Source organism: Microcaecilia unicolor, chromosome 2, assembly GCF_901765095.1.
Source record: "Microcaecilia unicolor chromosome 2, aMicUni1.1, whole genome shotgun sequence".
Classification (NCBI taxonomy): Eukaryota; Metazoa; Chordata; class Amphibia; order Gymnophiona; family Siphonopidae; genus Microcaecilia; species Microcaecilia unicolor.
In genome coordinates this window covers 476,432,065-476,553,960 of record NC_044032.1, presented here as the reverse complement: position 1 = coordinate 476,553,960, position 121,896 = coordinate 476,432,065, and the positions used below count along the sequence as shown (strand labels likewise).

Here is a 121,896-nt window from a genome sequence, read left to right as displayed (position 1 = left end):
AGCCCTTAGGGGTGAAGGGGGGGCACCTACATGTGGGTACAGTGAGTTTCTGGTGGGTTTTGAAGGACTCACATTTACCACCACAAGTGTAACAGGTAGGGGGGATGGGCCTGGGTCTGCCTGCCTGAAGTGCACTGCACCCACTAAAACTGCTCCAGGGACCTGCATACTGCTGTCATGGAGCTGGGTATAATATTTGAGGCTGGAATAAAGGCTGGCAAAAATATTTAAAAAATTTTTTTTTGAGGGTGGGAGGGGGTTAGTGACCACTGGGGGAGTGAGGGGAGGTCATCCCCGATTCCCTCCGGTGGTCATTTAGGACACATTTTTGTGGCTTGGTCATAAGAAAAAAAGGACCAGGCAAAGGCCAATTTGGGCGACCCTGTGAGAAGGACGCCCATCTTGCAATTTGTGTCGAAAGATGGGTGTCCTCTTTTGAAAATAAGCCTGATAGTGCTACAGAAACACACAATATGTTTTTGTGGAGAATTTGGTGGATACTTTTAATCAAACTTCAGATACAACCGTGTACATTTCAAGTGTAACAAAATTCCCTGTACTTGCTTTCAAACTAGATATTCCCTCACAACACTTGATGGTGGCAAGAAGTGATATATGGATTAGAGACTTTTATTGCTTCTTGTGAAATATACTATTGGGCGTGGTATTGCTGCTGGGTTCCGGCATGACATGTATTGGCTGGTTTTTGAGGGCAGCTTCTCGCATCTTGTAGTACACATACTCGTTTTCTTTGAACATGCGTAGCTCCATCTCAGACTGAATACGCATGGCCTGGTGGGAGAAAACCAAAGGTGGGTCCAAAGGTTAAAGACATAGTCACATATTTATGATTTCAGATTTCTCTATTCTCTAGGTAAAATGGGGAATGAAGGACAAGTCTTGTCAGAGCACAGCACTGTAAGAAAACTGGAGGTCAGCATTTACACAGGCTCTGAGGCAAGTGCAAGTGTCAGTTAACTGTACATTTGGACTGCTTTGCACTAGTGATTGAAGAGGTCATTTTGCTATAGAGTTTAAATACAGCCCAAACTTTAAAAAAAAGAGTTTTTCACTTGGCTTTTTAATTAGCTCTTTCTGGAAGTCCAATTGTGTGAAATGTATTCATTACACGTATAAATACTGTCACGTGTGCAGGTTGTAAGCTGGTGCTCACTAGGGTTACCATATTTGCCCTATGGAAAAAGAGGTCACATGCCCCACCCCTGTTGCACCCCCCACCACACCCCAGTCACACCCTATCCCGCCCATCACACCCACCATGCCCAATGTCACACTCCACCCCACCCCCTGTCAATTTGACCCCCCAAAGAAAGCCAGATTCCCTCTTTCCCCCAAGTATATCCCTTCCCCAATTTTACAGCCTCCCTCCACCCATATGACTCGACTACCCCACCCCTCCCCTCCTGTACCTTATTGTAGTGCCCTGGTGGTCTAGTGGCCTCTTTGGGGCAGGAAAGAGCCCCCTCTTTGCTGCCCGGCATGGCTGTTAACCTCTCTTGCTCCCGTTGCTGATTCAAAATGGCTGCTGAGAATTGAAGCAGTGACCTTGCAAGAGTTGCAAGACTTGCAAGACTTCTGCGGAAGTCTTGCGAGGCTGCTGCCTAAACTCTCAGCAGCCATTTTGAAGCGGTGCCGGGAGCAAGACAGTCTGCAGACGTGCTGGGCAGGAAAAAGGGGGCTCTTTCCTGCCCCGAAGAGGTCACTAGATTACCATGGTACCACACTTAGGTAAAGGAGGGGAGGGGAGAATAGGACTCCCGCCTACCTGTCCACCCGCCAGCCTGCTCATTTGTCCGCAAATCCAGACAAACAGGCAGGCTGGCAAAACCCACCCGGATGCCCGGCCGTGTCCTCAAAAAGAGGACATGTCTGGGTAAAACTGGACGTATGGTAACCCTAGTGCTCACTCCTTCCAAACTATTATGGCTGTTCCCAAAAGACATGTTAATTTCCTAGCATCAAAAAATTCCACGTTCAACGAGCTTTTTGTAAAATATCCTGGAAATTGTGCATGTCCGAAATCCTACCTAGACATCCAATGCAAAATTGAACTTTATAATAAAGACATTAAGGGACCCCCCTTTTTTTTTTTTGCATTAGTGGTAAGGGCTAAAGCTGTGAGGTGAATGCAGGGGGCATGGCCAGCATCTGCCCTGCATTTACCACATAGGGCAGAGATATACTACACAGACAGGGAGTGTGGGGCTAGGAAAAATAATTGCAGAGGAGGCGCAGTCCCCCCCCCCCCCACAGCTTCGTTTTCCCCTCCCACACATTTGATTCCCTCCTCCTAGGGAAGAGACTTTTGGAAATTACCCTCATTATTTGTGTGTGTGTGAGAGATATATGCACACATACAACAGTGTTTAAATATTTAAAAGCATGATGCACAGGGGAGGGGGCAGGGGAGTGGGGATTATTTATTTATTTTATTGCATTTGTATCCCACATTTTTCCACCTATTTGCAGGCTCAATGTGGCTTACAAAAACCTGTTATAGCATTGCCATTCCAGGGTAGCAAATACAAATGGTGTTACAACAAGATCAGGGATGAGAAAAAGATCTATACAGACAGTTATAGGAAGATACCTATCAGAATAGGGTGAAGTGGTGCAGTGTTATGATTAAGTTATGGATTCACATTGTAGGCCTTGTTGAAGAGATTTGTGAAAGTTAGGGACTGAAAGCTAATTGTGGAGGAGGGGAGGTGGCATAAGGCTGAAGGTTTGCCTAAGGCATCCAACATCATTGCACCAGCCCTGCTAAGACTAAGGGTAAAGCTGTTCAAAAAATTATTCACATCTATTTAAAATTCCTCACTGAGCTCCTCTTTTTCTACTTCTCCAGAGTCAGGAGGCTGGAACCAGGGGTGTAACACAGGACAGAGGATGACACAAAGGAAAGTAACCAGAAAACAGGGTTGCCAGCTGGGAAAAATTTTCCCAGCCCGAAACAGCTGTAAACCCGCCCAAAAACTGCCCTGAGCAAATCCCCGTCTTCTGCGTCACCGAACCCCGCCCCCGCGCCACTAACCCCGCCCCCACATCACATAACCCCGCCCCACATCACCTAACCCGCCCCCACGTCACTAACCCTGCCTCCCATGTCACTAGCCCCGCCCCTACGTAATCCCTGACGTCAGCCCCGCCCCTGAAAGGCTTCTATTGGTCCAATTTGGACCAATAGAAGCCCCGGAAAAGCTTCTATTGGACCGAATTGGACCAATAGAAGCCCCGGAAAAAACTGCCGAACTCGCACAGCGGTGACGGGAAAACCGCCCAAAAAACCACATCCCATGGCCGGCGAAATTTTCCCGCCGCCGCTGGTGAAAACCCGCCCAATTGGGCAGTAAAACCGCCCACCTGGCAACCTTGCCAGAAAACCAGGACAGGAAGAAGGGAGGAATACAAGGATTCTGGATCAATGCAAGGAAACAGGATCAGAAACAAGGCAGGAACATAGCAAAACCTCCTGTGACCAGTGCCACCTGCAGTCAGGGGGTAGAAACTCACACATATACAACACTTTTGCTGGTTCTTGTGCCTAATCTAGAAAGACCCACTCCAGAGTTTTGGAAGTAATAAACATCCCCATACTTTAAACCATACAGATTTTGGGCTATAATCACTCACCTCCAAGTCTTTGGTAATAGGATGGGTAGGTCCATGGGTCACCAAAAGTATAGCATAGGCTTTGCATATCATACTATGCCCAACTTCAATGAGACCAGCATGCCAGTGTGTCACTCCTGCCCGCATTACTGCCATCCCTAACTGTGCATTGTTTGGATGATACAGTTTTCTAAAAAAAGAAAGAACAATTGTAAAAACAGTTCTACAAGCATCCTAAAAAAATAAACAGTAAATAACAGAGAAACATACTATAGAATAGTACAGAAGAAAAAGACATAAGGCCCATCTAGTCCTGAAGTTCCCAACCCTTTTTGTTGTGTGGATCCCTTATCTACCTTCAAAAGGCACAGGGACCCCCCCACCCCCACCCCCAATTCACTCCCACCATTTTTCCTGTACCTCTTTCCCTCAGCACCAAGCCTGTTCCCAGTAGCCCTATTTATGCCTCATTCCCTTTCTGTCTCCACCAGTTTCTGTCTCCTTCAACCAGTCCCTCTCTCAGTCTTTCTCTCTCTGTTCCCCTGACTAGTCTCTTTCTCTTCTCCTCCAGTCAGTCCCCACCAGCCTCAATTTATCTCTCTCGCCTTCTCCCAGCCAATAGTCTCTCTCTTAGCCAGTCCTTACCAGTGTCTCTCTCTCTTTTCACCCCAAATCCCAGCATTTTCTCTCTCTCTCTCTCTCTTTCTGTCTCTCCAGCCATTCCTTTCCCTTCAGCTAGTCCTCATCTTTACTCTCCCTCCTTCTTACAAATCTGCTGATGCTGCGCTGATGTTCTGATCTCAGGCCCTGCTTCCAGCCTCCATAGTTGCCTATGATCACACTCCTACTGCTGTCATCACTTGTCCCATCTCCACAACTGATTCTGGGGCCGATGACCAGAAGCAAACGCGGGTGCTAGAGGCCAATAGCGCCGTACTAGCACCCGCGTTTGCTCCCACACGATCAGAGCATGTGAGCACGTGTAATAACACGTTTGCCAGATCTGAATGCTAATGGCATGCAAATGCATGCAAACAAGGGTCTCCTGTATTCCTCCATCATGATCAGTGGGCAGCGCACCAAACAAGGGCACTGCTACCGCTGCAAACCCTACGCCAGCTCGGAGCTGGCGTTAGGGTTTGCCAGCAAGGGAGGAATGAGGGAGACCCACAGAAGAGGTTTGACAGGTCCAGAATTTTCTCCCGGACCTGTCAAACCTAAGCCCGCCCTCCCCAAATACAAGTCCTGGAGGTCTAGTGGACCTCTAGGCCTCCTACCACCAAAACACAAAAACTCTGATGGTCCAGTGGGACCACTAGCTTCTCCCTCCCACCCCTCACATTGAATAAAAATGCCCTGGTGGTCCAGTGGGATCAATATCTATCTATCTAGCCCTCCTTCCCCCCCTCCTCCCCCCCCCCCAGCAGCCTACCTCTCCGTAGTAGTAATAAGTGGAGGAAGGAAGGAATAGCACTCCCTCCCTCCCTCCTCTTTGAGTGCCTTACCAAAATGGTGGCATCTCACCCTGCCCGGTGCATCCTGGGATGTGCTGGGTAGGACTTAACTTCCATACAAGGGAGATATGCACGTAAATACTAATTATTTTATTTATTTATTTATTTATTGCATTTGTATCCCACATTTTCCCACCTTTTTGCGGGTTCAGTGTGGCTTACAATATGAGTTAAATGATGGAAATACAATTTGTTACAGATTGGTTATGGATTACATTGTGCAGAGTTATGCGAGACAATCGAGGTGTCGTTAAGGAATGTAACAATGGAACACAAACATTGAAACGTTGGAAGGAGACAATGGGAGCTTAGGGCGATAATAAGGCATGAAGACATATGGTATATATTTTTCTGTGAGTAAAGGTGTGAGTGATGTGATATTACGGGAATGAGAGTTCAGAAGTTGATGTATGATGCATTAATGAACAGTAAGTATGGACTTTATGTGTTTTGGTTCTTTCCGTAAATTTTTTCAAAAAGATGGGTCTTCAATAATCTGCGGACGGACGTTTGCTCGTGGATCGTTATTGCCAATTAGTGCTCATTATTGTTTGTTAAGCACTGTTATCAATGCTCATTAGCTTGTTAAGCCAATTAAGTTATGTGCGTTGTTATGGAATACGCTTAGATTTTGGCGCAGAAACCTAGAATCCAGCGGTATAGCACTTAGGCTCTGCTTTATAGCATAGTGCCTAGTGCACATTCACACATAACTACCAATTATTGCTGCCTATGATGTACATAAGTGGTACATATGTCTAGGTCAGGGGTTTTCAACCCAGTCCTCAAGGCACACCCTATGCCCCGAGAACTTGGTCTAGGTGCAAATTTATAGAATTGCCTCCATAGTGTACAAAGACAGGTAAGTACCTACTTGTCTTTATAAAATAGGCTTCATATAGATGCCTTAAATGGAGCATTAGCTATGTGCTCCCTTATAAAATTACTTCCAAAATATCTAAGCAGTTAATTTCAACAAAGGTCTTTAATAATCAGTACCTTATTCTTCAATGAACACTTATGAATCAGTCCAGCTGTAATGTCTTGGGTTTTTACCACCCTCATCAGCCTTGGACAGACACTAACACACTGAAGAGGTGCTAATATATTAGATTCGGCAGAAAAAACTGCAACGGTTGAATGAGTACATATTTATTTATTAGGATTTATTTACCGCCTTTTTGAAGGAATTCACTTAAGGCGGTGTACAGTAAGAATAGATCAAACATGAGCAACAGGCAATTACAGCAGTAAAAATATTCAAGTTACAATATAAAGTATGGCATGGTATACTACTTGTTAATTATCACGAGGTCCTTTGGTTTATATTCTACCTATCACTTTTTTTTACCAAAGGGAACAAAATAAAGAGAGCAATCTTGTAGCACGTCCCTTAAATCTATTATATCTTTCAACAACTGTTTATTCTGTTGTACCTTTTTCTTTTTTCTATTTACCAAGCCTCAATGGTGCCCAGCATGGCTATTCCGCGAGGAATACATGCTCATTCTCTTTCTGCCCTTCAGAGCGCCTCCGCTGTTCATTGACCACCCACTATCACTGGTTTGGATTTTACCAATTATACTACTGGCAATGACTACACAATACGTAATAGAACATTATAATTGGTAGTAAAGGGTAAGGCAAAGTTGTAACATAGATGAGTAAGAAAGTAGAAAGAATTAGAAAGTAAGGTGACTGATTTGAAGAAAGTTGCACATGAGGTCAGAGAGATGGTTAAATATCATCTCAGCTAGGGTAGGCGTGGATAAACATGTCCCGCTGCAGTATGTGCAGCCCGAGTCAATCCTTGTGTGTGTGAGTGAGACTAACAAGTTAGTTACTTTTTCCATTAAAGGCTTGGTTGAAGAACCAAGCTTTCACTTGCTTCCTGACGTACAGATAGTCTTATGTTAAGCGGAGCCTTTCAGGCAATACATTCCAGAGTGTGAGGGCTACTCCGGAGAAGGCTCGCTTGCGGGTATCACATTGTGTAATGTCTTTCCAAGAGGGTGTAGTTAGTGAAAGTCCTTGGGAGGACCTTAGTGTCCTTGGCAGTGTGTGGAGGATCATCCTATTCTTCAGATATTCGGGGCCATTTCCTTTCAGGGCCTTGAAGATCAGACATAGAGTTTTAAATTTAGCCCTGTATTGTACTGGTAGCCAATGAAGTGTTTGCAAAAATGGTGTGATGTGGTCACGTCGCTTGCAACCTTCTATGAGTCTTGCTGCTGCATTCTGAATCAACTGGAGCTGGTGCAGGCCCTTTGTAGTCAGACCATTGTATAATGCATTGCAGTAATCCAGTCTTGATGTTACCGTGGCATGCACAACTGGGATAAGATTTACCTTCTCAATGTAAGGAGAGAGGCAGCATAGCTGTCGCAAATAGTAGAAGCAGCTCTTGAAGGTTGCTTGGATTTGGGGAATCAGAGTAAGTGTTGAATCTAACTGTATTCCAAGGTTCCTGACTTGTGATTTGAGGGGGAGTTCATACTTCCCAAAAGGGATTTTGATGTCAGGTATGTATCCACTTGTGTTAGGGACCCAGAGAAGCTCAGTTTTACTTGGGTTCAGGCAAAGTTTGTTGTGTTTAGCCCATTCTTGAATTGATGTTAGACAAGTAATCAGTTTATTCAAGGCTGTAGGTAAGTCAGGTTCAATGGGTATGAGTAGCTGCATATCATCCGCATAGATGAAGAACTGAGTGTCCATTGACCGAATCAGCTCAGCTAGTGGCTTGAAGTAGATATTGAACAGAATAGGTGACAGCATCGATCCTTGTGGTACCCTGCAGGTCAGTGTCCATGGTGGTGATGAGTTGCTGCCAAACATTATGGATTGTTGCCTCTTTGATAGATAGGATCTGAACCAGGCATGTACTGTTCCATTGATACCTGTTTCTGTCAGTCGTGCTAGCAAGATATCATGATCAACAGTGTCAAAAGCTGCTGAGAAATCTAGCAGTACTAACATCGAGGTTTCTGTGAAGATCATCTAGCAGGGATACGAGGACCGTTTCTGTTCCATAACCGGGTCTGAATCCAGATTGACATGGATCTAGCCAGTTTCTCTTTTCTAGTCATTCATTAAGTTCAACACAGACTGTTTGTTCTATGAGTTTCCCTGGAAACGGGATGTTGGATACTGGCCTGTAACTTTCAAGTTTGTCCTGGTCAAGGTTATTTTTCTTCAGCAGAGGGCAAACCACTGCCCTTTTTAATGCTGTTGGTAGTTGCCCATTAGAAAGAGAGGTGTTCACAATTTTTGTGGCGCCTTCTATAAGGCCCATACTTGCCTGCTGCACTGTCTTTGATGGGCAGGGATCGAGGGAGCAGGTAGTTGGTCGAAGGTCTCTTAGGATTTTGTCAAGGCTCTCCTGTCAGTAGGTTAAAAGTGTTCCACTTCAGGCACAGGCAGCTCCTTGTGACTCTGGGCAAGTCACTTAACCCTCCATTGCCCCATGTAAGCCGCATTGAGCCTGCCATGAGTGGGAAAGTGCGGGATACAAATACAACACATTTATTTCCCATCTGTCTCTGTTAGGAGGGGGCGAGTTTGTGCACCCTTGGTTGACTGGTTGGGCACTGGGTGGGATTGCCTGTAAATCCTGGTGGAGACTTTAAATTTTGTTGGCAAAGTATGCAGCAAAATCATTGCAGTTCAGTTTAGACTGGGCAGGCTGGTTTTGTTGTGGGGGTTGCAGTAGGCTGTTTACTATACTGAACAGCTGCTTGGTTGAATTGGCAGCCTGTGCAATGCATTGAGAGAAAGACTGTTTTTTGGTTGCTGTTAAGGCTTGGTGGTAATTTGCCATGTGCTTCCTGCAGTTTAGCCTGTCTTCATCCAGGTGAAATTTGCACCATCTCCTTTCCAGTTTTCGTCCTTTGTGTTTAAGGATCCAAAGTTCTGGAGAAAACCAAGGTGAGCGTTTGTGAGTGTGGATAAGACCTTTTTTAGTGGTGCTGTTTTCTCTAAGGTCTTGGCTAAATGTGTATTCCAGATGTCAACTTGTTTTGATACTGTTGTCTTTTCATCTACATGTGGATAGTCCAAGGCCTCTAGGAAATTCTCAGCAGTCAGATTTTTTTGTCTCTGATCTCCTTCCAAACTCAGGGAGGTGCCATTTGTTTCAGGTGGTCACTTAGGGAGAATTTAATTAGAAAATGGTCTGACCATGATAGGGGTGTTATTTCAATACTGTTATCCCAGAATTCTGGGATATCCACCCTTTTGTAGAATACCAGGTCTAGTATGTGACCCTTTTCATGGGTTGGAGAATTGATCACCTGTGTAAATCCTAATGCTGTCATCGTGTCCAGAAAGGCAACTGTGGTGATATCTGGGGGTTTGATGTGTAGATTGAAGTCTTTCATGATCACCAGCCTAGGGTAATTCAGGGTCACTTGTTGATATAATGATGACAATATTAAAACTCTCAATTGTCATCATATATACACAGACAACAATAACAAAAACATTTACAAACTACAACAAAGGTTTGTCTTTGGTGTGTGCACAAGGGGGGAAAGGGAGGGGAAAGCTGCACTGGCTCCCAATCAAAGAATGGATCATCTCCAAAGTCTGCACTTTCATCCATAAAATTATATACAGCGTAGTCCCAGGATACATGATAGACCTCATAGGTCTACCAATAAGAAACAGAGCCGGCTCATCAAGATCATATCTAAACCTACACTATCCAAATTGCAAAGGACTGAAGTACAAAACAACTCACGCATCCGGCTTCTCCTACATAAGCGCACAACTATGGAATGGCCTCCCAAAAGCGGTGAAAACAATCCATGTCCCAGTGGCGTTCCTGGGGGGGGGGGGGCGGTGGTGTGGTCCGCCCCGGGTGCACGCCGCTGGGGGGGTGCCACGCGCCTGTCTGCTACGTTCTTTCTGTGCTCCCTCTGCCACGGAACAGGTTACTTCCTGTTCCGGGGCAGAGGGAGCATGGAAACGAACGAAGCGGACAGGCGCACGGCACCCCCCCCCCAGCGGCGTGCACCCGGAGGGGGGGTTTCTTCACTGGGGGGGTGTCCTTTTGCCAGGGGGGTCGCGCTGCACCGGGGGGGTGGGGCGCATCGGCAATACGCCCAGGGTGTCAGCCCCCCTAAGAACGCCACTGCCATGACCACCTGAACTTCATGAAATCACTAAAAACCAACCTCTTCAAAAAGGCCTATACCAATGACCCCATGTAAACCTCTTCACCCAGGAACATAACATGACTAATGATCGTTCCGGACATCACGCAATCTTCATCCCTTCCGATCCTCCACATATACCTCATTCGATCTCTATACAACCTGTATTTGTTATCAACCGACTAGACAAACGCCTTTGACAGTATTATATAAGCCACATTGAGCCTGCAAATAGATGGGAAAATGTGGGGTACAAATGCAATAAATAAATAAATAAATAAAATGGGACTTGCTATATCACTTTTCTGTGGTTACATTCAAGGTGGTTTACATATTGTATGCAGTCACTTATTTTTGTATCTGGGGCAATGGAGGGTTAGGTGACTTGCCTAGAATCACAAGGAGTTGCAGTGGGACTTGAACCTAGTTTACCAGGATCAAAGCCTGCTGCACTAACCAGCAGTCTACTCCTCCACTCCACAAAGGGCCACAAAAAGGGATGTATCCCTTTGGTATACCCCTTCATCAAGATCCTAGAGGCATGAAGCCTCTGGAGTTGTGTGTTTCTTTAAACACTTGGATTGTGACATCATCAGATAAGAGACCTGCTTTGCTGGCAAATACGCTTTTCACAGATCCCAAAATCTAATCACCTTACACACACAAATCAGGCTTCTATTCATACACCCCTGAAGCTTTGAAATGCCTGGATGGTGACAACATCAGCTAAATGCCACGGACCTTAGGAGAGCTACAGTGCTTCTGATTTGATGAGGAGGTCTATCTTTCTTCACATGCACAGCACAAACCGTGTAACATCAATTTAAACTTAGATGCCAAAATTCAGAATTATACCAAAGAAAGTAATTTGCAGATACAAACACAGTTGTATTAATGACACTTGCATGATTTACTCTCCCCTGCAAAATTGCTTACTTCCTCCATAGGAAATGTCTGACTTTTATGTCCATGATATAAAATTAGTTTTTCTACATAACACAAATATTTACGATGCACAGCACCTTCTTAATCCTGGTACTAGGCATACACAGTGAACGAAGGCTCTGCATTTTCAGGGATGTATCCACCCCATAATTAAGATGCAAGGCAATGTGTCTTTAGCATCTTTAATTATGTTCTTCCATCAAGATTCAGTTCATCATTGCCACGGGAAACCTGAAAATATTTACAAAATGTCGGATGTTAATCCACTTACAGGAAACCCTCTACCATCTTCCTGGCATACTCTGCTGCTTCTTCAAAGTTCTGCAGGTAAGACAACACCTCAGATGCTAAGCTCATAATCCTCAGCATGTAAATATTAGAATCAGCCAAGACGGGCTCCTGCTTCTTCAGACACTCACGGCAGAGCTTTACCACCTATAGGCCCCAAAGAGGAGAAAAGGTGAGAATATCAGCTGTACAAAAGCCTAGTATCTTATCTTCTACTTAAGTCATGGAGGACCACATTAAAGGAAAACAACCACATGAAGTGGAGGAACACCAGCCCCTACGAACGTTGCAGGAAGGAACAATAGAGTAGGATGGGGGAAATGACATGTCCAATAGAACGAGGGAGTCTTCAAGGTGTATTTAATAAACTCTGTGTCCCGAAGATTTTCAGACTCCCTCGCGTTATCGGACATGGCAGTTCTCCCACCCTTCTCTATTATTCCTGCTGGATCACATTAAAGTGGACACAAACAGAGCAGATCAATCGGTAGTATAGTTCAAAGCTTTATTATAAAATAATCGCCCGACACAGACTGTGTTTCGCCCAAAAGGGCTGCTTCAGGGGCTTGAAAATGAGGCAAGCTAAAGCAAAAACAGCAGGGCAAAAAAACCCAGCAATTTGACTTCCTCCAGGATGAGATCAATAAATGCGCTCCAAGGAGTGACATCATATGGTCATGCTCATCAAATGCTGGAAACATTAAGGGGCATGAATCTGTGTGGAGGGAAATTTTATAAAAGGCAGTTAATGTGTGACAGATATGCACCTAAGTAAGGCTTATTTTCAAAAGGGAACTTAGGCACATATATGCTTTTAAAATTACTCCTCGGGAAGTTGCCACACAAAGCTATGCTTGCTCTGAAGCACTACCTTCTCATTTTATTGTATATGCTTGCATGAATATTTTTAAAAAATATGTGCATAACTGCAATCCACCCAAACCTACCCCTTAAAAATGCCTCTGCTCAGGTCAGAGAAATGTACATGTATACAGAGTGTATATGCATAAGGTTAAGCCCTAGGAATTTTGTAAATAGAGATTTGTAAATTATTCCCTTAGTGGTGAAGACGTTAAAAACTGAGTAACTGCATTTACATTCCCCTTCCATGTGTGAATGTACAGAATATGAGTAAGTGTACACTTGCATGCATAAGTGTTGACTAATGCTTATGCATTATTCTGCAAGGGTATATATAAGTGGCATACCCCCTATTTCTATATATACTAGCCGTTAAGCCCGTTAAAATGGGCGAGATTTCCAGCTACCCTCCTCGCCGCCGCTCCCTCCCCCCTCCGTGCCGGACCCCCTGCACTGACCTGACAGCGCCTCTCACCTCCGTGTGAAAGCACTGCAGGCAGCAGCAGATCACTCTGCTGCTGCCTGCAGCGCTTCCACATGGAGGTGAGAGGCGCTGTCAGGTCAGTGCAGGGGGCCCGATACGGAGGAGGGCGGGAGCGGTGGTGGGGATGGGGGGGAGGGTGGAGGTTGGTGCGTGCGATGTTCGTTTCCAGGCGGCAGCGTCCGACACTGATCTCGACTCCGTTTCCCTCTCTGTTCCGCCCTCTGACGTCATCACGTCTTGACGCAAGGGCAGGTCAGAGAGGGAAGTCTCTACTGCGCATTTGCAGGTGAGTCGGTCACCTGCCGTTTATATGTTTGATGGTGCTCAAAATTGCGTGTGCAAATTTGTGCATGCAATTTATTTGAACAACGACCCAATTACCACCAATAATTGGGTGCTAGCAATCAATTATTGGAGCTAATTGGCACTAATTTGAATTTATGTGCACATTTTTGTAGTCGGTATTCTATAAAGATGTATGCGTAAAATTTACACATGTATCCAAAAAGGGGCTGTGGCCATGGGAGGGGCATTGGCAGGTCAGGGATGCTCCTAGAATTTGCACAGTGTTAAAGAATAAGGCAGATCCATGCCTAATTTAGGGAGTCTTTTACAAAAGCACGCTAGCATCTGTAGTGCGGGCTAAAAATTCACGTGCGCTAAATGCTAAGATGCCCATCTCTCTATAAAATAATTTCTCAGTCTGTGTCCCTGGATGGCTGGCTGGCTGGGTTCGTAACCGTATGCAAATTAGCTATACGTCATCGACTACGTAATCAGCTCGCCTCCAGCCTTACCTTCCCTCTCAGTGTCCCACTCTCGCAGAAAGAGGAAATTACATCACAGGAGGGCGGGACACTGAGAGGGAAGGAAAGGGAATACTGGATGCGAGCCAAGTCACAGAGTCTTTGACGCTACTGACTAAACACCATTTTGCTAAAGTGGATCGCTATGATCACTTCCTGAATTGCATCATTTTGAAAACAGGGATCAACCAGTTTTTACAGCATCTTGCAGTAACACCTGTCAATAATAGTAATAATTTTTTTTAATAATAGTACATTTATTTTTGGGTTATTTGGAGAAATGTTGAGGGTTCTGTTTTTTTTCTGGACACTGCGTACATGGGTGGAGAATGGGTGAGGCTTCCACTTATACATGTACTTACAGAATACTGTAAGCGATACATGTTTCTGCTGCATTTCATTCATTCATTCATTCATTCATTCATTCATTCATTTCCCTTCCTATACATCCTTACTAACTGGCAGACCAGGGCAGTGTACAGAAATAAAAAATTACAAATAAATAGCAGGAAAGGAACTACAATCTTGGATAGGAAAGAAGTTTCATACATTCAAACAAAGTCAAGATAAAAGGAAAAAGGGAGGTAGGTAGGTAGATAGATAGGCAAGTAGGTCATCATACATGGGAAAGGGGAAGTAATAGAAGGGGGAAAAGGGGAAAGGGCAAACCCTGACATATGGACATCACACCTCTATGCAGGACGAAAAGCTAGGTTTTCAAAGCAATCTTAAATTGTTTTAGTGATGCTGCTGCATGAATAGTTAGAGGCATTGAATTCCGAAGGAACGGTGAAGTGAACAAGAAAGCTCTGTGTCTGGTGGATTCAAGAGTAGCCTGTTTTGGGCCTGGGAGAAACAGGTGATGATTATTCAAGGATCAAAGAACATAAGGTGGGGAATAGGGGATTGTTAAAGAAGATAAGTATTCAGGTAGATCTACCTGAAACGCCTTAACAAGTGAGGATTTGTGTCTTATGAGGCTGCAGTTCAGTGGCGTAGGAAGGGGGCGGTGGGGCGGTCCGCCCCGGGTGCACGCCGCTGGGGGGTGTCGGCTCCGCTGGTTCACTGCTCTCTCTGCCCCGGAACAGGCTACTTCCTGTTCCAGGGCAGAGAGAGCAGGGAACCAGCGGAGCCGACGCAGCTCCCAGCGACGTGCACTCGGGGTGGAGCGGCCCTCCTGCCCGCCCCCTTTGGTAAGAATGCGCTCCGGAGGGGGGGGTGCACGCTCTGGGGGTGTGTGTGTGTGTGTGCGTGTGACGAGGGGGGGGGGTGCACCGTGCTGCACCCAGGGGGGGTGCGCAGCGGCGAACCGCCCTGGGTGTCAGCCACCCTCGCTACGGCACTGCTGCAGTTACACAACTCTATGCTTTATTTTCTTTTTCATAGAGGGGGCTTCTTTTCCTTCTGCTTCTCCATTTCCAATGCTATTTTGAACAAGTATATGATATACTGAGCTGTCTGGTCAACATAGCACTAGAAAAGGAAATGTAGCTTTTTCAGAGTAAGATAAAAGTGTGTGCAGCCTATTATATTCCTATGGGCTTCCTAGTACTTAACATATGCTTATTGTGGAGGAGTAGCCTAATGGTTAGTGCAGTGGGCTTTGATCCTGGTGTACTGGGTTTCGTTCCCACTACAGCTCCTTGTGACTCTGGGCTAGTCACTTAATGGATCCTTTAATAAGGTGCGTTAGCGTTTTTAGCTTGCATTAAAAATCAGCTGGCGCTAAACACTGAGACGCCCATAGGAATATAATGGGCATCTCAGAATTTAGCGCCAGCTCATTTTTAGCTCGAGCTAAAAATGCTAGCGCATCTTAGTAAAAGATCCCCTTAACCCTCCTTTGCCCCAGGTACAAAATAAGTCCAGATGTTATATACTTTATGACGAGTCTTTCTTTGGTGTCTCTATGTCCCAGAAACACCAAAGAAAGACTCGTTATAATGTATATATCACATTCATTGTTGATTTAATCATGAATTGATAATGAGAGTGACTGTTGGGTAGACTGGATGGACCGGTCAGGTCTTTATCTGCTGTCACTTACTATGTTACTATGGGCCCCTTTTACTAAGTGGCGGTAAGCCCAACGCGGGCTTACTGCTAGCTAAACTGGAAGTACCATTGGGCTATTGCAGCAGCCCGGTGGTGCTTCCCACCCCTAACGAGCCATCATATCCAGCGGATAACCGTAATCGCCGGTTACCGCCAGGTTAGCGTGGAAGCCCTTACTGCCATCTCAATGGGTGGCAGTAAGGGCTCCCCCCCCCGAAATGGCTGCATGGCAAGTGCTTTACTTGCTGCATGGCCATTTCCTGCAGGAAAGAGAGACTTCTCTTTTACCCCCTGTGGTAAAAGTGGGCCTCGGCGTGCATGAAAAGCACATGTCAACACCAGCGCAGGTCCCCTGTTGCCACAGCTTGGTAAAAGGGGCCCTATGTTACTATGTAAGTACCTGTATATAATATGTAAACCACTTTGACTGTAACCACACAAAGGCTGTATATCAAGTCCCATTCCCTTTCCCCCTCTTGCCATCTGAGAAGTGAATGTTTCTCCTTTATTTATGAAAAGGAGAGCCATTCAAATATTAGAGAAGAAAGACATGGAAACATGGCTGGAGTTGATATTCAGCAGTACTTATCTGGGTAGGGGCAGCTCTTATCCGAATAAGTGCCACTCGCTGGATCCAGCCACTGATTTTCATCAGCATCATCCAAAAATTGCCACAGAAAACCTTTACTGAGTGCCCAGTCCTCAGGCAGAGCCAAGGTAGGGCCAGACGTTATCTAGGTCCTGCTGATATCCAGCACCGATACCCTAATAACTATCTGAACAAAATAGGGCAGCTATCTGGGCACCGCCCGGTGCTGATTATCCAGGTAGAAATGTGAATGCTGACCACTGTGTTTTAAATATATGAGGGTCTGTTTTTGCAGGTTTGGAATTTTTTTTTTGTTCAATATATGTTTATTAATTTGAAATAAAAACAACAAAATCACATAATGTATATTAGCAAGAAGAATTACAACACATTCTAACTTTTGGCATAACAAATATGCTAATCGACTCATAACATACCATGTTTGAAACCCCTTTCCATTCCCTCAACCTAGCCGCCTCCCTCCCCTCCCCAAAGCAACTAAAAAAATACAAAGAGAATTGACCAGTCAGTACCACAGTCTTAAAGGCTCATCCTACTCTACTACCCTCCCCTCACCCCTAAGCATTTGGTCCAAATGGGTCCATTCCTCATCCTTTGGGTCATGGCAATGCTTCCTGCGATCCGTAAGCCTTTCGAACTCCACTACTAATGTTAACTGCAAAGTCCAATCTTCCAGAGTAGACCAGTAGCTTGTTTCCAATGTGCTGTAATCTCACATTTTGCCGAGGAAAGGCTCATCTTTTCCAGCCTGCACTGCCATTTCTAGTCCTGTGTCACTCCTATACCCAATAGACACAATTTGGGGCAGCCCTGAATGGGAAATCTCAAGCCCTTAATAGACATTGGACTACTGCACCTCAAAACTGTTGTATCTTAGTACATGAACACCAGATGTGGAAAAAAGTGCCCTTCTCAATACTGCATCTCCAGCATACATCTGTGGCTGTGGTCAGGTACATAGCTTTTAAAATTGCTGGTGTCAGGTACCCTCGGGATACAGCCTTATAAGCATTTTCTTTTATCAGTACACACATGGATGCCTTCCACTCCCCCATAATCAATTCTCCTCCCAAAGCTCTCTCCCACAGCGTCATAAACTTATATGGTTTAAACCAGTGATTTTCGAGCTTTTTCATCTTGTGGCATACTGATAAGATGCAAAACGTTTTCAAGGTACACCATCAATTTTTTAAAGAAATATATTTTATCGTTTAACAAACGAGTATTAGGATTGTGTTTAAAGTTCAATAATTAAATTTCTAATCATTGTGTTATCTTTATAGTTTATTTATTTATTGGTGCTTATATCCCATATGATCTGAATGTTAATTATAAAACAAATAAGACTAGAAATGCAAAGAACATATTTTTACAAGTATGAAAGCACATAAACAGTCAGATTTTGAAAAGAGCAAACAACTAAAGATATCATAAGATTTGCTGTTTGGTTCATTGTTTAACAATGCAAACATTTTTTTTAAAAAGGAATGTCTTGAGAAATTTGCAAAATATTAGATAGTTAGTAATCCTTTTTATCTCACTAGGGATGGTGTTCCACCTTTTTGAACCTGTATGTGAGAAATCTCTGTTCAATATAGATTTATATCTGATGTTTTTATAGCTAGGAAAAAGTACTATGAGATAGTTTCTTGATCTAGTAAGATGTATTGAAGGTAGGTAAATATATCAGCTTCATCATATAATCTTGGCTGATGCCATAGATAATTTTGTAGATGAATGTACATTTTTAAAGATGATTCTGGCTTTGATTGGTAGCCATTGTAATTTAGATAATAGTTGAACATTTTTATTGAAGACATAAGCTAGAAAAAGGGCAACAATATAATTCAAAGATAATGAAATTAGCGCAAATAATATGTATTCAAAAACATCAATTTTTAAAGCAAATACCACCCCTCCCTCCTAACACAGTGCTGATGGTGATCACATCCTTTCACTGCATCCAATCTGTATGTCTGTAGGCCTACATTCCTTTATAATAGACTTCCAGCTGGCACACATTTATAGAGCTAACCCCATAATGGCAAAATAATGAGATCATACCAAATAGACACAATCTGAATGTCTGGCTAAAATATGTGATGAGAACTAGCAAACTATCACAGGAACACACACATCAAACCCAAGGGCTCACTATAATTGAGCCAGTTAACATTGTATGGCCAAGTTAAAGTAGATGTAGCATGAAGGTTCTATTAACTTTCTTATAGTATTGGGGTACACAAACTGGGGAATTTAACCTGTCTGTTTTTTTCCCTCACCTTTTTTCCTGTAGTGGTCAGCATCAGTGGTTGGCGATGATGGCAATAGGGGCCAGCAATTCAGACAGCCTGCTCGTGCCAACCCGAGCCCTGTCTCTGACGCTTTCCACCTATGCGGAAGTGGGAAGTTATGTCAAAGAGAAGACTTGGGGGTAGGCACTAGCAGGCTGTCTGAATTGCTGCCCGCTACCAACAACTGCTACACAGAAGAAATCTTATAATTCGAAATCGCTGGCTGGGCACTGGACAGGAGTGGCAGAAAACTCCCACAGCATACCAATGTGTCACAGCACACTGGTTAAAAAACACTGTTTTGAACTCTTTGCCCCTCAGGAACTTGTAAATAATTGACAACTGTTGTTTAAATTTCCCCAGAGCTAACCACAAGTTTTCAAAATGCTCAGTTTTATTCGCGTCATCCCTCAAATAGCCTTTGGATATCACATAAAGTTTAACCTTGCAAATAAGGAAAAAGATCTCAAGGTTCCAAATGATATTGTTCCCGCAGCTCCTCTAACATTAACACTTCACCAGCATCCAATAGCTGTCTAAATCGTGTCAAAATCTTATTTGGTCACAATGAGCAAAAGAGCCCCAACTCTGTGGTTCCAAAAAATAGGTTCAACTTGAACAGGTACTAACAAAGATACTTTAGCTTTTTGCCCATGACTGGCCCTCACCAAGCTCCAAACCCTGAAAAGATGCCTCGTAAAAGGACTGGAAAGCAGAGGAGTATCTGGACTCCGGCGGTAGGGGGGGCCAGAGCCAGAGGGAGGGGGCACATTTTAGCCCCCCCGGTGCCACCGACCCCCCCACTGCCACCACCACCACCGACCCCCCGCCGCCATTGAAAGACCCCCCCGCCATTGCCAGACCCCCCACCACCAACGACTCGCTCCACTCCCCCCTCCCGCCGCCAACCTTCCCCCGCTGCCGTCGCTTACCTTTGCTGGCGGGGGACCCCAACCCCCCGCCAGCCGAGGTCCTCGCTTCCGTTGCAGGCTGCAAGTTGCAAAGCTTCCTGCTCTTCTGAGTCTGATGTCCTGCACGTACAATGCGCAGGACGTTAGACTCAGTTTCAAATTTTGAGTCTGACGTCCTGCATGTTGTACGTGCAGGATGTCAGACTCAGAAGAACAGGAAGCTTTGCAACTTGCAGTCTGCAACGGAAGCGAGGACCTCGGCTGGCGGGGGTTGCTGGAAAGTAGTGAGGCTTTGCCAACATTGAAATTAGGTTTGGAGTAAAATATCTGATATCCTTCACTTGTCAACTACTACCTCCTTGAAATTTATTATCTGGAAATCAGTTATCCTACCTGAAATATCTGCTGAATCAGACAAATTTCTATTTGAATTTCTAATATCTGTTGCCTTTAAACTCATTAATCATTGGAAGGATAACTAACCTCTTTCTTTCCAAATGTGGTGGAATTGGGTTATATTGTATAAGAACTATGAAAATAATTTAAGATGTACTTTCCAGAAATCTAGTAAGTTGTTAAAATGGAAACCTTTAGATAATTATTTATCTAGTATATAAATCACAAGGGTCAGCCACTTTGTTATTTGTTATCTGAGAATATTTATACTTTGAATCCTGGATATACATTCACTGTGGTCATGCTTTCTCTATAGTACATAAGCACACAACTATGGAACGCGCTACCAAATGTCATGAAAACAACGAATGACCACCTAAACTTCCAGAAATCACTAAAAATGTACCTGTTCAAAAAGGCATATGCTACCGATCTAACTTAAATGCCTGAACCCTGCAACACAATGAAACCTAAGCTCGTACTGGACATAATCTAACTCTTCCTCCCTATGATTCTTTTCATTCTTCCACAACATCCTTTCATTCTTCCACAACATCACTTTGTATCTGTTCATACTGGAATTGGCGATCGCCTTTACAGTACTATGTAAGCCACATTGAACCTGCAAATAGGTGGGAAAATGTGGGATACAAATGTAACCAATAATAATAATAACAAATGCTTTAGCGGAAAATGTTGTTCCAATACCACTGACATTTTCTCTGGACATGACTCCCAATCTACTAATTGTCTGTACTGGACAGTCTAATGATATCGGTAATATTGGGAACTGCTTTGCCCCCTAACTCTGTAGTTTGATATACCATATCTTTAGATAGGCACGGTAGCTTCCCTCCCCCCCCCCCCAATATAAAATGTAGAAAATCTCGCTGAAGGTTGAGTAAATGCTGTCAAAGAACCAAAATAGGCAAAGCTTGAAAACGGAAAAGAAGACGAGGGAAAATATTCAACCCCACCACGATAACTTGTATTGATACATAAATTCACATCTTTAGTTGTGTGGACACCTAAGTACTGGTTTGGAACTTTTATAAATTGTTTTGAATATTTATTTAATTATTTATTTGTAGCATTTGTATCCCACATTTTCCCACCTATTTGCAGGCTCAACGTGGCTTACATAGTTCCGTAATGGTGATTACCAGTTCCGGAATATAGAAATCAAAACATTTGGTTAAGGCAAAAATACTCCTGGAGCCCTTCATAATAACATTTCTGCGTGAAGTGAGAGGTGCAAACATTTACAATGTTGAGCATATTAAACGGTGTGGACTGATTTATTGACTGTGAGAAGCATGTGGAGAGAGTAGATTCTGTGCTGGCCAGTAGCCCTAGCTCTGTCCTCAACTGGTCCACATAAAAATGATGCCCTTATTCAATCCATGTAATTATGCAAGCAGTAAGAGAAGCATGAGGGATAAGATAAATACAGGTTCCCTAATGCCTGTAGCTAAGTAGAAGTTCAGCTTTCACAGAACGATTTCAGTAAATTTCACAGTACCTTTAATATAGATTGACTTACACTTTTCTGCCCTACTGCTGCAGGGAGTTCTAGTGAAAGAAATGGATAAAAGATGACTTATGACTTACTTCATGATATGCTCCTTCAGAGCGTGCCTTGCTGATCTTCTCCATGGTGTCTTTGGTAAACTGAATAACTTCCTTCACCACTCCCTGTGATGGCTGTGGGAGATATTGAGAAGAAATAGCTCTGAATATGGAGAAAATTCTCTCGGTTCAATCAGACACCTAATTATGAGAATAATAATAATTTGGATTTATGAAGCAACTTTTCTCTGCATAAAGGTGGCAATTCTTGCTACTGAAGCTAGTTTTTCTAATCATGGACCTTCATATTAGTTTTCAAAGAGTAATAACCTGGATAGTTTCTCTTTGAAATCAAGCTTTGGCAAAATCCGTGGTACCAAAGTACTGTGGGTCCTACATATGTTTCATCTACTGGCAAAGGTCACATATGAAATGATATTCAGGGATTTAACAATCTAAACCACATGTGTACTTTCCCCTCTCTGTCCTAGCACTTCCTCTGTTATCACTCCTTTCCCGTGTCTTACCCTGCCTTTGTCACTGACCCTTTTTCCTGTGGAAGAAAGTTCAAGCATACTTTTTGCAAATACTAAGGCATTTGTGTTGGTGACACATGGATAACACACTCACCCCTGCAAAACTGCTTACTTCACATAAGATCTTGGTCTTCACTCCCAGTCCTCAAGGGTTGCCAATAAGTCAGATTTTCAGGATACCCCTAATGACTATGCACAAAAGAGATTTGCACGCCTACTACCTCCACTGTGTGAAAATCTTTCTCATTTATATTCAGTGGGGTACTCTGAAAACTGACGCTATCAAACTTTGAGGACTGAGAATGAAGACCAAGAGCATAAGACATTTTAGAATTTTATTTCAATGGCATAAAAATTGATTTTGTACATTACACAGCACCTTCATAATTTTTCCCTAGTACCAGCCGCCACACACAGTGAAATAAAGGTCTGCACAACACCAAGAGGACAGACAAGTTTCACCCATAGGAATCTACCAAGTAACTCCTCAGTTACCCCATTTGACAACTGCTCTCAACAAGGGCAGAATTCTTGTTGAAGCTGTTTCTAGTGTTATAGGCCCTATCGCAGCACTGCTGCTGAGAAAGAAAGGGATCTTTCTGACTTGATTTCTAGTCACTCTTCTCTGTGAAGATAAATGCTTTGATTGTGAGTCTGACATTTTTTTACATATTCTCGCCACCATCTCTGTTCTATGACTATATTTTGGACTTGACAAACATAGAACTGAAGAAATCTCTCGATCAATCCAATCAAGCAGGCCACCATTTTTGTAATATATTTTTTAATTTATTTGAAAGGGTGTGGTAAGAGAGAGCCTCAATATGCTTCTTTTTCTTTTTCCTTATGTCCTATTATATCTTAATGTTTCTGTGCATTTGCTTTCTGTTTGAAGGCGTTTCCAGCACCACCTCTCCTCCTCTTCCTCTCTCTTTTTTTCCTCCCTTCTTCATTCACAGCTAACCCCCCTGTTCCCCCCATAGAAGACAGAGCAGTGTAAACAAAGCAGTCCCAAAACTGGAATAAAAGGTCCCCTCTCCCTTCAACAACAGCCTGCTAGTTTTCTGTCTCTGCCGGCTGACTGATCAGCTGACACAAATCCATTTGGATGATTGGATCTATTCACTTTTCATACAAGAGCCAAAGCAGTCTGTTTGGATTGTTTTAATTTCCCCCTCTTGGACCTCTTTCTGACTCCAGATCACACGGGGGACTAAAGATACCTATTTTACATAACAGGTTCTGCATGGTTTCTCCAACCTCCATTGTCACCCAATCACAAGGAGGTCTGCTCTGGGTTTGCATTAGGGGCTGTAATAGAATTCTAATTCCCATAACTACTGCTTTCTGTCTTCCTGGATCTAGGTATACTCTGTGCCATTTATGTTCCCAGATAATGCTCATTAAAATTCTGTCTAAGTTTCTCCAGAAACTGAGTGTATGTGATCTGCCTTGTAAACTAAATGTAAGGTAAAGAGAAGATAGAATAAAGACAGAGATAGGTTTAAATAGATAGATACATTTTATTTCTTACCCAAAGACAAGTCTTCAAGTTGGTACAAGTACAGGCATCAGACTTTAATCAGGTACATTCAGCAGATAGATTCTGGGTACAACCGGACAGAGCTTCGCCGTCTGAGATAAGCGTTGGGGCAGATACCAAAGCTATGGCAGATTGTCCCCTCTTTTATACACAACCTCTCCATAGAAGTCAATGGTGGGAAACCTAGCTCTCAATTTCTGAGATGATACGTTCCCACGCGGGCTTATCAGTATGTTTTGGGAACAAGTTCTTTTTTTCACATCTCATTTCTGAGACACCTGTTCCCTGTTGCAATAGTTTTCACATACTTTTCACACCATCTGGAGAACTCTGTGTACCCTCTGTAGCCTTCTAATAGACTCCATTTTATTCATCTGATTTAAAGTGACAGTTGTACCAGTTTGTGTCAGAACTCATGGTTCAGACCTGCTTTTTACAGATATTTGGCCTAGTCAGTACTTTAGTTATTTTAGGCTTCATAGCCTTGGCCCTCACTATTCCAGTGGTAGATCCAAAGCTAGGCCATATATTAACAGGATGTTCAAGATAAAAAGCAGAGTCAAGATTCAAATAGGTTAGAGACAATTCTGACTATCATGAGTACATTTTAGGAAACAAATTCTGAACTGGGACAAGGACCAAATTGCCCAACTCTACCTTTTTCACTTTCCCGTATTTTTACTGTATATTTACATCTCAAAGGAGACAACATGAATACAAATAAAAAATAGAACTCTTCCAAATCAGAAGCTTAATGCTGAGGTAAGACACTGGGAATTGTGTTCTACCAGGTATTTCCAATTTTGGGTTTATGGGAAAAACTGTTTATCATAGTTTTTTTTTTTTTTATGTTCAAAGACCAATAACACATTCTAGACTAGAGAGTTGCACAGGGATAGAAATCCAACCCATCCCCACCCGTCCCCACTGGAATCCAAGCCATCCCCATTCGTCCTCGTAGGGAATCTAACCCATCCCCGCCCGTCCCCATGGGGAATCTAACCCATCCCTGCAAGAATTTAACCTGTCCTCACCCACAAGAATTTAATGGTACATTAAAAAAAATTCCTGTCAGCTCTCTCAGTCTCTGGGTTTGAGCCGCAGCACTGCAGGCAAGGAAGGAACGGAAGTTGGAGCACTCTGGTGCGCACATATAAGACTTCTCTGATTCACTGGCACTGTGTGCTAAGAGATCACCACATGCACGCGCCAGTAGGTCAGGTGACATCTGATGCTCATGTTTATGTCAGAGCTGAGGTCTGCGCATCAGTCCGGAAGTAGAGAGGATTAATAGTAATAGTAAATGACAGCAGATAAAAACCGGATCGGTCCATCCAGTTTGCCCAATAGTCACAATCATTATCAATTCATGATTAAATCAACAATGAATGTGATATTATGTACTTGATTATGGTCTTTCTGTAGAAGCCCGCCTGGCCCTATCCTTATGTTCCAAATGCTGGAGTTGCCCTCAAAGCCCACTCCAGCCTATTCATCTTCTCATTTGCAGGACACAGACCGTAAAAGTCCAGAACTGTCCTCATGTTTCAGCCACTAAAGTTGCTGTCTAAACCCTTTTCAGCCCAGCCAAAACCAGATTGCCATATATGAGACACAGACCGTACAGGTCTCCCGGTATCGGCCCTAGTTCATCACAGCCAGAGTCACCATGTAAGTGTCACGCGACACATTCACACACATACAGCCATTTAAGTTTAGGCTTTTTATAACTTCCATTTTCTAAATAGAGATCCTCTGTGTTCATCCCATGCCTTTTTGAATTTCGTCACCATTTGTATCTCTACCACCTCCTTAATGGAGGCGTTCCACATCTGTGCTGTTAAAGCAAGGAGGAGGAGGAGACAGCACTCAAAGAACTTGGTACTCGGTAGGTGAGAGGCTGGCGCAAGTGAATTTTATTGTTAACTGCTGTGATCTTTTTTTTTTTTTAGAAGTGGCGGTATATTAAAAATTTTAATATACATATTCATTGTGAGTCATGTCCCTCAAGGACTGAATTTGGTGACCCCCCCCCCCCCCCCACCTTAAATATATGACACTTTCCTCCTTTTGTGGAATTGTGAACACACAGATTAAGTGGACGTAGGATGAACAGTTGATTTTGTGAGCTGGGCATAGCACGGTACCTTGTTTTCATCATTCACAGCCAGCATTAGGTCTTCCTTGAGTCCCTTTGTGCAGTGTTCACAGGTGCAATCAAAGTAGTACTGTCCCTTCAGCTGCTGCCTTCGCTCTTCACGTAGATTCAGGAAATCCACATAGGACACACTCAGCTCTTCTCCCTTACAAATTTTACCAAGTGAACGCAGTTCAATTCTGGGTTTCAAGAAACAAAGGATTAAAAATGAAAAATTAGGCTATTTTGAGTGACTCAATTCACTCCACTAATACACTGTACTTATCTTTTCAGCTAATAGTCTATGTTCAAGTAAATAATTTAATTTAGCATTTCCATAATGGATTTATTCAAATGTCTGAGTGTATGTAATACCTAATAGATTGTATCCTGGTGGATAGGTTGGTTTATTGGAAGTTTTGTTAAGCTACATATAACTGACTTTGTTAATTCCCATTTATAGATCAGTTCACTACAATATGTTACAGATTTCTAATCACATGATTTATCAAGAAACAGGACCACAACACACACAAAAAGAGTGGAGATGGCCAGGAGGGAGGAAGGACAACCAGGAGATGCTGGGCTTTTCCTCTTCCTCCCATGGGCTTTTTAACTCTCGTCTGTTCATTGTGGGGTCACACCCTTCTGTTCAGGCAGCCTACCCTACCCACAATGCACTATTCTCTGTCTAGCTTTGCAGTTCAACCCCTGACCAGCAGGTTTACCACCCTCTGCTGTCAGGTGGATAAACTGTAGTTCAAAGCCAGGGAATAACAAGGGACATCTGCTTTATCCCTCACTGCCTCACACTATGATTGCTACATTAAAGAAGAGTTGGATTAATAAGTTTTTGCTTGGGAAAGGTTTAGCTGGCTATTGAAGCTTTGTGACTCACCTAGCCTAGAACAGCACATTGACCATGAGCAGAGCCATCAACAGCTTCATGGACACTGCTTCCAGGCCAAAGCTGGGTCTCCCTGGAGAAGGATATGGCATATAGATATATGACTAGGTATGACATCATCTCCTAAGGACATCTACAAGAAACTCTCAAGAACTAGTTCCCTTGCATAAAGGGAGATCAGCTGGTGCACCAAACCCCACATGAGAACAAACAGAATCAAACTGTGGTAGGACACAACAACCAGGCCCTGCCATACATCCAAACAACTCCTGGAAGGGATACCATGAAACAGGGAACCCTTGACTCAAGAGGGCAAAAAAACACTAAAAAGGTGAAGTACTACTCCTGGCAAGTGCCCTTTGGAATCAGCCCATAACATCCAAGCTCCCAGCAGGCATAGATACAAGAGAATAACAGAAAGTTTTGTCTATAGCAAGTTACCCAGCCCCCTGGCTATTGCTGTTCTTTTATTGGTCAAAAAACTTGCATGTTTTATAGCTTTACCAGGCTGAAAGGAGTTACCCTCATGGAGATGCCGTTTCCAACCCCTCGAGTCCTTATACTTCAAGGTTCCATTAGGTTGGCCCAGAATACCCGGAATCGAGCACATGTGATGCTGCCAACCCAGAACAACTCTGACATACATACCAGGCTCCCTGATAGCACCAGTTCTCTGAAGCTCATTCTCATTAATGAAAAGTGTGGCCTTTCTGATAGCTCCTGAATTGTCTTTTCTCAAGCTAAAGGATTGCTGAAATGTGAGAAAGCTGGCCTACTTTAGGTGCCCTCAAGCAGCTTTCCAGGCTAATCATTGTGATGCAAATCAATCAAGAATGCATATGTCCTGAACTATTCCTTATGAAAGACCCCTATGAAGAGACCCCTTTAGGCTCCTTCCAGTCTCCCTAAACAGCAATTGGCTAATATAGGGCAACCTGAAAAGTATGTGAACTGGGAGTGGAACAAGTGGGTTAGAGCTTGAGTTACCATACACAGGACCATTGTCCTGGAACCTAGACCTTGCAGAAGGATCATTCTCATGGAAGAGATGGAACTAGGAAAACTGCATGCTGGGAGAGATATCTACAGCCCCTGACATCCAAGACCACAAGCCCCAGCTCTTCATAGGAAATGAGAGGGCCCCCATATGTTCCAGACACTAGGATCATTTAATTGTTATCCAGGATAATCACCAATCATGCAAATAGATCTCACCTGCAGAACAGGCCTCAGGTACTCAGATAAATAAATTCTTATTTTTGTTTATATCCTGTTGTCCAGCTGACTTCTTCCACTGGACCACCCTCAACCCTTGCACAGGGTATCACACCTCCATTGAAGATGATGGGAGCCCCCGTGAATAGTGACATACTATTTAGATGACTCCAACTGTCACTATGTCAAAGCACAGCCCAGTATTTGGAAGGGTAAAACTGTATCATAAGTTCCTATGAAGCATGACTGAAGCATTGCGGCCCTGGATGGAATTAGCCCCAATCAGGCAAAATGTAGGATCCAACCACAGGAGAACTTAGCATTACTTACCCCCATTGTGCAAGACTCACTAGCTGTTAAGTTCCATGTAAGGATAGAGGAGACCTCCTTCCTATGCACACTGCTACCTGCAAGAAATTTGACATGGCTCTTTCCATGGGATACTAGAGCCAACATCGGAGTACCCAAGGTATGGAGTTAGTGCATATAGCTGCCTGGAAGGAGAGGAACTAAAGAAAAAGGACAATCTTAAACAGATTCAGTCTTTTCACTTTGGGGGTCCCTCAATGTTGTTCTTCTCTCTGATCTTGGTATTGCTAGACCAGGGCAGCCTCCACATGTGATCCGACACCACATCCATCCTTCTACCAGAAAGGGATACCAACCCTTATATTTGGCCACCCTAAGGACAAACTCAGGCAAAGCTGACTGAGGAGATCCTGTTAAGAAATATATCAGGAAGCAATGGGGGGGGGGGGGGGGGGGGGGGGAGGGCCTATGAAGGTCCAGGACTATAGGACCTCCTTCAAATTATCACTTCCGATGGCCCACTTGCAAGCTACCTGGAGATCAAGCCTTAGCAGTAAGGGTTTCAGCAGCTTCTGACTCTTTCAAAGAGCCACTCCACGGAGGCAACCTCTCTCTCTGTTTACTACAACAGTTCTCTGATTGCATAACTAGGCACTTCTGCCTAGTAAGGTCTTTGGGGATAAAACATACAATGCCTTCCTTCCGCAGATAGTGGATAAGACTCATAGACAGCACACAGTCTGTTACATCAACACACCACAGAGTCCACTGTCCATAGCTCTGAGCAGAGGCAGAGGTCAAAAACTCAAATTATCCCTTACTATTATAAGATCCAATAGACTCTAATTACATCCTATCTTTCATATTTACTACTGATTAATTGTTATTTATATCCTACTTCAATACCCATCATTGTTTAACTGTTATTTTTCTTAGTCTGCTAAATTTGAAAAATTGTACTTCTTGTATTGTAACTTACTACAATATTTTTGTAAGCCACTTTGAGCCTGCTATCAGTGGGAAAAGATGGGATACAAATGTGATTAATAATAATATGGTAATAAATAAAATACACCTATACATAGGCTATCCTGCTTTCAACAATGACACTTCTTCTACTAGCCATATCTCTCCCTCTTTTTAAAAATTTACTTTCCAACCCTGATCTCTGACACACTCAGGGCTTCAAGCCCCTTAGAGTTCCAGCCTCTAAGAGGTAGCTTGCTGTAACTGAAGCTGGTGAACATTGACCCATAACCCTGTTTCTGAGAACAGCAAAGGGAACTGAAGCTTGGCCTTCCAGTTACAGCACTTTGCTCTAGGCTACTTTTCTTTTCTCAAGTTGTCCCCTTCTGGTGCACACACCCTAGGCTGAATAAGACAGCTGAGGAGATGGCACAGAGGCATGCAACCCTTCCAATAGTGAAAGGCAAGGACTAGAGAGACACCACTAACCAATAAGGCTCTGGAGAAGAGAGTGAGGGGAATGAGCAGAGGGAAGAAATCAGAGATGTTGGAAGTTCCCATGTCACCTGGACTCAATCAGAGGCAAACTCAGCATTCTAAAGGCCCCCCTGCCCTGAAGGTCACATGGGAAATGTGGCCAGCATGTGTCACTGTTCCTGCCAAGAGGAGGGCTGAGGTGAATGTGGTCATTGCGGGCCCCGCCTGTTCAGAGCTCTTTCACAGCTTACCAATGCTTCACCCAACTCTACCGGGAGTTCTGCATCAGGTCCTAAGCTCAGGCTGCTAATCACACTATCTGTAGCTCTGAAATTCCCTGCTGTTCCCCTGCTCCTAGAACTGGCTTGCTTCTGACAGATTCCCTTCCCATCAACAATGGATCTTTGATATTCTCCCTGCCTGCCCTGTACTGCTACTATTGTGATCCTGCCCACAGTCTAATCTTTTTTTTTTTAAATTTAAACACTTCCAACTTTACCAAGGGGCAGACAAGCAAGGAATGCAAGCCAAAAAAGGAGGGGGTAGGAGGGATGAAGGAAGGCAGGAAGGAAGATAACAATGGACCCTTAAGGGTCCTTACTTACCAGTCCCCAGCTGAGCACTATGGGATCATATTGTCACAAATGCACAACCCCTCTGACTGGGACCTGCAGGTTGAGGTCATGGGGGGGGGGGGTGGGGGAGCGGGGGCAGGGCAAGTGTTAGACATTTAGGGGCCTAGGGAGAAACTGGGCAGGAAGCCAAAAAGCTGGCCTTCAGCTTATGCCTCCTTTAGCTTGAGGCAGGTTTTGAGCCCCCTATGGTATGGGGACCTAGGGAAATTGCCCTGTTTGCCACTCCCTAACAATGGCCCTGATGGAGGAGAGAAAAGGGGGAGGAAGGAAATATGTGGCATCTAAGAGCTCCCCTTGCAGAGGCCCCATGGTCCCATGCAGCCATAAATGCCCTTGGACCCTCCCTCCCCCCCTTGCTGGGACTCATAAGTCAAATTCCTGGTAGAGAAGGGACTACTTACCCCATTGCAGTGACCCTGATGCCCCTCCTTATCAGACTGAGGCCCCTAGTTAAGAGTCCTCAGAGGTGGGGGAATCACCCAACTGGCAGTGGCCCTCTGGGACTACTCCCAGATAAGTATTATCAAGCCAGGATGCTTGAACCAAGGATCAGGATGAAGGAGACGACCAACTCTCGCTCAATCGGGGCAATCCCTGAGAGCACCACCTGGCCAGAGTCTCAACACAGGGCACAGGCTGAAGCCTGCACCCCTGGAGCTAGGCCAACCTGTGTTATCTGCTGGAGACAGAGAAATACTGTCAATTTCCAGGGCTGCATTACTCGTTATGCCAATGTTGTCTGCTTCCATCTACTGGTTGGGGAGCACTCATATGGACCCACTCATAAGTACTGATCTTTCAGATTGATAAGGAAAGTTCCTTATAGAGAATTAAGCTTATAGGAGTAGCCTAGTGGTTAATGCAGTGGACTCTGATCCTGGGGAACTGGGTTTGATTCCCACTGCAGCTCCTTGTGACTGTGGGCAAGTCACTTAACCCTCCATTGCCCCAGGTACAAAATAAGTACCTATATATAATATGTAAACTACTTTGAATGTAGTTGCAAAAACCACAGAAAGGCGGTATATCAAGTCCCATTTCCCAAGTCCCATTTCCCTTTCCCTTCCCTTATTCACAATTATACTTAATGCATGTTCTTGGAGAGGAAGTAAGTGCACCGGTGCTAACTGCAATGTGTAGACTATGTCCATTCTCCCCTCATAACCTAACCAGTTCCTGCCCTCTAACATGACATACAATTAATGTGTGAATTAGTGCACATTGTCACTCTAGTATGGTAACAGTTGCCACACTTGTGCTCTTACAGCGTGTACTAATTTGCATGTTAACTGCTTAGTGCACTTTAGAAAAGGGCCCTTAAGGCTACCGTATCACAGTCAGAGGCATTAGAAGCTTTTTATATTGCTCTTGGCAATGTAATGTATATGTACTACTCACCCCTGAATTTGGCTCTGACTGCCCTTTCTTTCAGATAATATTAACAGCATAATTCAAAATTCACTGAAATGAATATATGCAGGCCCTATTTTCAAAATAACAGCCCTTGTTCTGATTTTATGGGAAAGAATCCTTAAAAAATAAATTTGACCAATCATCTTATGGAAAGAGCACTTAATTCACTTCGATTGACTCTGAAGTTTGTTGCCACTAGCGTGACAATGTGCACTAATTCACACATTAATTGCATGTCATGTTAGGGGGCAGGAACTGGTTAGGTTGTGGGTGGTGAATGGGCATACATTACACATTGCAGTTAGCACACTGTACTTATTGTGCAAAAAGCACAGGTGCATTTAATGGGCTGGAAAGAACTTCGACAGCAATTTCAGTGGCTGAAACCTGAGGACAGGGCTGGGCAGACTTTTATGGTCTGTGTCCTGCAAATGTCAAGACAGATAGGCTGGAGTGGGCTTTGACAGCAACTTCAGTAATTGGAATGTAAGGACAGGGTCGGGTGGACTTCGATGGTCTGTGTCCCAGAAACACCAAAGAAAGACCATGATCAATTATTTTGCATCACATTCATTGTAATCATGAATTGATAATGAGTGTGACATTTGGGCAGACTGGATGGACCATGCAGGTCTTTATCTGCTGTCACTTACTATGCTACTGTGTTAATTCCAAGGATCACAGTTGTATATAGTACACTTTCAAATGCAAACTCAAATATGCATATGGATTTTCAGTCTTTACTGTGACAACTCACCACTCAGATAGAAAGAAGCAAGCTTTCTAAGAACAGTGAATGACTGTGTTTATGTATTGGATGGAGGCGGGTAATTTTGTGTCTATGTGGCCACATATCTGTGTAAAAGTCCTTTTTTAAAATACTGGCTGGCATAAATGTACATACCTTGTCATGATGGCATGTGCTTTGAAGGCAGGCATAGCCTCTCCCGTCCATTTAAATTGCTTTGAGTATCAGGCCCGTAGATTATAAAATACTTATGAGTGTACTTGTAAGCTTTAGTACAAACATTTACGGGTGTACGTCTTCACCTGCTTTCAAGGGGTGGTTTCTGCCACATACACTAGTATTTAATACAGACACATAGGCATCTCTGCGTCTTTATAAAACGGAACCTAAATAGCCACCTACAGTCAGAGCTGGATTAAGGCCAACTGATGCTTTAAGCACAGCCCAACAATGGTGCCCCTCAGCCCTTCCATTGCTTAACTGACAAGATATTAAGACTCAATAAGTGCTGAGAAGTATCACTATTGTATGAAACAAAACATCATGACAAGGCATGTACATTTATGCCAGCCAGGAATGGAGGAGTGGACTAGTGGTTAGGGTGGTCCTGGGGAACTGAGGAACTGAGTTCGATTCCCACTTCAGGCACAGGCAGCTCCTTATGACTCTGGGCAAGTCACTTAACCCTCCATTGCCCCATGTAAGCCGCATTGAGCCTGCCATGAGTGGGAAAGCGCGGGGTACAAATGTAACAAAAAAATAAAAAATCATATATATTTATAACAATTAGAAAAACACTGAAATTCATGTTGGATAATGGGGGTGGCAGACGGCAGTGACAGAGCTATGGGCATGACAGCTAGGGGAAAAAACTCTGTGGTGCCCCCTTCTCTTGATGCCCTAAGCATATACTTATTTTGTTTAATGGTTAATTCAGGTCTGCCTACAGTACTTGGCCTCTTAATCTAGGTGTCCTGTTATAAGATTACCTTACCAGGGGCAATAATCAAAACTGGCCACACTGATGCAAACTCAGGTACTTTTACCCATGCAAACTTTAGCACACAGAGAATGCATTTGCTTTTTCTGTGTGCAGTTTTTCCATCTGAAAATATATTTTTATATTAAATTTTTTTGAATTGAAAATTGAAAAAATGAGAACAAACAGTCCCCAAATTCCCCCTCCCCAACAGAGTAACATTCAATACAGAGAAACTAAATGAAAAATACACATTGCTTCTGGGGCTATGACTCTTATGCCCCAATGTACACTGTATGTTGTTTGCAAACCATCCTTTCCACTGATCCCTCCCCTCCCCCCCCAAGGGAACCCATCAAACTAGTTATCTCACGGTTCTGCTGCAGGTAAAGACCCCAAACTGATGAGAATTTCTTTTTCCATATGGGAGAGAGGCATGCCCCCCCCAATATGGGCATTTTGGTTGTCCAAAGCTACATAAGCATCTCTAAACTGTACGCTGGCCTCGCAAATATACTGTATATGGCCCAAACAACGCACATACTTTTTCGTGCGAACATCTGGGGTAACATGGAGGGGCATAATCGAATGGGGTCGCCCATCTATAAGGGCGGCCATCTCTAATGATGGCCCCGTTAAGCGGCATACCCGAGATCGCTGGCATTAGAGATGGCCGTCATTGGTTTTCGCCAATAATGGAAACTAATGGCGGCCATCTCAAACCCGGCCAAATCCAAGCCATTTGGTCATGGGAGGAGCCAGCATTTGTAGTGCACTGGTCCCCCTCACATGCCAGGACACCAACCAGGCACCCTCGGGGGCACTGCAGTGGACTTCACAAATTGATCCCAGGTGCATAGCTCCCTTACCTTGGGTGCTGAGCCCCCCAACATCCACTACCCACAACTGTACAATACTACCATAGCCCTTAAAGGGTGATGGGGGGCACCTAGATGTGGGTACAGTGGGTTTTGGGTGGGTTTTGGAGGGCTCACATTTACCACCACAAGTGTAACAGGTAGGGGGGGGATGGGCCTGGGTCCGCCTGCCTGAAGTGCACTGCAGTACCCACTAAAAACTGCTCCAGGAACCTGCATAGTGCTGTGATGGAGCTGGGTATGACATTTGAGGCTGGCATAGAGGCTGGCAAAAATATCTTTTAATTTTTTTTGGGGGGGGGGGGCGGCGGGAGGGGGTTGGCGACCACTGGTGACCACCGGAGGTTATCCCCGATTCCCTCCGGTGGTCATCTGGTCAGTTCGGGCACCTTTTCAAGGCTTGGTCGTGAACAAAAAGGGACCAAGTTAATTTGGCCAAATGCTCGTCAGGGCCGGCTTTCTTTCTTCCATTATCGGCCGAGGACGGTCATCTCTTAACCATGCCCCCGTCCCGCCTTCGGTACACTGCCGACACGCCCCCTTGAACTTTGGCCAGCCCTGCGACGGAAAGCAGTTGAAGCCGGCCAAAATCGTTTTTTCGATTATACCGATTTGGCCAGCCTAAGGAGAAGGCCGGCCATCTCCCGATTTGTGTCAGAAGATGGCTGCCCTTCTCCTTCGAAAATAAGCAAGATAGTATTTTACTTGCAGAAAGGGCTTTGATTGTTGCCCCCATAGGTGGTTTATTCTTGAAATACACATATAAATGAAATACTTCAATAGAGGATAAAGTAAATGTTAAACCAAATTTTCAGCACAGCAGTACTCATTCGAGTACACACACTCAGGGCAATTCCTTAAAAAATACTGGAGGTTAGCCATGTAACGGCGGCATCACTAGAGGATAAAAACAACTAGCGCTGTAATCAAAAGATCAAATTAAACCTATAGCTTATGTTTTCAAGAGATTAACCTCCAACCCGGGTGACACACTGTTCTTTAGTGTGTTAGTAACAGTAGTTTCACAAGTCTCGGTTTACAAGGTTAGCTGGGCTGTGCAATTTTCATGCGGATATTTGGGAAAAGGTGAGAATTTGCATATATGGAAATTGCCTAGCAAGAGGCAAACGAGATGTATGATGAGTGACACGAATATTAATTGGTAGCAACGCAGAGTACAACACTTAACAATGGGGTGTTTTAATGCTTCCAACACACAGGAAGGGATGAAGGTCTTCAAGCTCATGTAGAGGCCTAACACCTTATGAAAGGTCCCTGGCTTTAGTACAACACGAGAAATGTGAGTGGTAAAGATGAAAAAGGCGTATGCTAAACAGACCAACCCACCTCATTTGTGTGTGAAACATTGACTTTACAGCCTCATGACTGAAAGACAAAATAAAAAGCAACAATGCACAAAAGGAAGACAAACTCAAAGCTCTACAGATACAACTACAACTATCACTACACTTTTATGCAAACAGGCAAATGAACCAGGTTGCAGAGGAAATTATAGGGCTTAGCAAGCATGAAACCTGCTGTATAGTCAGGCTTTTCCAATTTGTGCTGGACAGCTGTTGCAATGCAATCAGACACAGAAAGCCCATGGAAATCATAAAGAGGCTGGTATTCTAGCAAAAGGCACATATGTGTCATGACAAAAACTAACCAAGGACATCAGTGTTCAGATGGTATCATTTACTTGCTTGATTTTATTCCCCCAAGACTCCTGCATGTTAACAAGTTGTAAAATTGATAAATATAGTAAGGAAAGATTTAGTTATTGCATACACCCTTCAGCTTAAATATTAAAATAGTTACACTAATTGCTCTGTAAGAAAAAAATCTTTAAAAACCATTTTATATGTTGCCTTAACCCAGGATACAGGAGAATTCACCATGTGACATTATCCTGGGAAGACGAAAATATCAAGCAAACAACATTATGGGCCCTGTTTACTAAGCAGCGCTATAGGCGCTTTAATGTTTTTAATGCGCGTTAACCATGTATGCATGTTAACCATGTACGTGCCTACAATATCCCTATTGGCGCCTACATGGTTAGCATGTGCGCCAAGTGTAGGTGCACTAAAAACACTGACGCACCTTAGTAAACAGGGCCCTATGGATGTTACAAGAGGATCCAGGACATTAAGGAAAAGGAGAAAACAGTGACAGCATCAAAGAAAACACAGAGGAGGCCTGATGCCCAAATGAGAATCTTTTATTAAATACTAGTAAAAAAGGCCCGTTTCTGTTTTAAAGGAAACGGGCGCTAGCAAGGTTTTATTTGAAAGTTTTTTTTGTAACCAAACAGTTGTTTGAAAAGTGTTATAATGAGAAGGAATATTTGTGTAGTTTGTATAATGTAGAAGATGATCCATGAGTGTGTAATTGTTTTTTTTTTTTAATGTGTAAATCATGTGTTGCTGTGTTGTACCACCATGTGCAGTAATCCTCATCCCATGTGCAGTAAGTTTTTTTGTTTGTTTAATTTGTAATTCTCCAAACGGGTTTGTCTGTGTGTTTGTGCATTAACCCATGTGTTGTGTTGCTGTTAATTTATTTTTTGCATCTTCACATTGTGCGTTGCGTTCCTGTGTGTGTAATTTCACAAATGAAATGGGCACCATGGAGATTTTGCTCATACTGTGTATATTTGAGAGAGTGTGTGTGAGAGTGACTATGTGAGAGAGAGAGAGAGAGCGTGTGTGTGCGTGACAGAGTATGTGTGTGTGTGTGTGTGCGTCTCCATATCCTCCTCCTTCTGGCAAGCCCTTGCAGGAAGCACAGGGGTGTGCAGTGAGACAGAGTGTATTTGTGTGTGAGAGTGTGGGTGTGACAGAGAGACAGAGTGTGTGTGCGTGTGTGTGTTTGAGAGAGTGTGTGTGACAGTGACACACAGAGAGTGAAAGACTGTGTGTGTGTGTGTGTGTGTGAGTGTGTCTGTGTGTGACACTGAGCTAACACAGCCTAGCAAACCACCTCAGAATGTAGCTTCATTCCAGGCACAGAATGTTGGAGGTGTCGTGTGATGTCATAATGCGTCCAACGTCATCTGATCTAAACAGCCTAGCAGACCACCTCAGAATGTGGCTTCAAGCCAGGCACAGAACGTTGGAGCTGAGAATTATTATATAGGATAATAGAAGCACTCCAAGGACTTGACATGAACCATGTTTTGGCAATGGTACGTTTATCAGGAATCCAAAGTTCTGACGGAATGCATAAAACAGTAGAACAATTGAAATGTTACCCAGAATTGATTAGAATCACTTGTACTGTACAAAACAAATAATATATCTAAGTAAAGCAACGAGCAGTGTTCTTAGTAAAAGCAGTAAAAGCAGGGTGTATGGATATTTCATCACCTGACACTTCATCATGTGACAATTTGTTACTGAGACACTTCAACACTGAGACACGTGGAGGGGCATTTTCAATAAGATGTCTAAATCTGACTTTGGATGTTTTGCAGAAAACATCCAAAAATTCAGTAGCAAACCTAGCCATTTTTGAACCTGCAAAACATCTTTTTTTTTTTTGGAAAATGGTAATTTGCTAGATGTTGCGTTTAGTGCATCTATCATTTTGGACCATTTTTGAACCAAAAACATCCAAGTGAAAAATGCACAAAATCAAGCCATTGGGATGTAGGAGAAGCCAGCATTCTTAGTAGATTGGCTGCACAAACATCCTAGCAGAGCAGTGGGGCACCCTAGGGGGTACTGCGGTGGACTTCACATAAAAGGTCCCAGGTACTCATCTCACCATTATACCCTTATGGTGAGCCCTCCAAAACCCACCAAGAACCTGATGTACCCGGCTGTATACCACTACAATAGCCCTTATGCCTGCAAGTGTCACCTATAAGTTGGTACAGTAGGTTTATGGTGAGTTTTGGAGGGCTGACACTTTCCACCACAAATGTACAAGTTAGAGTGGGATACGGTCCTGGGTCCCTTCTCTACAGTCCACTGCGTTGACCACTAGGCTACTCCCAGAACCTGCTTGCTGAGCTAATAAGAATGGCTATCATACCTGCAACTGTCATAGAGCCTGGTATGTACTGTTACTTTCACATCTTAAGAGGAGTGAGAGGGGGTCTACCTTTTGGGAAAAAAAAAAACCCCATCCAAATGCCACTTTGTGCCACTTTTTGGATTATTTTCTGGTTTGAAAATGAGCCCCTTTATTACCTAACACTTCATCATTGTATCACATCCTCTCCATGGACATTTTTTCATGTGATACTTCATCACATATTCAAACTAAATGTATTCAAATTATATGCATGGGAAATTTGCAACAAATGGAGGTGTAGCAGCACACATCCACGCCTGTTCTTTTGGTAAAACTTCTTACATACAAAATTTTCACAAGGCTCATATTAAGGCAGAGAAGAACGATGTTTAATCTCTGCCACTTCATCACATGATATCTCACTACCACAGACTTTTCATCACGTGACACTTCATCATGTATTCAAGCTACATACATTCAAATTATAAGCATGGAAAACTTGCAGTAAATGGGGGAGGGGAGGGGAGGGGAGCATATCAGTAATTGCGGCTTCTTTGTGTATATGTCCAAAGGAAACTAGAAGTACCAGCACATATTGGTACCTGTTCTTTTGCACCTAAATATGAGCCCCACTAAACACAACTGAAGCCACATACCTCTGATTCTCATTCCTGTTTTATCTGCACAGGTCTCCAAGATGCTACCGTGCTTCCTCCCCTCACTCTGTTCCCATCCTCCCCTACCCACCTGTGGTATGTGCTATGTGATTGCCTTCCAGTGATGAACTGTCACAGTTTTTACCTTTCACCACCTTTGTGCACAAATTTTCCACACCTATTCATTTTGAATTATGTGATATGTGCTTTTTTAATGTAAGTTTTCCACACATATAATTAGAGTACATTTAGAGAGGCATTTTCGATAAAACATCTAGGTCCAATTTTGGATGTTTTGCTAGAAACATCCAAAAATTGAGTGGGGAACATAGCCTTTTTTTTGAATCTGAAAAAGTCTCTCTTTTTTGGTTCAAAAATCATCTTTTTCCTAGATGTTTTGTGCTCAGTGAGTTTTTCTTTTGGGACCATTTTGGAAAGTAACATGTTTATGAGAAAAATACCCAAACACCAGCCATTGGGATGTTTGGGGGCCATCATTCTTAGTAGACTGGCCACACACATATCCTAGCAGAGCAGGGGACATGCTAGGGGGCACTATAGTGGACTTCACATAAAAGGTCCCAGGTGCACATCTCACCATAACCCCCCTTATATTGTATGGTGAGCCCTCCAGGAGCAGAAAAATGCCTACTGTCCCTCACTGTACACCACTGCAATAGCTCTTAAACTTGCAGTTGTCACCTATATGTAGGTACAGTAGGTATTTACTGTTTTTTGGATAGCTCATACGTTCCATCTCAAGTGCACCAGTAAGATTAGGATATGGGCCTTTGTTCCCTTCTCTATAGTATAGTACACTGCACTGACCACTAGGCTATTCCAGGGACCTCCTTGCTGCTCTAATAGGAATGGCCATCATATCTGAAGCTGTCATAGATCCTGGTGTGTACTGTCATGGTCACATCTTAGGGGCTGGGAGGGGGTCAGTTACCACTGGGGGAGTAAGGGGAGGTTAAGCCTTAATCCCTTTTAGTCACTTAGTCATGATTGAAACAGGTCTAGTCAAGAAGGTCTTAATTTTGGCCCTAGATATTTTCATTTTGTTCCATTATTGCAGAAAGACATCTATCTTTTGGTGCCACCCATGTCCCACCCAAAACACGCTCCAGCATGCCCCCTTGAAATTTGGACAAACTGTGGAGCAAAATGTCTAAAATTGGGGTGTCGAAAATTGCAACTTGGGACGTTTTTGAGAGAAAAACGTCCTTCTGCCACCTTATGACTTTTTTTGGACATTTTGAAAATGAGCCTCTAAGCTTTCTGCACATGATGAAGTGTTGGGTGATGAAACACTATTCTTCGGTACCTAAATTGAGTCTTGTGAAACTTTTATGTGTAAGATGTTTTAGTGAGGTTCATATTTATGTGTGCTGGTATGACCTCAATTCCACAAGTTTTCCGTCCATATTATTTGAATACATTTAGCTTGAATATGTGATGAAGTGTTACGTGATAAAGTCCAAAGTGATGAAGTGTCTTAGTGATGAACTGTGAGATGATGACATGTTAGGTGATGAAGTGCCATCAAACCAAAACCAATGCTCGGTGCTTTACTAGCACAAGTGATTCCAGTCAATTCTGTGTTCTATTTAAATTGTTCTACTGTTTTATTTATTCACCAGAACTTTGGACTCCTGATGCAGGCACCATTGCTGAAACATGGTCTATATCAAGTGCTTGGAACCCTTCTGTTATTTAACAAAAGATTCTCATTCGGCATCCAGTTTCCTTGGTCTTTTCTTGGTCATCCCCACTATTTCTTCCTGTTCTTAATCCCATGGGGAATTGTTTCTTCTGTCTTCTGGTTTAGACATTTAAAGAAAACATGAAATCGACAAACTCAAATAAGCACAGAGACTTCTCTTTTGCATACAGTAAGAATGTATGTATATTAATTATTATGATTACAGTTTTTACAAAAAAAAAAAAAAGAGTGGAGATTGACATAGATTATAATGGTACTTGTGAGGGTCTAGTTCTGGTCCTCAAGAAGCAGTTAATATACTTGGATCTGAGGACTGGCAGGGCCAAATAAGAGGTGTGCATGTACTTGAGTGAATTGGCCAATCTTCCTAGGCATATATGGTGGAAAGGAGGATGCTAATGGAGCATTCAGGGCGGTTTCTCATTCTGTGGGGTCCAATCAACTTTTTCCAGACTGTGACAAGTATTTTCTTGCCAAATACCTGCTTTTATAACAGCTACTATTCAGGATATTCTCCACAATATTTGCCCTCCAGAGATCAAAATGGTTTTGTGTAAATAAGCTCATTGTGAGGGTAATTCTGTAACAGGTACTTTCTAAAGGCAATGGTTATGGTGTCTATTTTAAGCCTATTCTTTAAAGCCTTGGTTTTCACTCCCAATCCTCAAGGGCTATCAGCGGGCCAGGTTTCCAGGATATCCCCAATGAATATCCATGAGAGAGATTTCTATACTTACTATCCTTTTCATCCATGCTCATTAGGGATATCCTGAAATCTTGAGCCCTTGATGGTCCTAAAGGCCTGGGAGTGAAGACCACTGCTATAAAGAAAAATAGACACCTACTTTTGAAATGTATAATTCATGTTAAATATACGGGCATGAGCTAATTAAAAACTCTGCAGTGATGACTGAGGTCAAGAGAGAGTGAGAGAGGGAGGGAGGGAGAGAGGAAACAAATAGAGAAAATGATGGCAGATAAAGACCATATGGCCTATCCACTCTGTTCATCCATGCCATCTACTATCCCTTCCTCTCCCTTAGAGATCCCATGTACTTGTCCCAAGCTTTCTTGAATTCAGATACCACCTCGACTGGGAGGCCGTTCCATGAATTCACCACCCTTTCCGTGAAGAACTATTTCCTTACTCCTGATTCCTTTCACCTCCATCTTGTGCTCCCCTCATTCTAGAGCTTTCTTTTAACTGAAAGAAACTTGTCTCCTGTGCATTTATGATATTTAAACATCTCTACCATATCTCCCCTCTCCAACCTTTCTTCCAGCATATACATATTGAGATCTTTAAGTCTGTCCCTACATGCTTTATGATGAAGACCACTGACCATCTGCATAGCTGCAGGTACAGAGTCTTCATAATCTTAGACTATAACCAGAATCCTGTGCCTTGGCCCACAATGTTCTATAAAAATGGCATGCTAAGTACAGGTTTACTATGATGAACAGTGATTGCAGGGGAAGAACAGGATATATGCTGATTTAACAGAAAATGGATGCACAACAAAAGCTAGGACACCCCTTAAAAATAGACTTTTGGTTCCCCAATTGTCCTTTAAAAATTAATAAAAGTTGACTTCAAAAGAGAACAATATATTGTCAGTTCTTACCATGTAAAGAGGAAAAAAGTGTAATAGTCTATAGCACTGTTTGATAACTTAATTGAGGGATGTTTCACATCAGGAGGCACATCTCTGCAATGCACAAGACAGTGGGTTACTCACTTGCCATTGTTGAATACAACGGTACAGTTCGGCCAGCAATCGTGGTTCACCAGGCAAAGATTGGGAAAAATCCCTACACCCACTGCTTGCAGTCCTCTTTGGTCGCTCAGGGTGAAACCATTACAGTTGATCTGTCCACACAAAGAAAGTTGTATTTTTAAGTTAGGAAATAAAGCCAATCTGTGGGTGTGAAATGATTTTCCTTTGATTTATGTCTATGGGAGTCAGCTTAGATTTCTCTATTGCCCTGATTCAGGCTTCAAGTTTGCATAGGCCAGACTCATGCTAACTTCTGCAAATAAAAATGGAAACTACCAAAAGCTGTTAAATATGGATACCCTTCAGGGACAGAGAGAATAGCAATGACTCTTCTAATAACTGTTATTCTGTACAGAGATGAAAGTTCAAGATTTTTTTTGTGTGTGTGTATGTGTTCTGAAAACACCAGAAGACAAGTGTGCTGGTGAAGACAAAACACCTCCTTGTGGAGAATTCCAGAGGAAAAGTCCAGTAATAGCCCACACTTTCCATCTCACCTCTGATGCACCTCTGATGCATCAGAGACACATGCAGTTAGCCTACAAAAAGTATAATAGAGACAGAGGAGGCATCCTGGGCGAATATCCATTTGAGTCCCCCTTGCCTGCCTCATCATAATTGTCTTCATGAAACCTGCAGGCTATGAGATAAGATTCTGAGCTATTTGTGCAACAATCTGCCTTCAATTTGTCTATAAACTCAGATGCACTACAGCACAGCAAAGAGCAATATTATTTATTCATTTTCTATACCAAATAATTAGAACTGTAGTATACAGTAATACAGATCAGTGTGAAATGACTCTTTTGGCTTTCAGATTGGTATTATTTCTGTAATTGCTCTTTTCCAACAATAATAGTCTTTATAAGAAAACTACAAGCTTATGTAGATAACTTTCTGGTTTCTAAGAATGATTTGAATTTACTTGTAAGCATTATTTTTGCCATTCATACGGCTAATTCCCTTCACATATCTGATAACATGTTGTGGAGGGGCATAATCGAACAGGGTGCCCAAGTTTTCCTGAGGACGTCCTCGCAGGACGTCCCCTTGAAGGGGCGGGGAAACCCGTATTATCGAAACAAGATGGGCGGCCATCTTTTGTTTTGATAATACGGTCAGGGACGCCCAAATCTCAACATTTAGGTCAACCTTAGAGATGGTCGTCCCCGATTTTTGGTGATAATGGAAACCGAGGACACCCAACTCAGAAATGACCAAATGCAAGCCCTTTGGTCATGGAAGGAGCCAGCATTCGTAGTGCACTGGTCTCACATGCCAGGACACCAACCGGGCACCCTAGGGGGCACTACAGTGGACTTCAGAAATTGCTCCCAGGTGCATAGCTCCCTTACCTTGTGTGCTGAGCCCCCCAACCCCCCCAAAACCCACTCCCCACAACTGTACAACACTACCATAGCCCTTAGGGATGAAGGGGGGTACCTAGATATGGGTACAGTGGGTTTGTGGTGGGTTTTGGAGAGCTCACATTTACCACCACAAGTATAACAGGTGGGGGGGGGGAAGGGCCAGGGTCCGCCTGCCTGAAGTGCACTGCAGTACCCACTAAAACTGCTCCAGGTACCTGCATACTGTTGTCATGGAGCTGGGTATGATATTTGAGTCTGGCATACAGGCTGGAAAAATATTTAATATTTTTTTTTAGGGTGGTAGGGGGTTAGTGACCACTGGGGGAGTAAGGGGAGGTCATCTCCGATTCTCTCTGGTGGTCATCTGGTCATTTAGAGCACATTTTTGTGGCTTGGTCTTAAGAAAAAAAAAGGACCAAGTAAAGTCGGCCAAGTGTTCGTCAGGGACGCCCTTCTTTTTTCCATTATCGGCCGAGGACGCCCATGTGTTAAGCATGCCCCAGTCCCGCCTTTGCTATGCTTCCGATACACCCCCGTGAACTTTGGTCGTCCCTGCGACGGAAAGCAGTTGAGGACACCCAAAGTTGGCTTTCGATTATGCCGATTTGGGCGACCCTGGGAGAAGGACGCCCATGTCCTGATTTGTGTCAAAAGATGGGCGCCCTTCTCTTTCGAAAATAGGCCTGAAAGTCTCTTTTTTTGCTTATATGTTTTACAGTATCTTTCCATGGCTAAGGTAAGCTTTTTGATGTACATCTTTCTCCCTTCTCCCTTCCCCCTTTTCCCTTTCCCTCTTTCCCTTCCTTCTTTCACCCCTTTTCCTTTTTTTTCATTTCTCCCTTCCATTCCATTTTCCCTCTTTCCTTTCTTCCTCCCCTCCCCCTTTCCTTTTCCCTATTCTTTCCTTTTTTCCTCTTTTATTCCCTTATGTTCTTTTTAGATTTCAAATGTTTGTAATTCTCTCTTTATCTATTTTTGTTTTTGTTTTTCTTCTTTTAGGTGGTTTCTATTTATTTGATACCTGTGGTCTCATTTTTTATGAAGCTCCTGATGCAATCATTTCGCTGAAACATGTTGAGCAATAACTGAAATGTGTGGTTGATTTATGCAATATGATTTTGTGTCATATGTGTGTTTACATTTGTAATAATATGTGTTTTAATAGTTTCTCCTAGCTGTGATTTTATATATTTTTATGTTATTGTTTTGTATTTACACTATTTTGTTATGATTCTTTTTGCTTATTTGAGTAGTTTGTCTCCTACCATCCATCTGCTGTGTTTTGCTGTGATTGTTCTTTGCAGTAGGATTACCTGGTGGTTAACATAGAGGGCCAAAATGAATTTTAGTGACGTATGGGAAGCAGACTCAGGCTTTGGGATTTTCATTGGAATAAAGGATGTGTACTGCATAAAGAAGATCTGCAATATCAGAGCTACATTGTCCTCTGGACAAATTTGAATCTCCATAACAGCATGAGGTAGAATAACGCTAGTGAACCTCACAAAAGGAGGGATTTTGGAAAACTGAAGTCTCTGGCTAAAATTAAATGTGTGGGAGAGAAAGAGCATTAAAACTGACATTGTCTGCTCTGCTAGCAGCAGCAGCACTGAAAAGTACCAATCAATTTGTAGATTGATACATCAGTGAGGAGCTAGGGTAAAGGTGACAGCAAGGGATAGAGTACGCAGATCGCTAGATTCACTCTAAGGAAAGGAAAACAATTAATTTTCATTGGCACATGAAGGATAATTATTTGCTAAAGTTGGTTGATAAGAATATGTGAAATAAAGTGTGCACTTTAGACACTGGAGACCTAGGAGCCTAGACTTGTGGAGGAGCCCTAGTGTAGAGATACATATAATACGGACTAGGTTATAGAAAATGGATAAGCCAGAGCAATATACAGTATATTGATAAAAACCCTTTAGCGTCCAATGTTCCCATCAATCTGTTCCCATATGGCTTATTACGGGAACATTGGACACTAAAGGGTTAAGAGATGGCATTATTCTGCTCCAAATAAGGTAAAGAATAACGTTGGATTTTTCAACTGCATACAGTTGTTCCTGAAGGTTTGAATGAGGAATTGATTGGATGAATTTAATTTGACAGTTTTTTGTTGCATGTCTTAACGTTGTGATGTCAGTTTTGGACATCATCACGCTGGGTATGTTTGCTTGTTAAAACGCTGCTAAAGACGATGACGCAATATACAGACAGATCGCCACTGGTCACTTTATGAGTTTGACAAACCTTTGGTAAATGTATTTGCTTGCCAGAAGATTTTATTAATTAAGTAATGAAGGAATTGGATTCTCATGTTTGGATTGATTTTAGGTGCCTTGACCCTGATGCAGATGATCAAAACATGAATTCATGTCAGGGAGGTGGCAATATATTTGGAACAGATTGAGTGTATAAGATAAGTGTTAAAATATTAAGATTTGAGGATGCTAAAATACGAAAAATTATACCTTTGAATAATTAAAAATTTAAATGAGAGTATGGTTGGATCAATGAAGAATTTGGCCAATGCTGAGTTAAAGAAACATTTATACTATGGACTGTCTGAGGATCCACTTACCATTTATACTGAAATTTGGTGTGATGGGATTACATTGAAACATTTTGACTGTACCCATTACTGGTAAAGATATTGAGACACAGTTGTGATTAGCTTATAGCATACTTTAGTATATTCTATAAAATCTGCACGTGTTTGCAAGGGAATGTCTGTAGGGGCAAACCTCTTACTTGCATGTGTAACTTCTTTAATAAAGCTTATGCTTATGCATATCTCTGACATGTAGGTGTGAACACGTACATGAGCCCCATAACTTGTATAAGTGCTTAGCATGTATGTAAGTGATTACGCTGGTATTCTATATAGGAAAGTAGGTGTCTATGCCATTACCAATCTGAGCTAACTCCCTTTAAATCTTTTTCATCTAAAGAAATGGTTTTGATCAGCAGTGCTACAGGCATACATGATCTTGGCTGAGCCTCAATTCTTTTATATCAGTCACTAGTAACAAACCTGCTGAGATGCCCATTCACTGGAAAACATTAATAAATTACTGTATTCCTATATGGATATTTTGCACATAATCTTTGCAAATATGAAAGAAAATTGCTTACAACTGTAATTTTAAGAAGAAGCAATGAATTAACCCCCTAAATAATTAATTATTATATACTAAAATATTCAGTGACAATTTTTCTTTCTCCATCCCATCTTCCAGGATTACTGTCTGGGTGTTGCAGGACTTTTGCTGACAGAGGCTAAAAGGAAAATCTTGTCTCAGAATGAGTCCTCCAGTATTGATCTAATACCAACAGGGATATTTCCAAATGTTTTATCCCTAGAACCTAAATGCATGACCTCTGTGACTGGTCCAAACCACCCTCAACAGACAGGCAGATGCTTTTCCTAAATTTCTTTTGCTTTTTATCTTCTATGGTTGCTCTTACTAGCTATCAACAGTCATCCCTTTGTTTACCCAAGAATAAAAGCATATACTTTCTAAGATGACATACCACACCAAATATGTGAGAGATGTACTGCATTCCAAATTGTTGGCTTGAAGGCGGCCAAAAGTCTATAAAGGTCTGAACATCAGCCGTGAGCTCTTTCCTTTCCTCTTCCCCGAAGTTGTCCACATGGTTCTGTAAGTCATCAATGGAGACTAAGCATCCCTCACTGAGGCCAGTTCCTTCTCTTTCTATTCGCCACATGATACGGGCTGCAAGCCTGGGTACAGAACAAGTATCATGACATATAAAAAGAGCAGTCAAGATGCAAACACATCCCATGTGACATTAAGGCAGTGATGATACAGACACCGCAGCCCTAATACATCAGTTCGTCTAGGAAATGTTCATAGATTCCAGCTGTCTCTCTTGCCTCATTAAAAAGAAGAACCTTCAGCACTTGGAAAGTATGATACTTTAGCACTCGTTACATCTTTATGTGATTGTGACTAAAGAATGCAAGTGACATAAACATGAACCATAATGTAACATATAAAGTATGCAGCCAATATCAGCCTTGCATCACATGTGAAAAGTTATATGGATAAGTTATCTGTATAACTTTGTGTATTTTCAGTGATCCTATCCATGGGTGAAGTTATCCATATAATTTTATCTGTGCAGTTTCTGTGGTTGGAGTTAAATCATGTTCTACTTCTAACAGTTTGGAGTCCTTTTACTAAGGTGCACTGAAAAATGGCCTGCGGTAGTGTAGCTTTGTTGTGTTTTAGGCACGCACAGATCCATTTTTCTGTGCGCCAGCAAAAAACTGCCTTTTAAAAATTTTAGCTGAAAATGGACGTGTGGCAAAATCAAAATTGGCGCGTGTCCATTTTGGGTCTGAGACCTTACCACCAGCCATTGACCTAGCGGTAAAGTCTCACGCGGTAACCGGGTGGTAATGACCTACGCACATCAAATGCCAAAAATGAAATTACCGCGAGAACCATGTGGCAGCTAGGTGGTAATTCCATTTTGGCATGCGTTGGGTGCACGTAGAAGCTTACGTGGCTTAGTAACAGGGCCCTTTAAACTTTGACCAATAGTAACTTGTGCTGTCAAAATAAGTGTTCCCCATGCTGGCATGTTTGAAAAGAAAAAGTCCTTATGTAGCCAATATCTGATCTTGGCTGCACACAGGCCTTTTAATCTCTCTCTCTGTATTTTTAAATGTGACAATATACTGTCTGGAATATGTCAGGGTTCCATGTTTGTAAGACTTGGTGTAACTGCCCATGTCTAAATTTCATCACATGGATGGGCGCTTGGTATATTCTATAAACCACGTGGACATTTAGGATTATTCTATAAAGTATACCTAGGCATATTTTGTTTCAGCACCGATTTTTTTTTAGGCATAATATATAGAATCTAGTCCACAATGGGTTCCTGAGGGAATCCCTGAATAAAGACTATTGTAATGAGCAGGAGGTGCAGAGGGGTATGATTGGAAATAAAATTGGGGTAGCTGTGAATGAAGGCTCCTAGCACTGTAAACTCACTGAAAACTGTTTCCAATTATACTGGAACTGAAATAATTAGGAGTAAACTTTAGGCCAAAAAGCTTATTCAGGATGTAAAAATGACTTTGAGTTGTATGAAGCTATGTAAGTTGAAAATGAAAAGGTCAGACAGGTTTGTTCATCATCCATCATCAATTAAGCCAAATGATCTTTAGTTGAGAGTCTGTTCCATTGTAAACTATAATCCTCTCTTGTCTCACATGGCAACAGGTTCTATTTCTATAGGTGTTATAAATAGAAGGCTTGTTAAATGAAGACTACAGACCACTGCACTGATGAACTGGCTAAAGCCAGCTAGAAATACAATGGAACCTGAGCTTAGCTTCCCCTGTCAAAGAGCAAGCAGCAAGTAATGTATCTCAATAATTATTTACCAGCACATGCTTAAAATAAAGGGTCTGCCATCATTCTTTCCCATATGCTGACTAGCTATCTTTGGGGTCCTTTTGCTAAGGTGCACTGAAAAATGGCTTGCGGCAGTGTAGGTGCGGGTTTTGGGCTCGCGCCAATCCAATTTTTAGTGCGCCTGTAAAAAAAGGCCTTTTTTTTGCTGAAAATGGACATGCAGCAAAATCAAAATTGCCGTGCATCCATTTTGGGTCTGAGACCTTACCGCCAGCCAGAGACCTAGTGGTAAAGAATCTGGGCAGTAATGACCTGCGTGCATGTGTTACACCCACCCAAAACTAAAAAAATATTTTTCAGACGCGCGCCAAAAATGAAATTACCACAAGAGCCACATGGTAGTCAGGCGGCAACTCCATTTTGGTGCACGTTGGGTGCGCATAGACCAGGGGCGTAGCCAGACTTTGGTGGGAAGGCGGTTCAGAGCCCGAGGTGAGGGGGCACATTTTAGCCCTCCCCCCGGCGCCGCTGACCCCCCTCCATTTTTGACCCCCCTGGTGCCAACCCTTTCAACCCCCTCTTCCCGCCAGTGCCAACCCTCCCCCGCCGCTGCCGCTGGGTACCTTTGCTGGCGGGGGTCTCCAACCTCCGCCAGACGAAGTCCTCTTCTCCGGTGTGGCCGCTTTGCTGATCTGCAAGGGCAGGCTCCTGTTTCTGTGAGTCTGATGTCTGCAGGACATCAGACTCACAGAAACAGAAGCCTGCCCTTGCAGATCAGCATTGCGGCTGCGCCGGAGAAAAGGACTTCGGCTGGCAGGGGTTGGGGACCCCCGCCAGCAAAGCTACCTGACGGCAGTGGTGGTGGGGGAGGGTTGGCGGCGGGGAGGGGGGGTCAGAGACAAATCTACGGGGGCCCATGCCCCCGTGGCCCCACATAGCTATGCCCCTGGCGTAGACGCTTTAAGTGGCTTAGTAAAAGGGCCCATTTCTTTCTTGACCTTGCATTTGCCAGTCATCCCAGAATGCATGATGTTAGTATTTTTGTTTTGTTTTGTTTTACACGGCAAATAAATGTATAAAATGAAATAACACTCTGTATATTGGGATCCTAGGCAAACTCAACCAATGTTTGCAACTCATTCAGTATGCCACAGCTTGAATACTACTGAGTGTTAGAAAATTCAGAAGGGTCACCCCCATCTTAAAAGCTCCTGATATTGTATAGAGCCAATTTCAAGATCCTGGTGCTGCTTTTAAGGCTCTCAAAGACTGTGCACTGCTCGTCATTGACTCAACTTCAAGTGCTAGTGCTACATGGGACAAAGCAAGGAGGAGGGGGAAAAAAAGACAGAAAAAGAAGGATGTAATAGGTCACATCTCACCTGATATTTTCATTAGGTGTTTTCCCATTCTTCTTGATAGCAGAGCACTCACTTTTGTGATTTGTCCAGGCGTCCTTCTGACAGGTTCGATCGCAGTAGTGGGCAAACTTACATTGTCCACAACGCTGGAGCTTCTCTTGCCTCTTAAAACAGGTGTGACACACATGGGCAGTAAGGCTGCAAACCACCCCGGAAAAGACATCAATCAGCAATCATAAAGGCAAAATTATACAAGTTTAGTAGTATGTTTCCTTCTCACTTGCTCCATCGCAAGTGATGAATTCAGGAAGCGGATGAAAGCCTGGCTCTTCTCACAAGCCTGTAATACATGTGATGACTGACTACACTCTCACTCCCCACCTGGACTTGCTTTCTACACACACTGCAATTTAGACCAGTTCCTTATATCTTGATTAACTGTACAAAGATTTTGCCTTGAGTTATTTATCCTGTGACTCTTTACTACCCATCTTGTCCCCATCTATGGATCTGCACTTGGCCGCTCAGCTAGATAGAAAACGTATTAGCATCATATTTATACTATTTGAATGTTCTATTGCGTTGCTTTTTTAGGGGTCTTGTTTACTAAGCCGTGCTATAGGCACTAGCATTTTTAGCGCATGCTAAAAATTAGCACGCGCTAATGCTAGAGACACTCAGAGGAATATATGGATGTCTCTAGCGTTTAGCACATGTTGATTTTAGCACACGCTAAAAACACTAGCGCACCTTAGTAAACAGGGCCCTAGGTGTTTCATTGGTATTATACTGACATATACATGTTATATGAATATTTTTCCATGCTGTCTATTATGGCATTGCTTGTATTGTACTGATATTTTTTCAAGTTTACCTTATTTATTGTATTTATGTTTATATTTGGTCATTTTACTGTTGTTATGTTTCTAACAAAATTGTAAGTTTTATGTTAAACTGGACCTGCTATACACTGGTTTGCGTGAATCTGTCCCTAAATGTAGTTAATAAATAAAAAATAATAAATAAATAAATTGAACTTTTTTCTCAAGACCTGAAATATATACAATTTAGGGAGTTTCTAGGAACATTATTCATTTAGTTAAACCATTCTCAAATGTCCTTCCTTTTACTTTTTTCACCTCATTCAGAACGTAAGAACACAAGGTAAGCCATACTGAGTGGGGATCATCGAGCCCAATACATGTCTCTGACAGTGACCAGGATGGGTCACAAGTAAGCATGCAACTTATAGACTATTATATGCTATGTGCACTTCAGGGCACACTTAGGCACGAACAGTTACAACTGCCATTGACACTTGGCATAACTATTGGTTCTTAACTTTAGGTGTACCAATGTCGACTCACTCTTGGTGTCCAGATATCATGATAGAATTGGTACAATGCATAAGACATTGGGGTGCCTAACTCTTGGCTCCAATTTATAGAACTACCATTTAAAAAAGCTTTGTCACAATTGGTGTTGATATTTCCTGTAGGTCTGCTGGTGCCGACACCATCTGGATTGGTATCTGCACTTCCTGCTTAGCTTTCTTGACACCTACCAATGTTGCAAAGGGAGGTTTCTATTTTGTTCTGTTTGCTTGCCGCCATCTTCTGAAATTTTGAATACTAGCACCATGCAACACCAGTAATCAATGATGTAGGTTGGCTCTTGTTTGCAAAACGTAGGTCTGAAGCTGCACCTCTATGCGGCCATCTTACCCTAGCTCCATTGGAAGTCCTGCTGTGGCTGTATATTTGGAATTTCTCCCTGAAACAGGCATATGTTGCTGGAACTTGGCCATGTTAAGACTTCAGTTTTATCTTTGAAGTATTTATTTTTAATTTATATTTTGTATTTGATTTTATATATATTACTATGATTGTAATGTTGTTGTTTTTTTTATATGCCATTAATTGTAGCCTCTTTTCTTCTCCTCTTCCAATTTGCAGTTATTAAACATGTAGGGCATAATTGTAGAAGAGGATACCTAGAAAAAACAGGGAGCTTATTTTATGCCAGTTTTTTTAAAGGTAATAAAGTAGTGGGTGCTTATGTGCCTTTATGAGATAGGCTCCTAGAATTACGTATTCCACAAATAATACTTTATGTAATTGCAAGCATATGTTCTGAGAATAGGAATAAAAGGGATGAGGGCAATAACAATGAACAATTAAAAGGTAATGATAGTACTATAGCCATCTCAGTAAAGACTTTTTTTTTTGGTAGGCACAGAATAGGGAGACATTCCTTTGTGATTAAGGTCCATTGTATGCTACAGTCTCTTTGTGTTTAAATGGCAAGTTGATATTTGTGAACAGCAGAAAACTGCTTTGTATCAGTTTGTCAGGTCAAAAGGGCAGGAAGATGGAGTGCAAGCTATCTCCTTATAAGGAGAATAAGCCATGGAACAGATAAAAATATACCAGTTACAGTAGCTAACCGTTCCAATGTCAGAATCTATTCAGCAAAACCAGACCTTCACTTAAAACAATAAGGAGCCGATGCACAAATATACCCTTTAAATACGGGTGCCACAGGAAAACTTACCAACCAGCTTATAATCGAAAGTAATCGCCGGCTATTTCCCGACACAAATCGGGATATGGCCGGCGATTTCGCAAAAGCGGCGAAAAGCGTATAATCGAAAGCTACATTTGTGATAGCTTCACCGCTTTCCCTTCGCCTCGCCGGCGAAAGTTCAAAGGGGCGTGTTGGCGGCGAAGCAAAGGCGGGACATGGGCAGGCTTGGGCGTGGCTACCAGATGGCCGGCTTTCGCTGATAATGGAAAAATAAAACCCGGCGATAAGCAGTATTTCGCCGGGTTTACTTGGTCCTTTTATTTTCACGACCAAGCCTCAAAAAGGTGCCCCAACTGACCAGATGACCACCGGAGGGAATGGGGGATGACCTCCCCTTACTCCCCCAGTGGTCGCCAACCCCCTCCCACACTAAAATTATTAAAATACAAACCTTTTTTGCCAGCCTGTATGCCAGCCTCGAATGTCATACCCAGCACCCTGACAGCAGTATGCAGGTCCCTGGAACAGTTGTTGTTGGTTGCAGTGGACTGCAGAAAGGCAGAGCCAGGCCCATCCCCCTCTACCTGTTCCACTTGTGGTGGGTAATGTTGAACCCTCCCAAACCCCCCAAAACCCACTGTACCCACATGTAGGTGCCCCCCTTCAGCCCTTAGGGCTAGGGTAATGGTGCACACTTGTGGGCAGTGGATTTTGGGGGACTCAGCACACAAGGGAAGGGTGCTATGCACCTGGAAGCTAATTTGGTTGTTTATAAAAGATGTTTGAAGTGTCCCCTAGGGTGCCTGGTTGATGTCCTGGCATGTGAGGGGGACCATTGCATTACAAATGCTGGCTCCTCCCACGGCCAAATGCCTTGGATTTCGCCGGGTTTGAGATCGCTGGCAGTTTTTTCCATTATCGCAGAAAAACAAAAGTGGCGATCTCAAACCTGGCGAAATCCAAGGCATTTCGCCGGCCCACACAATATTATCGAAAAAAAAGATGGCCGGCCATCTTTTTTGAAAATACGGTTCCGGCCAGCTGTTGCGCCGCCGCCAAAATAGATCGCTGGCGACCTATTTCGCCGGCGACGTTCGATTATTTCCCTCCAAGTCACAAACAGCAACTGATGCACAAAGGGGATTGCCTGCAAATGAAATGCTGTTTTCTGCTCGAAGACCAGGGAGTTTTGTGAGTTGTGCGGGGAGGGTGGTCGACTGAAACCCCCTCTCAAGCCCCCACTGTGCATCTCAAAAAACTCCTTGGTGGTCTATTGACTCCCTCCCCTACATGTCCAGAAAATTCCTGGTGGTCCAGTGGACCCCATCCCAACCTCCCTTGCCCCTAGAGCCACTGCAGTCCCCCACCCCCTGACCCAGTGGGCCCTTACTGGGCTGGACAGCCTTGGTGGTCTAGTGGAATTCCTTCCCTCCACCCCCAGACCCTTCCCCATACCTTAAAAGTTTGTAGCAGGAGGACAGCCTCCTCCCTCCTGCCTTTGGGCCCACCCAGAACAAAAAGGCAGTGCCCAGCACTTGCCCAATGCACTGGGAGGGACCTAAGCACCATATAAGGAAAATACTGCACTGAGCAGGGGCTGGGCACTGCTATTTTGTTTTGGGTAGGCCCAGAGGCAGGAGGCGGTTCTCAGGGAAGACAGGAGGGCAAGATTCCTTGGGCCCAGCCTTGAAGGGGGGGCCCGGCTGACTCAGTGGCATGGGGTACCTGGGACCATCCACTTTGGGCTCAGGCCCACCCAACTGCAGTACCTTGAAAGGATGCGGGGATGCCCAAGCCCCGCCAGCAAATACCTCATGAACTGAGCATACAGGGTGCCAGCATCAGCTGCTAGAAAGCATGCTGCCAACTTCCTCACACCAGGGGAGTTTCAGGCCACTGAGCTATTTGGCTCACCGGGTTTGTGTATCCCCACCAGCAAAGGTAACACTTTTAATTGGGAGGGGGGAGGAATGGAATCAGGAAGACAGCAGAAAGGAATGGGTGACTGAAACAAAGAACAAGGTTCTGGACTGTTTGCCCCAGGCTTGCCTTTGTCTCTTGGCGGTCCTGCATGGAGGGAAGGGAAAAAGAGAGAGAGACACACACAGACAGACAGACAGACAGACAGACAGAGAGTACCTAGATGGAGGAAGGGGAGAAGAGAAAGACAGTGCTGGTGAGGGGAGGGACAAGGGAAGGGAGAGACAGAATGAGGAGGAGGGAAGGGAGGAAGACAGAATATGCTTCTGAGGGAAGTCATGAGAGAGTGAGAGAGACAGAAAGACAGAGACAGACAGATACACAGACAGATAGAGAGTGCCTAGAGGGGAGAAAGACAATGCTGATAAGGAGAGGGGGGTAGAGAGATATAAAGAATGGGGTGGAGGGAAGCGAGGAAGACAGAGTATGCTGGGGGGAGTCATGAGAGAGAGAGAGAATACCTGGGTTAGTTGCAGGGTAGAGGGGATGCTGGGGCTACCACAAATGTTTTCAGGTGACTGCTTTGTTAAAAATAACATGTTATGCTACTGAAATGCTGAGAAGAAACACAGTCAAGAAGGATAACTTCAGCTACATCATGTATTCCATAGTGTCTAATGTTTCCTCTGTGAACTTGTTCAGATATTCTTTAAAGAGGCATTTCAGATCAAGAATGTGTTATTTCCTCAAGTTCCAACAAAAAGGATTGGGGTGGGAGGGAGCCCCAAAAAGTCAGCTTGAAAAGTTGCAAGAAGTCCAACAAATTGCCATAGAGAAGGCAATACCAAATATTTGTCAACAGTCCAGCACTTTGCTCTTTGTTTCAGTCAGCACACCTCCCCTTCAGCTCTGTCTTTCTTTTTTTTAATCTTCAGTGAAGCAGCCTTGTATGCTCAAAGTAAAAAGAAGCGAAGATAAACAAAAGAAGGATATGGTCTCCACAATGATAAAACATGGATAAAAAGTGAGGAAAGGCAACAGATGATGGAGAGACTGTATATCACACCATTCAGTCTTTTAAATAAAACATGTAGACTATGACGAAAGAAGTCTATGACACCAAATAATGTCAATCCGTGGCACAGAAGACTTGACACGGCAGTGTTTGTGATACAGACATGCTTCACCCTATTGCCTTGCGAGGCAATTACCTTGATGTCTATTTCAAGCCCACTGAACACGGCTACTTCTGCTCATCAGAGTTACAACTGTGTTTTGGTACTGCTGACTCCTGACGCAGGCCTAGTTCTGAAACATGGCTGTTCCGAGTCTCCTGGGCCTCGGATTGACGTTATTTTGTATTATAGACTTCTTTTGTCATAGACTACATGTTTTAAATAGAGACTGAATGGTGTGATACACAGTGTCTCCATCATCTGTTATCTTTCCTCGCTTTTTATCCACAAAGTAAAGAGAAGAAACAGGCAAGAAATCCTCCCTTGGTCTGACCCCAGAAGAAAAAGCTAACCTTCTACTTCTCCTCAGACCTTGCATTAAAATCCCAGAGTTAGAAAACCCTGCACTTAGCCTTCTGGTCTGCTTAGTACTTTTCTGCATTGAATAACTAATATCTTTATTTCCATGGTATTTAAATTAGTCATGTGCTGACATCAAGCAAGTCTTTGTGCTGAGTTAGCTCATGTGCAAAGCTCATTTTAACATAGCATGCCCGCAGTTGAGCACAAAATTGTGTGTTACATCAGTCAGAGAAGAGCACTGCTAGACCAGTGTGTGGAGCAGACAGTATACCCTGACCCACAGGCAGTACGTTTTTACTAGCAAAAAAGGTGCCGGTACTCAAATGCTAGGCCACCCTTCAGGAGTGAGGTGATCACTGAGGGATCCACCCCACAATGGCCAGGCCCCCTGAGCTCTTTCATTAAAACTTGGGGTCCATGGGTCAATTTTAGCAGACAATAGAAAAGGTACCGGTACTCAGTACCCCCACGTACCCCCTCAAAGCCCTGCCCACAGGTTTGTCAAATAGGAGGCGGAGAAAGAGAAATGCACTGAAAGAAACACAATGTCTCTGAAGGACTGGTACAAGAGCCGGTAGTGGGAGGTGGGGCTGGAGGTTGGGAGGCGGGGATAGTGCGGGGCAGACTTATATGGTCTGTGCCAGAGCCAGTGGTGGGAGGCGGGACTGGAGGTTGGGAGGCAGGGATAGTGCTGGGCAGACTTATACGGTCTGTGCCAGAGCCGGTGGTGGGAGGTGGGGATAGTGCTGGGCAGACTTATACGGTCTGTGCCAGAGCTGGTGGTGGGAGACAGGGATAGTGCTGGGCAGACTTATACGGCCAGTGCCAGAGCCGGTGGTGGGAGGCGGGGATAGTGCTGGGCAGACTTATACGGTCTGTGCCCTGAAGAGCATAGGTACAAATCAAAGTAGGGTATATACAAAAAGTAGCACACATGAGTTGTCTTGTTGGGCAGACTGGATGGACCGTGCAGGTCTTTTTCTGCCGTCATCTACTATGTTACTATCCTGCTTATAATCGAACGAGAAAAACGCCCAAGTTCCGACCTAAATCGGGAGATGGATGTTTATCTCACAAAAACGAATAACACGGTATAATCGAAAGCCGAACTTGGACGTTTTCAACTGCACTCCATCACGGAAGCGTACAAAGTTGACGGGGGCGTGTCGGAGGCGTGGTGAAGGCAGGACTGGGGCATGGTTATCACCCGAACAGAGATGGGCGCCTTTCACAGATAATGGAAAAAAAGTATGCGTTTGTAGCTAGAATTTAGGGCACTTTTCCTGGACCCTGTTTTTTCACGAATAAGGCCCCCAAAAATGCCCTAAATGACCAGATTACCACCAGAGGGAATCGGGGATGACCTCCCCTGACTCCCCCAGTGGTCACTAACCACCTCCCACCACAAAAAATGATGTTTCACAACTTTTTTATTTTCACCCTCAAATGTCATACCCACCTCCCTGGCAGCAGTATGCAGGTCCCTGGAGCAGTTGTTAGGGGGTACAGTGGACTTCAGGCAGGTGGACCCAGGCCCATCCCCCCTACCTGTTACAACTGTGCTGCTTAATGCTTAGTCATCCAACCCCCCCCCAAACCCACTGTACCCACATGTAGGTGCCCCCCTTCACCCCTTAGGGCTATAGTAATGGTGTAGACTTGTGGGCAGTGGATTTTGAGGGGGATTTGGGGGGCTCAACACACAAGGGAAGGGTGCTAGGCACCTGGGAGCTCTTTTACCTTTTTTTTTTGTTTTTGTAAAAGTGCCCCCTAGGGTGCCCGATTGGTGTCCTGGCATGTGAGGGGGACCAGTGCACTACGAATCCTGGCTCCTCCCACGAACAAATGCCTTGGATTTATTCGTTTTTGAGCCGGGCGCTTTCATTTTCCATTATCGCTGAAAAGCAAAAACGCCCAGCTCACAAATTGTCGAATAAAACATGGACGTCTATTTTTTTCGAAAATACGGTTCGGTCCGCCCCTTCACGGACCCGTTCTCAGAGATAAACGCCCATGGAGATAGACGTTTTCGTTTGATTATGCCCCTCCACGTAAGGGAGCAGGGGGGGGGGGGTGAGTATTTCTGTAAGAGATCAGAGAGGTGGGGTGGGGGGAGACAATTTTTATACTAGCGACCCATTTAACTTGTTCCCTAGGAGCCTGGTAGGGGTAGAGGCAACCAAAGACCATGTGCTCAGTGCAACCACAAATTTTATACATTCCAGCCCTCCCTGTGTCTCTTTCCCATCCCAGTGTCTCCAGCCCTCCCTGTGTCTCCTTCCCCTCTTCTGTGTCTCCAGACCTCCTTTTGAAATGCCAGGCTCACTTGTCCCGCTGCCTGGAAGAGTGAGATATGTTCTGTCACTACAATAGTGTGTGCATGCCTTGTATTTATTCTTTATGTTAAGGATCTAAAATGTGTTAATGTTGCTCTCACTTCTTAGGATTTTCAATGCCATAGTTACTTCCTGCTGTAGTGTGTGAGTAATGCATCGAGTGTAATGTAGAGCAACATGTGACTGCAGCCACTCTTACTTAGGGGCCCTTTTACAAAGCTGCGGTAAGCACTGATGCATGCTCACTGCAGCTAGAAAAAGAAGAAGCTTTCTGTGGGGTGTGCTGAGGTGCCCCATGGTAATTTCGGGGTGTGCGCATGCTAGGGTTACCATATGTCCGGATTTACCCGGACATGTCCTCTTTTTGAGGACATGTCCGGGCAACTGGGCGGGTTTTGCCAATCTGCCCGTTTGTCAGGATTTCTGGACAAACGGGCAGATTGCTAGCCTCCCCTCCCCATAGTTACTAATGCCCTGGTGGTCTAGTGACCTCTTCCGCCTTCGGGGCAGGAAAGAGCCCCCTCTTTCCTGCCCGGAGCGCTGCCCTGCATGCATCCTTCCTGTTGGTGATCTTGGCACTGATTCAAAATGGCTGCCGAGAGTTGAAGTGACCTCACGAGATTTCAACTTTCGGTGGCCATTTTGAATCGGCGCCGCGATCACCAACAGGAAGGATGCATGCAGGGCAGCGCTCTGGTCAGGAAAGAGAAAGAGGGGGCTCTTTCCTGTCCCGAAGACGTCACTAGACCAGCAGGGCAGTAGTAAGGTAAGGGGAAGGGGGTGACGGGGAGGGGGGGTGACGGGGTGTGTGACAGGGGGAGGGGAAAATGTGACAGGGACGGAGCGAGGGTGTGAAAGGGGCGGGGCGGGGCATGTGGTGGGGCGGGGCATGTGTCCTCCTTTTTGAGGGACAAAATATGGTAACCCTAGCGCATGCTATCTATGCTCTAAAAACACAAATTTGTTTTGGTGCAGGAGGTGTGTCTAGGAGACGAGAGTGGGTGTGTTTTACACTAATTGGTTAGTGTAGCCCCATTGCTGCATGCTAATCAGTTAGCACATGCTTAATGCATGAGTCCTTACCACCTAAGTAATGGGTGGTGGCAAGGGCTCACGCACTAATCAGTTTAATGCCCATGCATTAATGGCAAAATTAGCAAGTGGCCATTAATACAAAAAATAGGAAATTTGGCCATTTCATCCCAGTGGCAAAAATGGCCTTAATACACGGGAAAGAGCTGCGTAAGAGCATGCTAAGGCCATTTTTACCGCAGTTTGGTAAAAGGGTCCCTTAGTGTGTAATCTGTGCACATGCATCCCCCTCCTCCTCCTCAGCCATATCTGAGTCTTCCTTCTCCCCATGATCAATTCCTATTATTCTTATAATCTATACTCTGATGGGGTCAGCCAGGGTATAACCTCTCCCTTCATTCAAGGAATGTCCTCTTGGACCTTCTCGGATGCCCGGGCTCAAGCTCTGTTTCCTATTGGCTCTTTTGCCTTGCCCTCTGGCCTTATAGACATTCTTCTTCTCTTCACAGAGACCCCTGCAAGATTGTATCTCCATCTTGTTTTGAGGGCATCTGTCTCTCTCTCTCTCTCTCTCTCTCTCCCCCCCCCCCCCCATACCTGAAGAACTTGCTTTTCACTCTCATGCACAAACTCAGCATCCTTCTTCTGATACTATTTCAGTTCATCTACCAAACATCTTCACCTCTGGAATAAACAACGTTCTCTTCCGAACTCCACATCTTCCACTCAGCAGCAGTGTTTAGAAATTCAAAGGCTCTTGCAATGAACAATGACATTTTAGAAAGACAGAGCCTTTCTGTGGATGTTAATGTGTGTATTTATATGATCTCTAGATATTAGATCATGTGTGTATCCTAAGAGGCCAGAATCAAGATGAGACCAGAGTTACCACAGATTATGCACAGGTGCGGGTCACTGTTCCTTCTAAGCTGATTGCATTGCTACTAGAAGGGAGTGTTTTCAATTGTTAGCACAGGCAGATTCCCTGGAGTCCTGCAGAACTTGCCTGTCCTTCACTATTGAAAATGTGATAGTGAAACAGCACCCCCCCCACACCCCACTGGCAGGATTGTAGATATAGGACCAGGGGTGTAGCCACGGGCGGGCCTGGACGGGCCCAGGCCCAGCCAATTTTGCTCCAGGCTCGCCCACCCTAACTAGCCCCAACCCAACCAGTGGCGTAGCTCTCCCAAGCAAGGTTCCAATCTTTTCCTGCCTCTTCTGCCCGTTCTCCCTGTCCGCGTGGTCTGCTCACTTTTACTTCCCTGAAGCACCATTCTCCCTCCAGCACCGGCGATTCCCATAGCCAGCCTTCTGCCAGCGTGCGTCGTTGGAGCCTCTCCTTAGGCACGTCCCGCCTACTCTGCAACTTCCTGTTTTCCGCAAAGGTGGGACGCGTGCCTGAGGAGAGGCCCCGACGACGCACACTGGCAGAAGGTTGACTATGGGAATCGCTGGTGCTGGAGGGAGAATGGTGCTTCAGGGCACACCTCAGAGAGGCGCAAAATCATGCTGGTGATGATGTCTCTGAAGTGGGCAGGGCTAAACGCAACACCAACCCAGTGTTGAGTTCAAGATTCAGAGGAAAGTTTGGTTCTGAAGGCAGAATGAAGTTGCAGCAAATCAGAGTAAGTAGCCAGAAACAGCTGAACTTGATGTACCTCCGAGAGGTGCGAAATTTAAATTCTCACGCTAGTGATGATGTCACTGAAGTGGAAGGGGCTAAACACCACACCAACCTGGTGGTGAGTTCAGCATTCAGCAGAGATTGTGGCTCTGAAAGCAGAATGTAGTTGCAGCAAATCAGAATAAGTAGCCAGCAAAGTTAAAAAATGAGAGCAAACTATGGATAAGGAAATAGGCATCTCCATTTTTCTAAGGTATTAGCAGGGTTAAAACACACACATAACAGCTGAACAGTCCTGTATTGTTTGTTTCGGGAACAAGTCTTTACAGTGCTTACGGTGCGAAGACAATATCGCTCAGCTGGGTGCAAGAGTATTAAATTACATTTAAATATTTGCTGAAGTAAAATAACATATCGTTTATTTATTTGGATTTAGTTTACACCTTTTCATTGGTAACTCCTGGTAAGTTACATTCAGGTACAGTAAGTATTTTTCTGTCCTCAGAAGGTTTGTAATCTAAAAGATTATTTATCGAGGTGTGTTACGGCAATAAATGCTTGTTATTTGCCAATTAATGTGCATTAGTTTCCAATAACATTTTAACACAGGGAGGGTTAGCACAGCACATAATAAGCTGGGAAGCATGCAAATTGCATTATTTACTGAATATATGACAAGTGGGATTAATTTTCTCACAGAAGCAAGTTACAAGTACCATTGATATTCTAATAATTGTCTCTACCCCTGATCCCCTAAAAAAATAGCATGGGATCCCAACCCAAACTCCAATCTCCAGTCCTTCAAAAGTTTTCAAAGTCCTTCATCCCTTTGTAAGAAATGTAGCGTACTACCAGCCCACAACCCCTGATCACTTACTTTTAAATAAAGTCTGTTACCATAGGCAGTCAGTGGCTTAGATGTTTGGGGAGGCTAAACTGGGCAGGGACAGAGGTGGGGCTTGTGTCTATAAATATGTACCAAACAACAAAGAAAATTGGCAATAAAATTAAACAGTGAAAACTTCAATAAATATATATATATAATCTCTTAGGCAATTGAATTAAAGCAGATTGAAAAAAAGTGTTTGTAGATGATATCTAGGCCTCTATAGAGACCTGCAGCCAGTCTGCCGCTCTTCTCACTTACACATCCCACTTGCCCTCAGCTAACACTCCTATGGAAACAATTTAACTGTACATAAAGATCCCTCAAGAGGCAGTGTAATTTAAATCCTAAAACCCTGTCTGATGTTATGACAAACTACAATTGCATTAAAGTTTTGATGACACATCAGTAAGGCCAACACAAATGCTTCCACTATAAAACACTGTACATAAACGGGCAAAAACACACTCAGAACCTTACCATACAATAATAGTACTATCTCCCAGGACACAAAGATCTACAACCTCATGCGTGAAAAGGCAGCACTATAAATATTACACTGGGCCCTAAAACACCAATACACTACCTAGTGAAAAAAACAAAAACAAAGACAAAACAAAGCAAACATAACTGCAACAAGATCTCTACACAGAGACTACATGCTAGTAGAATACTCTACTTTGGTCACACATGAAAAACACATAACACAACAAATATGACACAAAAAGAGATATGAAGGCAAAATACTGAACTGGAAAACTCCAGAAGTCAAACTTGGCATACAGCAATAAATTGAAACGGAGATGTAAAATATCATAAGTACATAAGTATTGCCATACTGGGACAGACTGAAGGTCCTTCAAGCCTAGCATCCTGTCTCCAACAGTGGCCAATCCAGGTCACAAGTACCTGGCAAGATCCCCAAAAAATACAATTCATTTTACGTTGCTTATCCTAAAAATAAGCAGTGGATTTTCCCCAAGTCCATTTTAACAATGGTCTATGGACTTTTCCTTTAGGAAGCCATCCAACCCTTTTTTAAACCCTGCTAAGCTAACTGCTTTTACCACATTCTTTGGCAACGAGTTCCAGAGTTTAATTACACGTTGAGTGAAGAAATATTTTTTCCAATTCATTTTAAATTTACTATTTGTAGCTTCATCACGTGCCCCCTAGTCCTAGTAATTTTGGAAAGAGTAAACATGCAATTCACTTCTACCCATTCCACTGCACTCATTATTTTATAGACCTTCAAAAGCTGACATATTCCAAATTAATAAATTTAGAATGAAATACTTTTTCTCTACCTTGGCTATCTGAATATTGTATTTTTCTATTCATTTTGGTCCCAGTATCTCTTTTCTGCATTTCTCTTGTCCATTTGACACCTTCTCTCTCCATATCCACCATCCTCCTCGTGCATCCTTATCCATCAAAACATCTGCCCTCTCTGTCCCTCTCCCTATCCTCCCTCCAGCTTCAGCATCTGCCCTCTCAGTGTCCCAATCCCACCCTTAAACATCTGTCTTGCTCTGCCCTACATTCCCCTTATATGTCCCCTGTGATCAGCATAGTCCCTATCCACCACCCCCGTGACTAGCGTTGCCCCTCTGTGTCCCTATCCCTTCTCTCTCTATACCTAGCATCTTTTCTCTATCTACCTGTCCTGATGCTCCTTCCATGCCCAGCACCTCTTCTGCATCTCTCTGTCTCTCCCCTCTCTCATCCCTTCTTTCCATACCTCCCACCCTGGGGCCAATATTTCTCCCTTTCTCTTCCCACCCACACCCCCACACCCCCACACCCCCCAGAGTTCAGTGTGGTTTCTTCTTGGATCTCCAGTGTTTGGAGTGGAGGAGTAGCCTAGTGGTTAGTGCAGCAGACTCTGATCCTGGGGAACTGGGTTCAATTCCCACTGCAGCTCCTTGTGACTCTGGGCAAGTCACCTAACCCTCCATTGTCCCAGGTACAAATAAGTACCTGTATTATAATATGTAAACTGCTTTGAATGTAGTTGGAAAAACCACAGAAAGGCAGTATATAAGTCCCATTCCCTTTCCCTTTCTCTTCCTATGTTCCATCCATCATCTTTCTCCCTTTCTTCCTTCCTGGGTAAAGCACCTCTGTCTCCCTCCCTCTCTCTTGTCTGCAGGTCCAGCTTTTTTCACCTTCCCTCCCCGCAGTTCCAGCGTTTCTCCTTCCCTCCAGCTCCCCATGGACTGATGGTGCTGCTAGCCTGCTTTGTTCTCTGCTCGTAGAGGCATCACAGTGATTGAAAGGAGCTGACTCAGGTCCTCAGTCTTCCCTATGACATGTGCTGCCTCCTCTGATGCAACTTCTTGTTCCGCATGGGCAGGAAGAATCAGCAGCTCTTTTCAATTACTGCAGAGCCTCTACCAGCAGTGAACAAGGCAGGCTAACAGCACCATCGAGCCGCAAGGAGGGGGGGGGGGGGGGGAGAGAAAGGGATAGCTGCTGGCAGTTGGAGTGGCTCTGAAGCTGACAGTGCTTGCAGTGAGTCAGGAGTCCTTTTGTGGAGGTTGTGCTTGAAGAGGGGAACTCTTATTTAAAACAAAAAGAAAGGGTGGGGGATGGCGTGGCTGGCAGCACCTTACATTTCTTTAAAAAAATGGGGGGAGGGGGGCTTTGATAATGTTAGGATTAGAAAATAGGAGTGAGTTGAGGTCTATACTATTTTTTAAAGTATCATGGGGGAGAGTAGATAATTATTGGGAGATTGGAAACCCAGCTTTTTGAACAATAATTCATTCAGCTTTGGGATTCACTGTCTTGACATTGCTTTGGGCAGGAATACAAAATAGTCTAGCTGCAGCAATCATAGGCACCCGGTATAAGAGGCTTGGGGAGGCTACGCCTCCCCTGCTGCAGCAGGATGGATCAGCTGTGGAGTCCTGCTGCTCTGGGGGGGTTTAAATTGTTGATTTACCTCCATCCTCACAGCAGGAGCTGCAGTGAAAGCCCGTCTCTAGCCTTGTGTAGCCAGTTGTAGAAATTGGTTTATGGTTTAATTTGTTTACCTTACTGCTGGGGGGGGGGGGGGGGGGGGGGGGGGGGGGGGTTGGCTGCAGGTGTCCTGGGTTGCCAGGGAGATATTTAACGAGGATGACTTCCTGACCTGCACTGAGGACAGATAGCAGCAGAATCGGATACTGGGCCAGCATGATCAGAAAAAGTCACCAGACAACAAAGGTAGAAAAGATCATTTTATTTTCATTATAGTGTTTGGAATATGTCCACTTTGAGAATCAGGTGCTCAACATTAAAAGTTTATATTTATTTACTTATTTATGGCATTTTATCCCACATTAAACATGAATTAGGGTGTTTGGCTCTGCATGAGAATTGTGATGATATGATCCCTTGTTTCATATTGTTGACGGTCTGCTTTTTCCGTATGGGTGGTATATTGGTGTATTAGGTTCTGCCCAGTGTAATATTTATGGTACACTAAGGTTCTGAGTGTGTTTTTGCACAAAGTTGTGCATAGTGTTTTGCAGTTGAGCGATTGTGGTTAGTATATGCTTTGAGCAACCACTTTATTCTTTGACATATGATATATATCTAATATCTAAATTTAATAAAAGGTATTAATTGTGTCTTTTATTTTTATTTATTTATTTTTTTCTGTGTGTTATCAGACAATTATGGATTTAAGCTCCACCCCTGGCCCCACCCCTAACCCCGCCCCCTTTAGCCTCCCCAAACAGTTGGGCCACCGACCACCTATGGCAGCAATGAAACACAAAATTTACTGTGGGATTTTTCAACTTGTATTATTGAGGTACTGCAGGTTATTGAAAACCAGAGCAAATTTTCCTGGGCTATAATTCATTTTGGGGTCTTAGCGCACACTAATGAATTAGTGTGCATTAAGTGTCATGCAGCCCATAGGTAGACAATAGCTACGCTAAATTTCTTAGCACACCAAAACCCAAAGCCAAAACCCTGGGAGGCATCAAAAGAAACTGTCATCTTCATTTCTGTGTAACTTTAGCAACATTAGGGAAAATTTGGACTTTCAAAGTACAAAAGGTAGACTGATGATACTTGAAATACAACTTTATTAACCAATCCATGTATAAAAGGGAAAAAAATGGTGATAGGAGTGTACTACCGTCCGCCTCGCCAGGATGAGCAGGTAGACACAGAAATGATAAAAGAAATCAGAGACGCGAACAAAATGGGCAATGTGATAATAATGGGTGACTTCAATTATCCAAATATAGACTGGGTAAATGTAACATCGGGACATGCTACAGAGATACAATTCCTTGATGAAATCAAGGACAGCTTTATGGAGCAACTGGTGCAGGAGCCGACGAGAGAAGGAAAAATTCTAGACTTGGTCCTTAGTGGAGCGCATGATCTGGTGAGAGACGTTATGGTACTGGGGCCGCTTGATAACAGTGACCATAATATGATCAGTTTTGACATCGACCTTGAAGTAACTGTACACAGAAAGTCAAATACGTTAGCGTTTAACTTTAAAAAAGGAGACTATGATAAAATGAGAAGAACAGTAAAAAAAAAACTTAGGGGGGCAACTGAGAGAGTAAAAACTGTACAGCAGGCGTGGACGCTGTTCAAAAATACCATCCTGGAGGCCCAGGCCATACATATTCCGCGAATTAGAAAAGAAAGACGGAAGTCCAAAAGACACCCGGCCTGGTTGAAAAGTGAGGTGAAGGAAGCTATTAGGGCTAAAAGAAACGCCTTCAGAAAATGGAAGAAGGAACCGTCTGAAAATAACAAGAAACAGCATAAGGAGTGTCAAAGCAAATGCAAGGCGCAGATTAAGAAGGCCAAGAGGGAGTATGAAAAAAAGATAGCATTAGAGGCAAAAAAACATAGTAAAAATTTTTTTCGGTATATTAAAAGCAGGAAGCCGGCAAAAGAATCGGTTGGGCCGCTGGATGACCGAGGGGTAAAAGGGGCGATCAAGGAAGACAAAGACGTAGCGGAGAGACTGAACGAATTCTTTGCTTCGGTCTTCACCGAGGAAGATTTGGGTGGGATACCGGTGTCGGAAATGGTATTTCAAGCGGACGAGTCGGAGAAACTTACTGACTTCACGGTAAACCTGGAGGACGTAATGGGGCAGTTCGGCAAACTGAAGAGTAGCAAATCTCCTGGACCGGATGGTATTCATCCTAGAGTACTGATAGAACTGAAAAACGAGCTTGCGGAGCTACTGCTAGTGATATGCAACTTATCCTTAAAATCGAGCGTGGTACCGGAAGATTGGAGGGTGGCCAATGTAACGCCCATTTTTAAAAAAGGCTCCAGGGGAGATCCGGGAAATTATAGACCGGTGAGTCTGACGTCGGTGCCTGGGAAAATGGTAGAGGCTATTATTAAAAACAAAATTACAGAGCACATCCGAGAACATGGATTACTGAGACCAAGTCAGCATGGCTTTTGTGTGGGGAAATCTTGCCTGACCAATTTACTTCAATTCTTTGAAGGAGTGAACAAACATGTGGACAAAGGGGAGTCGGTTGATATTGTGTATCTGGATTTTCAAAAGGCGTTTGACAAGGTACCTCATGAAAGGCTACAGAGGAAATTGGAGGGTCATGGGATAGGAGGAAATGTCCTATTGTGGATTAAAAACTGGTTGAAGGATAGGAAACAGAGAGTGGGTTAAATGGGCAGTATTCACAATGGAGAAGGGTAGTTAGTGGGGTTCCTCAGGGGTCCGTGCTAGGACCGCTGCTTTTTAATATATTTATAAATGATCTAGAGATGGGAGTAACTAGCGAGGTAATTAAATTTGCTGATGACACAAAGTTATTCAAAGTCGTTAAATCACGACAGGATTGTGAAAAATTACAAGAGGACCTTACGAGACTGGGAGACTGGGCGGCTAAATGGCAGATGATGTTTAATGTGAGCAAGTGCAAGGTGATGCATGTGGGAAAAAAGAACCCGAATTATAGCTACGTCATGCAAGGTTCCACGTTAGGAGTTAAGGACCAAGAAAGGGATCTGGGTGTCGTCGTCGATAACACACTGAAACCTTCTGCTCAGTGTGCTGCTGCGGCTAAGAAAGCGAATAGAATGTTGGGTATTATTAGGAAAGGTATGGAAAACAGGTGTGAGGATGTTATAATGCCGTTGTATCGCTCCATGGTGCGACCGCACCTTGAGTATTGTGTTCAATTCTGGTCGCCGCATCTCAAGAAAGATATAGTAGAATTGGAAAAGGTGCAGCGAAGGGCGACTAAAATGATAGCGGGGATGGGACGACTTCCCTATGAAGAAAGACTAAGGAGGCTAGGGCTATACAGCTTGGAGAAGAGACGGCTGAGGGGAGACATGATAGAGGTATATAAAATAATGAGTGGAGTGGAACAGGTGGATGTGAAGCGTTCTGTTCATGCTTTCCAAAAATACTAGGACTAGGGGGCATGCGATGAAACTACAGTGTAGTAAATTTAAAACAAATCGGAGAAAATTTTTCTTCACCCAACGTGTAATTAAACTCTGGAATTCGTTGCCGGAGAAAGTTGTGAAGGCGGTTAGCTTAGCAGAGTTTAAAAAGGGGTTGGACGGTTTCCTAAAGGACAAGTCCATAAACCGCTACTAAACGGACTTGGAAAAATCCAAAATTCCAGGAATAACATGTATAGAATGTTTGTACATTTGGGAAGCTTGCCAGGTGCCCTTGGCCTGGATTGGCCGCTGTCGTGGACAGGATGCTGGGCTCGATGGACCCTTGGTCTTTTCCCAGTATGGCATTACTTATGTACTTATATACTTATGTACTTATGTACTAATCTCTATCATAGTCCAAAGTCATTGTGGCCAGCAATGTAGATGGTATTGCTACCCATTCTTTAGAAGATTCAAGGGAAAGCTGTTAAATCCAAACTATCCTGTGATATTTTGAGAAAAAAATGTATTTCTCCCTCATCAGTCTCCTTTTTCTTTTCAGAAGACAAATAAAAAAAGCTCTTGATATTGGAGGTAATGATTGTAATGGCACTTTCAATACTTCTAACATATATCTATTGAACATCTCTTCAGCTGAAACCCCAGGGATCTTAGGAAACATAATCAAACGTAAGTTCCTCCTATGAATTATATTCTCCAAGTTTTCAAATTTTAAATCTATGATGTCAAACTGTTGACCAAGGAGGCTGAAAGAACAGAGGTAGATTTTTTCTCAGTATCCAAAGTTTGAAGAGTATTCTGTACCACAGATATTTGTGATTCTTGTGAATCTACCTTTTGTACCAAAATGGTTAATTTAGCATGGTCAGAAGACTGTTGAGATGTACGTGATTTACCTAATGCCATGAGGGTATTCCAAATTTCCTCTAACATGAACACAGCAGGTCTTACTACTACTACTACTACTACTACTACTTGACATTTCTATAGCGCTACTAGGATTACGCAGCGCTGTACAATTTAACAAAAAAGAGGCAGTCCCTGCTCAAGAGAGCTTACAATCTAGAGGACGAAATGACAAGTTGGGGTAGTCTAGATTTCTTGAGTAGTGGTTAGGTGCCAAAGGCGACATTGAAGAGATGGGCTTTTAGCAGGGATTTGAAGATGGGCAGGGAAGGAGCTTGGCGTATGGGCTCAGGGAGATTATTCCACGCATGGGGTGAGGCGAGGCAGAAAGGGCGGAGCCTGGAGTTGGCAGTGGTGGAGAAGGGTACTGAAAGGAGGGATTTGTCTTACTGGTGAAAACAACGCTCCTAAGCTGGTACTAGCCCCAGGAGCACTGGAAAGAGATTCAACCCCTTCTGGAATTGGAGCAGCTTGTAGTTGTAATCTGATGCTGATGGAAAAGCTTCCTGCTTGCCTTGAACCTGTATTCCTCAGCTGGTGGTTGGCAGATCAATGAAAAGACCAGCTGGATCCATTGGCAGTTCTCAATCATCGGGAGAGAGCGAAATGCTGCTATCCAGGAGAGGAAGGAGCAGGTGCTTCTGCTTCCCTAACTCGCAGCAGATCCCCAGTAGGTATCAATGCCACAAAGCCCTCAAGTGTAGTTTGAACTAATCTTGGCATTGAAGTAGAAGCCTCTGAAGCCGCAGGGAAAGCTCTCCCATGACGCTTTCTAGGCATTATTGAAGCAATACGAGAGGAGCGGCTGAAGGATCTTCTCTCTAGAGCACCCTCCACAGTTTCCTAATATCAAGATCCTACCAAGTAAAACAAGCAGGTCATATGTCCTCACCCTGGCACTCTATATGTGGGGTTCCACAAGGCTCTCCTTTGTCACCCATATTATTCAATATCATGATGGCAAGCTGGGTTACTTACTGGAGGCTCAGGGATTGATTTAATTCATTATCTATGCTGATAATGTCACCATTTATATACCCTTCAAAGGGAATTACTATAAATTATACATGAGATTAAAACCAGTTTAGATCTGATGGAATCGTGGGCATCCAGTTTCAAACTAAAATCGAGAAAAGACTAAATTCCTCATCAACTGCTTGCTATATTTAGATGTGATCAATTCTGAATCATGTTTTGGCATCTTGTAAGTTTGCTAATTCCTACTGTACACTGTCTTTAGTGAATTCTTTCAAAAAGACGGTAAATAAAACCTAATATATAAATAAACCAATTTCTTTTAAAAAATTTCATTATTGACAACACATCATATGCCTTAGATCAATCGATGAAAATCCTGGGCTTATCTCTCAAAGGTGGTCTCAAGCATCCTCCATACACTATGGAAATTAAAAAGGTTGTGTCCTTTCTTCCCAAGCTCCACACTTTGTACTATCACCCAATCTCTGGTACTATTCAAATTTGATTGTTGTAATGCCATATATGTGGGTATTGAAATCTCACTCCTTAAAAATTTCTTACAAATCATCCCTTGTTGCAGGCTTCACAAATCAAAGTACTACACTTTGGAATTCTCTACCCAAGCAATTAAGATACTTAGAAGATTATCTGAGATTCCGCAGATTACTAAAGGCTTTTCTATTAAGTACATATCTTATCAAAAGATGATAAACTAATGTTGCCATTTCTCTTATATGTTCCAACATAACCAATACTCTAGCCTAGCTTCATGACAAACACAATTATTCCTAATACGTTAAAATGGTATAATTAATCATCAGACTATATCATATTTTTGACGTTTTTCTTGAATGTAAGCCACATTGAACCTAAGCTTGTTTAAGATAATGTGGGATACAAATGTCATAAATAAATAAATAAACATAGGCATGTAAATGCTAGCAGGGTAGCTAAGTACCATTCTGTGAATGCTCGCTTAACTTTCATAGTGCACATTTGCATGAATGGAGCATGGGTAAGACATAGGCCTCAGGCATGCTCAATTTCACTAAAACTGAGCATGTGCATGGTGGGGGGGGGGGGGGGGGGGGAGGAGCACGGCATTCAACGTGGCAGCAAATAGTGTTGGAAGAAGGCTTCTGCTGGCGGGGCTTGGGGATCCCTGCCCGCCAAACCAACAGACCTTGGAGGGCCAGAATCCAGTTTGGGGGGGCCCAGGCCCCCAAGGCCTCCTGTGGCTACAACTCTTCTTGGGATGCCCTTGGTAAGTGGAGACCCCAGGGTGTCTCCTGGGCTAGACGTAGATGTCACCTTAAGTGCTGCAGTCATTCAACCAGTGGCAGACTTAGGAATGCTGGTTTCTTCGGGTTCTCAAGTTGTTGCTCTGGGTTCAACTTCTGAACTGCGGAAGAGCCTATTGCTGCTGACTGAGTGAAAAGAAATTTCCTTAGCTGTGGAGTAGGTATCTTCCTCATCATCTCCTTCCTTTATTTTGTGCTAAACCATCTGAGGTAACCCTTGATAGTTTGTGGGCTCCGATTGGAAATCTGGGTAAGGCTCTGTGGTTCAAAAATTGGAGCAAGGTCTATGAGTGATTGAAGGAAAACTGGAGACTGAAGTTAAAAAAGCTTACTGAAAGGATAGATAAACAGGAGGAAGATTTGGATAATGCTCAGAGAACTCAAACCACTATAATCAAGGATACAGCTGGTTTGAGAAGGAAAGCAAAAACATTTGAAAATACTGTTAGAAGTAATAATTTGCACTTTTCAAAATTTTCCTAAGGATTTTTCTGTGACTCCTAGGGAAATGCCTAGAAGATATATTAAAGAAACTCTTGCTTTACCTGAGGAAACTGCTCCTCCTTTCTCCCAAGTCTACTATCTTCCATCTAAACCCGTGGAGGGTCACAAATTTTAGACTAAAATAGGCCACCTCCTGATGTTTCAGCTGTTCTAGAATTCATGGACTCTGAAGTAGCAACAGTGTCAACTTTGCTTGCTACTGTTGATCTGGCACCAGATGAGATGTGGTTGATGAAAATGTTCTTTAAACATAAGGATAAGACTTTTGGGGGCTTTAAAATTCAGATTTTTCCGGACTTATCAACTATAGTTACATGATGCAAGGTTCCTCATTAGGAGTCACTGACCAGGAAAGGTATCTAGGTGTCATCATTGGCGATCTGTTGAAATCCTTTGCTCAGTGTGCGGTGGCAGCTAAGAAAGCAAATAGAATGTTAGGTATTATTAGGAAAGAGATGGAAAACAAAAAGGAGGACATTATAATGCCTTTATATTGCTCCATGGTGCGACCACACCTTGAATACTGTGTGCAATTCTGGTCAACGCATCTGAAAAAAGATATAGTGGAATTAGAAAAGGTACAGAGAAGGGCAAAGAAAATGATACAGGGGATGAGACAACTTCTTTATGAGGAAAGGCTAAAGTGACTAGGGCTTTTCAGCTTAGAGAAAAGATGGCGGAGGGGAGATATGATAGAGGTCTATAAAATAATGAATGGAGTGGAAGAAGTAGATGTGAATTGCTTGTTTACTCTTTCCAAAGGACTAGGGGGCACACAATGAAGTTACAAAGCAGTAAATTTAAAACAAATCAGAGAAAACATTTCTTCACTCAATGTGTAATTAAACTCTGGAATTCATCACCAGATAATGTTGTAAAAGCAGTTAGCTTAGCAAGGTTTAAAAAAAGGGTTTGGATAGCTTCCTAAAAGAAAAGTCCATAAGCCATTATTAAGATGGACTTAGGAGAAATCCACTGCATATTTCTAGGATAAGCTGCATAAAATGTATTGTACTGTTTTGGGATCTTGCCAGGTATTTGTAACCTGAATTGGCCACTGTTGGAAACAGGATGCTGGGCTTGATGGACCTTCAGTCTGTCCCAGTATGGCAACACTTATATACTCTATATACTTATGACCTTTATTTATTTATTTTTTTAAAGAGATGAGAATTCTAAGATCCATCTACATTTCTGGAAGTGTAGAAATGTCATATGACAGAACTGCTGGAAAATAACTACAGTTTAATAATTACTTCACAATGCTGTATCTCTAAAGCTGCGAGACAGACTCTGACAAAAGGAATGAGAACAATTCTGAATCAATCCAATAGAGAAACTTTGCTTTTTTTAGATGCTGTGTTTCATATCACAGAACAAACAACTCGACAGCTGTAGCGATGAAGAGCAGACCACAGATTCTTTTGTGAGGCCAGAATGAAAAGCATCACACAGTGTTACATGCAAACTCTGTCAAGGGTGTGCTAAGTAATTCATTCTCACTGAAACACCACTAAGTGGGGCACTAAGGGAATGGGCATAACTCTGTGTCCTGTTTTTTATTCATGCTATTGGAGCAGAGTACTCCAACATATACAGTGGAGGAGCAGCCTAGTGATTAGGTCAGGGCTGGCTCAAGGGGTTGTGACACTCTTGTTTTTGCACCCCCTGCCTCATCTCCTTCCTGCCCTGCCTTGGGGTCACTCTAGAGGAATGAGCTGTAAAATATAAGTAATGCACCTTTTCAAAGTCAACATTTTTCATGATCTAAAAATTGAAAATAAATATTTGTATCTTTGTCTAATCATTTAATTTTTCCATTTGGGTTGGTCCTGGTCTATCTTTAGCAATTCATCTTGTTTTTGCTTAAGTCCTTTTCCAGGATTTCATTTCCATTTTCTTTCTTCCCATCATCTTTCTCTGACTTCATCTCCCCTGTCTTCTTCCTTTCATCTCTCTGACATTGATCCTTAGGTTTCAGCTTTTTCTCCATTTCTCTTATCTGCCTTTTTATCTTTCAGCTAGATTTTATTCCTCCTTTTCCCCCTCCAGCCCTGTGTCTTCTCTACATCATATGCTTGCTTCTCTAGTCCTTCCATTTCCCCCTGTGTCTCTCACTCCAGTCTTTCAGATACCTTCTACAGTAGTTCCCTATTCCCATTCTCTGTACTCATAGCCTACCCAGGCTCTTCTACTTGATTCTCATCCCCTCACCAAACCTGCTCCTTCCCTGTCATTTATCCCCTATCCACTTCAAGTCCCTCTCTTATGTCTTATTCCATTTTACAGGCTCCAATTCCCCCTTTTACTTCCCTCCATTTCCATCTTCTCTCACCTCCTTCAAAGACTTGTTCCCATCATTTGTATCTCACCCTCTTCACAACCTTCTGCCTCTTTCTCCCCCTAGTCCAACATCCATTGTTCTACTTTTCCTCCATCCCTTGCATCTATTTCCCCATCTCTTCCCCTATACCCCCTTCCCCAGCATCTGCCAACCTACCTGCTCCTTCAGTATTTGTTTACCTTTTTTTTCCTACTTGCCCCAACATCCATCCCTCTACTCTTCCATCTCCATCTTCTGCTACATATGCACTAGCTTCAACCCTGCTATATTGTCTGTTCTTTTCTCTCACTCCTTAGCATCAACCCCCTTATCCCACTGCCACCTGCCAATATTCTCCCCTTCTCCCCAGAAACCCATTTTATCAACTCAATCCCTAGCATCTATTTGAGCCCTCAATCTCCTTCTCCAAGCCCCAAATCATCCCCCCCAGCCTCCTTTTTACTAAATCAGTTCAGCATCCCAGTGTCAGCCTTCAGCCCCCTTCTTCCAGCTCCATCATCCCTCTCTCCAAATAATCTGCTGTCTCTTAAATCAATACCGAATCCCAGTGTCAGCCCCTCTAACTCAACTCCAACCCCAGCATCTGCCCTTTCCTCCTATCTCCATGATCTGCTAGTCAGCCTCCTCCCTGACCCCACATCAAACCCTTCTCCCATACTATTATTTGTTAGTGTCGGACTCATTGTTTCTTCCACCTACAACCCCCCCACCACTAGCATCTCCTTCTCCTTATTCCTACCTCTCTAGTATCCAGCATCAACCCTCTCCCACCCCAAAATGGTCTACCATATTGGTCCTCTCTGTCCTCTCCCTACCTCCCCCTGGAGCATCGCTGCTTCTTTCTACCTCATCCCCCAAACCTGCTCTCCTCCCTTGGCTTCTTTCCATTGCTGCGACTGTCAGCCTTAAAAATGCACACACTTCACAAAATAGCAGCTGGAGCAGAGCTTTGTGCGCTACCATTCAGCCAGGCTCTACCATCCCATCCCCTTGGCAGCAGAAAGTGTACATCAGAGGGGGCGGGTTCAGTACAGCCTGGCTGAATAGTAGAGCATGAGGCTCTGTGCCAACTGCTGTTTCATTTGTTTGGGGTTTTTAAAATTTTTTTTTAGGTTGATTGCCATGGCAATGGGAAGAAGCAGTGGGAAGAGAGCAGATTTGGGAAGGAGGAGGGGCTGCAAGAAGCAGCAATGCTCCAGGGCAGGGGTAGGCAAGTCAGGTTTTCAGGATATCCACAATGAATATGCAGGAGATAGATTTGCATACCATGGAGACAGTGCTTGCAAATCTATCTCCTGCATATTCATTGTGGATATCCTGAAAACCTGACCTGCCTGCGGCTCTCGAGGACCGGAGTTGCCTACCCCTGCTCCAGGGGAATAGGGAGGGAACAGAGAGACAGATGCTGACAATCACTAAAGCCTAGTTCAAATTGCTCCTTGTGAGCTTGGGTAAGTCATTTAACCCTCCATTATCTCAGGTACAAAAAATTAGACTGTAAGCCCTCTGGGAACAGAGAAATACATGGAGGGGCATAATCGAAAGGGGTGCCCAAGTTTTCCTGAGGGTGTCCCCGCAGGACGGCCCCATAAAGGGGTGGGGAAACCGCTATTATCGAAACAAGATGGCTGTCCATCTTTCGTTTCGATAATACTGTTGGGGATGCCCAAATCTCAACATTTAGGTCGACCTTAGAGATGGTCGACCTAAATGTTGAGATGGTTGACCTTAGAGATGGTCATCCCCAGTTTTCGGTGATAATGTAAACCGAGGACGCCCATCTCAAAAACGAGCAAATCCAAGGCATTTGGTCGTGGGAGGAGCCAGCATTTGTAGTGCAGTGGTCCCCCTCACATGCCAAGACACCAACCGGGCACCCTAGGGGGCACTGCAGTGGACTTCACAAATTGCTCCCAGGTGCATAGCTCCCTTACCTTCGGTGCTGAGCCCCCCCATACCTGCCCAAAACCTACTCCCCATAACTGTACACCACTACCATAGCCCTAAGGGGTGAAGGGGGGCACCTACATGTGGGTATGGTGGGTTTTGAAGGGCTCGCATTTACCACCACAAGTGTAAGAGGTAGGGGGATGGGCCTGAGTCCGCCTGCCTGAAGTGTACTGCACCCACTAAAACTGCTCCAGGGACCTGCATACTGCTGTCATGGAGTTGGGTATGACATCTGAGGCTGGCATAGAGGCTGTCAAAAAAATTTTTATAATTTTTTTTAGGGTGGGAGGGGGGTTGGTGACCACTGGGGGAATAAGGGGAGGTCATCTGGTCAGTTCGGGCACCTTTTTGAGGCTTGGTCATGAAAAAAAAATTGACCAAGTAAAGTCGACCAAATGCTTGTCAGGGACACCCTTCTTTTTTCCATTATCGGCCGAGGACGCCCATCTCTTAAGCACGCCCCAGCCCTGCCTTCGCTATGCCTCCGACATGCCCCCGTGAACTTTGGTCGTCCCTGCGATGGACTGCAGTTGAAGGCGCCCAAAATCTGCTTTCGATTATGCCAATTTGGGCGACCCTGAGAGAAGGACGCCCATCTCCCGATTTGTGTCGGAAGATGGGCGCCCTTCTCTTTCGAAAATGCCCCTAATAGTGTACCTGAAAGTAACTCACCATGACCTACAAGTGAAAAAGTGCAAGCTAATTAACATTTGGCTGCAATAAATAATAAAACCTAATTTCACATTCCCAAAGAGCTACTTAAGTAGACGGCCATCCTAACTTTAATAGCTATGGCAAATAACCATTTTTTGACATTTGTTTGAGTGGAAGGCAACAGAGAGAACTGGTAAATGGAGCTCATTCTGAGGAAAAGAATGTTACCAGTGGTATAAGGTAAGGTATACACAAAAAGTGGCACATATGAGTTTATCTTGTTGGGCAGACTGGATGCAGGTCTTTTTCTGCCGTCATCTACTATGTTACTATTGTATGCCGCATGGTTCAGTTCTTGGGCCGGTTCTTTTTAACATTTTTGTAAGTGATGTTGCTCAAGTGCTGTCTGGTAAGGTTTGCCTCTTTGTGGATTATACCAAAATCTGCAGTAGGGTAGACACCCCTGATGGTGTGTGTGGATAACATGAGGAAGGACTAAGGAAAGCTAGAAGAATTTGCTAAAAATTGCAGAGTTATGCATTTGGGCTGCAAAAACCCAAGGGAACAGTACAGTTTAGGGGGTGAAGAACTTTTGTGCACAACAGAGGAGTGGGATTTGAGTGAGATTGTATGTGATGATCTTAAGGTGACCAAGCAGGTAGAAAAGATGATGGCAAAAACTAGAAGGATGCATGGGTGCATAGGGAGAGGAATGACCAGTAGGAAAAAGGAGGTGATGATGTTCCTGTATAAGACTCTGGTGAGATCTCATTTAGAATATTTTGTGCACAAACTGGAGACCACATCTTCAAAAAGATATAAACAGGATGGATTTGGTCCAGAAGGCAGTTACTAAAATGGTCAGTGTTCTTCGTCATAAGGCGTATGGAGACAGACTTAAAGATATCAATATGTATTCTTTGGAAGCAAGGCAGAAGAAGGGAGATATGATAGAGACATTTAAATACCTAAGCGGCATAAATGCACAGGAGGTGATTCTCTTTCAGTTGAAATGAAGCTCTGGAACGAGGGGGCATAGGATGAAGGTGAAAGGGGATAGACTCAGAAGTAACTTGAGGAAATACTTCTTCATGGAAAGGATAGTGAATTCGTGGAATGGCCTTGTGGTGGAAGTGATGGAGACAAAAACAGTATCTGAATTTGAGAGAGTTTGGGACTAGTACATAGGATCTCTGAGGGAGTGATATAGAGAGTAGATGGCATGGATGGGCAGACTGGATAGGCCATATTGTCTTTTATCTGCCTACATTTTTCTATGTTTCTATGATAGCTTCCTTATATTGAAGATAACTTCTAAAGCTGGCCTTTCCAGGAATAGCATTCCAGAGCCATGAAGCCAAGCTACAGAAGATTTAGTTTAATCTGATTTGGAGAAAGTTTTTGTAGCAATATATGACACATTATCTTGGGGCCCCTTTACTAAGGTGTGCTAAGCCCTAACGTGGGTTTAGCATGCACAAACAGGATTACTGCAGGATGCACTAAAGCATCTTGCAGTAGTTTTCCTGTTTGTGCATGCTAATTGTGCACTATTTATTTATTTATTTGTTGCATTTGTACCCCACATTTTCCCACCTATTTGCAGGCTCAATGTGGCTTACATAGTACCGTTAAAGGCGTTTGCCCAGTCGGTGGATAACCTTTTCCGGAGATACGAAGGCGGTAGAACGAGAGGACATGAAATGAGATTGAAGGGGGGCAGACTCAAGAAAAATGTCAGGAAGTATTTTTTCACGGAGAGAGTAGTGGATGCTTGGAATGCCCTCCCGCGGGAAGTGGTGGAAATGAAAACGGTAACGGAATTCAAACATGCATGGGATAAACATAAAGGAATCCTGTTCAGAAGAAATGGATCCTCAGGAGCTTAGCCGAGATTGGATAACAGAGCCGGTAGTGGGAGGCGGGGCTGGTGGTTGGGAGGCGGGGATAGTGCTGGGCAGACTTATATGGTCTGTGCCCTGAAAAAGACAAGTACAAATCAAGGTATATTCCACGTATTAGAAAAAAGGGAAAAAAGACTAAACGTCAGCCGGCGTGGCTAAACAGTAAGATAAAGGAAATCATTAGAGCCAAAAAACAATCCTTCAGAAAGTGGAGAAGAGAACCAACTGAAAGTAACAGGATAGATCATAAGGAATGCCAAGCCAAATGCAAAGCGGAGATAAGGAGGGCAAAAAAGGACTTTAAGAAGAAATTAGCTTTGGAAGCAAAAATACATAGTAAAAATTTTTTTAGATACATTAAAAGCAGGAAACCGGCCAAAGAGTCGGTTGGGCCGCTGGACGAAAATGGTGTTAAAGGGGCGATCAAGGAGGACAAAGCCGTAGCGGAGAAATTAAATGAATTCTTTGCTTCGGTCTTCACCGAGGAGGATTTGGGGGGGACACCGGTGCCGGAAAGAATATTTGAAGCGGGGGAGTCGGAGAAACTAAACAAATTCTCTGTAACCTTGGAGGATGTAATGGGTCAGTTCAGCAAGCTGAAGAGTAGTAAATCACCGGGACCTGATGGTATTCATCCCAGAGTATTAATAGAACTAAAAAATGAACTTGCGGAGCTACTGTTAGAAATATGCAATCTGTCCCTAAAATCGAGTGTAGTACCGGAAGACTGGAGGGTAGCCAATGTTACTCCGATTTTTAAGAAGGGTTCCAGAGGAGATCCGGGAAATTATAGACCGGTGAGTCTGACGTCGGTGCCGGGCAAGATGGTGGAGGCTATTATTAAGAATAAAATTGCAGAGCATATACAAAAACATGGACTGATGAGACAAAGTCAGCACGGATTTAGTGAAGGGAAGTCTTGCCTCACCAATCTAATGCATTTTTTTGAGGGGGTAAGCAAACATGTGGACAATGGGGAGCCGGTTGATATTGTATATCTGGATTTTCAGAAGGCGTTTGACAAAGTGCCGCACGAAAGACTCCTGAAGAAATTGCAGAGTCATGGAATCGGAGGTAGGGTATTATTATGGATTAAGAACTGGTTGAAAGATAGGAAGCAGAGAGTAGGATTGCGTGGCCAGTATTCTCAGTGGAGGAGGGTAGTTAGTGGGGTCCCGCAGGGGTCTGTGCTGGGTCCGTTGCTTTTTAATGTATTTATAAATGACCTAGAGATGGGAATAACTAGTGAGGTAATTAAATTCGCCGATGACACAAAATTATTCAGGGTCGTCAAGTCGCAGGAGGAATGTGAACGATTACAGGAGGACCTTGCGAGACTGGGAGAATGGGCGTGCAAGTGGCAGATGAAGTTCAATGTTGACAAGTGCAAAGTGATGCATGTGGGTAAGAGGAACCCGAATTATAGCTACGTCTTGCAAGGTTCCGCGTTAGGAGTTACGGATCAAGAAAGGGATCTGGGTGTCGTCGTCGATGATACGCTGAAACCTTCTGCTCAGTGTGCTGCTGCGGCTAGGAAAGCGAATAGAATGTTGGGTCTTATTAGGAAGGGTATGGAGTCCAGGTGTGCGGATGTTATAATGCCGTTGTATCGCTCCATGGTGCGACCGCACCTGGAGTATTGTGTTCAGTACTGGTCTCCGTATCTCAAAAAAGATATAGTAGAATTGGAAAAGGTACAGCGAAGGGCGACGAAAATGATAATGGGGATGGGACGACTTTCCTATGAAGAGAGGCTGAGAAGGCTAGGGCTTTTCAGCTTGGAGAAGAGACGGCTGAGGGGAGATATGATAGAAGTGTATAAAATAATGAGTGGAATGGATCGGGTGGATGTGAAGCGACTGTTCACGCTATCCAAAAATACTAGGACTAGAGGGCATGAGTTGAAGCTACAGTGTGGTAAATTTAAAACGAATCGGAGAAAATTTTTCTTCACCCAACGTGTAATTAGACTCTGGAATTCGTTGCCGGAGAACGTGGTACGGGCGGTTAGCTTGACGGAGTTTAAAAAGGGGTTAGATAGATTCCTAAAGGACAAGTCCATAGACCGCTATTAAATGGACTTGGAAAAATTCCGCATTTTTAGGTATAACTTGTCTGGAATGTTTTTATGTTTGGGGAGCGTGCCAGGTGCCCTTGACCTGGATTGGCCACTGTCGGTGACAGGATGCTGGGCTAGATGGACCTTTGGTCTTTCCCAGTATGGCACTACTTATGTACTTATGTATACACAAAAAAGTGGCACATTTCTTGGGCAGACTGGATGGACCGTGCAGGTCTTTTTCTGCCGTCATCTACTATGTTACTATGTTACTATGTATAGTGATCGTATGAGGTATAAGTGGAGGGTTGGAATGGATGAAGATTGCGTGATGTCCTGTTCGATCATTTATTTTTTTGCATTTATTTTTTGGAGGGGTGTGTGGCAGTATTATCCAACTAGCACGTTCACACTCCTACACACTAACTGGTTAACACGGGAGCATTTAGCACCTTCTAAATATAAGGCAATAAGTGCTCCTGCATTAATTATTTGCAGCTGCCGTGTGTTAATGGCAACATTAGTGCACGACCTGCAAATATAAGAATGGAAAAAGCCTTATTCTACTGTCATGGTGAAAATGGGCTTAGGACATGGGAAAGCCCCGTGTTAGGACGCCCTAAAAAGGGCCCTTTAATTTTCATCCCTAAGAACAAAAAAAGGTATCTACTGTACATTCTTGTGGAGGAGACACAGAAAGGCTAACTGAGGAATTAGATCGAATTAGAGAAGAAATCAAAGTCATTCACAAGGTTTTCAGAACCACCCACAGATCTGTTCACAAACAAATCAGTAGTAGCTTGTCAATTAATCATCTAGCAATTTTCAGAAGATGAACAGTCAGTATTGTTGAGAGGGTTATCTTCTATACCTAACAAAAAGCTTGATTCATTTCAATTTTAAATTGATTTTGAAAGATTTCTTGGATAATTGAATAAGAATGTTTATTTTTGTCTTTGTAAATGTCTTTTTTTTTTGGTGAATTTTAAAAAATCCATCCTTTGAGACATTTAGAAAATTATACATACAATTTTGTTAATTTTATTCTGTCTAGAGATCAGTGAACAGCTTTGAAGAATTTAGCTAGTAATAAATCTACTGTGATTCATAAGGTAAATAAAGGAGGAATAATAGTCATCTTAAATATTGAAGACTACTTGGCACAAGCAAATCAGCAACTGAGGGCTCCTTTTACTAAGCGGTGGTAAACCCAACGTGGGCTTACAACTCGCTATTTAGGAAGTACTGCCGGGCTACCACAGCAGCCTGGCAGTACTTTCCACCCCTACTGCATCATTTACAGTGCTACGCAAATTTGTAGCGCCGGATACTACCCGGCGGTAATCAGGCAGTGTCGCATGCTGCCCAGTTACCACCGGGTTAGCGCAGGAGCCCTTACCACCACCTCAATGGGTGACGGTAAGAGTTCCCCCCTCAAAATGGCCGCTCAGCAAGTGCTTTACTTGCTGCCCAGTCATTTCCTGGAGGAAAGCGAGACTGGCCCTTTTACCAGCTGCTGTAAAAACGGGGCGTCAGCACACATGTAAAACACGCGCCAATGCCAATGCAGGCCCCCTTTAGCTGCAGCTAGGTAAAAGGGGGGCCTGAATGATTTGAACACTTGTAAGAGACTGCTCTATAATCTCACAAGGTCAATTAAAAGCCATTCAAACAACTATGGTGGGTTTACATCAGGATTACTTGACGAAGTGAGAATCAGTTTTTTGAATGTTCATTTTCTCAATCATCTCTTTTATACTTACTGCCTAAGAATTACAAGAATGTTTATCGCCACTTGGATGCCCAATGGTGACAGCCAAAAATTCTTTGGTTAAATCTTTTTTTATTTTTGTGGATCATTTTTTAAAAATCTTTTGTATAGGTGTTACGTTCCTCACCTGTAGGGCGGCCCGCAAGGCCGGTTCGCCTCCGAGCGCATTCTCGGTAGCCGGCTATACTGGCTGTTGGCTTCGGCCATGCTCAGGCCGGTCTCGATGGGCAGCCATGCGGATGGTGGTAGGCGTCGGTCATGCCTGGGCTGGTCATGATGGCCGGCCATTCTGAAGCGACCGGGGGGACCGGTCAGGTTGGCTATCGGCATCTGTCAGGCTCGCTTTGATATCATAGCTGGCCATTTTGGTTCGGTCCTGGAGGCCGGCCACGCGGACTGTCGGCGTCCAGGAGGTGGGGCTTCCTTTTGGCGCGGATCTTTCGCCTCACCTGATTGTGTAGGATTGGTCGTCTCTCACTGCTGCTCCACCCCTCTCCAGCAGCCAACCTACCCAGGATCGTTCTCTCCAGCTGACTGGAGTTACTGCCGATGTGAGGACTATTTAAGAGCCACAGTTTCCTTCATACTTTGCTTCAGCTTCTATCGTTATAGAGGTTTGGTGCTTGTGATTGAGTGTTCCGCTGTTTACCTTGCTGTTTGCCCTGACTATTGGATCAGACCTGACTATTATTCTCTGTTCTGCTGCCTGCCCTGACTCTTGGATTGGACCTACTACTACTACTAATAGCATTTATATAGCGCTACCAGACGCACGCAGCGCTGAACATTTGACATAGAGAGACAGTCCCTGCTCAAAGAGCTTACAATCTAGGTAAAACAGACAGACAAGACAAGACATTACGGGCAAGGGAATTACAGGGTAAAGAGGAACAGGGGAGGCGGAGGGCAAATTAGTAGTGGTTAGGAGCCAAAGGCTTTCAGCATAGATTTAAAAACAGGTAGAGATGGAGCTAGACGTATGGGTTCAGGAAGATGGTTCCAGGCATAAGGTGCCACAAGATAAAAGGAACAATGTCTGGAGTTAGCGGTGGAGGAGAAGGGGGACGACAAGAGAGATTTGTTCAGAGAGCGGAGTTCACGGGGAGGAATGTAGGGAGAGATGAGAGAGGAGAGGTTAGTGAGGGGTCATAGAGTGGATGCATTTAAAGGTCAGTAAGGAGGAGTTTGAACTGTATACGGAAGCGGACAGGGAGCCAGTGAAGTGACTTGAGGAGTGGGCTAGTGTGGGCATAACGATTCTGGCGGAAAATAAGTCGAGCTGCAGAATTCTGAACAGACTGGAGAGGAGAAAGATGATTGAGCGGAAGACCAGTGAGAAGTAAGTTGCAATAGTCCAAGCGAGAAGTAACAAGGGTGTGAATAAGGGTTTTGGTGGCGTGTTCAGAAAGGAAGGGGCGAATTTTGCTAATGTTGAAGATAAAAAAGCGACAGGTTTTGGTGATCTGTTGAATATGAGCAGAGAAGGAGAGAGAGGAGTTGAAGATGACTCCCAGGTTACGAGCCGAAGAGACAGGGAGGATATGAGAGCCATTAACAGAGATAGAGAATGGGGGAAGAGGGGAGGAGGGTTTAGGGGGGAAAATGAGAATTTCAGTTTTAGCCATGTTTAATTTGAGATGGCGTTGAGACTTCCAGGCAGCAATGACAGACAAGCAGGCAGAGATTTTGTCCTGGATTAAGGCTGAGATTTCAGGGGTGGTGATGTAGATCTGAGAGTCATCAGCGTAAAGATGGTAATGAAAACCATGGGATGAGATCAGGGCACCAAGGGAGGAGGTATAGATGGAGAAGAGGAGTGGTCCAAGGACAGAACCCTGAGGCACACCTACTGAGAGCGGGAGGGAAGTTGACGAGGATCCACTAGAGTGAACACTGAAAGTACGGAGAGAGAGGTAGGAAGAGAACCAGGAAAGAACAGGGCCCTGGAATCCAAGCGAGGACAGCGTATCGAGGAGTAAGATGTGGTCAACAGTGTTGAAAGCAGCAGATAGGTCTATTCTCTGTTCTGCTGCCTGCCCTGACTCTTGGATTGGACCTGACTATTCTCAGCTTTGCTGCCTGCCACGGCCGGTGGCTGTGCGACCCCGCTTGTATCCAGAAGTCCTGGTGGCCACCTGCACCTGGGGCTCAACTCCTGGGGAACGGTGGTTGCTCCCCAGGTGAAGCTAGGGGTTGTCCGGCTGCCTGACTGAGTACAGTGCTCCTCTTCAGTCCACCGTGCTCTGTCAAGGCACAAGGGCTCACTACCGCAGTATTGCAGTCATCATAACAGTGGGTATGGGTCATGCATTTAATATAGGTCAATGACATTGGGATATTACACATTTTCTAAAAATTTGAAAGGGTTTAAGTTGTCAGGAAAGGCTCCTATCCACTTAAATCATGGTGAGTGGGCCAGCCATTGGTATTCAGTGGCATTATCTAGGCAGTGCTGCTGAATATTGGCTCTAACTGCTTAAACCTAAAGTGGCCAGTACAGGAACAGTCTGGGGGTGGAGTTTGGAGGAAAGTGGGAGGTGTTTGGATAGTGCCGATGTTCTGTGCTGGTGTTCGCACAGCTAAGTGACCAGATAGGACTGCGCAAAAGTCTGTCCTATCTTTAGTTGCTTAACTACATGGGCGTCGGGACTGAATATTAGCTGGCACCTGCATATGCATATATAAAAAAACTAAACTTAAAGGGTTGCACACGTGTTTGCATTTCAAGTGGTGCTTAGATGGCAACTCTGGCTGCATCAACTAAGGCTGGTGCTGAGCTGTCTTGTACGGTCTGGCTGCCGCATATAGCAATTTGGTTTAGGATGGGCTGGCGAGAGCTTCGACGGAAACTCCAGTAATTTAGAACATGAGCACAGTGCTGGGCAGACTTTTATGGTCTGTGTCCCGCAATTGACAAAATGAATTTGGATAGGCTTTGACGACAGCTCCAGTAATTGGAACATAAAGGACAGAGCTGGGCAGACTTCTACAGTCCATGTCCCAGAAACAACAAAGAAAGACCGTGATCAAGTATATGATATCACGTTCATTGTTGATTTAATCTTGAATTGATAACGAATGTGACTGTTGGGCTGACTGGATGGATTATTGAGGTCTTTATCTGCCATCCCTTACTATGTTTTCCCCTCCCTCCCTCCCCCTCTGAACATGAGCCCAACCCCCTACTGGATTCCCCAAACAAGAGCAGCACCCCTTCCCGAACCCCCTCCCCAGAAGATCTGATCCCACAAAAGAATAACTCCACTCCTGAATGCCCTCACACCCCATAGGCTCTTTGGTGGTCTAGTGGGTAGTCCAGGCAGGATCTATCCTCACTGCTCATGCCCATGGCAGCTCTAGGTTGAAAACTGCTTCTGTGACCTCTAGCTTTAAAGCTGATTTTTTTTTCTTTTGATGGCCAATTTTTTCAACATATTATCAGGCACTGCAGTGGGGGGCTGCATTTGCCCCTTCAGTTGCTAATTCGTATATGGCCACTTTTGAAAAGTTATGGCTAGACTATTCACAATTTATTAACCACATAAACCATGGAGAAGATACATCAACATTTTTATTGCAGTCAGGGAGAAAAATGACGTGGTTTTGTGGATGGTTGAATACCTATGATGAGCATTTGAAATTCACAATGGAATTTAGTCACCACTATGTTTTATTAGTCACTAAACAGGATTTTCACAACACTATTTATGTATTATAAAAGTAATCATCTGTTAACACTGAAGAATAATCTCCCATATTCACGGGTTTTGAGATGTAAAAGGATCTGTTTGAATATTGATGATTTTAAAATACAAAGTATTGATAATAGTTACACTAAGGCCTTTTCTCATCTTTAAAATGTATAATTTATAATTAAAAAATTGAATTAAGTGATTTGTTTGAGAAATGTTTTGGTGCAGTTAACAAGCACAAATATACAGCAAATCTTTTTTTCAAATCATCTCACTCTAGGTACGGGTCGAAGCTATGTTGCTGGTCTACACAAAGATAGCCATTCTTGCTAGGGGAATTGGCAACATGTATCTGCATAGCAGCCCTCATTCCACTTTCTTCCCCAGTGCTACTTTTACTAGGGCGCACTAGCATTTTTAGCGCATGCTAACTGTGTAGATGCCCATAATATTCTTATGGGCATCCACACGGTTAGTGCACACTAATTTTTAGCGTGCGCTAAAAAACACTAGCGCACCTTAATAAACAGGACTTCTAATTTAAACCTCAGTTGTGCCCTGAAAATGGCAGAAACAAATCAAGGTCAGGTATACACATAAAGTAGCACATATGAGTTTAAATTGTTGGGCAGACTAGATGGACCGTGCAGGTCTTTTTCTGCCGTCATCTACTATGTTACTAATAGTTAGGGCACTACGTATTTTTCCCATGGGGACAAACTGGAAGACAACCTTTTGGGCCTCTCTTTATAAGTCTGCATTAGCTGTTAATGCAGTAAGTAAAGTGGTTCCTTAGCAATTACTGTGTGGTAATTTCTAGGTAAATTCTATTTATTTTATTTGTTGCATTTGTATCCCACATTTTCCCACCTATTTGCAGGCTCAATGTGGCTTACATCGTACCGGAGGCTGGTACCCTGAGGCTGCATGGTAGGCTTCTCTTCTACAATGCAACATAGACACCTAGGCTCTGTTACAGAATACTAGTGTAACCCCCCGTTTACTAAGCTGCACTGGTGGCTGCCGTGCGGCAATGATAATACAGCGAGGGGGGGGGGGGGTTAAGCATTCACAGTTACGGCCGCCTTGGAGCTGGTGCAAGTGTGGATGTGTAAATGTGGAAGGGACACATGTAACTTACAGTGCTCTGTAAGGGGGTTCATGTATGTGAATGGAAGCCCTGACCATGTTGCACCCCTGTGTATGTCCCCCTGCAAATACGCACTGTGGGGCTCTTTTACCAAACCGGTAAAAAGTGGCCTTAGCATGCCCTTACGTGAGTCTTTCCCACACGCTAAGGCCATTATTTCCATTGGGGTAAAATGGTTGAATTTCCTATTTTTTTGTATTAATGGTCACATGCTAATTTTGTCATTTGCCCATGGCCATTAAAACAGATTAGTCTCTGGAATACTGTGGGGACCTTGGGAGATCCCACAAGGCGAGAGATGGGTGAAAGAATGAATCTTACTTCCTTCCTGGAAAGTTCGTTGGAAGTTATTACCCATAGGACGACTATGCTGGTCACTTTCATGCTTGAGCCAGATCGGAACGCTGTATTAAGACTTTCTTTACGCCACTTGGATAGGCTTTTTATGGGTTCTAAAGTTAGAATTTATCCTGACCTCTCTAGGCCAACACAAATGAGGCGCAAGGCCTTTTTGGAACTGCGCCCCAGAGTCGAGGCCTTGAGAGCAAACTTTGTATTACGTTTTCCTTGTATATGTCATGTAATGCTTGAGGGTAAAAAATTTCAATTTATGGACCCTAAACAGCTTAAAGATTTTTTGGAAGCTAGAGTTAAAGTGACAGTTGTATGCCCTCCCACATAGTAGGCTGGAGTTTGAGCACAGAAATGGTAAATGTGTGTTAATCTTTAATTCTGTTTCTTTTTCTTTTTCCTTTTTGTGGAAACACTTTTTCTTTAATAGTGGACGGAAAATAATGTCTGTATTATTTCCTTACGCTTTTTGCGTTAATACGTTTTTTTCTTTTGAATTGATGATGGATTGCTAAGTCACATTGGTTTATGAATTATTGAAAATATTAATAAAGATTAAAAAAACAAACAGATTAGTGCATTAGCTCTTACCGCTTCCCATTACGTAGGTGGAACAGGCTAACATGCTAAGCATGTGCTAATCGATTAATGCACAGCAATGTGGCTGTGCTAACTGATAAGCACAGAACACACCCACTCTCCATCCCAGACATGCCCATGTGCCAAAAAAAATACATGTTATTTTTTAGCGCGTGGGTAGCACGTGCACATGACACAATTATTGCAGGATACCTCAGTGTGCCCCACTTTTTTCCTGCCGTAACAACACATCAGTGTAAGCTGCAGAATAGCTCTCAAGCACCCTGCTAGCATTTACATGAGTATGTGTGCACCTGTGCATAAATGCAACTATTCCAGTTACACACCCAATCAGTTAGTGCCCAGTTTAAAGAATTGCTCTTGATGGGGCCCTTTTACCAAGCTGTGGCAAAAGGCCCTTCGCTAGCAGTAACAGCCATTTTTGCTGCGTGCTGAGGCCCTTTTCACTGCAGCAGTTAAAAAGGCCAAAAAAAGAAATGGTCATGTGGTAAGATTGCACTTACTGTGTGGCCATGCAGGGGGAGGGAGCACTTACCACCATCCACTGAGGTGGCGGTAAAAGCTCCCGCACTAACCCAGCGGTAACCAGGCAGCACACGGCGCTGCCCGATTACCGCAAGGTAACTGCTGCGGTACAAAATAGGGACTTATTTACCCTAGCGCAGGAAATATCACATACTGTGGGTGGAACTACCACCGGTGCCTGCGTTGGGCCGGCGGTTGGCATGGTAAGCCCACGGTCAGCTTACTGCTGCTTAGTAAAAGGGCCCAATGTGAAAAGGTCCATTTCTTCCCTAAGTGGTTCTTTCTAAGGGTTACTGCTACTACTCGCAAGTATTGGGGACTTCTTTAGGACTTTCAGCTATAGACTCCTGTGGCAAATTTCGAGAGTTTGTATTTATCTTTGTTTGTTTGAAGTAATATATATTGCTCTAGTTTGAATGCAGTTATCCTTGCCTGTCTTTTAATGGCATTCTTTTATTTTTACTCTATTTTATTGTACCATTGTAAACCACTTTGATCTTGCTTGAAGTAATAGCGGTATGTCAAGCTTGAATAAACATAAACAAACCTAAACATAATCTTTTCATTCAATTACTGCTATCATTCACAGGATAACGCTGAGTATTTAAGTAACCCCAAATTTGTATGACCCAAGCAGCCATGAAGTAAGTTTAACGTACCTGTCAAACACCACAGCAGCATAAGCCGGCTCTGCAAAAATGACATCCCCAGCGCAGAATTCTTTCGCTGCTTTTAGCCCCCGGCCTTTGCCTTCTGAGCTGAACAGTTCCACGTTCTCCATGCTGTCAACTATCATGACAGGAAACCACAGCAGGCAAAGCAAGCTTTAAGTTAGCATCAAACCTTTAGCTTCAGTGCCTTCAAATTCCTCAAGCCCATCTCTATAAATGGACTTCCACCACACACCTCCTCCTAGTCAATCCCATTTTCCGGGTAGCGGGAGAGGGAGGGGAGAGCTCCCTTAAAACCGAATTTAATTTGAAATTTACAGGGATAATGTACAACAGCAGCACCGCTCGCTCTCTTATGGCAACAAATTTAAGACAAATATGCTTATAATGTGATGGAAGAAGAAAAAGCATAATAATGTACAATTAAAAGCCAAATCTGTACCATCTGGCTGGAAAGCAAAGAGTTTAACAGGAACTATTTTTAGAAACCAGTTGCTTGTGCCTTTCAGTCCTGGACAGCTGAAAGACTGATAACCAGCAAACTGCTCTTTGCTTGTGCTGTGTGTGTGGTCCTAACTTTGGGGCTGTGATGGAAGGAAAGATAATTTCAATAGTTCTGTGTTAATTTGCAGTGCAAAACTCTTGAGAAGCTTATGTTGATGCCAGGCATTAGACAAATGTAAATGCTCCATAACCATGTACACAGTGCTTAGATGGCATAAATAGTGTCTCTGTTCCTGAAACACTGGAGAAAAATGACAATGCTACTGCAGTACGTCTCCTGGTGAACCGAGAGCACATTTAGTTATACTAGGCAGACATAAATTGTTTCACATCATCACAGTGTATACAGTAATGACAGAATACTGTACAATCTCATCCACCTATCAATTCCCTATCAAACAAGTAGCAGGTAGCCTAAGCATTTAAACATTATTAAAGATTAACCAAAAATAAATCCATCATCAAGCCACAGTCCCAGGAATAAACTTAAATAAATTATTGTTTCTGGTAACACACAGTTGCATGTCCAACTTATTTATCCCATCCATATCCGTCCAACTACTGCCTGCCACTGTTCTCTCTAAGCTGAGAGGGGATCCTGCAACTGCATTACTACCAGTGGTGGTGCTTAAATATTGTGTTTTCAATGTCTAGGGACAAGCAGGTTCCCTGCAGTCCTGAAGAACTTGCCTATCCCTCACTATTGAAAATGTGATAGTGAAACAGCACCCCCCACAGGCAGGGCTGTAGATGGCACACTCCGGCTCAGTTTAGAGGGAAAAGTGCCTTAATCTCAATACAGCTAGGAACTGCCAAGCAAGCCTCTGTGTCACAGATATTTCTTGCCTGCTATGGCTGCAAGACAATCTGATAAAGAATAAAACAAGCAGAGTCAAATATTTTAAAGGACAAATTCCTTTCTTATCTTCTGGTGCCTTTGGTCTGCCTGTATTATGGATCACATCACTCCTTATAAATAGAAAGACATAACTATGAAGTATCTCTCCCTCCCCTCTGCTGCTATAGATATAATTCTGGACACATGGATTTTCCAACTGAAAAGATACCCAGATTACCTAGGAAGAAAATTAATTTGTAGGCATATTTGAGGGAATTCTTCATTCCCTCCAGAACACTCTTGCTGTTAAAATAAGTATTTCCTAACTTTCTACAAGATGGGCACCTCATTGGCAGTCACATTTCAAAGAGATATCAATTGCTAAATATAGGATCACTTCACTCAGTTGGGACCAGATACGAAGCCAAAGTGAATAGTGAATACAAATTTTTGCAATTACGTACAAAGCTATGATAAAAAGTGGTCTGTGGTAGTGTGGGTGTGTCTTTTTGGTGCACACTGGACCACTTTTTACCATGGCTGGGAAAAAAAGTCATTTTTTATTGGGCTGGGAAATAGGCATGAGCAAAAATTAAAACATAACACACACCTATTTACTGCCTGAGCCCTTACCACCAGCCATTGACCTAGCGATAAGGGCTCATCAACATGGCCGCACTGTCGATTACTGCCAGGAATGCACCCCACAGTAGAAAATAGAAAAATGTTTTCTGGCGTGTGGCAAACTCAGAATTACTGCCAGGCGCACGAGCTACCCAGGCTGTAGTGCCGATTTGGTATGCGCTATCCATGCATTAGCTCTCCCACAGCTTTGTAAAAGGGCCCCTGTATGTTTATATATGAGATGATTTACATTGCCTGTTTTTGTTTTGGGACTATTTGGGTTTCTGCCAGGTACTTGGGACTGGATTGGCCACTGTTAGAAACAGGATACTGTGGTCTGTCCCAGTATGGCTATTCTTATGTTCTTATGGTTACTGGTCTCCAGACAAACAGAACAGTGATCAGTTGGGTCACTTTAAAATGGAGATGAAGCTGAAGCTTTTAGTAATTCTTGGTGAACAGATATGTCTCTACAATAATAGACTATCAGGCTTATTTTCGAAAGAGAAGGGCGCCCATGGGCGTCCTTCTCACAGGGTTGCCCAAATTGGCATAATCGAAAGCTGATTTTGGGCATCCTCAACTGCTTTCCGTCGCGGGGATGACCAAAGTTCACGGGGGGGGGGGGGGGGGGGGGGGTTGTCGGATGCATAGCGAAGGTGGGACTGGGGCATGCTTAACACATGGGCGTCCTCGGCCGATAATGGAAACGAAGGACGCCCATCTCAGAAATGGCCAAATCCAAGCCATTTGGTCATAGGAGGAGCCAACATTCGTAGTGTACTGGTCCCCCTGACATGCCAAGACACCAACTGGGCACCCTAGGGGGCACTGCAGTGGACTTCAGAAATTGCTCCCAGGTGCATAGCTCCCTTACCTTGTGTGCTGAGCCCCCCAACCCCCCCCCAAAAAAAACCCACTCCCCACAACTGTACAACACTACCATAGACCTAAGGGGTGAAAGGGGGCACCTACATGTGGGTACAGTGGGTTTCTGGTTGGTTTTGAAGGGCTTACATTTACCACCACAAGTGTAACAGCTGGGGGGGGGGGGATGGGCCTGGGTCTGCCTGCCTGAAGTGCACTGCACCCACTAAAACTGCTCCAGGGGCCTGCATACTGCTGTCAGGGAGCTGGGTATGACATTTGAGGCTGGCATAGAGGCTGGCAAAAATATTTAAAGTTTTTATTTAGGGTGGGAGGGGGTTAGTGACTACTGGGGGAGTAAGGGGAGGTCATCCCCGATTCCCTGCGGTGGTCATCTGGTCAGTTCAGGCACCTTTCTGAGGCTTGGTCGTAAGAAAAAATGGACCAAGTAAAGTTGCCCAAGTGCTCGTCAGGGACGCCCTTCTTTTTTCCATTATCGATCAAGGACGCCCCAGTCCCGCCTTTGTTACACTTCCGACATGCCCCCTTGAACTTTGGTCGTCCCCGCAACGGAAAGCAGTTGAAGACGCCCAAAATTGGCTTTTGATTATGCTGATTTGTGCGACCCTGGGAGAAGTACGCCCATCTCCCGATTTGTGTCGAAAGATGGGCGCCCTTCTCTTTCGAAAATAAGCCTGTTGGTTAACTTCTGCTGTATATCAACCAGTAGTAAATAATAGTAATAAACAATATTAAGTGCATTTTAAAATAAATATACCACTACATACTTGCAAATAGAAGGAGCAAATTCCCACAAACCATCTAGGCACAGATTAAAAAAAAGCTTTCAAATGCTCCCAGGTTTCAATCTAATACATGTTAAATGTGAAATATGAATGTCATAAATAAATAAATAGAAACTCTGAATGTTAAGCACCTGATTCTAATAGCATGATGTCTGTTTTAGTGGCCAAGTACCAGGAGAAAAAAAAATCTCTGCATGAATATAACACTAGGGTGTCCCTGTAACCAGCCCCTCCAACTGATCACTGATTAAGATTTTATAACAAATTACTACTCTACCTATGAAAAGTTATCCCGTGTACATCCGTATAGTGCACAAACTGGCATGTTTGAAAATATAAGTGAGATTAAATAAAAATGCTACCAACAATAAAGAATGACAACATAGATGCAGCAGCTCATAGGTTTGCTTGCTTTGTTTTGAGTATATGGGGATGACGGCTGTGCGGGGAAGGGAAAACTCAGATTGACATAATTGGTTTCAGTGTTTTGACATCACCTCATCTTCTGTCTATTAAACCTCCTTGACTTAACCCTACACCCATTTCATCTCCAGCTTCCTCCGTTCTCATCTATACCTGCTCCACGTCTGACCATTCCTCCCATCCCACTACCTACTCTCCCTATCCCCACCTCACCTTGTATACCATCCCTGTATACAACTTGGTGTGTTTGTCTGTGTGTGGATTAGTGTTTGGCTTAGTATTTGTATAGTGTGAGCATGAGGTGTGCTGCAGCCATTTGTCTTGTGTCCCTGTCATTGTTGCTGTCCCATTGTTTGTGTGAGTGTGGGGGTGTGCGTGAGTGAGTGTCTGTGGGTGTGTTTGTGACTGCAGCACACAGTGATGGCAGATGAGTTCTTTGGGTGGTTGATGGTACGAGAGGAGCAGGCCCAACAGGGGAGGGGGAGAGGGACAGGGAGAAAATGAGGGCAGGTTCAGTGAGTATACAGACCCAGGGCCAAGTTTCTGGACCCAACAAATGAGCAGTGTGTGGCTCAGTTTAGATTTAATAAGAAAATCATAGCACACTTGTGTGAGGAGCTGCAGGAGAACGTGGAGGGGGCATGCCCTGCCAGTGTATTTGTGAGTCACCACAGCTTTGGCCTTTCTGAGTACTGGAACTTTCCAGACTCCACTAGGAGCTGCAGCAGGGATCAGTTAGCCAGCTGCTTCCCATATCATTAGACAGTTTCTGGCAGGGGTATAGCTAGGTGGGGCCACGGGGGCCTGGGCCCCCACAGATTTAGTCTGGGCCCCTGGTTTTGCTGGCGGGGATCCCCAACTCCCACCAGCCAAGGCCTTCTTCAGCGCCAGTCTCTGGCGCACCGCATTCGCTGATCTGTTCTTTGTTGAATCCTAACGTGCAGGACATCAGGATGTCAGGAGGAAAAAAGCACAGATCAGCGAACGTGGCATGCTTGCACATTCCTTTAAGTGAAACTGAGCATGCTCAGTTTCACTTAAAGGAACGTGCAGGACATCAGGACTCAAGAAAGCTCAGTGAACGCAGCGTGCCTAGAGAGGCCTAGAGAGAAGAAGCAATTGAAGCCCCAGTGTATGCCACCATCACCATCTATGGTTGAGAATTGTGATCTAGCCGAGGTAAGCCACTTTTACTTCTTGTTTGAGACTGAAAAGCCTTGCTTTGAGGTCTGGCTGGAGTCAGACCCCAGTACTCAGAGAACCGAGAAAGACTCATGCTGTGGTTGGGGTGGGGCCATCCAACCAGCTGCACAGACTGTGTTCAGGCCTTGACAGCCTGCTTAAGACTGCTCATTGAACTACAGAGGCATTGTGTCTTTTGTTCTTGGTCCAGTGACATAACAGGTCTCAGAATTCAATTAAATAAACACTTGTTTTCATTTATATTCCATTGTCCAGCTGTGTTATTTCACAGGCCCACCCTCAACCGTCGCTCATCGGGGCATCACAATAAATAATTTTAAAATATTTTCATTCTCCCTGTATTTACAGGGTATAAAAGTTCCATCATCTTACTGTGCTAACTGAAATAAAATTATTTACAATTATTGCCTGTCCTAAAGGTGCATATCATAGTTTACATTGACATTTCCCTTTCTACACTGTCATATGTAATTCTGTTACTCATACCTTCTTATCAACCTGTGATTCTTTTCCTTTCTAAACATTTTGCCTAACATAGTATCATTTGTGTTTTGTTGACATCCATTCTTTCCCTGCCATGTCAATTTGCTATGGTATGCTTTTTAACTTTTGTAAGTCTTGGTATTTTATTTTCCACCAACTTCGGTCTGTCTGTAGGTTTTTTGACCAATCCACATTTCACTCTCTTGTGCTGTCTTACTACTTCTTACTACTTACTTACTACTTCTTACTACTAGGCTAGACTATTGTACTTAGGTTGTTCTCATTTGAATCTGAAAAAGCACCAATCTTTTCAAAATATAGTTATTTAGCTCATCTGTCATGCGCGTAGGTTTGATCATGTCTCTCCTCTATTGCAAAAATTCCATTGGCTACCTATTGAACAACATATTATTTTAAAATTCTCACCCTTACTTTCAAAGCATACAGAATAGGTCTGCCAGATTACTTTGCCACATTTACCATTCTATACTCTCCTCCTCATATGCTCAGCTCTGTAAACGATCATAGATTAGTTCTTCCTAACCCAAAATTGGCTCAGTTAGAATTTACCCGGCAACACACATTCTTTTTTACTGCTCCTTTCTTTTGGAACTCTCTATATCTTTCTCTTCGGGCTGAGTCATCCATTTTAAGACAGCCCTAAAAACATGGCTTTTTAAAGCAGGCTTTTTCCTTGGACTAATAATTTGTTGTTTTTCAGTACTTCACGTAGTTCGTCACCGTTCCTTTGCCTGTTTTTCCCTCCCTCTCCTTTCACTCCCTTCTTAACCCCATTCCTTCCTCCACTGCTTGCTCCCTACCCACGCCTTTTCTAAAATAGCTTGCCGTGAATGGCTTGGTTTGATTGTGTTACTTTCTTTCCTATCAGAATTTTGTAGTTCTTTTCCACTCCTTTTATTTAATTTTATTGGTTGTAAACCACCCAGCTCTGCAAGTCAGCATGGGCGGTACAGCAAGTTTTAATAAACTATAAACTATTGCCTAGGTGGGCACCCACCCAGACGTTGGAAACACTTCCTCCATTTGTGAGCACTAGATTCAATGTTGCCCCTTCCCATTTGGGTTCTGTCACCATTTGTCTGAGTAAAGCACTTTGACAGGCATCCACAATCTCTCTGCTTCTTTCTGATTCTGCCAATGGGATCTTCCAATCCACATCAGGCAAGTTCAAATCAAGCTTATGGATATCTTCTATTAGATCCTTTCCAGCTTCTCCATTTGTGCCAGAGGTCTGTAGATAACACCTGTGTGAATACAAGTTCCATCTTCCCTTTCCAGGATGACCTATATACCTTCTTCCTTTCCCCAGGTTCCCTACATGTCAGTCACTCTGATATTATTTTTCACATACAGTGCCACTCCTCCACCTCTTCGGTTGCATCCCATTCATGGGAATCATTGAACCATTTCTCTGTAATAGCAACAGTATCTTAAGTCTTCCTCAAATATGAGGGCTTGCAAATCTTGAACCTTTTTACTTAGACTATGAGCATTTGTGCTCATTGTTTTCCACATGTTATTAAGTGAGTTTAGATGGTTTTCTATATTAACATTACCTTCCCCACTGCCGTCATGCTTGTCCTGGGGGTGACTTTGCTTCCTTTTGTCACTCTCACCCTCTAGTTTAAATGTCTAAGAACATAAGAAAAGCCATACTGGGTCAGAGCAATGGTCCATCTAGCCCAGTATCCTGTTTCCAACAGTGGCTAACTCAGGCCACAAGTACCTGACAGAAACCCAATTAGTAGCAACGTTCCATGCTACCAATCCCAGGGTCTAGAAACATACTGTCTGAAATTCTCCCCAAGGATCCTTTTTCCTGTCACAGAAAGATGTAGCCCATCTTTACAGTACAGCCGGTTACTTTTCTACGTACTGCCCCATCCTCCTATGTATCTAAAATCTTCTTTATAACAAGCTTCAAACCACTTACTAAATTCCTCTGTTTTACATAGAGGGGCATTTTTGAAAGGGACGTCCACTTTTCGATTTGGACGTCCTTGCAAAACGTCCCGATCCAGGGGCGTGGAAACCTGTATTTTCGAAATGATATGGACGTCCATCTTTCATTTTGAAAATATCATCACGGACGTCCAAATCCTGAAATTTGGTCGTCCTTAGAGATGGTCGTCCCTAGACATGGAGGTTTCTGATTTTCAGCGATTTTTGAAACCAAAATGACCAAATGCAAGCCACTTGGTTGTGGGAGGAGCCAGCATTTGTAGTGCACTGGTCCCCCTGACATGCCAGGACACGAACCGGGCACCCTAGGGGGCATTGCAGTGGACTTGATAAATTGCTCCCAGGTACATAGTTCCCTTACCTTGTGTACTGAGCCCCCCCAAAACCCAGTACCCACAACTGTACAGCACTACCATAGCCCTTACGGGTGAAGGGGGGCACCTACATGTGGGTACAGTGGGTTTTGGTGGGTTTTGGAGGGCTCGCTGTTTCCTCCACAAACGTAACAGGATGGGGGGTATGGGCCTGGGTCCGCCTGCCTGAAGTGCACTGCACCCACTAAAACTGCTCCAGGGACCTGCATACTGCTGTGATGGATCTGAGTATGACATCTGAGGCTGGCATAGAGGCTGGCAATCAATATTTTTAAAGATATTTTTTGAGGGTGGGAGTGGGTTAGTGACCACTGGGGGAGTAACGGGAGGTCATCCCCGATTCTCTCCAGTAGTCATCTGGTCATTTTGGGCACCTTTTTGTGTCTTGGTCGTAAGAAAAACATGACCAGGTAAAGTTGTCCAAGTGTTCGTCAGGGACGTCCTTGTTTCTTTCGATTATGGGTCAAGGACGTCCAAATGTTAGGCGCACCAAAGTCCCGCCTTCGCTACACCTCTGGCACACCCCCTTGAACTTTGGCCATCCCTGCGACAGAAAGCAGTTGGGGACGTCCAAAATCGGCTTTCATTTATACCGATTTGGACGACCCTGGGAGAAGGACGTCCATCTTCTGATTTATGTCAAAAATAGGTGTCCTTCTCTTTCGAAAATGAGCCCAATAGTCTTTCCCTTCCCATATGTAGGAATAACTTCAGAAAAAGCTGCTTCTGGAATGCGCTGTGTGTTCCAAACTTGCTATTGTTGGCCAGGTCATTTGCCCCCAGGTGGATTACAATATCAGTATTAGAATTCTTTCTCTCTTCTAGGATCATATTCAGTATTTGGTTGGTACTTCTCATAGCAGAGGGTCCTGGAAGGCATTTCACTAGGTTACAACCCTTGAACTGTGTTCTTAAGTTACTGCCTCTTATAATGGAGTCTCTTAGCAGTAAGAATTTTCTGCTTTGAGCTGATCTGCATTATGAATAGATTTGTAGATAACTTTCTTACAACAAGGATAGTGAAGAGATAAGAAATCTCTAGAAGTGGTTAGATTATTTTGTTTAGACAGTTCAATGTTGTTTTGCATGTATGAAGGAGACATTTCATGGAAGATCTGGTATACAAATACACATAGTTTAAAGGCAATTCTGGCCTTTAATGGAAACCAATGTAATTTTAGAAGTAAAGGGAAGGCTTTTGAGTAACATGGTACCCTGCAAACCAGGCGGGCAGTGATATTCTGTGCTTTTGAACTGTCACGACTGTGGTCGTGATCCCTCTCTGACTCACCTTATGTCCTGATGGTCAGCTGTTGTGCTGGCTACTGTCTGCATTGTTTCTTTCCTGTGTGTTTCAAGGCTCACTTTGGGTTCTGTGTATTTCCTGCCTCTGTCCTGTTTATAAGGAAGTGGTGCACTTTCATTCAGTGCCTTTGCAATGCTAAAGGTCTCCAGGTTAGTCCATGTGCAGTGTAGCACTTCTGCCTTGTTCATGATCTGTGTGCCTGTGGGCACTTTTGCCTTGATTTCTTGTTGCTTATTCATAGCCTGTGTGCCTGTGGGCACTTCTGTCTTGATTCCTTGTTTAGGGTGCCTGTGTGCACTTCTGCTTCTGTACTTCACGGTCTGTTTGTGTGCTAGGTTCAGCCTTCAGCCATAGTTCTGTTGTTTGTCTGTGTGGGTCAGCTTTATATCCTGCTTGTGTCTGCCCTGTTTGTCTTCTGCTCCAGTCCCCTTTCTGCTTGTCTCTGCCCTGTTTGCTTTCAGCTTCTGTTCCTGCCAAGCTTGTTTGAGTATCCTGAATCCTGTTCCTGCCAAGCTTGTTTGAAAATCCTGAATCCTGCTTGAGTAACCTGAATCCTGTTCCAGAATCCAGAATCAAGTTCCTGCCAAGCTTGTTTGAGTATCCTGAATCCTGTTCCTGCCAAGCTTGTTTGAAAATCCTGAATCCTGCTTGAGTATCCTGAATCCTGTTCCTGCCAAGCTTGTTCCAGTATCCTGAATCCTGTTCCAGTCAAGCCAAGACCGTCCCAGCATCTGGTTCCAGCCAAGCCAAGTGTCATGTTTTCCAAAAGCAGGAACTAGGATCGTGAGCCCTTGGGCCACTGGAGCGGCAGTGGCAGGCAAAACCACCCCACACAGGGATAAGACAGAACTCGGACAGGGATGGCTAGACTTTACTTGCACCTGGCCACCCTTCCCCAGGAGTTGAGCCCCTGGGTGCAGGTGGCTGGTAGGACTTGCCGGACAGGGCCGGAACTGGATATCAGCAGGATACACACAGGGACTAGAACACACAGGGAGGCTAGGCAGAATACTAGACTAGGACTCTCAGACAGACAAGAGACAGAACTGAAAGCTGCAAGTAGCCACTGAAACAGGGAACAACCACAGATAGACAAGAGACAGAACTGAAAGCTGCAAGCAGCCACTGAAACAGGGAACAAACACTGATAGACAGGAGACAGAACTGAAAGCTGCCAGGCAGCCACTGAACAAGAAACACAGGCAACCAAGAACTAGACAAAGACATACAAACAAGAAACAAGACTAGGAAACAAGCAATTCAGAACAAAAAGCTACACAAAGACTAAACTAGAATCAGGCAAGAATTACAGACTATAAACTGGACTAGGCAGACGTGCACCAGCACCCCAACATACCAGGGACCTTAGACTATGCAAAGGCCAAGCAGAGAGTTTCCAAAATGGCTAATAAGCCCAGCAGCAGCTGAGATTCACTGCAGCAATCACCAGGCAGCTACGGGGGGCTGTGCAGGCTCAAACAAGACAAGCAAGTCTGGCAGGCCGGAACGGGAAACAGCACACCGACAATCCAATGCAGCCACCAGGTCTGGCCACCAGAGGGCAAGAGGAACACAAACCAAAACACAGGTAGAAAGCATACTGAAGCACAGAGAGGCTTAACACACACAGAGACAGAGACAGAACTAACTCAGAAAGAACAGACAGAAGCCAGCTCAGAAGCTAACTGCCGGAAATAAGGTGAGCCTGAGAGGGGTCACGACCACAATCATGACACCAAGCTTGTTAGTCCAGTCCAGCTTGGGGGGGTTTTGCCTCCTGCTGCCGCTCGACAACAGTAGGCCAAGGGCTCACGTTGTTCCAGAGTTCGTGACTGCTAGTTTAAAGCCTGGGACCGTGACATGAAGTTTTCTAATTTGATGGTTTTTGCATTCAGCATAGATGGCATTGCAATAGTCAAGCTTGAAAAGTACTAAGGACTGGGCCAATGTGCAGAATATTGAACTAGGGATAAAGGCCTGATTCTTTTTAGCTTCTAAAGTGAGTTGAAAATAGAGGAGACTATTTTTGAAATTTGGAAATCAAATGTCAGATGTTGATCGATGTAAACGCCCAGGATTTTTTATTGTTGTATCTAATATTGTTAATAGTGAAATTACTATAAGGAGTGGGATGAAAATGATTAGTTAATATCAGGTATTTAGTTTTATCTCTAAGTTGCAATTTGAAATCAGCTGCACAGTATTCCATTAAATTTAGGGCTGATTCAATGGTAGGCAAGATCTCTCAGGGGCGGACTGAGAGTGGTCTAGGCCCCTGGGCACTAAGAGTGGTTTGGGCCCCCCGCCCGGCTGCTGCCCAATGCCCCCCTACCGCCATGCTGCTGTCTCCCCTACTGTCGCAGCTGACGCCCCGCCATCCCGGTCCTACCTGAAGAGCCCTGGTGGTCTAGTGGCCTCTGTGGGGGTGAGCATGTTCTTTCTTGCCCACTGTGCTGCCGCTATTCCCTTGCCTGCCGGCGTAAATTTTTCCTATCTTTGTTGTCTGGCGATTTACTTTTTCTAATTGTGTTGGTCCCAGGCTCTTGTTTCTTCTTTCCTTAATCTCTTCTTAACTCTTGCCAGTGTCTGCCCCTCTCTCCCCCCCCCCTTTCCATCCAGCATCTGCTCCCTCTCTCTCTCTCTCCCCCCTTTTCATCCAGTGTCTGCTCCCTCTCTCCCCCCTTTAACATTGATTTGGCATTGCATAGATGGAGTTCCAACCGACCAACAGGGGAATGGTGCCTGAACACTCTAAGATGCCGGTACATGCGCAGAATAGGCATAACCCTATGTTGAGCGGGAGGTTATGTTTTTGCTGTTTAATATTTACATATTGGGGCATTAAAAAGTCCTGTGCTGTGCGAAGTGTGATTGTGTGTGATTGAGTTGTGGTTGATATTTGTGAATAGTGAGGAGGGTATTGGGTTTTATAAAAGGTTTTGTATTCTGTATTGGAGCACTTCAGTAGTGAAATAAAGTTTTTTGATCAGCAGTGTAAAGTGGTCAGTGGTTACTTTATGTATAGTATTACTTGTGTGTAACCAGATTGAAATTTAGCTACTCATTGTTGTTTGGATACAAATTTTATTTGGGATTATATGCCATCAGCATTTATATCTGCATTCTAGCCATTGACCTAGAAGTGTGTAATTAGTATAAGTAAGAGTGCTGCCGAAAGACACACCCATGTGAACACCTAAACTTAGTCCTAGATACTCCCAAACTTGAGCAGGGATTTATAATATCAAAGATAATTTCTCTTCTTATTTCCCAACATTTATAACACACCCTAGTCACCAATTGCTTTCATTTAGCACAGTCACACAGTGTCTTGGATCTCTGTCTCTCTCACACACCCACGAAAGCATCCATCTTGCCCCACTCATTCAAAAAAGCCAAACACAAGTGAAAAACAAAATCACACTCAGTGGCTTCTATAGACAGAAATATTTGAGGTGGCACCAGGGGAGCAAAATAGGTATGGAAAGGGGCAAGTCACAATGAACATTTTTGCACATCATATCCCTCTCCCCCCCCACCACTTTTAAATTAGCATTATAACTGATAGCGTTATTCTACAAATTCTTCTGTATGGGAGTGGTCTGGATTCTCTACAAAATTGGACAGAATTTCTACATAACCCTGAAGGTCCAGTTCTATATTTAAAAAAAATTCATATTCCTGAGCAATGGAGCTATCCCTCTTAGAACTCGTCATACAAAAAATATTCAAATTGTGATTATATCCAGTTCTATCTCCTGATAAGGCTTGGCTATTGAATTTATTCTTCAAGTATAGGGATTAACTTTTTGTAGACAAAAACTTAAACATTTTTCCAGATGTCTCACGAGAAACTCAGAGATGTAGAAGGCAGATTTTATTGTTGAAACCTGGAGTGACTCAGTTGGGAGCCATTTTTCTCCTAAAGTATCCTTGTAGATGTATTGTCCGATTTCAAGCTTGTAAATATGTATTTTGTGAGCCTGCTCATCTCACTGCTTTTTTTGATGACTAAACAGATTGTTCATTTGCTTCCTGCTGTTAGAGAGGGGACATAAGATGACTAGCTTAAAATAATTTGTGTCTTTGATGTCCAGGTCTATTTCTTCCTGTTTAGGTACTATTGTAGATTTTATTACCTCCATTTTTGAGTCTTTGGTTCTCTAAATTGTGGACTTGAGTAATTACATGCTTATATATCCTATATTATATTTCTTGTTTTGTATTCAGCATGTTTATTTCTGTACAATTGTTTATGGCTTGGTTTATGATGTATAATCTTATAAATAAAAAAAATGTGATTGTATCCTTATGACCAGCACACATTCCTTCCACTACCAGACACTTTGTTTGAAGCAGATAAGATTTTGTTTGTATGGTGACTCTATAGGATGTGGAGACCATTAGTCCTGAGCATTTTTATTTTGGGTGACAAGGGCCAAATTTGGCAGCCCTTGCCCCAGAGTCTGCTTTCAAACAGGCTAGACACTTTGCAAAATAACACAAAACCCTGCAAAAAGACACTCAGATCCTATACAGGAAAAACTTACCAAACGATAACAGCTTTGACCCACCTATGAAAAGGCAGTGTTATAAACAGACTGGGCCCTAGAGCACCAATATACTTGCTACTGAGAAACTGGAACAAACTGGACTATTATACATTCCTACAGACACTATTTGCTTGAAATAGTTACCGGTATGATGGAGAATACTGTATAAGTTGTTGACTATGATTCATCAGGCTATTTATCAAGACTCAGCTCACTACTTGAAAGCTATTGTACAGCAGTATATGCCATCTCGATCTTTGCATTCTGAACATCAGCATTTGCTTGTAATTCCTGCATTACAGTATGTATGTTTGGAATTCACAAAGTTGGGTACTTATTCTATCAGTTCCATTGAATGGAACAGTTTGGCACTGAGGCATAAATGTGAAACCAGTAAATTAGCATTTTGGAAACACTTGAAAGAAGGCCTTTTAGAATTCTAGTGATTTATTTTTCTAATCATCTTGTTCCCAGTCTCTGGTTCTGTTCCCCTACCTTTGTACATCTAGGAACTCCTGTCTATGTGCTATTTCTTTTCTCGCCTCCTTTCTTCACTTCCTGCTCTACACCCATCTTTAGCACTGATGTTTCAGCTTTCTCCCATTTTCTGCCTGCTTCCAAATCTATCTAGTTTTCCAACTCTTCCCCTCTCTTCAATCCATTTGCCATTTCCCCCATCTCACTTCTGTTCCCTTCCATCCATAGGCAGCATGTGCCCCCTCTCCTATCTCTTCCCTTCCATTCTTATGCATGGTCCTTTCTCTCTTCACTTCTATCCATGGGCAGCATGTCCCCTCTGCTCTCCCTTCTCTTCCATCCATGTTCATGATCCCCTTTCTCTTCCTTTCTATCCATGTCCAGAATGTCTCCATTTCCTCTCCCTCCTCTTCTATGTGCAGCATGCCCTTCTTTCCTCTTGCTTCCCTTCTATCCATGGGCAGCATGTCCCCTCTGCTCTCCCTTCTCTTCCATCCATGTTCATGATCCCCTCTCTCTTCCTTTCAATACATGTCCAGAATGTCTCCATTTCCTCTCCCTCCTCTTCTATGTGCAGCATGTCCTCCTTTCCTCTTGCTTCCCTTCTATCCTTGGGCAGCATGTCCCCTCTCCTCTCCCTTCTATCTATATGGCAGCATGTCCCCCTCCCCTCTCCCTTCTATCCTTGGCCCCTCTCCCTTCCCTTCTATCCTTGGGCAGCATGTCCCCTCTCCTCTCCCTTCCCTTCCATCTTTGTGCAGCTTCTTCCCTCTCCTTTCCCTTCCCTTCCATCCATGGGCACCTTCTCCCTTCTCCTCTCCCCTCCCTTCCATATATGCAAGTGTAGCTTCTTCCCTCTCCCTCCTTACCTCCTCTTCTCCCTGAAGGTCCAGCATCATCTTCTTTCTTCCCTCTCTGTCCTCCCTCCATCCCTCCTTCCCCATGGGCACTGCAAACTTACAGATGTTTGATAAACAGCAGCTCCACCTAGCTTTCAGATAAGATTTAGCAGAGACTGTACTTTAATCTATCTTTGATGATCCTAGATTATTGCGAGATAAAGGTGGTCTGGAGTTGTTGGCTTCCTTCACACTCTCAGCAGCATTTGGTATGGAGGGATGTGACCTGCTTTTACAAAGATTAAAGCCTATAGGGATGGATGGAATGGCATTAGCATGGCTCACTTCAGTCGTACAAAATAGAACATGTAAGTTCAAGTTCAATGCATTTTGATATACTGAAAATCAAGGCAGACTGTCTAAGCGGTTTATGAAGTCAAAGTACTTAAGGGGATTTCAAACAAAGATGGATGGGATTAGAACAAAAACACCAACAAAAGGAAGCCTCATAAAAAGGTAAAAATGGTTACAATTTATATATCAAATGACAGTGCAGGGGAAAAGACTAAAACATAAACTGGCCAATATTCAAAACAAACTAACCAGCCGGAGATAGCCGTCGACTGGTTAAATTGCTTGTTCCTGTCTATCTGGTCATTTTTAGTTGCACTTAACTAGTTATCTTCTCTGAACATGACCATTTGGCGCCAAATTCTACAGCAGCTAACTTGTGGGCATTCCAGGGGCGGAGTCTGGTTAAGTGTCGATATTCAGCTCATAAGTAACCGCTTAAATTGGGCTGCATAAACAAATGGATATTCAATGCCGAAGCCTGCAAAAAGCTCAACACTAAATATCCAGGAATAATGACGATGGCAGGCAGGAAAATGCTCACAGCTGCCAGCAGGCAGCAAAACGCTCAGCACCACTGGCTGAATATCGGGGGGGGGGGGGGGGGGGGGGGGGTTTGGGGGGGGGGGGGGAAGGAGTCATATTGAAACCAACCAACAGAGCACAGTCTCAGCAGAACATAAAGAATCAAACCTGGGGACAAGCCTGAGTACAGAAATAGGTTTTTAGGGGACTTTTGAATTTCTAGTAGGAGAGTTCAGTCTTAAGGAAGAGTAAGGGCTATTCCAGAGTGTTGCACAGTAACACTGAAGCTATAGTTATAAGGTTAAGGCAGTGGCGTAGCTAGACTTCAAATTTTGGATGGGTATAGGAACAAAATGGGTGGGTACAATGTCCTTCCGCAGCCTGACTCTCTTCTCTGCCCTCTCCCCATCCCCTGGCACCCCCCCCCCAACATACTCAAACTGAAATTAAAATATTAAATACCTGAGATGGCATGGATCTGCAAGCCCTGCCACCTGAAGACCTCCTCAAAGATATCTAGAACAGCTTGGCAGTCAGCTACAGCTTCTTGAACTGCCCAATGCTGGTACCCAAACTGAGCATGCGGAAAGGTGCTGTCAACTGCTATGCTGAAGGAAGTTCTGGGTGCCTTTGAGGAGGCCTTCAGTTGGCAGGGCTTGTTGATCCCAGACAGCTGCAGCAAGGGTGCACCATTGCAGGGTTGGCTTAAGCCCAAAGCAGGTGAGGGCCCACCAGTGGCTATGCTATGAGTTAAGGTAGATTAAATCTATTCTTATGAAAAATCTCTAGGGAGGTGATCCCTCAAGGGTCCCTCTTTCTTCAGTTCTCTTTAATGTTTACATGTCAGCTTTAGGGAAAGAAATGAAAAAATCTGTCTGTATGCTGATGACATCCAGGTTTGGATTCCATGTGCAGACACATGGACAAGTTCTTTGCTCTGTTTTTTTGTCAGGTTTTGAATATACTGTCCAGATTTTGATAAATCACAAGCAGATTGAGAGAAATTCTGCAGAACCTTGAGAGACTGAGCATTCAAATGGCAAATGAAATTTAATGTGCAAAGTGATGCAGATACAGAATAACCCAAACTATAGCTACATGATGCTAGTTTCCAATAAAGTTCACTACTCAAAAAGGATCTAGGTGTCATCATGGACAACACATTGAAATGTTGTCCTTAGTGTGTAGCAGCAGCCAAAAATGCAAGCAGAATGTTAGGAATTATTAGGAAAGAAATGGAGAATAAACTAGAGAATATCATAATGCATCTGCACCTTGAGCATTGTGTGCATTTATAGTTGCTGCATCTTGGAAAAAAATTATAGTGGAAATAGAAAAAGTACAGTGAAGGGAGACCAAAATGGTAAAGGGGATGGAATGACTCCACCATAAGAAAAGCCTAAGAGGTTAGGTCTCATCAGCTTGGAGATGAGTGCTCTGTCCTCTGACAGCCTCGCACTAATTTATAATGTGATCCTAAAATGTGTTTAATGCTTTTACTGTTATTCTCATTCCTAAGGACTTTCACTGCTGCAGTTCCAACTGCAAAGATATGTGAGCAATGCATTGTGTGTAATGTAGTTCACAGGCAATGCAGCCACACTTGTATGTCTGTATAAGAACGGTTACCACTGGTTGTGAGGCTGCACAGACCTTCTCTCTCTCTCAGCCAAGCTTGGCTTCTTTGTCTACCTGCTATCATTTCCTGGTCATATCTTACTATCTCTGTCCTGAGAGGTCAACCTTTCCCTGCAATTGAGGGCCATCCTCTAGCACCTCCCTTGCCACCTGGTGGCAGGCTCTGTCCCTATTGGTTCTTACCTCCTCCTCCCTGGGCCTGTGTGAGGCTTCTTGACCTCCTTGTCCCTTTTGCCATGAGGCATTCACCATCTTGCTTCAGACAACACCTGTCCTGCTGAACTCCCTGCAACAAACTTGGTTTTTTACCTTGAAAATATCTCCTCCCTAATGAGATATTGCACTCTCCAGTCACCCAGCTTTGAACGACTTCTATCTGCTCAACTATTTCTCACCTCTGCAATAAAGCTATCTCTCTTCAGATCTCCACCTCCAACCATTGAAACAGCTCTAAGGATTACGGAGTCTCTGTGCCCTGGAGCAATACTTCTGAACATCTGACTATGAGTAAATTATCTGTGATTTATTCAATAAAGAAACTTCAGAAAAATAATAGAGACTTCAGGTGTGCGCTGGTGTGCCAAAGTTATACTCCAAGATATCAAGACTTTACAGTAACAAGTCTAGAGAGTCTTGACAATGAGACAGCTGAGATGTGGTAGCTGTCTTTTAAATCATGAGTGGAACAGAACAGGTAAATCCAAATTGGTTAATTATGCTTTGAAAAGTACAAAAACTAGGGGACTTGCCATGAACTTACTAAGTATTACATTTAAAACAATGCATAATTAAGCTCTGATATTCATTGTCAGAGAATGTGGTAAAAGTAGTTAGTGTAGCTAGGTTTACAAAAGGTTTGGACAAGTTTCTGGAGAAAAAGTCTATAAATCTTTATATTAAGGAAAGCTTGGGGAACTCCACTGCTTATCCCTGGGGGCAAGTGGCATGTAATCGATCTACGTTTTGGAATCTTACCAGGTACATGTGACCTGGATTGATTATTGTTGGAAATAGTATTCTAGGCTCACTGGACCTTTGATCTGACCCAGTATAGCAGTTCTTAGAATTGCACTTTGGACCACAACCTTACCTTTAATAAAGGGAAAATGGAAGTTCTATAGTTGGGTAGCTACCCCTGGCCTGAAGAATATTCTTCCTTCATGGTTGGAAAGGATGAATATGACTTAGGAGCTCATTTTCAAAAGAGAAAAGCATCCAAAAAGTGGCATAAATCTGCATTTGGAAGTTTTTCTCACAAAAACATCCAAATTGGTACTTTCAAAACCAATTTTTAGATGTTTTCCTATGAAGTCCATCAGAAGTGCATTTAAATCACAAGGGGGGAATGGCAGGGGCGTGTTAAGGGCAGGATCTGGACGTTCCTAACACTTGAATGTTTTTCAGCCATAATGGAACAAAACAAAACCGTCCAGGACTAAAACTAAGATGTTTTGAGGTAGACCTGTTTTTATATCAAGGCACACAAAAGGTGCCCTAAAAGACCACTGGAGGGAATGAGGGATGACCTCTCCTTACTCCTCCAGTGGTCACTAACCCCTTCCCACCCCCCCACCCCCCCAAAAATTAAATTTTTTTTTGCCAGCCTCAAATGTCATACCCAGCTCCCTGACAGCAGTATGCAGGTCCCTGGAGCAGTTTTAGTGGGTACTGCAGTGCACGTCAGACAGGAGACCCAGGCCCATACCCCCCCTACCTGTTACGTTTCTGGAGGAAACAGCGAGCCCTCCAAATCCCACCAGAAACCCACTGTAACCACATGTAGGTGCCCCCCTTCACCCCTTAGGTCTATGGTAGTGTTGTACAGTTGTGGGGAGTAGGTTTTGGGGGGACTTAGCACCCAAGGTAAGGGAGCTATGCACCTGGGAGCAATTTCTGAAGTCCACTGCAGTGCCCCCTAGGGTGCCCGGTTGGTGTTTTGGCATGTCAGGGGAACCAGTGCACTATGAATGCTGGCTTCTCCCACAACCAAAGGGCTTGCATTTGGTCGTTTCTGAGATGGGCGTTCTCGGTTTCCATTATCGCTGAAAACCAGGGACGACCATCTCTAAGGTCGACCTAAATGTTGAGATTTGGGCATCCCCAACCGTATTATCAAAACAAAAGATGTACGCCCATCTTGTTTTGATAATATGGGTTTCCCCACCCCTTTGCGGGGATGTCCTGCGAGGACATCCTCAGCAAAACTTGGGCGTCCCTTTTCAATTATGCCCCTCCACGTCCTATTGATATCTTAATACCTCAGATGTATTTGATGTCCCCATATGTGACTCAAGAGTTGGTGACATCTACAATAATTTGATGTCAAAGCACTCATTGGCTACCAGGGCTTTCTAGTGCAGTCATTTTCCTGTGTTGGTCTGGTGATGCATGAGCCTCTGTAGCCTCCTGCTCTGATTCCTTCTACAGGCCTTCAGTGCTTTTCTTCTCTTCCTCTCTTCTGACTTCTTCTGGGATGTCTAATGTCCCTCTTTTAGTTTTGTGTGTTGGTCTCTGTTACTCATTTCGTGGAGATCCTCTGATTCTCAATTCGGCACTTAAAACTAGCAGTATGTGCCACACATATTCGCATATGCTTTTGAAGGAAGGAGTTGGAGCCGAGAAAAATTGACCACTAAGAATTATTATTATTATTAGGATTTATTTACCGCCTTTTTGAAGGAGTTCACTCAAGGCGGTGTACAGTAAGAATAGATCAGACATGAGCAATAGGCAGTTCCAGCAGTAAAAATATTTGAAAACAATACAAAGTATGGCATGGTATACTAGCAATGTCAACACAATACATAATAGAACATTATAATTGGTAGTGAAGGGTAAGGCAAAGTTGTAACATATAGATGGGTAAGAAAGTAGGAAGAATTAGAAAGTAAGGTGACTGATTTGAAGAAAGTTGCACAAGAATGTTGCTATAGCTTTTAGCATGTACATACTATTAATGGTTTTTTTTTTGGGTGGGGGAAAAAGGCATAAAAGACAACAATATTTAAATAAATAAATAAATAAATAAATAAATATTGATGGACTGCAGGGACTGGAGAAGGACCACTGATCTTTGGCAAGAGTACTGTGGTAGACAGCACTCATTAAAAGGCAAGAGGCTCTGCGTGGACCAGAAAACCTGAAAGAGAAACAGGCAATGGGTCTGAGCAGCATATATCCTAGGATATTATGGAAGCTCAGAGACCTGGTGGCTTCACAGAGAGTGTTGTTCAACCACTGTTTAGAGCTAAGGATAGTTCTAGTGGACCAGAGATGAAAAAGAGGTAGGGGATTTTGGAATTAGCTCCAACCTTTTTCACTCTTCAATCAAGGTGAGCCACATCCAGGTACAATAAATATTTTCCTGTCCCCAGAGGGCTCACAATCTAAGTTTGTACCTGAGGCAATGGAGGGTTAAGTGATTTACCCAAGGTCAGAAAAGCAGCAATGGAATTTGGAATGAGCTTCCCTCATTCTCAACATGCTGTTCTAAACATTAAGTTTCTCCTTTGGCTGGGAACAGCATGCCATCTAGTTTGAACCTAATAATAGATAAATTAATAGCATCACTGATAAGAAAAGTGTACTGAAGTTATCTTAAGTACAGGAGCTTACAAGATCCAAAGCAATTTGTTTTTACTAGAGGGCGCTCATGTCAAACAAATCAATTTTTTTTACTTTGTGACCAAAGAGATAGACCAGCAGTGATCATTGATCATTGAATGTGGTATATTTGGAATGAATTAATACCTACAAAAGCTGTGAGTATACTGCTTCAATAGCTTTCAGATCTACAGGCAGAAATAAAAATATATTAAAAGAAAAATAAAGCTTTTGACACTTTACTCACAAAGGGATTACAATCTGCCCTGAGCCTATTCTATTCAATTTTTTTTCATAAGTGATATTGCAGAGAGGTTAGTAGGGAATATTTGTCTTTTTTAGTGGATGATACTAGTAATTGCAATAGTCTATATGCAATCAATGGATTAGAGCTGATGCAGTAAGTTGTGCTACCCATAAACACAGCAGTTTATACTTGATTTTATTGTGTTAATCCTACTCTGCAAGCAGGAAGAAAGATTAGTGAGGGAAAATCAGTGTAAGTGCAGTGTGTACGCAAAACACATGCAAGTCATTAAATTAAAAATTGCTCCCTGATGGCAAAAATTGTGCTAAAATGTAGTGTTGTTAAGTGGAGAAGGATGTTGATAACTGGAATTCATCTTTGAGGGAGTCGTTGTATTAAGTAGCACCAGTGTGAGATGTAGTGTTGTGTAAGGGTTACCTGGTTTGTAACCCTTACACAACAATACATCTCGCACTGGTGCTACTTTATACAAGGACTCCCTCAAATATGGAGAGCAGCACTGCTGTTACAGTTGTGGTGTGAACTAAGGCGTGCTGAATGAGTGTGGAGGAAAACAGGGGATGCTGATGACTATAAATTGCATTTCGAGGAATATTTATGGATTTGTGAAGAGGAAAAGAGTAGCTCATATAGAAAGAGAATGAAGGATGCTTTGAATAGGCAACATAAATGGTATCTTACATTGAAGTTCTTGGTGAATGGTTATAAAGATGTAGGAGAGGTGACTAGTCTACATGCGATAGTGATGCAAATTTCTTGATCGATAAAATTAAGGATTTGGAGAGGAAAGTAGGTGGGACTAGAACACAGATTGGTGAGCGTGAGGAAGACAATATAGTGCAATTTCATTTGATACTGAGAAAGAGTTGTGTTCAATTGTACACCTCCCAATACAACACAAACAACTACCCTACCATAACCATACCATACTGCACACTCCCTATCTCAGAGAATCTGAAAATTCTTGGAGTCACCATTGATCGATACCTCACACTCGATACCCACGCGAAGAATACAACGAAAAAAATGTTCTACTCGATGTGGAAACTCAAGAGAATAAAACCTTTTTTCCCAAGAAACATCTTCCATACCCTAGTACAATCATTAGTAATAAGTCATCTGGACTACTGTAACACTTTGTATGCAGGCTGTAAAGAATAGACCATTAAAAAACTCCAAACAGCCCAAAACACCGCAGCCAGACTCATCTTTGGCAAAACTAAATTCGAAAGAGCAAAACCGCTAAGAGAGAAACTACCCTGGCTACCACTCAAGGAATGAATTGAGTTCAAGATCTGCACAACCGTCCACAAAATCATCCACGCAGACGCCCCTATTTATATGTTAAACCTAGTGGACCTACCACCTAGAAACGCCAAAAGATCGGCCCGCAAATTCCTCAATCTGAACTTTCCCAGCTGCAAAGGAATTAAATACAAACAGTCATACACTACTACTTTTGAGTACAAAAGCACACAGATCTGGAACGCACTACCCATGGCCCTGAAAAAAATGGACAACCTAACCATTCTTTGAAGACACATCTCTTCAACAAAGCCTACTAAGGACATCCTCACTAACTATTCCCCAAACTACTCAGATGCATCTAAAACACCTCTCACAACACTTACCTAGCACCTGCATCTAAATTACCTTCCTTAGCTTATTATCGACTGTATCTACGATCATGTAATGACTGCATCATAACAACACTCTGTAAGCCACATTGAGCCTGCAAAAAGGTGGGATAATATGGGGTACAAATGCAATAAATAAATAAAATAAATAAATTATATAAAGATTCATTTTGGTGATATTATAGAGAAAGAAATGACAGGTTTTAGCAGTCTGTTGAATGTGTGCAGATAAAGAGAGAGAGGAGTCGAAGATGACCCCAAGATTATGAGCTGATGAGACAGGGAGGATGAGAGTGTTTGTTTATTTATTAGGATTTATTTACCTCCTTTTTGAAGGAATTCACTCAAGGTGGTGTACAGTAAGAATAGATCAAACATGAGCAATAGGCAATTACAGCAGTAAAAATATTCAAATAATGCAAAATATGATGTGGAGGGGCATAATCGAACAGCGCTGGCCAAATAGCTGGCCGGCCATCTATGTGGCTGGCGCCGTAAAGGGGCGGAGCAAACCGTATTATCAAAAAAGATTGCCGGCCATCTTTTCCTTTGATAATATGGTTGGCGCCAGCTAAATCCCAACATTTAGGTCAAATGTTGAGATCGCTGGGTTTAGAGATGGCTGGGTTCGGTTTTCAGCCATAATGGAAACCGGGCTCGGCCATCTCAAACCCGGTGAAATGCAAGCCTTTTGGTTGTGGGAGGAGCCAGCATTTGTAGTTCACTGGCCCCCCTGACATGCCAGGACACCAACCGGGCACCCTAGGGGCACTGCAGTGGACTTCAAAAATTGCTCCCAGGTGCATAGCTCCCTTACTTTAGGTGCTGAGCCCCCCAAATCCCCCCCAAAACCCACTCTCCACAACTCTACACCAGTACCATAGCCCTTAGGGGTGAAGGGGGGCACCTACATGTGGGTACAGTGGGTTTTGGGTTTTTTTGGAGGGCTCAACATTTATCACCACAAGTGTAACAGGTAGGGGGGATGGGCCTGGGTCCACCTGCCTGAAGTGCACTGCACCCACTAAATACTGCTCCAGGGACCTGCATACTGCTGTCATGGAGCTGGGTATGACATTTGAGGCTGGCATAGAGGCTGGCAAAAAATGTTTTATTTTAAATTTTTTTGGGTGGGAGGGGGTTGGTGACCACTGGGGGAGTAAGAGGAGGTGATTCCCGATTCCCTCCGGTGGTCATCTGGTAAATTGAGGCACTTTTTTGTGACTTGGACTTAAAAATAAATGGACCAAGTGCAGCCGGCGAAATGCTCGTCTGAGCCGGCCATCTTTTTTTCATTATGGGGTGAAGCCGGCCATCTCATAACCACACCCCACCCCACCCCCATCCCGCCTTCAGTACCCTCCCTGGACAGGTTGGCCGGCTCCGCGACGGAAAACAGTTGGGGCCAGCCAAAATCGGCTTTCGATTATACCGATTTGGCCGGGATCAGGAGATCGCCGGCCATCTCCCGATTTGTGTCGGAAGATGGTCGATGATCTCTTTCGAAAATGAGCTGGCTAGTATACTACTTACAATGTCAACACAATACGTAATAGAACATTTTAATTCATAGTGAAGGGTATAAGCAAAGATGGAACATATAGGTAAGAGAGTAAGAAGAATTAGAAAGTAAGGTGACTAATTTAAAGAAAGTTGCACATGAGGTCGGACAGATGGTTAAATATTATCTCAGCTAGGGTAGGAGTGGATAAACATAGAGACAGAGAATAGGGGAAGAGGAGAGGTTGATTTACAGGGAAAGACAAGAAGCTCAATCTTGGTTATGTTTAGTTTCAGATGGCAGTGCCACATCCAGGCAGCAATGTCAGACAGGCAGTTAGGCTAATACTTGGGCCTGGATTCCTGCTGAAATTTCTGGTGTGGAGAGGTAGATCTGGGAGTCATAAGCATAAAGGCGATACTGAAAACCATGGGATGAGATCAGAGCACCAAGAGAAGAAGTATAGATGGAGAAAAGAAGAGGTCCCAAGACAGTGCTCTGAGGTACACCAACTGATAGTGGAAGAGAAGTGGTGGAGGATCCACCAGAGTATACACTAAAAGTGCGATGGGAGGGATAAGAAGAAAACCAGGAAAGAACAGAGCCATGAATCCAAGTGAGGACAGCGTATCAAGGAGTAGGCGGTGATCAACAGTGTCAAAAGCAACAGATAGCACAAGAAAGATGAGGATAGAATAGAGATCTTTGGATCTGGCCAGGAACAGGTCATTGGAGACTTCAGCAAGTGCAGTTTTAGTTGAATGAATAGGGTGAAAGCCAGATTAATGTGGATCAAGAATAGCTTGAGATGAAAGAAGGTCAAGACAATGACGGTGAACAGCAGGTTCAAATATCTTGGAAAGGAAAGGGAGGAGGGAGATGGGGTGATAGTTGGAAGGACAGATAGGGTTCAATGAAGGTTTTTTAAGGAGTGATGTAACTAAGGGGTGTTTGAAGGCATCAGGAACAGTTGCCATTGAAAGTGAAAGATTGAGGCTATGACAGATGAGATGACAGTAGGAGAGATAGTGCTAAGTAGATAGTGAGAATAGGATCAAAGGAACAGGTAGTTAGTTTTGAGGAGGAAATGAAATGCGCAGTTTCCTCTTTAGTGATTTCAGAAAAGTAAGAAAAGGAGGCAAGGGTTGAAGGAGGGTTGAGAGAATGTAGTGAGGGAAGAAGAGGTGGAGGTGACTTGGATGAGATTTCAAGGCTAATCTTATGAACCCTATCATGAAAGTATTCAGTCAGAGCCTGGGGAGAAAGTGAAGGGGGAGTTGGAGGTGAAGGCACTTTGAGGAAAGAGTTCAGTGTGGCAAAGAGACATCGAGGGTTTGAGCCAAGACAGTTTGTCAACTGGATGTAGTAGTCCTGTTAGGCAAGTGAAAAAGCAGACTGGAAGGAGGTCAACAAGAATTTGAAATGTATGAAGTCAGCATGGGAGTTCAGCCAAAGGAATTCGACAGATCAGTCACAGGAACAAAAGAAGCAGATTCTAGAGGTCAGCCAAGGTTGGGGTCCCCTCCTCCTCTTCCTCCCATGTCCAGCAGCTCTCTCCCTTCCCACCAGTCCCTTCTTCCTCTTCTTCTCTTGTCCAGCAGCTCTCCAGCCCCTTTCTCCTCTCCCTCCTATGCCCAGCAGCTCTCTCCCTTCCATCCATATCCCCTCCTCCTTTTCCTCCCACCTCCTGCAACTCTCTCCCTTCCATTCAGATCCCCTCCCTCCTCTTTCTCCCACATCCAGTAGCTCTCTCCCTTCCCTCCAATCCCCTTCCTCCCACAAGTCTGACTCCGGCAAAACCATCCCTTCCCTCCAGCCCCCCCCCCCGTCCTCTCCCCAAAGGTCCAGCACTTACTTTAGTTCTGCCCTCCAGGCCCGCCCATCCAACATCCTTCACTCGCTGTCGCTGCCTTTTCTCCCACGGCTCCAGGTACGGCCGTCCGGGAGGCAGCGTTCAGCATTGCCTGTATGCTGCCTGTGTGAATGGCAGCACTGCGCGATGGGTGAAAAAGAGAATGCAGGGACTGATGCAGCGGAGCCTGGGGAGAAGAATTATTTCAGGGCAGGCAATGCTGAACGCTGCCTCCCGGACGGCCATACCCGGAGCTGCGGAAGAGAAAAGGCAGCGACAGTCGGACAGCGATTGAAGGATGTTGGATGGGAGGGCCTGCAGGGAAAGTGGCTGGGGCTACGCCCCTGCTATATCCCCAAATCAATGCAAGGGACTCTGATAATTATATAGTAACATAGTAAATGACGACAGATAAAAATCAGCAAGATCCATCCAATATGCCCAGAAAGATGGCCAGGTTTGTACTTGTTAACTCAATTCAGGTTACCCTCCTCTATGCTCTCTCTCTTTCTTTTTGTCTTTTAATTAAGCTTTCTCAGTACCTGGAATGATTGAACATGCTGCACAATGGGGTCCTTTTACTAAGGTGTGCCGAAAAATGGCCTGCGCTGGTGTAGACGCGTGTATTGGGTGTGTGCAGGTCCATTTTTTAGCATACCTGGCCAAAAATGGATGTGCGGCAAAATAAAAAGTGGGCCTGAGCCCTTATCACCACCCATTGGCCTAGCAGTAAAGTCTCACGCGTTAACTGGACAGTAATCTTCAGCGCGTGTATAATGACGATTACTGACCAATTAGTGCCGCACATCAGAAATTATCCGGGACGCGTAGTGGACATGTGTAGAAAATGAAATTACCGCCCGGGCCTTGCAGTAGCTGGGTGGTAATTCAAAATTGACATGCGTACGCACCTATGCAGCTTAGTAAAAGGGCCTCCATGTCAGTCTTAAGATATTCCCTGTTGATGGTCAATAGTTTTTAATAATAAGAATGATTTTGACTTCAGGTTATATACATGTCAAAAAATAAATCTTAACAAACACTTTCCATGGCTGAACTTGTATGTTACTGATATTTTGTTGAACAAGAATTTAATAGTCCATAAAACAAACTTTAATGGTATGTTATGCAACTTGTACTTTGAACTAGAGCAATTGTCTTAGGTGTTTGCAGCATGTCCTGAAATAATAGGTTATGCATTAAACATACACACTAATTTTAAGTGGCCAAGTGATCAGATGACTATATAGGTCCAGATCTAGCCGCTGGCATCAGACACACTTCCTTTCCTACATGGTGGGGCAGGTTAACAGCAAAAACAGCCACACACTCATCCTAATTAAACCAACGTTTTACTTGGGGTTTTAGGATGGCAGTGATTTCCCCCATCCATCAGTCATTTGTGCTACAAATCCTCCTACATCCAGTCTTAGACTAAGTGTAAAGATTTTAGTATAGAGAGATAGATGCAGGGCGGGCCATGGAATAATAATAGTAGATTGGGAATAATTAAAGGGAATTAAGTTTATGCTGCATGCTAGAATATTTCTACTAATCCATTTTGGAAGCTCCTCCTTCATAATAACCAGGCTGATAGATATAACTGCAGTTAACAGATTGAAAAGTAGACATATGAGGGCAAGTCATTTCTTGTTAACTTTTATTTTCTGCCAAGAACTAGTATGCTTAGACAGCAGTTTTGAAAGGTATTTGCCTAGGTACAGCTGCCTGATTGAAAAATCACCCTCTTTAGACATAGTTAAACCTATGGGGCTAATTTTCTAAGTACTTGGACATCTCAAAATAGTAAACACCCTCCTCCCATCCCCCCCACCCCCGTCCATCTACCCAAAACAAACAAATTGTGATTTTGGAATGGCATTTTGTCCAAATAGAAAGAGGATATGGTGTGGGCGTGTTTTGGGGGAGGACTAGGGAGAGCCCAAAGTTAGGGTGGCCAACAGCAATAATCCGATGGGATGAAATATCCAAGTCTAAAAACATAGTAACATAGTAGATGACGGCAGAGAAAGACCTGTATGGTCCATCTAGTCTGCCCAACAAAATAAACTCATATGTGCTACTTTATATGTATACCTGACCTTGATTTGTATCTGCCATTTTCAGGGCAGAGACTGTAGAAGTCTGCCCAGCACTAGCCCCGCCTCCCAACCACCGACACAGTGCCACCTAAAGTAAATTCTCTCTGTATTGTGGCCTTGCAGATGACTATCCGACCCTCCCCATCTACATACAACTGTTGGCAGTGATCTAAGATCCCCTTGCAGAAGAGAATTGCCAACCCCCCCTTTTTTTTGTTAATGTAACATAATATTTACCTGGTTCTTCTGAGTGATTTTAGGGTCGTTTTTGGGAGGGTCTCCGAAGGCTGAAGGGCAGGCAGCGCTGTTTTGGGAGGCTTCTGGGGCCATTCTTGGCTGCTGGGATCCGTTTCGGGCTCTGGGGGTCGTTCGGACCGATTTTGGGCCAGTGCGGGGTGAGGGGTTGGTTTCGGGCTGCCAGAGGGGAGAGCTCTGCAGGAGGAGAGCGCCAGAGGCAGCGTTGCCGTTTTTGGAGGCCCGGGGACGATTGGGAACGTCCCCGGGACTGAAGATCTGCACCGGGGCTGTGGGAGGCAGTGCCGGGGTCTTCGGGGCCGTTTCCGGGCCATGGGCGTCTGACTGTGGGGGCCAAGTTGTGGCTTCAGGGCGGTCGGGAGGAAGGAGAGAAGCGGCGAAAGGCAGCGCTGCAATTTCATTTTTTTTGTCCCGGAGATGATTGGGCACGTCTCCGGGAGCGAAGAAGTGCACTGGGTAGTGCCGGCGTTTGCGGGCCTTTTCCCTGGCCGATTTAGGTGAGGCGGGACAGCGCCGCGAATTTCGGGAGGTCCGGGGACATCGGGGCAAGTCCTCGGACCAGGAAAAGCGAATGGGGCTGATTTCGGGCCGGCTGTGCTGCGGGATGGAGAGGAGCGTGGGAGGAGAGATGAGCTGCGGGAAGCAGCGCCGTTTTCTTCGGGGGCCTGTTCGGGGGCTGGAAATGACGGCCGTCATTGGGGCTGATTTTCTTTATTGGCTGAGTCCGGGCTCCTGGTTGCGATGGAGGTGGCGCTACTGTTTTTGGGGCGTGCCCTGTTAGGAGAGGGAGGAGGAGGAGGAAGATGCGACGTGTGCGCGCATGCATGTGATGGATTCGCACCACATGCATGAATCGGGGGCGCGCATCTCGGAGGAGCTCCGTTGAGGCCTAGAAGCCTGGGCCTCAATTTAAAATAGGAGCTCGCATTTTCACGATTTTTGCGGGGTTTTTAAAATTTTGTCTTCGTTTTCGTCTGAAGACCAGCAGGACCGGATCAGATGGAAGGCATTTGGTGAGGAGAAAATCTAGTTTCAGGTAAGGGGTCATTTGGCCCAAAAACTTTAATAAGTTTATTTTTAAAATGTGGAAATTGGGAATTTTATTATTTAAAAATCAGGAATTTATCGGATTTAAATTCTGTTTTCAGATTTGTGATCGGGGTATTTTGGGGGATTTTTCTGGGGGGTTAGTTTTTAAATTTAAATATTTTTAGGGGGTGATTTTGAGGGGGGCTAATTTAAAGGTGTTCGGAAGGGGTTAAAATTATTAATTCAACGGGGTAGGTTAAGAAGGAGTTAATTTAATTTTTGATGTGTATTTTGATTAAATTTGGGCATTTAAAATGGGTTTTAGATAAGGAAATGATAAGGCGGTCTTTAAAATTGAGTATTTTTGAAATTTAAAAATATAATACAGTAAATAGGGAGGGGTTTAATGTTTTGAGGAAATTTTGGGGTAATTTGGGTATAGTGTATAGGGTTTTATTTGAATGTATTTATTTTTCCATTACTTTCTATGGAAAAAGGGTAATTAAAATGGAGAGAGAGCAGCGCTGACCAACATTCCGTTCGTCAGCAAAGAAATTTAGAATCTTTAATGGGACTGGTGATTGGCTGAAGAGACATGGAATTGCAAGCTAAAGTCCAGTTTCCTGGGTGACGGGGGTTGGTGACAGTTGCCAGAGTGAAACGGACAGCCAGAGAGAGAGGAAGTGCTGTGCTGTGTGTGAGTGATAAAGGAGTGAATAAATGTAAAAAAAAAAAAAAAAAGGTATTTTTGGAGAGATTTGAGTGCAGGGGGTGTACTGGGATTAATGTGAGGGTGCATGTACTGTTAAAATGAGTTTCAGTTAAAATTTTACTGAGATCTGAAGTTTTGGTATAGGGGGAGTGAGGCTTAGGGGAAATTGATTTGGAAAATTAAATGAATGTACCTTTGAAAGAATTGTGAGAGTAAGGTAAGGGATTCTAGAAAATTAAATCACATTAAAGAGAAAAAGAACCTATGTGAGCTGAGTGTATGTATGATAGTAGTGGTATGGAATGTTGGTGAAGGGGCTGAATATGGAGTGCTGATAAAAGTGCAAGGATGCAAAGGTTGTCAGTCACTCTTCTTTAGCTCAGGGATACATAAAACCAAAGCTTAGGTCCCAAAAAAGAGGGAATTTTAGTTAATTTTATTTTGAAGAAGTTTATTGGCCACAGTTAACCGGCGTCCCTAGTGAGCTTCAAGACAAGTAGAGGAGATAGGGTTTTGCTTACATTTATTTTAATTAAGTACAAGGTTTAGGGAGAAGTTTGTCATCAGGATCGATTGGCGAATAATCCAGAGGACATCAAGGGCCCCATCGCAAGAAAGATTACTCAGCACGACGGAGTCTACAGCAGCTAAGTGACTTGGAGGCTCATTTTCAAAGCACTTAGCCTCCCAAAGTTCCATAGAAACCTATGGAACTTAGCCTCCCAAAGTGCTTTGAAAATATGCCTCTTTGTGCACAAACTGGGAAAATTTGTGAAGAAAAGAGAGGAACCCCCCCCCCCCCCCAAACAAATAAGAACTGAATAGAGAAAACAAAATAAAAAGAGAGTACTTACCTTGGTTACAGGGTGAACACTGATACACATGTGCAGATATCTGAAAAAGATAGAAAGGAATGCAAAAAG

The 121,896-nt window shown here is 43.7% G+C and overlaps 1 protein-coding gene across 2 annotated transcripts; it reads right to left on the bottom strand.

The window, feature by feature from the left end:
- Window positions 1–482: 482 nt before the first annotated feature.
- Window positions 483–90,496, bottom strand: SMYD1 (SET and MYND domain containing 1). 2 transcript variants are annotated; one of them, XM_030192569.1, is made up of 10 exons: window positions 90,209–90,496; window positions 50,600–50,776; window positions 47,356–47,569; window positions 42,407–42,537; window positions 35,610–35,648; window positions 25,746–25,935; window positions 21,562–21,654; window positions 11,517–11,680; window positions 3,655–3,823; window positions 483–792 (listed from the first exon to the last, which is right to left on the bottom strand). In XM_030192569.1, exons 1-10 carry the CDS (start codon window positions 90,343–90,345, stop codon window positions 631–633), a joined length of 1,476 nt encoding a protein of 491 aa, XP_030048429.1. In that variant the 5' UTR covers window positions 90,346–90,496; the 3' UTR covers window positions 483–630. The 2 variants fall into 2 exon arrangements, with proteins under 2 accessions (XP_030048429.1, XP_030048430.1); XM_030192570.1 differs by lacking the exon at window positions 35,610–35,648 and having other exon boundaries at window positions 90,209–90,488.
- Between the last annotated feature and the right edge of the window lie 31,400 nt (window positions 90,497–121,896).

Bases quoted from the DNA above. Each gene is read 5' to 3' on its own strand.
- SMYD1 (XM_030192569.1), bottom strand. From the start codon at position 90,345: ATGATAGTTGACAGCATGGAGAACGTGGAACTGTTCAGCTCAGAAGGC. The intron at 11,681-21,561 runs GTAAGTCATAAG...TGGGGCCTATAG, and splicing joins CTGAAGGAGCATATCATGAA to GTGGTAAAGCTCTGCCGTGA. The intron at 3,824-11,516 runs GTAAGTGGATTA...TTCTTTTTTTAG, and splicing joins AAGATGGTAGAGGGTTTCCT to AAAACTGTATCATCCAAACA.